General features: G+C 35.3%; 7 protein-coding genes and 4 long non-coding RNA genes across 22 annotated transcripts; 8 read left to right on the forward strand and 3 right to left on the reverse strand.

Annotated features, from left to right (window-relative positions):
* Nucleotides 1–25,648: 25,648 nt before the first annotated feature.
* On the forward strand, nt 25,649–37,069 carry LOC109105458 (nuclear receptor subfamily 2 group F member 5-like). Its single transcript, XM_042773161.1, has 4 exons — nt 25,649–26,699; nt 32,616–32,896; nt 33,897–34,143; nt 35,526–37,069. The coding sequence occupies exons 1-4, from the start codon at nt 26,333–26,335 to the stop codon at nt 35,840–35,842; spliced, it is 1,212 nt and encodes a 403-aa protein (XP_042629095.1). The 5' UTR covers nt 25,649–26,332; the 3' UTR covers nt 35,843–37,069.
* Nucleotides 37,070–42,932: 5,863 nt separating this feature from the next.
* Nucleotides 42,933–44,947, reverse strand: LOC122148076. Its single transcript, XR_006162072.1, has 3 exons — nt 44,870–44,947; nt 43,225–43,432; nt 42,933–43,074 (listed from the first exon to the last, which is right to left on the reverse strand). It is a non-coding gene; the product is annotated as an uncharacterized LOC122148076 (long non-coding RNA).
* On the forward strand, nt 43,299–45,892 carry LOC122148075. The gene is made up of 3 exons (XR_006162071.1): nt 43,299–43,439; nt 43,616–43,680; nt 45,300–45,892. It is a non-coding gene; the product is annotated as an uncharacterized LOC122148075 (long non-coding RNA).
* A 10,813-nt stretch (nt 45,893–56,705) lies between these two features.
* Nucleotides 56,706–72,659, reverse strand: LOC122148041. 2 transcript variants are annotated; one of them, XR_006162034.1, is made up of 4 exons: nt 72,237–72,659; nt 71,194–71,303; nt 60,038–60,168; nt 56,706–59,894 (listed from the first exon to the last, which is right to left on the reverse strand). It is a non-coding gene; the product is annotated as an uncharacterized LOC122148041 (long non-coding RNA). The 2 variants fall into 2 exon arrangements; XR_006162033.1 differs by having other exon boundaries at nt 56,706–60,168; nt 72,237–72,656.
* On the forward strand, nt 57,439–69,444 carry LOC122148040 (protein rapunzel). Of its 2 annotated transcripts, none has more exons than XM_042773167.1 (3): nt 57,439–57,512; nt 62,415–62,474; nt 67,704–69,444. In XM_042773167.1, exon 3 carries the CDS (start codon nt 67,749–67,751, stop codon nt 68,430–68,432), a length of 684 nt encoding a protein of 227 aa, XP_042629101.1. In that variant the 5' UTR covers nt 57,439–57,512; nt 62,415–62,474; nt 67,704–67,748; the 3' UTR covers nt 68,433–69,444. The 2 variants fall into 2 exon arrangements, with proteins under 2 accessions (XP_042629101.1, XP_042629100.1); XM_042773166.1 differs by lacking the exon at nt 57,439–57,512 and adding an exon at nt 59,715–59,776.
* LOC109105085 (protein rapunzel-like) lies at nt 62,481–65,892 on the forward strand. The gene is made up of 2 exons (XM_042773168.1): nt 62,481–63,397; nt 64,781–65,892. The coding sequence occupies exon 2, from the start codon at nt 64,836–64,838 to the stop codon at nt 65,514–65,516; it is 681 nt and encodes a 226-aa protein (XP_042629102.1). The 5' UTR covers nt 62,481–63,397; nt 64,781–64,835; the 3' UTR covers nt 65,517–65,892.
* On the forward strand, nt 72,486–75,662 carry LOC109094501 (protein rapunzel-like). Of its 3 annotated transcripts, none has more exons than XM_042773162.1 (2): nt 72,486–72,619; nt 73,396–75,661. In XM_042773162.1, the coding sequence occupies exon 2, from the start codon at nt 73,398–73,400 to the stop codon at nt 74,577–74,579; it is 1,182 nt and encodes a 393-aa protein (XP_042629096.1). In that variant the 5' UTR covers nt 72,486–72,619; nt 73,396–73,397; the 3' UTR covers nt 74,580–75,661. The 3 variants fall into 3 exon arrangements, with proteins under 3 accessions (XP_042629096.1, XP_042629098.1, XP_042629099.1); XM_042773164.1 differs by having other exon boundaries at nt 72,546–72,653; nt 73,396–75,662; XM_042773165.1 differs by having other exon boundaries at nt 72,614–72,752; nt 73,396–75,662.
* A 7,331-nt stretch (nt 75,663–82,993) lies between these two features.
* Nucleotides 82,994–84,125, forward strand: LOC109094658 (protein rapunzel-like). The gene has a single exon (XM_019108378.2). The coding sequence runs from the start codon at nt 82,994–82,996 to the stop codon at nt 83,672–83,674; it is 681 nt and encodes a 226-aa protein (XP_018963923.1). The 3' UTR covers nt 83,675–84,125.
* Nucleotides 84,126–86,199: 2,074 nt separating this feature from the next.
* LOC122148042 (protein rapunzel-like) lies at nt 86,200–89,043 on the forward strand. The gene is made up of 2 exons (XM_042773171.1): nt 86,200–86,326; nt 87,483–89,043. Exon 2 carries the CDS (start codon nt 87,485–87,487, stop codon nt 88,664–88,666), a length of 1,182 nt encoding a protein of 393 aa, XP_042629105.1. The 5' UTR covers nt 86,200–86,326; nt 87,483–87,484; the 3' UTR covers nt 88,667–89,043.
* On the reverse strand, nt 87,503–102,221 carry LOC122148043. The gene is made up of 3 exons (XR_006162035.1): nt 101,933–102,221; nt 88,421–88,620; nt 87,503–87,637 (listed from the first exon to the last, which is right to left on the reverse strand). It is a non-coding gene; the product is annotated as an uncharacterized LOC122148043 (long non-coding RNA).
* LOC109105083 (protein rapunzel-like) lies at nt 97,105–107,026 on the forward strand. Of its 8 annotated transcripts, none has more exons than XM_019118435.2 (3): nt 97,132–97,242; nt 97,729–97,835; nt 99,178–100,920. In XM_019118435.2, the coding sequence occupies exon 3, from the start codon at nt 99,222–99,224 to the stop codon at nt 100,401–100,403; it is 1,182 nt and encodes a 393-aa protein (XP_018973980.1). In that variant the 5' UTR covers nt 97,132–97,242; nt 97,729–97,835; nt 99,178–99,221; the 3' UTR covers nt 100,404–100,920. The 8 variants fall into 8 exon arrangements, with proteins under 8 accessions (XP_018973981.1, XP_018973980.1, XP_018973974.1 ...); XM_019118429.2 differs by lacking the exons at nt 97,729–97,835; nt 99,178–100,920 and adding exons at nt 104,866–104,925; nt 105,360–107,026 and having other exon boundaries at nt 97,157–97,242; XM_019118434.2 differs by lacking the exons at nt 97,729–97,835; nt 99,178–100,920 and adding exons at nt 104,866–104,925; nt 105,380–107,026 and having other exon boundaries at nt 97,195–97,242.
* The last annotated feature ends 5,996 nt before the right edge of the window (nt 107,027–113,022 follow it).

Here is a 113,022-nt window from a genome sequence, read left to right on the forward strand (position 1 = left end):
TTCGTTTTGTCACTTGGAATAAGAAATAATGTATAGCACAGCCCTGCATCTTAAAAAACATTTCTGCTGATTTGCCAAAAAAATGCATAATATTACCTAATTTGATTAAATAAAAAATATAAAAAAAACAACAGTATTTTTCCACAAAATAAAAACAAAGATTTTTTAATTTATATATATATATATATATATATATATATATATATATATATATATATCTGTGTGTGTGTGTGTGTGTGTGTGTGTGTAAATATATAAACATACACGCACATATATCTATCAGCTTTAATGCACTTATCAAAATAACAAAAGCAGTCAAAAGCCAAAAGTTTTGGTTTTAATGACAAACATAAATCTTCTAAATATATTGTTTAACTTACAATCTGCAATGGAGTAGAAAATATGCTCATATACGCCATTTAATTTTAATGAATTTTACATAAACTTAAGTTTGTAAATAAGCTTTTCCACAAAATCTGTAATTTTCGGTTGCTTTCTGGGTGTAGTACGACACTCATAGATTGTAGCAGAAAACAAATGGGTCATGTTTGCATTTTCTTCTGTTACTGGCCATAAATCTATCCTTGAAATCAGGATCAGGCAGAAAATGTCTTCAGAATCATTCATAAATGTGAAAATTCGCTTGGGAAATAGTTGTCACCTGGCTTAGAGGAAGATAGGAATTGTGTTTGTCTGGTTTTATACCTTACAAATGGTTGTTGAAAGCAAAAATGCTCTGAAATGCACATCATATTTTGTGAGATAGTGTGACATGCTTGAGCAAAACAGGCTATTTTGGGAATCGGTACCCCAAAATTAGTAGAGAACTGGATTTCATTCAGCAAATATGACGCAGGGCAGTGTATTGATTTGGTTATCTTCAGTTTACTTATATGGTTACTTATCAGTTAAATAAATGAATACATGAATACATGGAGGTATAATATTTATTTGTGTTTTATTATCTTGCTTCAGTTGCTTGTAGAGACGATGTATAAACAGAAGATGAGCGGCTGGTTATGCAGTGTTATAATGGACAACAGTCATTATTCAGAAATATTTGACTAAATGCTGCAATCGACCAATCAGAATCAACTATTCTAGAGAGTCAACAACAACAAAAAAGGTTGATTTTATCCTTCTAAAACGGGATTGTATCATCTCAAATCTGTACAGTAGCTGGCTGAAATTGTACCACCAGAGGGCAACATAACATCAGAGGGCATCAGAGTCTATGTATAACATGATACGTGTGAAGTGGTGCCTCTTCCACTTAAATATCACTTCTGGTTATGTAATTAAATATATAAGCAGAGCTTCATTTGTGGCAGAACAAGCTTGATCTCTGTCTGACAACTCCAGAATTGGATCTGGCATCTGTTTTTGTGGATTTCACATTATAAACACTGAAAAAAGTGATTTATTTAGCTAAGTAATGTAAAAATGATTATTCAAAGCAACAAATATACTATGCAGGGTCACAATCCTTGTGTCAACTTTCATAATCTAATACTTAATACAAATATCAACAAGTTATAGAGGTGATGGAAATGTGTAAGGTAGGCGATATGCAGGGAAACCGATCTGCCTGTAACATGAAAAAAGAAATACTTGGATAACTAACAGCAATCTGTTTTTTAATGTTTTTTTTTTTATTTACAGTAAACTACAGTAGAGTCCAATAGTAGAGACAGTTATTTAATAAATATGATATGGCACAGAACTTAATACATTGTCAAATTAATTTTTTACAAAACATTTCAGGTTGATCAGTTGTGGTATCTTACGCTCAAATATTTTTGGATAATATCTATACTCTGTATAATCGACTGTTGTCACAGGAAAGGGATCTTCTACATAGCTGTGCTAGTTTTTTGTCTCTCATATCACACTATTAATTTTCTTTTCACATTCTAAATTTATTTAAACCCAAATCAATATTTCATGTGTGCATTTTTATTTATTTGGTAAGTATTCATGTAAAGTATACTCACCTAACACTTTGTGTCATGGACATACTTGTTTTTTAATAATAATTAATTTACTATGCAGTGATAGTAAATACTGACAATAACAGAATTTTGTTATGAACACGCATAAAACAACATCTAGAGAATACCCTACAGTAAATGTTGGAGAACCAGTTTAGTATTAGTTACTGATGTATGCCACACTAGCATTCAAAAGTTTGGGGTTAGTGAGATTTTAATAAGGTTGCATTTATTAAATAATATTTTTTTTATTATTATTTGAATATATATGTATATATAGATGTGTGTATATATATATATATATATATGTATATATATATATATATATATATATATATATATATATATATATTTTAATTTTTATTTTAATGTCACATGATGCTTCAGAAATCATTCTAATATGCCGATTTGCTGCTTAATAAACATTTATTATTATCATCAGTGTTGAAAACAGTTGTGCTGCTTAATTTTTTTTTTTTGCAGAAACTTGTACTTTTTCAGGATTCTTTGATGAATAGAAAGTTGAAAAGAGCAGCATTTATTTGAAATATCTTTTTTAACTTTATAATTGATTTTACTGTACTTCTGATCAATTAATTTCCCTACTGAAGAAAAAAACTTCTTAACATTTTACCGACCCCAAATTTTTTGGAATATTATTGTATAATTCACATGAGGTCTTCCTGAGGTAGATAGATGGTTTGCTGTCAGTGATGAGGGGTCGCTGCTGCTTACAGCGGTGAAGTGGCAAAACTGTGGTTCATCACTGATGTATGGAGTCAATGGAAGGTAAAACAGGTTTCCCTCCCGAGTTCCTCCATGCAGAACAGATGAGTCCAATCACAAAGCCAGTGAGGAATCAGAAAAACAGCAACATGTCCATTTTACGGCTCTGTCCATTAGAGAGAGCCCTGGGGTGATTCCACACAGGTCAAACTAAAGTGTGTTTAACGTTCACCGTCTCAGGAGACCACAAACGTTCCTGAAAGTGTGATTTGTGTGCTTGAGCTCCAGGTGCGGCGATGCCTGAAAGATACATGATTGTGATGCAAGCCAGAACAGGAAGGTCTGTAACACAGGTGGGGTTATATGGCTGAGCATCTGAGTGGCCAAAGGCTGATGTATCCTGAAAGGGGTCACGAGGGCTGCCAGGATGGCATGGTTCAGTGGGAACCGGCCTGGTATTGCGTCACAGCGGGGAGAGTGATGGTGCCAGGCCTGGCTGGGACCCTGGACGGTGCGTCGTTCCCGCCAGCGTTTGATTTACAGGCTTGGGCTGGATCTGGACTCCCTGACACAGCTGACCTCTCTAGGTTGAGGGTCAATAGGTTAGGGATGGGAGCACCAAATGGTTGTCTGAAAAAGCTCCTATAGGGACCGGCCGTCTCTGTGGAATAGTCGTCTGTACCATTCCTCCGTCTGATGCACTGTTTGTGTACTGTGTGGGGGGTGACACGTTTACCATTTGCTGGGAAACGTTCACATGTAATGTGAAGAAAACTCACTAAGTCTGTGGTGCTCAAAGGGAGAGTTCACCCAAAAACTAAAAATCAAATGCTCATGTAGTTCCAACCCTGTATTATTATTTTCTTCTTTGATGAAACAAAACATAAAGGACAATAAAATAAGTTCAAAAGTAGTCTATAACTTATGCGTTATATTCTATAATTTTTTTATTTATAATTCACTGTTATTTTTTCCCTTTGTCGTAGCTTTCAAATCTCTTTTACCTTCATATTTAGATAATAAAAATGTCTCCTTTACACACATTGCAACAGGTTAAGCATAACTGAGAGCAATAAACATGTTTAAATGTACTGAGGTTCGAGAGGTACAGCGAAATATATATTTATACTATTCAAAAGTTTGATGTAGGTATGATTTTCTTTCTTTAAACGTTTTTGAAAGAAGTTGCCAAGGCTGCATTTATTTGATCAAAAATACAGTAAAATCAGTGATATTGTGAAATATTTTTACAATTTAAAATAACTATTTTCTGTTTTAATAAATGTTAAAATTTATAACAATGATGTCACATGATCCTTCAGAAATCATTCCAATGTGCTGATTTGCTGCTCAAGAAGCTTTTCTGATTATTATCACTGTTGAAAACAGTTGTGCTGCTTAATATTTTTGTGGAAACTTTGACACCTTTTTTTCCCTCAGTATTCTATGATAAATAGAACAGTTCAAAAGAACAGCATTTATTTGAAAAAGAACCATTTTGTAACATTCTAAATGTCAAAACTCTCACCTTTTAATAATTTTAATTAATCGGAATAGAATAAGTATTTCTTTCAAAAACATAAGCATGAAGTATATATTCAATGCATTTTATGTGTAAAAAGGTCTAAAAGTTTATTATTTTTGAGATGGTCACTTTTGGACCTTATCCACTTTACTGCATGGCAAAGAGCAGCTGGGACATTCTTCAAAACATCTCATTTTGTGTTTTACATAAGACAAAGTCCTACAGGTTTGGAACGTCATGAGGGTGATTTATGGGTAATTAATTTCTTTAAAATGAGTGTAAATACTTTGTGTCCGATTTGTCCATCACAATAATGTGTATCCTTGTGTTTCAAACAGGCCACTGTTAAATACATGAGCTCTAAGCAAAGTTTTCGACAGGATATTCTCTGGACTGATTGTTTATCTGTTTTGTTGTTTTGGAGGCAAAGTAGGCAATTTGATTTAAGGTGAGAGTTATAGCTCATTAAGTCTTTTTAATTTGGAGGATTATTTTTTGTCCGGCTGCTCAGCAAACGAATGAGACTAGTGAAAGAGAGGAAAGACAAAGCTGAAATAGGGAGGACAATATCCTTGTGTGGGAGAATTAGTTACACTCAGTAGTCCGAGTATTCAAAGCAGAGAGGAGATCAGCAGGGATTAAGACAAAGTCTAGTCAGGTGGGTGATGGGGGTCACATGACAGGACATTACCTCGTTTGGGACATTAGTGAGTAAGACAGGATGATATTTGAGTGTTATTTAATGACATGGCTCATAGTGAAACAGGATCTGAAGCATACCACACTAATAAAAACAACAAAAGACTTGTAAATCTTTCTTAAAATGTAGTTAAAATACAATACCTCTTAAAGTTTTCACAATCCATAGGAAGAGTTCATTAAAATGTGAATGTGTCTGGAAAAGCAGCATTTGCATTAAATATGTGTTTAAATTTAGATCTACACTTAAAATAAATTTGTAGGAACAAATTTCACTCAGAAAGTGCTTGTATTTCATGAATGGCAATTTACACACTGAATTAAATGTGAAATTTTAAAGTAGAAAGACTGAAATAGTATTTTCTTGTAAAACCTACTCCAATAATCGTTTTGTTTACAACTTTGAAAAATATTTTTTACTTCTTTTTTATTTTTATGTGTGAGTGGTGCTTGCCCATCCAAAAGTTACTGCTATGAAGCAATTGGTGTTGTTTCAATGGCGTTTCTTTGTGGTTGCTAAGGTGGTTTTGGTTGTTGCTAAGGTGTTCTGGAGTCACAAGCTAAAAGATTTCCTTCCTTTAATATAATTAAAATTTGTTTTTTTTTTATTAATTAGTTAATTGTATTAATTTATTTCCGTCTGCCTGTTTGTTTGGTTTGTTTATTTATTTATTTATTTATACTAGGCAAATGTTTCCACTGCATTTCTATATTGCTACAGTATTTTGGGATGTTGCTTGGGTGTTCTGGAGTCAAAAGCTTAACGATCCCAGTTTCTAGACATATCTAGTGTCATATAGTGTTCTTCCTTCAGTGTAATTCTTTCTTTCTTTCTTTCTTTCTTTCTTTCTTTCTTTCTTTCTTTCTTTCTTTCTTTCTTTCTTTCTTTCTTTCTTTACTTATATATTCAAAAAAGTAACAATACACCTCTGTGTAAATTGAGGAATCATTCACATTTCTAGCACAAACCTTGCCAAGGGTTTACAAGAAAATACTATTTCAGTCTTTCCACTTCAGAACGTTTAATACACTGGGATACTTGCTGTTTCTTTGTAGTTAATAGTAAAATTTAGCAAGTTCATTGAATTTCTGAGTTTCTACACCAAATTTCAGTGTAAAAGGCTGTTAATTAGAACTGTCCATGTTGTACTTAGAGACATCTAATTGAACTCTGTGTTAAAGTAACACCGCCTAGTTGAATGGCCTTTAAATACCACCATTTTAACGAAATCTCATTATACAAGCACACTTTATAAGAACACAAAAGCTGAGTAATGACCCCTATTTGAATAAAGAGCACACAAACCGTGACTGTCCAGAATTGCATGGAAAAAAATTGCAGCACATTAGTGATGGTTTCTAATTCCCCTCATTAACTTTGACCCTAAAGAGCCCGAGATAGTGTTCTTCACCTGGAAATCTCCCACTCAGGGTCTATTTGTGTGAACGCAGTCAGTACATCACTGGACAGACGCGGAGGTCATTTACCGAAAGCAGGCCAGAGAATGGAGGGTTAATCTGCAGCGGTCCAGATGTGTGGCTCGCTGAAAAGAGTCAAAAGAGCCTCGCACGGCTCAGACAAAAAACATGATCTATTGTTGGCATGTCAGCGCCGTGTGATATATTCTATCCTAAATGCATGGACAAAACGGATCTGTGATTATACAAGCGCCTCGCTCCCTCTCTGTCCGTGTCCGCTGAAGAAGTTCTGGACACCAGGCCATTTGACCTCTAGGTCTTCTGGTCTTTGTTCCAGATGCCCTCTGTTTTTCACCCCGCTCTGAACCCGAGGCTCCAGTGTTCCCTCTCAAAATAAAGAGAAGGGGCCCTGTGGTTTATTTTCATTAGTGCTTTAAAACGAGGCCTTTGAAAGTGTAAAAAGCCAAATGAAAGAAAGCCTTAATGTGGTGATTAGAGGTTAAATAAAACATTTGAGCAAACAAACCTTGAGGTTGGCCGAGGGTTTACTGCATTTCCTCTCAACCTTTTAAGTTTAACACATGATCTGCTCCTCCGTGCTGGCAGTTGATCTGATGTAGAGATTGTCAAAGTGTTCAGTGTCTTTGTGGAGGTGAATTGCATTCCCTATTTCTTGTTCTCCATACATTAGTGGTGGTTTGGTAAGGAAGAGGTCTGCTCTGGTTACAGCCCTGAGGTGGTTCACACCACACTGCAACCCCTGACCCTAAGCATTAAACTCTGGCACATAACTCGCCCCGCACCATTTGTGAATGAAACCTCAAATCAAACAGCCTGTTTTTATTACCATTTTTACCATTGGTGAAGGACCCATATCTAAAGAACATTCGAAACATTGTAGAGATTTGAGGGTGGGCTCTTTTGAAAAGCACCTAGCAATGACTTAAAACATCTTAGTAACCACACAGAAATGTCATGGCAACCACACAGAACACCATACAGGATTAAAAATAAAGGCCCCAAAAGGGGGTTTTCACAGTGATGCCTTAGAAGAACCATTCTGGGTCGCCCAAAGAACCTTTCAATGAACAGTTCTTAAAATAACAGTTTATATCTTAATGTGAAGAACATTTTAATGGACCCTCAGGCTGTGATGAGGCATTTGCAAAGTTATTAACATCATAAAGAATGTTATGTAAAGAACATTCATAACTACACTTAATGTTGTATTACCTTGGCATTAAATGACAGAAAACTGGTTATTATTGCTGCCCAAGTGTTTCTAATACAACAGTTAGTGTAAAACTGGAGTGATGGATTTTTTTCTGACCAACATAATCAAAATCAAACATGCATAATTCAAATAAAAAGCAATCAATTATTCAGTATTTTATTTTTTATTTTGTGTCATAATTTTGTAATGCAATCATGGAATTGTATTTTTTGGCTATTGGGGCAAATAGGAAAATAAGAATTATATTTTTGTTGTAGTTTCCATCAACAACCAGAAGTTTACCCAACTGTGACAACTTCTGACAACCACGTAAATGTGAAAAGGTGATCTGAAGAAACTTTTTCATTATAAAGAAGCTGTAAAAGGCTCCATGGATGTTAAAGGTTCTTCATGAATCATAGATGCCTTTATTTGAGTGTAGCATTATGTTAGCACATGTCATATGACCAAGAATATCAGAAAACGTAAAAATCTAGTTTTCCTTTGTGTTCCAAACACATTTCCCCTAAACATTTGGACATGACTGTGAAGGTTCTTGACCGCTTGCAAAATAGACAAACAGCATTTCCCGGAAACCCTCCACCTCACCCTTCACACACACCAAACGTAACCTCCCCACATCCATGGCTTTTTGTTTGGACTCGTTTGACCATAAAATATCCTGCATCCAGCAGAAAAGCATCTTGCTCTTTGACTTGCTCTTAAGTGCACTATCTGAGCAGCTTTCTGACAGCCTGCAATCTTCTTTCTGGTCTTATACCTGAGGCTCAACAGCTCGGCAGAAAGGTCAATGAGTGGTTGAAATGTTTAATCCAGGTCAGTGATGATGCTGAAGAGGAAGATAAGAGAGATGTGGAGTTATAGGTTTGGCCCTTACTCAGGTCAAATGCCATATTTGAATACATGTCCAGTTCATTCAATGTAATGATCAAACTAACTAACTACTAACTAACTAATTAAATACATTTTTGTCAGGATTTACAAATTTAATATTATACATACAATGCACTGTCTACCTTTATGGTTTTAATTTTTTTTTTTATTTTTTTTTAGAAGCTATGAACTTGTTGCCATGTTAAGATTTAGAAAATTTCTCCTTTTGTGTTGCATAGGGGAAAATAACCACATATTTGTTTGGAATGGCAGTTCAGTTTTGGGTACAGTTTTACAGAAATTATTATTATTTTTTTTCTGAAGCTTTTTGTAAACTGAATTATTATATATATTTTTTTTCAATGTTTTGTCAGCTTATACTTCATACACAACAGTGAAACCCATTACCCAGACTGTATATTTTTCCCGTACAGCTTTGTTTTCATTTGAATCAAATTCAATATAGTCTACACTGACACTGAGCTCCATATGGTAGCAATATATTGGTTTTCTAACTTGTGTAATCAATTCTTCTTAAAAGCAAAAACACATCAATGTCAGATAGGTAACTCTTTACAATTATTTCCAATAAAAATAGTTCTAAAGCAATTATTCATCTTAGTTAATGTTCGTTTCAGTATTTACTAACACATTATTAAATGTATCTGTTGGTGAGTCTGAGCTATCAAAGAACTTTTTTATTATTATTATTAATGTAAATGCTGTTACAAATTGTTAATTGTTAATGCATTAGCTATGGGACCTTATTGTAAAGTGTTACTGTTGAATTTCATAATTCTTCCTCCCAGTATCATCAATATTTACTAATGAACTGCATCATTTTGATGCATAATCCAAGTGAATTTGGCAGTGTCTCTTGAGGCTTTTTTGCGTAAATTTCAAAAGTGAGTGTTCTTTTTCCTCTTTCCCCTGTTTTTTCCCTCAATTGTTTTCAATTGCAAGAATCAAAATCCTAAAGTATTAGTGTTCGCTGACAACAAGAAACATATGTGAGCGTGGCCTACAGAATTTCATCTCGCACTTTTAAGTGGCTTGCTCCGGGGCGACCAAGTAGGTCAAGAGAATTGACATGAGGTGAAGAGGTTCACAAAAGCGTGAGGAGAAGGTCAACCGTAAAAATCCCCCCCACTTTGGTGTGGAAAAGAGTGGGACACAGAGACAGGAGACATGGAGGCTGAGTTAGAACGAACACTCTTGTCAATGTTCTCTGTCGACCCCCAGTCAAAACTGCTCACCCCTGTCGCACCCCTGCTCTGTGCTGGCAGCAGCGGGCCGCTTTCTCGCACTTTCATTGTGTCTGCAACAGCTTACAGTATGACTAACCGTGAGCCTGAACAACAGGAAGCATGTTTTCTCATCCCAGCGGAACAGTGGTAGGAACTGACCCATGCTACACTTTAAATGTCAACTGTTGCATATTTTCCTACAGTCTCGGAAGTGTGTAGTCAATATGATGATCATGTTCTTCCTCCACTTTTAGAAATTTGTATATATTTGCACAACTGATTTTTGTTTATATATATATATATATATATGAATTAATATATATATATATATATATATATATATATATATATATATATATATATATATATATATAAATAAATCTCAAAATGAATATCCATTTTTCCATAATGAATTAAAGGTAATATTTAAAACCACTCAAATTTATTTAATAACATGGCTAAATGTAATGTTTAATGTTTAAATAAATCTCAAAATGAATATCCATTTTTCCATACTGTATATTATAATGTTTTGAAACCTAAAATAACATATGGCATTTAAAACGATTGAGTTTATTCTTTAGTGTTATATTTTTAATTGGGGAAAAACAATATACAATTTTAATATCGGCCATTAAAATGTAAAATTGGCTTATAAATATCAATCAGTATTCAATATCGGTACTTCTGTAGTAAATTGTGTAATTCATACAAACAAACAAAAAAAAATGTTTTCAAACAGGTTTCCCGGACACTAACCACATATTGGTTAAACAAACAGATGGCCACGCATCAGACTCACGTCATTGGTTAATGTATGTTACTGTTTCTCTCAGCCTAAACAAACAAAGTGACTAATAAGTACTTCTCTAAGAGTTTGGTGACTGCATTTACCCCAAGTGAAAGTTAGCACGAAATGTCTTGCTAGTACAAAACTGTCACCTAAAGCGATGACAGTATCATTTACTGTAAAGAGCTGTCACATCAGACCGTAAAGTGAGAGCCAGCACTTTGAGGAGGTGTGGAAAGGGGAGGAGACGTGAAAGGAGGTAAAAGAGAAAGGTGGTGGGTAAGCTCCTGCTCCTCCTTTTCGTCAGAGGAAAGAGGATGAAACCTGTCATTAGGAAGGTTAAATGAAGAAAGCCCTCAATGGGGAGGCCATTGTGTTGGAGCAGTGAGGAGGGTTAACTCTTTAGTGCCTCAAAAAACATGGCTTGCTGCTTTGTGGAGGGCTGAAAGAGACAGAGGGGGGCCAAAGGGAGGCCCCTGTGCTAGAGAAAAGCCCTGTAGGCCGGGCCACAGTGGGGGTTGATGGGGAAGACAGGGACCTTTGGGGATTTTTTCATCTCTTGTTTTTCTTTCTTTCTTAGCAGCTCATCCAGAACCTGCATTTTTTAGAAACTCCCTCAGATGGTTCATTCTCAGGAGATTCCGCTCCCTTGTGTTGAAAAAAACGCTTCTGAATGAATGCATAGTTCGCATTTAAGCCTCCCTTCAATGCACGGCTTAGAGATTTACTCATCCCAGTGTTAAATGCTGTTTGGGGTCAAAAATCTGTTGGATTGGAGAGTGCCGTCATAATGACGTCCTCCACAAACCTCTGAAAATCAGATCAAGCTAACGAACGTAAATAAATATGCACCCGAGCAATTCCATTGGGTTTGTAGTGCCACGGGGCCATTGTAGTCATGTGTGCTGTTCTTAAGTGTTTGTGTAATTATGCGATTAACTAGCTGGCTGTTATCAGAGATTGGTGGCTGTCCATTTTAGCAGAAATAATTATAGGTTTGGAAGATACAGTCATGCCAAAAAGTATCTACAGCTTTTGCAATGGATAATGAACCATGAAATATAGGAATTTTAAATTCAGTATTGCTATTAGTGATTAGTTTTTGCACTACTATGTCCCAGTTTTAAGTACTATTGAAATACCATTATAGTTTATTTGGAATTAGTTTTTGTTTCTATATTTTTAGTTTTCATTTTAATTTTAGTTAAGTTTTAGTAATAGTAATTTTTTTTTTTTTCAAAGTGACTTGCATTTTTGTAATTTTTGTTGTGTCTATATGTCTTTATAGCTTTTATCAACTTTTGTTTCACTTTTAATTTTAGTCATTTTAGTTCATCAAGTGAAACTAAATGACAATCAGAAATGTTACCTTGGAAAGAAACTGAAATAAAATAAGTTTAAGTTTTTTCTTCCTATTTTATTATATTATTACATTTTTATAGTTAATGTTTTATTTCAAGTAACTTTTTTTGTAATGGTTTTATGTTTAGTTAACTATAACCCTGCTATGCCAACACAGAATCTGCGTATTTTGTCATATTTTCTACTCCGATTAAGGGGGAAAAAAATGCAGATTACTTTAAAAATTGATTTAAATATTTTCACATTTTTCAGTGTGCTGATAGCTCTGGTGCATTTGCATATTTCACACTTGTATGTATATTCCCAATGAACATTTATTTATTTATTTGGACATAATTTTGAGTCTTAAACTAACTTTTCTTTTCAATTGGAATTTTTTTCCCCTGTAAAAAATGAGACAGAAACATTAATTTATATTGCATTTAATTTTATTAATTTAGCAGACATTCTTTCAAACTTCTGCTTTGCCTTTTGCAAAAATTTGTAAATGTAAATGCAGGCCTTTACATTTACATGCCTTATTTTAGTTTCTGCAGAACATCTCCTTTTGGCTTCACAAAGCTTTGATTCATTCGCTTCTGAAAGTCATACTCCATGATATTTTGGCATATCCGCCTTAACTTGACCCTCTTTGTGAAAAAGTGTTTTACAAGTTCACATAATCTATAAGAGTAAACACATTTGGCTCAATGGAGAGGCTTTTCCCTCCAAATCTAACAAGGAGCTGTAAAGGAGAATGGATTGTGAGTGTCACCCATCTATTGGCAGGATTTGATGAATAGCTCTGTCCAAACCTAAATTTGCAATGTCTTTCATGACTCTAAATGCAACTTAAATTTGCATTTAGAAGTAATCCTAAGGTAAAACCTGTATGTTTAGTCTCTGGAGCACTGTTTGGATGGGTTTTGTAGTTTTAAATTACGTTTGAATTACATTTATTAACATAAGAAGTGTTAAGTGGTCATTATGAATAGTTTTTGGGACTGAAATCTTCTTATTGATTTACTCGAACTTTCATTTTACTCCAGAATTTGGCAAAAGGTCTAAATTCATCAATAAAGATGTATCAGGCAGCCTACCAAGAAATTTAGAATTTCTTGAATTAAACATGAAATGTTGAAGTAGAAATAATGTAATTGTACATTAGAGAAATATAAGTTGATTTGGACCTCCCTTAACTAGTCCTATCCGAATAAGGCTTTGGTTTAACATCTAGGGTCACACTTGCTTATCCTCCCTCTGTACCCGCTTGCCTTATAAACCTATTTGGCCAATTAGTGACTCCATTGAATGGCGCTCATTCAGTGCTAGCTCAATAAAAGCCCAGTTTAGCTTGATCAGGATTTGCTCCTACAGAGAGCAGAAGCTGAGGTCGTCAAAAGCCCATTTAAACCATCATGCAGTGCCAGCATTCTCGTCACGCAAAATAAAGACAGCTGAGTCTTGCAATGCTGCGATGTTTCTTGTTAATGGTGACCTTTGTGCTCTGTAGATGAATTACCCAGAAACTAATTGAGGAACAAGTAGATGGTCGGCGGAGCAGGTTAATAAATACTCACTGAAAAACTATGGGGCTTTCCTAGTTTGTCAACACGCCAAAAATTGTGAAATGTCAGGTCAAGTCAAAATGTATTTGTAAGTTATTAATTCATTGTGAGGTGATTTTGTAAGGTTTTGTTCAATTTATAATAAAATTATTATTGGTGATGTGTATTACTGACACAATTAAGTATGGAAGCGAGATTGCTAGAAATAAAGTTGTAATTGAAAAGTCAAAACTTTTTATTGGAAAAAAAAAATTATCTCACAATTCAGACTTTTTTTTCTCAGAATTGCAAGTTTATATCTCACAATTGCGAGTTAATAAGTCAAATAAAGTTAATAATGACAGAACTGAAAACTAGAAACTTTTTTATTTATTTTGTTATTTTTATTTTTTTGTCTGAAGAGTTAATTGAAATTATTTTTAAACATAACATATAAACATAACATATAAGAACATCTTAAGTCACTGGGGTATATTTGTAGCAATAGCCAAAAATACATTGTATGTATTATTGTTTTTTCTTTTACGCCAAAAATCATTAGGATATTAAGTAAAAATCATGCTCCATGAAGATATTTTGCACAATTCCTAATGTAAATTATTAATATGCATCGCTAAGAACTTCATCTGGACAACTTTAAAGGTGATTTTCTCAATATTTAGAATTTTTTTTTTTTTTTTTTTTTTTTTTTTTGCACCCTCAGATTCCAGATTTTCAAATAGTTGTATCTCGGCCAAATATTGTCCTATCCTAACAAACCATGCATCAATGGAAAGCTTATTTATTTAGCCTTCAGATGATGTATAAATCTGAATTTCGAAAAATTGACCCTTATGACTGGTTTTGTGGTCCTAGGTCACATATATAGTACATAGAACAACTGTCACAATTGCAAACTGAAAGATGTGTATTGAGTGTTGTATCTCCATTAAAAAGGTTGCACCTTTCCTTGGTGAAGGTTGTTATTTGTGGCTGGCTGTGAGAAGAGGGTAGCTAATCACTTTCCCTTCTGCCTCTTCACTGGCTGGAGTGAAAGATCACAGCGCTATTGGGACGTCCGGCCCACTGTTGCCCGCAGCTCCTCCTCGCCCTATTCTCTTGCTCCTGGGGAGGCTGGTTCAGGCCGCTGAGCCATTGATCGGGTGAATGATGGCTTCATAAGGCAGCCTGTCGCGGGTGGTACGCTTGTGAAGGAATGTCATCCCAATCTCCCTTTAGGCAGGAGACAGATGCGGAGGCTTTTTCCCCTCTGAGCTGCTTTCCCATGATTCCCCAGGGAGAGTGTTAGGACAGGTTCTGATGCTCCTATTGTGAGTCCTAGTGTTTGTTTCCACGTGTTTATGATGCACAGGCGTGTGTAGCCATGTGTCGATTTGATCCCGGCTATGGAAATGGCAAGGGGAGAAATGCCCTCTGTGATCAGGGATGACCATAATAACCAGTCTATGGGATACTTTTCTTTGTGCCTTCGGGGCTTTTGGGGCGACAGCACACACTGGTTTCCCTCTGGCTCTCCATTCAGGCCGTGGCTCTCTAAGCACAGGCGTAGAAATCGGCTACATTTAATCAGACACGGTGTGGAGGATCAGGAGAGCTTTTTCTTCATTGATTTTCCACAGTTAAGGATCCACCACACTTGGTTACTGGGGTTGAAAGGATTCCTCATATAATGCAGTAAATGAAACCACATGCTGTCTTTAAAGATTTTCTACTTTTATTAATCCAAACAGCATACTCAAAGGTACATTTTGTTGCTCAGCGGTTGCTCTTTCATAGCTCAGGAGATGTAATTGAGTTCTCAGTTATGTTACATTTTAAGTATGAAGATGTTTCTCCTAGAAAAAACAAAAGAACACTTAAGAATTCTAAAAAGACTTGGTTTCCCGATCTTAAAAATGAAACCATTTAAGGAACATTTGATTTTAGGTTTAGGTCATTTTAGTTTAGTCAAAGAGGAAAAATTTGATACTTCAAAGTAACATGACTGAGAACTCCAGCCTGCTATTTTGGTTAAAGTATCAACTTTTTCTGAGATGTTTCTCCTAGAATTCCAAAAAACACTTAGTATTCCAAAAAAAAAAACTTGTGACGGTTTACCCTTCTTAAAGATGAAACCATTTAAGGATATTTTTATTACAGGTTTAGTAGAAAGATAATTTTAGTCTATAGCCAAAGAGGAAGAGTTTATTGCTCAGGTGTTGCTCATTCACGGCTCAGCAGACTTTTCAGTTATGTTGTATGGTTTAATTGGTGACTTTGGCAAATTTGAGCACAGTTTGCTAAACAATGTTGAGATGGGTCTTTTTTGGCTTTAAAAGATATTTCAATAATGCCTCAAACAGTGCTCAGATTGCATTACAAGTATGCCATTAAAAGATTCAAAAAGTAAAAAATCTTGATACAATCTAAAATATGTCTCATTAAATTCAAATGATCTGAGCTGCTGTCCACATTAATGTCTAACTCTATACTCTACTGTATGGCAACAATTGTCTTTTATTTATTCATCTCCTTTTTGGAGAAACATCTCAGAAATCTTAAAACATAAGAGAACACCAATCTACACTTTTGAGTTTGTTTGTGTTTGCAAAAAACATTCTTCTCAAGAAACGAGATTTAATACAAGTTTTTTTTGTTGTGTATTAACTTTGTCTCTAATGTTTCTACTAAAATAAAAGTAGAAAAAATATACACAAATAAGACCATTTTTGAACTACTGTAAGAGTTTTAGACGTGTATGAACATAGAGATTGTCTCTCCAATAATTTGGTCTTTGGTGAAGTTAGAGAGATCATAATGACATTTGATTGCACAGTTGTAATCTAATCTAAGACTGTTTGAAATACTTAAGATGCTCTAAAAGTGACACATTACTGATGAATTGTTAAATTTTGTTTGCTTGTGACAAAATTTTAAGCAGAAGATCAAAGGTTTCCATTCTGAATCTTAATGCTGAGCAACTGAGATAAAAGAGATCCCATTTAACATTGTTCTTTCATACGTGTTTGTCTACCGGGCAAATTTCAAGTAAAAGGGAAAAGTAACAAAGCAAGATAACCGCTTGACAAAGTGAGGCAGTATATCAAATGGCTCGACACTCACTCAACAGTCAGTTTGTTGTGGTGCACATGAATGGAACTAAAGCTGTGCGCACACACTAGCAAGGCAAGAATTACTCAGATGCAGTACAAGAAGCCTTTTCAGTCAGGCTCAAACACTGATTACATTGTAATGGTGCAATCAAAGCGCAAAATGACAGAGGAGCTCCATAATACACCACTCATAATGGTCAGATGGTTCAAAAAATCATTGTGCAAAGCTTTTAAGTTGCACAAGACTGTGGGCAGTTGAACAGGAGAGTGGAAATCGCACTTTTAAAATGCTCCCTTGATGTCACAGACTATTAGCCAGATATTATATGTAATTGTGCTCCGTGGATCACAGGAACAAGGGGTATACATCGGATAGTCATCCTGAAAGTGTTTCTGTGTGTGTCTGTGTGTGTGCTAGTGTGTGGGAGGCTTGCAAGAACAGGAGATTTTTTGTGTTGGAGAAAAAGAGCCTTGGACACTTCATCTTCTCTTCTGTGCACTGCCAAAAAGGCCAGAGGTCAAATGTCAGGGTGAATGAAGAATTCCGAACTGCATGCCAACAGATCGGGTTTCAGGGCCGGGGGAGGGGAGGGAACAGCCCTAGAGCAATAGGTGCCAGTATATGTGTGAGCAACTTTTATTTAAAACATCTCCAAACTGCCCTTTAGCTCTGAGGCTTTATGAGGTTTCACTCAAAGTTGCACTTATTTTTTTCAGACAAAAAAAGAAAAGTTTTGCCTCTGAATGCATGATTTCCCAATAAGCACTGACCCCTGTGTTATGTGATGAACACTGTTAAAACAACAGAAGTAATTTGTTTAAATGTGTGTTTTGTTTAGCATGTCATTGTGGGCTAAAAATACATTTTTGTCGTGGTAAATGTAGTTCTTATGCACATTTTTGTGATATTCAGAATACTCAATATCATTTTGAAAAAGAAAAACAAACTTTTTTTTGATTCCGTACTGACAGAAACAGTCACTCTGAAACAAATGTTATGATATTTAATTTTCTATTCCTTTTCTTTTTTTGCTCAACAAAAAAAGTTTAAGACATTTAAATGAATTCTACATTAATTGTTTTTCTTTCTTTCTACTGTTTTAGTGGGTTAATTTTTACCTTTCTGCTTTAGAACATCAAATGGAGGCAAACAAAATCAGTCTTACTCTGGCTTTTTGTTTGTCAGAAAGCTTAGTCTTGGGCTCTATTAAGGATAAACAGTTTCAGTCTTCTTTACTAGTCTCTCTATTGTGAACTCTGTAAATGATCGTCATCCAACATGTGCTCTGTGTCTCAGGAGTGACTCTCAAGCCAGAATAAGAGAATTCAGCTTTTCACAGACTGTATTGTTTCATAAAGTTTTTGCTACACATTTCTTTGCCATTTATTTTATGAAAGCTATTCACCTGAAGTTGCTTTGGAAAAAAGTGATCTATTTATTAAATATATTATGTTTTAATGTGTTATATACTAATAAATCTCTGACCACTAATTTATTTACCTATTAATATTTTTTTATTAATAATTATTGTTTTAATTATTTAATTTAAATAATTTATTATTAAGTAATATTCCCAGAATAATACATTCATCATTTCATCATCTTTGACTGATCTTAACCCCACTGCTGTGAGTCATTGCCCTGTATAATGTTTTTCTCAGCCCCTCGGAGAGTGTAATGTTATCGTAGTGTGACATCGGCTCTATTCCAAATCCTAGTGTGCTGCCTTGCTGTCTACTCGCTACAGTATATACTTTCTAAGGCAGCATCCTAATTCAAGTGGAAAGTGACTGATTTGAAGCCCTCTACATGGGTAACTTAAAAAAGGTAGATTTAGAATGTTTTTGTTTTTTGATTTGACTTTGGCATTAGCATGTTGCTTAGCTCCAAAACGCACAGATATAAGGTATAATAGTCTGTTATAGCTTTATGATGCCTTAAAATGCTGCCTATATAGGGAACTAACTAGGTTTAGGAACAGAGCCATCCTCTCCACCCCTCAGAGCACTGGATCCTCCACAGTACAGCCTGCCAGAATGAATCGCCCATAATGGGGCATTTTACAGTATCACATCTTTAACCTCTTTCATGGACCACCTGCTCTGCAAAAGGCCATGGATCATGAAGGACCCAAACAAGTTGCTGATGATTCAGATTGGGTCCAAAGCACAGAGACTTGGCTTGACACCCAGCCCTCAGGGGGACTTTGAGTTCCATCCCATCTGAGTCCAGATCTTGGACTAATGGGGCAGTTTGTGGAGTGGAAAAGCTTTGATGCTGGCCTTTTAAACAACGTGTCCTTTCTATGATTAGGGTGAGAATTGGCCAGCAGGGTTCCAGGAGGAAAATGTAAACCATGGATTAGCTGGACTAATGACCCCTTGCCTGTCGTTGATGTTAATTAGTGTTAATTGGGGCCCCTGCACAGTTTTAGAGGGTTTCAGAAAGAGAAGAGGGGCCGACCTGTGCACGGTGGAGCTTTCAAAGCCACCCCTTCGCTTCATACACCAGAGCAGAAGCACTTGCGGCCGATGGCATCTCACTGTTTGCTCTTCACTCATTGTCAGAGCCAATTTGTTTTCGCCACAATGATTCCCGTTCACTTGGCTTGATCTTCACAGTTATTCAAGAGATCATTTTTTTTTGTGGTCGTCATGGGCTTTGATGCCCCAACCTCTTTCTATCCTACTCCAGATCCAAATCTGAGCTAAAATGCCTTTGAATTTGCATACTCAATCTTCAACAGATTAGGGAGTACCAAACTGTTGTTTTGGCTTGGGCCGCCACGCTGCTATGCCTCACGCACCCGTACGGGGTTTCTTAGTGTGAAGTGGGGCCCCGATTTGGTGGATTTTTTGGGAAGGGGGCCAGCTAACACCTGGTATCACTTTATTTGCCCTTGTCCATCTCAGGTCTTGAAAGCTCAGGAACAGCGGGGCCATCGGGGCGGCCCCCGTGGATGTCAGGACTGCCTTTGAAGGAGAGAAATGATGCCCCACATTGGAGCATTGCCGATGACTTTACCAGTACCGTGACCTTGGTGACCTCATATCCCCCTTCCCACAGCTGCTGGCCCCCATTGGTCTCCACTGGACTGTGGTGGTGGAGTGAACAGAGAGCATTGGATGGGGGAAGAACGGCGAAAGGTCAACCGTTGGTCAGAAGGTTTTTATTGGGATTGGGAGGCAGAGGGAGAGGGAGAGAGTATGTGTTAAAGACCACCGTCTGAGATTTTAACTGCAGGGAATTTGGCCTCCCTTCTACGTGAAATCCAGACCGCTTGGACACCGTGTCTGATGCAAGCGCAGATTCTTCAGGCACCTTTTGGTTTAGGAAGAATCTGGGCTTGCATCGACAAGCTGTGCATTTAAACAGTATGAATGTTTTCTGTCAATCAAACCAATGACCTTGGCGTTGCTAGTACCGTGTTTTATATGTTAGGCTACAGTACATTTCTATTTATGCATTAGGCAGACACGTTTAAACAAGGCATTCAAGGTATACATTTAATGCATTCCCATGCAGTTTGAGCTACAGGAAAGCTAAATATTAATGTAAAACTAATGAATAATTACTGTAAGCTGTACTGAAGATGAACCACACCTCTAAATCTCTTTCATTATTTATATTTAGCAGGTGATTTTATCCAAAATGTCTTACAACAGAGAAGCATAAGCAGTATGTCACAGAGCCAACAATATTTGCAGAAGAGAAGAAATCAAAAGAACAGAAAGAAGTTCATTCCACCAGAGAGTAACAGAGATAGTGAAGGTTTTGGAAAGCAACTTCATGCCGTGACTCCATGCCTTGTTGTGAAGGAATAACAAGGCCCCGTTCATACAGTATCCATAGCCATAGTTCGATGTTTTCGTATTTTGAATTTTTGTTTACCATGTTACAAAACTATTTTGTGTAAGGATGCAACTAGATGTTTAATATTTACATAACCAAATGTAAACTTTAAGAACTGTCAAATGAAAATCCGTAATGATTGACCAAAAATGCAAATATAATGAAGACGTGTCCCAATCGTAGTCCTATGAGACTTTGACTATATTAAGCTTGACCATAACTTGACTCTTAATCTGTTCCAAAGATCAGCAGTATAATTTTTCACGATTCCGCATGTTCCCGCTTATTTCCTGTTTTTGCCTCTTTATCTGCTGCTGGACACAAAAATGACACGAACAAAAACGCTCTGCTAAGGATGTATTGATGGTACGTGTCAGCACTGTTCCACCCAGAGCAGATTGCAACCCTCCATGGGTGGGTAATGTGTGTTTTCCAGGCGGCCGTCATGTCGGAGAAAAACAGTAAGAAAACACAAGGTTATCTGCAGATGTGACCCTCTATGTCACGCTCTCTCCGCTAGAGCCGCAGCGCAGAGTCACAAGGACTTTCCCTCCAGCGGGCCTGCATGAGTAATTTATTGCTCCATCGCATGACTGAAGTCCGGGGGTAAAAATGGCCATAAACATCACATTATGGCAGAGAGGCTGGTGGGGGTGTTTAGAAAATCTGTTACAGCCCAGTATTCTGCCTTGTTAAGCTCATTGGTCACAGTCTTCCAGTCTGATGATTTATAATCAAATATCTTTCTCCGGTGACGTGTTGTACATGAGTGCCACGTTTTGTGTTTCAGGGAGTAGCAAAGTCCATTTCCCTGTTTAAAAGATCAAAACAAAGTGCAATGAATGTAGAAAACCAGCATTGTGCTTTATTTCCCACCATGCATATTCTCATGCCTCCCTGCAGGCAATGAATTCAATTTATACATTTCTCCAGACTTTACATGGGGGGGGGGCACTTATGACAATCTCCATGTGTGACAACTAGCCCCGGTATCCCCCACACCATCTATCTTATATCTTCATTATCGCTTGGTTCTCTTTTGGCTGCTTTTTCCTTCTCTATATAGGCATCTTTTTATGGAACTGACATTCCTGTCTAAAACAGAAGCTCTTGTTTAAGGAGTCACCCTCCTAACCAATCCCTTTTTTCATCTTCCTAGGTTTGAAGCCCAGGAGCAAAGGTCAAGACCCCCTCCAGCTTCAGAGGCATGTCAGGTCATGCTAGCCACATACTGTTGCTCTCCCCGTTTAGCCCAGAAACTCCTAGCAAGAAATGTGTGCATAGACAAGTGCCTGTTTTAGTGTTGCTTCAGAGAATTTTATGATAGTCAGAATCTGGTTTAGCTCATTAAACCCAGAAATTAAGAGCTTCAAGAACATCAATTTTGTTCTCAAGGCCTTCTTGAATGAAATATAATGTGGTATCTCAGTGGAAAACTTACAAACACTTGGAGGTTATTTTTTTTCTGCGGTATGTCTTACTAGATGTTGGTTATGGCAGAACAATGCAGAACGTTGTGGGCTAAGCTTCAGGCGGGTGTCCAGGTCATGAGGGTCATCAGTGCCTTTACCCGTATTTTGACTGTATCAGCACATGGCAAGAGCTTCATATTGCTACAACTGTGAAAAATGAGAATTGGATGCATAAACAGGAAAAAAAATAGGGAGAAATGCAAGACTCCTCAGAATAGATAAATAAATAGCCAAATAAATCTAAAGGACATTGGGGTGAAGGCAGGCAACCCCATAGGGGTCAGTACAGGAACAGATAAATCTCAGTTAAAGACGCCATGCTTCACAAAGTCTAACCTCTTAATCAAGTCTAATCGGACAGAGGAAAGAGCACACTGTCCGAACAAACCACAATATGAAGCACAAAAGTAAAGGCACTCATCCAAAATGTAAATATGTCCTTATAAGGGTGTCATATTATAAACCGACTTAATCGAATACTATATATAATATATATATATGCTGTGTATGTAATCTATAAATCATATATATATATATATATATATATATATATATATATATATATATATATAGATAGATAGATAGAATATAGATAGATAGATATTCATATTAGTTTTAATTCATTTAAAATTTAGATAACTATTTGATTTTATGGTTGATCATTTCAAGTTGCAAAACAGTTCAAACAATTCAACAGTTTAAAAAGCTTCATAGCAATCTTTGTCTTTGTTCTGAGCTTTTCATTGATCTGTGAATAGATGAGAAGATAAAGACTGATCATTTACTACTCTAACTTCAACTTTGTCCTTTCAGACAGACCCTGGACATTCAGAAAGTGGACCTTCCAGGCCTTATTTTGCTTCCCACTCAGGTTACCTAAGTGATTGTTTATGGGTACATTTTTGGACTGGCTTGTCTTTCACGTCAGAAACAGGGCATTGAATCATGGGTCACAAACTGTCAAAGCTTTCATAAATTAACCTGCAAACCAGTGGCCTTTGCATTTCCTAGGCCATGCTATGTGGTCATGTTGCCAGTTGCTGCAGCCATCAGTCACCTCATACTAGGCATGAGCTCACTGTGCATTTATCATGACAATCAATCAGAGCCAGAGATGCATCTGACATATGCATATGGATGTTTGTTCTGGTGGTGATAATACAATTCTATATAGCTCCATTCAATAACAGAGTTGCACTTTTTGCAGATTCAATGATGCTCATTAAATAGATTTTTTTTTTTTTATTATAATTTACTCGCCCACATGTTGTTCCAAACTTGTATGCTGTTTGTTATTCACATTCATATTGAAGTTCTGATGACAAATCACATTGTTTGTAACTCTTAGTCTCTTTCCTATTTTATGACCACAGAAGACACAAGTTGACCAGCGAACAAGTTATATGGACTACATTTATAATGTTTTTTGTACTTTTTGAGCTTGACAGACTATAAACTGTCCTTATATGGAAAAGAACTGCATGATCTTTCAAAAATTCTCCTTTTGTGTTTCACAGAAAAAAAACAGCATATAAGTTTGGAACAATATGAGTGTTAGTAAATAATGACCGAATTTTCAAGTGCTTTAAATTAACCTCTAATTGAATGATATCACAAAACTTTTTTTATTTCATTTAGACATTTTAAATGCCATCACTGTGTAGAATTACACATAATCACCAAATAACGCCCTTGGTCACTATGCCACAGAATGATCTAATGGCCAGTCAAAAGGCTAAATGGAGAACAGGTAGGGTTCCATGTGTCAACAATTAAGCTAAGCTAAAGGCCAACTTTATGGCCTCCAGCGCTAGAAGTGCCGTGCTAAACAGGGACAACAATAACATCAAGTTCTTTTCTTTGCATGCTGCCTAATTGGGGACCATATGTTTTGTGAGTATGTAAATAATTTATTTTCCTTCATTTCCATTTATTTACTATATGCTTCATATTTAAACATGTTTTAACTCATTGTAAATAATGCTGGCAGTGTTATGATCGTTTTATTGCTGTTGTTTTCCTAAGGCATCAACACAAAGATGAATGTTTACTTAGCATGAACGCTGGACAGAGAGGGAGGCATTACTGTTTAAACTGGTTTATAGAATACTGCACTTACTCACTGAGGGAAATTTCCCACAGTGACGGAGATGGGAAAATATGAACGGATCTCTATTGAACTGAGGTGCTCTTAAAATTGTAATAAAATATTTTTTAAATATATATATATATATATATAAATCTCTCTGATAGAGGCATCACATTTAGTGCTAGTTGCATAATGATTACATCTGTTACCAGTTATTTTTCGTATCCTAATTTATTTTCCACAGTATTAGGAATTTGTGTTTATCCTAATTACTTGTCACAGTGCAGATGGTTTGTAAGAAGTAAACAAATGTTTGTTTTTGTTTTTTTAGTGCGACAAATAGTTTCATAAAATGTCCATGACATAGGAAAGGAAGTGTTAGCCTAATGCATAAATATAACTAGTTGGAGACATTACAAAAACTAGAGCAAAGCTTAAAAATGTTGTATTCTGGCAAATGCAGTACACGCTCAGAAAAAAAAAAGTACAAAACCTGTCACTGGGGTGGTATCTTTTCAAAAGGTACACTTTTGTACCTTTTAGGTACTAATATGTACCTTTATGGTACAAATATGGACTCTTTAGGTACAAAAGTGTGCTTTTTGAAAAGGTACCACCCCGGTGACAACTTTTGTACCTTTTTTTCTGAGAGTGTATTTTCATTAAGAAGTCAAAAATAATTAAAATAATCCAAAAATAATTCTGCAATAAATTAAGTCCACATTTACTGCATGAATACAAACAATTAAATGAATTTTGAAGTAAATTAGTACAGATGCCAATTTTAATTTGCATACAAACAAGGCTTTAAATAGTTATGACATCAGTTAGTTCAATTTATCCTACACTTCCTCACAGCTTTTAAGTGTAATGTCACTGTAATTTACACTGTGGCCTTTTGTGCATTAACAGCTTCCCAGTATGCTCATTACAGACTAAACTAACGGAAGTGAAGACTCCTGCAAAGAGCCTTTGTCAAATGGTGTAAACTCTAACACCTCCACAACACACTAATAAATACAAGGTAACTAACATGTAGATCCCATCATTTTCTTTTTCTCTCACTATAATTAAGTAGACAACAAAGTACAATTAATTTTGCTTGTTTATTTATTTTGTACTGAAGTAATTAAAAGTGCACAAAAACATGTTTATGTCTCGGATTAAAATCAAAATCAAAAGTCTTTTATGATAAAATTGAATGCGAACAATTTGAAATTAATATTATTGAAATGTAGAATAGTTTTTGTTTGAATTTTGAGAATGAACTGTTATGATGAGAATAAATATGTTTTTAATGTGCAGTACTTTAAATAAATAAATAAAAAGTCTCTGCATGTAAATGAATCATTTACTCTGTAACAGAACATTATGAAATAAAGTGTTAGATAACTGAAGAATTCACATCTGCCACTTTTAGTACCCTGGTAAATAATTATAATAAAATAATAATAATAATCAGTGTTAATGTCTCTTCTCAAGATCTCTTGAGATTCTCTCTGCTTGAGATTGTTAAACAATTCACATTAACTGTGCAAGAGCAGCGCCTTTGTCCAATTGGACAAAGACTTTTTTTTCTAGCACCTCCACTGACCAGTTGAGAAGCTCAGCGAATCCAAGCCCCGCCCCTTGCGAAGGCGTCATATACTAATATGGTCACTGTATCCTTATATGCAACGTGGTGGGTGGAGCTCCGGTAACCACGGCTGTTTAGTGTCACTTTCACCGAATTCTTATCTACGGTTCTCAGAGATGAAACGGACAGCTGGCGAGTGAAACACGCTGAATCTTCTCTTGTAAACATAACCTGCAAGTTTGGACGGATTATTTAAGAACTTTCCTGGTCAAAGAACTGTCATCCGAAAATAACTTATTCATTTTAATTTTATTTACAAGGCTTTTTTTTCGCAATAATATTTCGTGCGCGCACTTTGGACGAAGATTACGATTTGGTGTTGGGTCAGTGTGATGACTGGCAAACGCTCTTGTTTTATCGTTTCTTTAAATACCTAATAATAGCTAACAACACATACATCCGATCGCGAGTTATCTTACATTTAATGCAAAACTTCACACGTGGGATTTCGAGATCGTGAAGTTTCAATCGGATGGTCTTCTCGTTCTTCGCTCTCAAAAACTGACTGTTCGGAGCGATTAAAACTTGAACATGTTTTTGGGAGTTCTCACGCAATAATAAGGCATGTCACCTTCCTATTTACTTTGTAAATATTCCATGACCTCTTCTGAGTAGAGAAGTAAAGTTTCGCTCTATCAGGTTTTTGGCGTAGGAAGATCGGAGAGGTGGGAAGTCTAGATCTCCTCGAGCGTCGTTCAGGATCGTTTGAACTCTCCTCCCTGTTTGAACGGAGTCGCATTGTATCGGTCGTTACCACAGACAGTGTTGCGGGATAGCATGGCAATGGTAGTAAATCAGTGGCAAGAGAACATTTCGGGTGATCCCGGGTCCCAGTTGCAAATGTGCAGCCAGGAGCCCGGCGGGACACCGGGAACTCCCTCAGGTTCAACCCCGGGAAACGACGCGCTCTCCGGGGACAAGATTCCCAATGTGGACTGCATGGTGTGCGGGGACAAGTCCAGCGGCAAACACTACGGCCAGTTTACCTGCGAGGGCTGCAAGAGCTTCTTCAAGCGCTCGGTCAGACGGAACCTGAGTTACACCTGCCGGGGGAACCGCGACTGTCCCATCGACCAGCACCATCGGAACCAGTGCCAGTACTGCCGGCTGAAGAAGTGCTTGAAGGTCGGAATGAGGAGAGAGGGTAAGATCCGCTGCATGCAAGCGACAAATACACGTTGTGATAGGAAAAAACCTGATCAGAAATGTAAAATGATTCAAATATTATAGTTGAAGTTGGGAGACATTACTAAAGTTGGTGTCAAACCAAAGCACGGGAAATAATGGTTCATTAATGGTTCTTAAGTCTCTTTAAATCAAGATCATTATGGTTTTATAAGGTTCTTGAGTTGCTATGGCTTTTTTGAAGATTAAAGCAATTCTTCTAGTGACATTACAGGTTTTTTAGATCAGTGTTTTGTTTTCAGTTCGTAAAAGTAACAGTATGGTTTTCCAAATAACTAAAAAAAGAACCATCACTATGGCATTTTAGTTCTAATTGGAACTTTTACTGTAAACATTTTTTTTCTAGACAAAAGCATAGTTGCTATACAATTATTGTTACTAAAATCAGATTCTTTCTAACAGAATCCTTATATAATTTTTTTTAAAACATATCTTGATGTCTGAGGGAACAGATATCGTGTTACCAGCATGTTTTTGTTAACAACAACTGTTTTGACTGTTGTAGTGGAAATATATGGTTACCATGGAATATTTTTGTTAGCAACCCCCTTTTTTTACAAACAGTATATTTTTTCCACAGTAGAATTCCCACTAGAATAGAAAAATGATGTTTAATTGCTGCTTGTAAAATCAAAGCGATGAGGTCATTACACTTCATTTTACCTTATTACTGAGGAATAAATTCTGATTCATTAAGTTAGATATGACAAATATTACTGAGTAGTGGCTATTTTACTGTCATGCTTAAAACTAAAGTTTACCATAGTATAATCTGAAGAACTTGCAATGTAACATCAAAAACTTTTTCTCCAAAGAATTTAGGAATCCTAAACACAACAAACGGTTCTTCATAAGAATGATAAACATAAACACCATTAATGAATGTTTATTTTATGAGATTAATGATGGAATGTTTTCTTCCAGATTCTATGTTTAAAAACTCTTTGCAGCACACATTTATTTTAATAATGTGGTTATTTAATAATTAGTTTGAAAAGATAATTTTTAAACAAAGTAAATTATCACCCATTATATACTCATCTTTACAAATGAATCAAGAAAATTCCTTGTTTGCAGTTTAAGTTGAGAAGTCTGGAGTTTAAATACTAATTTGTGGCATAATTCTCAGAAATGGTCCATTTTAAATAAAGTTTAAATTACTAGGGTTTACTACTTTTTCAGTTTTCGGTATTATACAATTTAATAAGTTGTTGTCCACTCTGCAGTTAATTGTGAAAACTCTGCCAAGTTCCTCATTCATTATTCATTATTACAAATTAGATTTGTCTAGTCATGATTTCAGACTGAAAGAACAAGAGAAAACCTCCTTTTCTAGTCTGTTGACCTTTAATGTGAATATGAGCTTCATATTAGAAGATTTGAATTTGTGAAAACATCAGCTGCCTCAACAGTTTAGTTAAGACAAGACATTGCGTAAGCTGTCTGCATGCATTTATTTAAATCTATAATATGCACTTTCTTCTTCACCCAGGTTGTGTTGCATTTGTACAGACAAAATAGATATAGACAGGAACCCTCCTTCTTTTCATTCATAAATGATGTCTTCTCTGAATTATGCAATTCAGTCACTTGCAAAGAGAAGGACCTTGTACTGAGCCATTACAGATACTCTGCAGTCATAACAGTTTGAGCCAAACAAACAAAACACTTGGTTCATGTACTGTGGTCCTTGCATGAGTTTTATGTTTAATATTCACATATCCATCCATACGGCCTGTAGTGAACAATGTTTTGTAGCACTTCCTAAAGAGTCCTTCCAAGGTTCAAATTAATGCACTCACAGTCTTTGATACAGTAAGTATGTATATAGCTAAATTAATAAACTACAGAAATATCATAAATATTCATACTTGGTGATACAGTTTCCACTCGAGCGTCGTGTCTGGGATCCTTAAATATTGTATAGAATACAAGTGTAGTAGAGTGCTAAATAAATCAGATTCTGTGCACCTGATTATTGCAGGTTGATCAAGTTCACTAGTGCATATAATCCTTGAGTGTTATATAGATAGATTTGGCGTGCTTTAAGATACTCTAACAAATCTCCCTGCACTATCTGATTAAGGGAAGATGGAAATATTAATGCATAAAGAGTTGGTAGTCAATAGATCAAGTAAATGGTTCAGATATCAGGCAGATGATGCCTTTGACAGTATAGAGCAGTGGTTCTCAGTTCCAGTTCTGGGGTACCCCTGCTCTGCACATTTCTCTCTTATCTGAAGCCCTCAGTTCAATTAATGGATCTGAATCAGGTGCATTAAATAAGGACGACATACAAAATGTGCAGAGCAGTGCAGTGGTACCCCAGGACTGGAATTGAGAACCACTGGTACAGATCATTGCTGGCCTTGAAACTTTTGCATGGCTTGCTTGTTATGGATGAGGTCAAACACAGTTCTCTGTAAGGTTCTTTGTTTTCTCCCGTGCTTAGAAATCCCACTCCTACGAGTTCATCACGTGCGTTTGGTAATGAATGGAGTAGAATCACGCTGCCGGTCACACAGACCCTCACATATGTACTCACATACATATGTACTTTTTAGTGCAGTTTTCAAACAGAATGTGACCTTTCTCTATTAAAAAATAGATGGTTTTACAACCTGATGAGAGATGATACCATGTGAGAAGCTTCTGGGTATGTTCTGTGGAAACTTTAGAAGCCAGAAGTAAGTCAGTTGATGTAACCTAACAGAAAATGAAATATCTGTCATTATTTACTCATCCTCAGGTTGTTCCAAACCCATATGCTGCCATATTTTTTAAGGAACACAAGTGAGAATTTCTAAAAAAAATCTTAAATAATGAAGAATTTATGTTTGGAATCTACACATAAAGGTTCCAAAAGAGTGCTTTCACAGCAATGCCGTAAAAAAAAAAACATTCCATAAAGAGCCTGCAGTGAATAGTTCTTCTTGTTGTGAAGAACATTTTAATAATCTAAAAAACCTTATTCCAATATAAAGGTTCCATTAAAGCTTCTATGGATGTTAAAGTTCTTCATGGAACCATCAACACCAATAAACCTTTTTAAGAGTAAATGTATGTAATAACAGATTGATCTGAAGGATTCAGCTAGTGCGTTCATGTCTTAGACTCACAGAGATGATCTTCCTCCCTGCGCTCCTCTTCTTCGATCGCTCTACCTGTTTTTACACCTTACGGCTGCTCTTGACATGACTGACATTCCAGCCTGACAAAGGGCACTTCTGACTGAAAGAAAGCAATGTGATAGCCTTGTCAGTTCCACAGACTTCTGCAAGTACGTGCATCTGCTGGAATGCTCTCTGCACAAGGCCATGACCTTTGTCAGAACTAGAAAACTACCAGTATGAACTGAATAAAGTCTGACATTCACAGCAGAAATGCTGCTGGCATACAAAATCTCATAGACTTACACTGAATGAGGGACTTCAGTCATATAGACCAGAATATATAGAGAGATTTGGGGGTGGGATCTTTTGACTTAAGGCAGGAAGCAGCTGGGTTATTATAGTTTATTAAAACTAAACATTTTTGTAATTGAAATAAAATAAATGTTAACTGTAATAAAATACATAATAAAAAAATGTATAGATGAACTAATAAAAATGTCAAAACACGACAAAATTGCTAAAACTAAAATTACTAAAACTAATAATAGATAACAGTATGCCAGTGATACTAAAACACCAACCACATAAGCAACCAACCACAACAATCTAACACCACAAAAAAAGACACAAATCTATTACAAATATGTAATCCAAGCAGTTTTTTGTATACAATTTCATGCAGAATGGCCCAGGATGTGAAAATGTCACATTAGGACATTGGCAGATGTTGGCCACGTGCTGCTTCTGCCGAGCGCCTCTGGAAATGTGCTGAAACTGTGACTTCATCCCATGACCTATAAGTCAGTCACTTCCCATGTGCAGGGTGAAATATAGGTCAATGGAAAGTAAACATTAATAATAGACAGGATCATAGCAAAGTCCAAATGTGACGGTTCTCTGTGGGGTTTAGGTAAATATCAGTCTGCCACCTGGTCGATTGACTAATCCTGCTGTTCAACCCGTTTAAGCAGGTGACCTCCGGCAGAGGTGACTCTTCCTTCTAGCTAATTTGCTGTGTAACGTAAAGCTGTAAGATTCTTAAAACACTGTGGTGTTCAAAAGTCTGAGACCTATTTTTCTTTTTAAAGGGATTTAAACAAAGGAAATCTGAGATACTGTAAAATAAAGAAATTATGATGTAAAACATTTTTGTACTGTATCTAACTAAAAAAAACAGGCATAATAATTAAGACATTGTTTCTACTCAGTTGTTATGCTAATAATATGCTAATAGTTGTTATTGTTAACTAAAACTATAAAAATACTATTTATTAATTGAAATAAAGCTTTTAATAAAAAATTATATAAATATTAGATGAAAAACTTAAAAATTTTAATTGTTGCCTTGGCTAAAATGGCTAAAACTAAAACAGTAATAATAATAATAATAATAATAATAATAATAAAATTAAAGCTAAATATAACTATTAAAAAAATAACAAAACACAATGTCACACATTTTTGCTCAGCAAATATTGAGCGCCTGTCCCCACCCTCCTTGTCTTATGGTAAGTTGGAGCTCCATCACAACATGTTTTAGGAGAGAGCAACAAACAGTGAAAATAAATGAGGAACAGGAAGGTGCAGCTACCATAACTTTTGACCTTTGTGTGTGAGTCGAGTGTTAGCATGTTCACTTATTGATTTATCAGAGCCTCATAGGAATGCAGTTCAACCTCAGCTCTGAAGAAATGTATGCTGCGAGAGTACCTAAATTTGCTTCTTTTTTTTTTCTTTTTCTTTTTTACAGTTTTCCATCCTGAGTTTCTGTTCTGCTTTATGCAGAAAGAGAAATAATGTGACAAAAAGGTCTAGAAAAAAACTGCAAAGACTTCTTCATTGTTACAAAAATTATTTTACATAAATGCTCTTCTTTTAAACTTTCTGTTAAACAGAGAATCCTAAAAAAGAAAACTCTTGTAGTTTCCACAAAAATATTAAGTAGCACAACTGTTTTCAACATTGATAATAATAAGAAATGTTTCTAGAAGGATTTCTGAAGGATCATGTGACACTGAAGACTGGAGTAATGATGCTGAAAATTCAGCTTTGCATCACAGGAATAAATTTCATTTTAAAATATATTCAAATAGAAAACACTTATTTTACATTGTAATAATATTTCACAATATTGTGTGATTCCATAGCTAGAGGTTACTGAGTGTCTGTATTGTTGGTCGTAGTGGGTGGATTACCTAATCTGATTGGTGGGCTGATGCTGACAATCTCAAATATCGGTTAATTAATCTGCCTGGATATGCCTACACTTTCTATATTTGTAGTTTCTCAGCCCTTGTTCCTCTTTTTAGTCACTCTCTCTTACACACACACACAGTCTCTTTTTCATTCTGTGTTCATTTCATGCTCCCTCTGGTTTATAGTAAATGGAGTTATTGGCCAGACACCAGGATAGTTAAACAGGTGTTTCCCAAATGGGCACTGAGCTGCATCGTTACAGGAATGGCCTCTGCTTTGCCCTTCACCTCTGGCTGAACCATTTGTTTGAAGAAGTGTGAAAAACACCATTTCACCCATAGTGTTCACTCACTCATTACTCATTGATGGATAGCAGAAGATTCAGCATCTCTCTGATGGGTTTCACAGATGCTGTGACTGCAGTCACTTAGACATTAGAAAGCAGAGACATGAGAAAGCAGAAGGGTACTTGATATATTGTGGCGGATGGATTTGGTAGTTTTTGCAAGTAAACACATTAATATCCACGTCTAATGGCTCTTTGCTTTTTATTTTCTCTTCCTCAGCCGTCCAAAGGGGTCGTATGTCCAACTCGCAGTCCAGTCCAGGACAGTACCTGAGCAATGGGAGTGACCCTTACAATGGGCAGCCGTATCTCTCGGGCTTCATCTCTTTGCTCCTACGGGCCGAGCCATACCCTGCGTCCCGCTATGGAGCCCAGTGCATGCAGTCCAACAACCTAATGGGCATTGAGAACATCTGTGAATTGGCCGCCCGTTTGCTCTTCAGCGCCGTGGAGTGGGCGAAGAACATCCCTTTCTTTCCTGACCTGCAGCTCATGGACCAGGTAAATCAAGTTCATTTTTACTTTATATATTTTTTTTATTTTATTTTATATTCTTCAATATTTTCTATTTATATTATAAATGAATACATATATTTTATTATATTTTATAAACTGGTCAAATAAAGTAATTTTTTACTTTAATATTTTACCTAATATCTTTAAATATTTTTTACGGAGCCCCGCACATGACATGCAAGAAAAAATAAAATTGTGTGCACGATTTACTAATTCGTTCCCACTAAATAATAAAACCTTCAAAACAATTTATAAATGGAGGGAACAAATTAAAAAACCTGTGCACAATTTACTAATTTGTTCTCTCGATTTATAAATCGTGTGCACGATTTAGCAAATCGAGACAATGAATTAGTAAATCATGCACACAATTAATAAATTGAGGGAACGGATTAGTAAATCGTGCGCACAATATTTATAAATCGAGGGAATGAAATAGTAAATCGTGCACACGATTTAGCCTTCTATTTTTTTCCTGCATGCCATGTGCGGGGCTCTGTAATTTTTATTTTACATTTTTTATTATTTTATTTTATTTGAAAAGTGGTAAGAGGGCCTGGTAACATCAGCTGAAAATTGTTTTTTTTCTTTGGAGTAACATGCTCTGATTAACTGTTTACAATAACACTAGGAATATGCATTAAGAAATTAAATGAAAGCAATAAATCATTACAGTGGTTTTACAACAGATGAGGGGTGAATTCCATAAACACACAGTATTGCACAGCCTTGAGTGGTATATTGCTTACAATGACAGTAATATAACAAAAGACAGCAATGTTTTTTTATTTTATTTTAAATGCATGTAATTTTTCTGCCAAGTAATATATATTTCTTATTTATTTTATGACTTTTGAACAAACAATGCACACATAATTGTATTTATGGATTTTATATTTTAACATTTCTTTTTTGCAGTACTTTTCATTTTTTAAAAAATACCATCTGTTACAATCTCTCACACGTGTACCTTTTTCGTGTGTAGGTGGCACTCTTGCGCATGTCGTGGAGTGAGCTGTTCGTTCTGAATGCTGCTCAGTGCTCTATGCCGCTGCATGTAGCGCCCCTGCTGGCCGCTGCCGGTCTACACGCCTCCCCCATGTCAGCCGAACGGGTGGTGGCCTTCATGGACCACATACGCGTCTTCCAAGAGCAAGTGGAGAAACTGAAAGCCCTTCAGGTAGACACGGCGGAGTACTCCTGCCTGAAGTCCATCGTACTCTTCACCTCTGGTAAGAATAACTAACCTTAAGTCTACTTGGTTTGATTAGTATTTACTGTATGAGTCGATTTTAGAAGCACAGTTTCCAACCTTAATAATACCATTTAGAAAACAAATGGACCTGTTTTGTTGATCTGTTTAGGTCTAGTTATCAGTAGTACTGACTATTTCATGAGGTTTCCAATCGAGTTTGTTATTAAATAAACTAAATAAATAGAAGGATAACACACATTACAGTACAAATAACGTGTTACACCCAAACCATTCACAACAGGCAGAATTTCCTGTGCCGCTGCCAAACACTTTGGTACAGAGCTCCCGACTCTGAGATGTCTTGCCCACTGGCTTAGACTATTTCTGATTCCGTGCTCTACCCGTCAGAAACCCCTTTCCAGCCCAGACCTGCTTTTTTCCAAATGGATGGCTGAAACCCACCGTTCTCGATTCTTTTTTTTATCACTCAATCCTTCATGCTTCCATCTATTATTGAAACCAGGCAAGCAGCCCCCGCCCCACCTCAACGTCCACCAACATGACTGAATTATGCATGCTGAGTTGCAGCAATAGGGATTCGCTTCAGTCTGGCTGTGACCTACATAACCTCTGTAGCCCAGGGCATCAATGTGATCCATCCTGCAATTCCAGCCAAAGCCCCCTCCACCCCCTGCCGGGACTCACTGGCATGAGCTAACAGGGACAGACAAACTCTTGTGGCCCGTAACCTCAGCCCAAACCTCCTATCACCTCACATCACCCGACAGTCCTCTAATGTCAGCCAGTCGCCCCGACTGGCCGACGCGGTACAGTGGCAGCTCCCAACGCGTGTTCACACTGTGAAACACAAAGACAGAGGGGGATGCCTTTGCCATCCAACGCCAGTGCGAGGGGGGCTGGTGTAGAAGCACGCAAGGCTCGTCACCGCTGACATTAAGCCAGGGACTGACGCATCAGTGCCCCCCTTACAAAATGCTGCCTACCGTAACTATGGATGTCTTTATCTGGACACATGGGACAGAAGTGGCGGTTATGTCCTGCTCAGCGGGTATCCTTGCCCTCATAGAAATATGAAGCAATTAATCTTTTGTTACCAGAACTGAAGCTCAGCAGAATAAGATGCGTACACCAGTGATCAATAGCGTGACAGAGAGAATGACAAAGGGGATCTTGCCTTAAACTCCTGCAATTTTACAATTTTACCTGATTATTTCAGATGTGTCTTTTTCAGTAAGAACCCACAATCCAGTTTAACTAGGAGTTAATGCACATAGGTAGATGGATAGTTTGTTTGATTAATTGATGGATAGATAGAAAGATATAGATAGATGGATAGATGGGTTGATAGATACTACAGCATTCCTTAATTTTTCCATCTGTTTTTACTTTCTTCTTCAGATGCCATGGGTCTGTCTGATGTGGCCCATGTGGAGAGCATCCAGGAAAAGTCCCAGTGTGCTCTCGAGGAGTATGTGCGGAACCAATACCCCAATCAACCCAATCGATTTGGCCGCCTGTTGTTACGACTGCCCTCCCTGCGTATTGTTTCTTCTCCCGTTATCGAACAGCTGTTCTTTGTGCGACTGGTAGGCAAAACGCCCATTGAGACCCTGCTGCGGGACATGCTGCTTTCCGGCTCCAGCTACAATTGGCCTTACATGCCTGTCCAGAGAGACCGGCCCATCTCGCTCCATTATAATGAGAACGGGCCCTGATCCCACCCCCAAAATCCATATCACACCCCCACCGCCATGGGGTCATGGCCAATACAGAGTATCTGTCAGCAAGCCACGCCCCTTTCTGCCACATCAACACCTGCTTATTTACCTGAAGCACCAGCCATTTGTTTTGTCAATGGGAATGGACCACAGCGTTCATATAGACACTGAACTGTTTCCTACAGAGTTTTTCTATGAACGAGGACTGTTTGGCCCAAAGTGCCACATCCATTCCTGATTCTGAAGCAAAAAGAAGCCATTAAAGCTGATGCCAAAACTTTACCAGAACAGCTATTAGATGGACCTCGAAAACTGCACCACTTATATTAACAGGAGAGTCAAGACTCTGTCCATTTGGTCGGGGTGGGGGGGGTTGTATTTCACCCCAAGTACAACCGAGAGAAAGGCATGACTCTTGGAGGACTCGTTGGAGAGAAAGCCATTGCCAAAGTAGGACAGGCAGCCGAACTCTCTGGAGCATTTTGGGGAACTGATGACTGAGGTGAAATTCTGTTTGTCTTGTTGATTTTTTGTGTTTAGGTCTCTGATGAAGTGGGAAGACTTGAAAGAGGCACTTGAAACCAGCCAGATAACCCTAACTTTCCGTGCTTTTCTCAGCTGCATCCAAATATTCAGCACATCTAGACAGAATGTTGCCGTGTCAAGCACAATATGCATCTTGTTAAATACAGGTGTTTAGCTCCTGTAGCTTCAAGAAAAAAACACTAGGGTAAAATAGGGTATTCTGGAACATTTGGGAAAGTCGGGAAAGCTCTGATTTGTCCAAGCCAACAAAGTCTATGCTAACTTTACCATATTCTAGCTGGGTTGTCATAGGATAAAGTCTCATTTGATTGTGTAAAGTGTTGAGTGGGCAGTCAAACGTGCAAAAATGACCCAGATTACCCTAAGTGACCCGACAAACTCGAGACCTCAATTATGCCAATAGTCTGCCTTTGATGACCAGGTTTATTGTGTAGCATACTGTAGGTTTCATCAAGTATTTTTGTTACTTTCTTGCTCACTTGAATATGTTTAAACCCCTTTGTCACATTTTTTAACATGGCACTACAGCTTTTAAGGCAGCATTTGGATATAAAAGCCATTGGGACCTTTAAAAGCAGGACCTGTTGTATTAGTTCACAGAATATTTCTATCAAAGTATTTTTTTCTGTATTTTAGGTTTGGAAAAATGAATTCATGAAATAAAATCTGTCATTCACAGAATAGCTGCTGTTTTTTGTGGCATTTCGTTCCTGTTTTACCTTTTATTCTCCTATTATTCCAGTTTGGGCCACTCCTTAATAGTTTTTAAATGAGCTTTAAGCCACTGTTGTACATAAAAATGGATCTGAACCCAAAATGCTGATGCATCTGGCTGACTGAAACAGGTTTTCCTCAAGTATTTAACTCCATGGCAAAAAGCATTCAGTTTTTTTTAAGACATTTAAATGCTTAATTTTGATAGAATATACTTTCAGCCTATTTTTTTATTCTTTTAAAAAATTCACTAATGTACAATGTTTGTAGCTTTGTTGGCAGGGTTATAAGTCATGCTTGTGGCCTTGTGGTCTCTAGACCCCTTACAGCAATAGAGCGGCTAGTATGAAAATGACTTATTCCTTCATTTCAGACCTGTCACTCCAGTTCAACAGTGACCTCTTCACCTCAACAACATGCAATATTACCTAACTGTGAATATAAAATATATCTGCAGCAGCATGTACCCTGTGGGTAAGTTAAATGTCTTTTTTAATGTAGATGCATATTGGTTTTTATCATCTCATACATATTTCAAGCATCTATAAGGATGCTTGTATTTTACATCTACAGTTTGATAAAAATTCAGCTTCAGTTTTACCATTGTTTAGATTCTGACATGTTTTAACAGCCATTGTGGCTTGTAGTTAAAATGACAAATCTGGTGTCATGCCCCATAAATCATTCAGACGTGACAGTGATTGTTCCAAACTCTACTATAGCAAACAAATGGGGTGTTGTTGAGCAGTGTTTGAGTCACGCACACGTTTAACCTCTAACTGATGTGACAATCTCAATTTAACAAGAGGCCTGGATGAACTATAGCAATGCACGCTTCAAATGTTAAGAATGAAGTCGCCTGCAGCAATAGCGCTTAAACTTGAACATTGGCCACAAGGGCAAGCAGTCTGTGTCTGGGAGGGTCGGCCAGCCAGATCAATAGTTGAGACGTCAAACTGAATTGAGGTCAGTCTTTGTGCATACGAGGTCTCTCATTTTTGGCTCTCTGTCAGGAAGCCAGCTGCTAAAGCAGAGCTCCTGCCCTGCGGTGGTTTGAGGGAACATACAAAGCTGTACTGGAGAAGTTTTGGACGATTGCTTATCAGGGGTCTCAAATCAAAACCCCATTTATTTAGATGTTTTTCATTTGAAAATCCATTTTGTTTTCCAAACCAAAAATCACAATCTCATAAAACTAATGAGTGTGACTAAAAGAAATTCCTCCAGCACAGTCATCGGGACCAAAACGTCAACAGCATTTTAACAAAGTCGTCCACCCTTCCTTTAGCTGTTATAAATCCTTAAAGAGGGCCTCACGAATATATTTGGCAATGGCATCAATATTGATGTGGGAGAAAGTCCCTCCAAAAACCCAGTTAAGCCACAGGGCATCAATATTGATGGTGTTGCACTGCCTCTCAACTGCCCCAGGGCAACTCTCAAATAGTGATTATCAAAGTGCAAGAGTTTCATTAAAATAGATCAATCTTAATTTGAATGATTTGTAAATCTCCCTGAAAATTTTACATTTTATATTCTCAAATGTCGATTCAAGGCTAGTCTCATTTTCATATGCGTAAACTGGGAATGATGCAAAACAAAAATAGCCTATATTCTAATTGTTTACTAGCCTGTGAGAGCAGGACATCTCTTAAAGGAACAGTTCACCCAAAAAGTCACAACAGCATTTAGAATCAAGACACATAGCAGTGGTTTGTCATCATGTTTCTCACAAATGCACTTGTATGGCTCGAGATGAGTAAATGTATAAAGCTTTTATTTTAATTTTATGGTGTTTTCCCACTGTTTGCTTTCATGGTAAAGGACAGAGCATGCTGCACAATCCGCTTTTTGTTTTTCACCAAAGAAAAGTTTTACAGGTTTGGAACGACATGAGAGAAAGTAAGGGGCCATTTACACTACAACGTTTTCAGCCAAAAATTGGAAACTTTTTATGCGTTTTGCCTGTTCGTTTACATGACAATTGCGTTTTAGGAATGCTTATTTTTGAAAACGGGTGCAAGTTTTTGAACGCCACTGTTATCGTTTCTGTGCAAACACCCAATACGGGAATCTTTGAAAACAGTGACGTCATACGCATGCGTACTACGTGTTAGGTATGTAGACATGCGCAGTACGTGTTGATTTTAAGGCAAGCGCGAACAAACATATACAACAATGGCGGAGTATATGGTACTGTTATTGCTGCTCAAGAGTTTGCTAATGCTTTTTTAGCAAAGTGTGGATTTACTTCACCATGAAGATGAGATGCATCATGTTCATCATATTATCGTCACTTCCCTACAGGCACTGTTTACTAACAAGGTGACAGTGCCAACTACTGGCCTGGCATACATAATACAGCGTTTTTGACCGTTTTCACGGATATGTGTAAACGCAAATCATTTTGAAAATGTTGTTGTGTATGCGTGAAACTTCTCAAAGTATCCTAAAAAATGTATTATGGTTTCTATAAAAGCACACTGTTTCCAACATTGATAATAATAAAAAATGTTTCTTGAGCAGCAAATCAGCAAATTAGAATGATTTCTGAAGGATCATGTGACACTGAAGACTGGTGTAATATGCTTAAAATTCAGCTTTTCATCACAGGAATAAATTACATTGTAAAATATATTCAAACAGAAAACTGTTGTTTTAAATGATAATTATATTACCCAACAGTACTATTTTTATTGTATTTTTGATCAGATATTTTTTTGATGTTTTTTCGAAAGGCACCATTTCTGCTCCTCATTAGCTCAGCTGTGTATTTGTGTTCACGAGGGCTTTGTGAGTCACATACTGAACTGATGCCCTGTGACACACATTGCGTTAAAAGTTCACTGATTCTAGAAAATTCTATAAGAGTGGACAGAGCGATTAAACCGCCCCTGATTAACAGGATTTTTCTTGGCTACATGTTTGCTGGCGAATTTCCCCAGGGGTTTCTTCTTCCTGTTTCATTATGATTTCCATACCCCACATTAATGATATCATACTCTTGTTGTTGCCGACCCCTCTACAGGAGCACTGATATGATTACAGTGATGCAGTTTCTAGGTCAGTAAGTTAAATATTTCAGATGGTTTATTTTTAGGCACGTCTGTTTCCACTTTGTGAATGCTCTCCCCCTGTTTTGCTTCCCCTCAGTGTCTCTCTCTCCCCCGTCCTTTCTGGCTGTCTTGGCTTTGGGCAGCATTTGACCTAGAAAGTCATCATCACATGGCCTTAAGGCCTGTCAATGTTACACAGAGTCGGTATGTTCCATTAGCAGAAAGTGCTGCGTTGCGGTTATAAGCATTTTTCATCTTGCTACATATACAGTGGGGTACAAATGTCCATTTTTGCATTAAAACTGCTTCTGTTTTTTTTTATTATTATTATTTAATACTGTATATTAACATATCATATTATTAGCATAACAATGTAAATAAAGAAGTTTGCCACATATTTGATTATTTTTAATTAGTAACCTTAAATAGTGCATAAAATTATATAAATTTAAAATTTTAAGATTCTTATTTAAATTATGTATTGATATTAAATAAATTATTAAATCATTTTTAAACAAATACTAATTTACTTCTGGTACTAATTTATTTAATTTATTACTTTTTTAAAGAAATTACTACTTTTATTCAGCAAGGATGCATTAAATTAATCAGAAGTTACAGTAAAGATTTATAATGTAACAAAAGATTTCTATTTCAAATAATTTATTACTATTAGTAATACTAATAGTAAAAAGAAAATACTAATATAATGAAATACTAGTTTATTTGTTTTTATTCATATTAAATAAATGATGGTCTAATTACTATTCGATTAAGATTTACTACTAAATAAAAACAATTTAGTACTAAATTAGTATTTTCTTTGTATTAAATTTATATCAAACAAATAATTGAAATGTTTTAATTTTATATTAAATAAATCATTACAAAATAATTATAAATTTCTTGTTTATTTTGTGTCAAAATTGTTCTTTTTTAATTTAAAATAAATAAATTATGATCTAAATTATTACCCAATTTTATATTAAATAAATTATGCTCTAAAATAATATTATTAAATAAATATTAATTTTCTTATTTATTTTGTCAAAATGTTTATTTTTTAAATCCATATGAAAAAATATTGGTATTCAGTTTTATATTAAATAAATGATCTAAAAATATATGATCAAATAAATATATAAAAATAATATTTTACACCTTATTATTATTTTACACCAAAATGTTTTTTATGTTTTGAAATCTAACAACTTTCTATTTCCCGGTTTGAATTAGGTTTTGAGTCCCAGATTTTCAGTGTAGTCTGAGAACTTTGGACTCAACTGGCAGAGAATGTTTATAACTTTGTAAAAGACAGTTGAGTTTTACATACGCCTGTACATCGTTAACAAACTGTATATGCCCTTTGCAGAGCTGCACATTGATTCCTGATCTCTGTGTGAACTCCACTGCCATGACACCAGCACTGATGGATCTACTACATTAGATCACAGTCATATTCTATCGAGTTGTTCGATACAGTAAGGACAGGGTAATTGTTGGAGAGATGAAATGCCATTGAACTATTAACAGAAGGGGAACGAGTTGAGATGAGATACAGTGCTCAGTCTTCGAGGCCTTTAGGCAAATTTCCTATCGTGTTCATTTTGATGATTGAGAACATCTTCTACTACAGTATATGCTGTGTTTGTCTGAGCAGTTAGATATAGGCTTTGATCAATTAATATGCATGCTTAACTGATTTTTAAAGGAATAGTTTACCCAGATAGGGATATATCAGGCTCGAAGGTGGACAAAAAACACCACAAAACTCTCTATTTGATCATTTTCTCTTAGCTACAACACACAGAAACCAATAGCTTTTGGTGTTAATGACTATTTTGATGTTCCAATGCACTTTTAATGAATCTGACGCAAACACAAATAAGATTTGAAAAAATTGGTTGTATGATGACAATTTGTTTTATCTGTTCCTCAGTTATCGTATGACTTTGACTCTTGAAAATCCTTTACCTAATTTGGTGATCCCAGTCAAAAATTTATTTCTTGTAAATCTCTCATTATGATATATTATTACCAAATTAGGGATTCAATCTTTTTATCAACTTGTTTTCTTGCAATGAGCACAAGATTTTTATTTTGAGCACTATTTTTATACTACATTATGCACTGTAAAAAAATATCTCTTAGTCTTTCTCCTTTAAAAACTTCACATTTTCAATTACTATAATTTGAAATTGTTTAGCCATTTTTTTTTTTCATTTTTACTACTTTTATTATCTTTTTTGGAGTTTAATGATAATAGTCACCATGAACAGTCATAAATATTCTTTTAAGATGTCTCCTTTCCTCTTCCAAGTGAAAAAATTAATTGCATATGTGTTTGAAATGACATGAATGACGTCAAATGACCAAATAAAGTACATTTATGATACTATTATGTATATATAATAGTATCTTGTGAACTTTTTGTGGGTCAAAGTATAATGACCTTACATGACATCTCAATCACTCCATCTTGATTTTATTTAATTTGATTTAATTTGCCACACCAGAAAGAAACGAGGGGCCCGTCTGCTTGTAATAAATTACACATGCATTGAATTCATTAGTCTGTGTACTGTTTTGTCTTGTGCCCTCAGCATTTTTCATCGCAGACACACAGCGATTCCAAGCTGGTGCCACAGAGGTTGATTGTGTCTCTGCCAGCCCATCACAGAAGCCCCATCCAACTTCTCACCTGCAGCATTCTGCTCTGTGGATCTCACTCAAGGGTAATTGGGAACTCACATTCTGGGACCAGCTCTGCCTTTATTCCCCTGCTCGGATGCACTGACCCGGATGTGTGAGGTCAAAGTCATGTTAATAGGCGCGGGGTGTTGCAGCTGCATGATTCGCGCTGTTTTTCCACGAGTCTGTTTGTGTGGAAATTGCTCATCGTAGTGAATAAATCTGTTTCCAGAGGACAGAGGAACACTATTAGAAACAAACACATGCTGATTTAACAAATTTATGAACAATTACTCTTTGATAGCGCCATCAATTGTGTCTATGTTGTGGAAAAGGTTACTCCATCATTCTCTTGGAGTGTAAAGCACAAACCTCCGGGCCGTTCGAGGGCTTCCCCACCTGTCCATCTGTCATTAGTCTCTGTGGATCCGCAATCAGCCGGCTCTGTTCCGGACAGGAATAGTACAGTTGTCCTGCCGGACTCTGGCCTGTCCCGCAGCACCTGTTCTGACTTCAGGGACAGTTGTCTCTCCATTTGTCTTTTGCCATAGCAAAGTGTCCTTGGCTATGGGCTGCCCTACTATACAGTAAGAACATAACGATTTCTAAGTTATCAAAGCTTTTTATGACCGATGTTATCTGTATATTGTTTTCTCATGTGCATGTGACATGGCTTTTAAAAAAACTATTCAAATATTTACCTTCATCAACACAAAATGGCATAACCCATTATTTCCATAATGTTATGCATTTCTTTTTACAGGAAATTCGACATCTACAACTCTATAGAAACTGAACAGCAACGCCCTAGTGGTGAGTTTTGCACAGGTGAGAACCACTTGTTTTTATTTAGCACAATTTAGTACAATTTAGTACAACGTCTAGTTGTCTAGTACAACTATATACAGTAACTGAAAATTACAAGGAAATGTATTATATATACCTTTGAAAAAGATATATACCTTTGAAATCCTGACATGGGCACAAATTTGTCCAAGGAAGCCCAAAAAAAAAAAAAAAAAAAAAAAAAAAAAAAAAAAAGTCAAATCAATAATTTTAGTTGAATTTTAATGACTACTGTTCAAATTAATTAAGAAATTGATACTTTTATTAAGCAAGGATGCATTAATTTGATCGAAAGTGACAGTAAAGACTTTTATAATGCAACAAAATATTTCTATTTTTCAAAAAAATTATTACTATTAGTAATACTTATTAAAATAAATACTAATATAATAAAATACTAGTTTCTTTGTTTTTAAATTAAATGAAATAAATTATGGTTAATTATTATTAAGTAATTATTATTCAACTTAGATTTACTACTAAATCCAAACAATTTAGTACCAAATTAGTATTTTCTTTGTATTCAATTTAAATTAATTTTAAATTAAATTAAATTTAAATATATATATATATATATATATAACAAAATCTTGTTTTATATATGACAAGATCTTGCTATATATATATATAATCTTATTATAACAGAATCTCCTTCAATAATCTGAATATGATTATTGAAGGATCATGTGACAATGGAGACTGAGGTAATGATGCTGAAAATTCAGCTTTGCATCACAGGAATAAAATATACTAAAATAGAAAACAATTATTTTAAATTGTAAATATTTAATGTTTTTACTGTATTTTAGTCAAAGGAATGCCACCTTGGTGAGCATAAGAAACATTTCAAAAACATTCAAATATCTTACTGAGCCCACACATTTGACTGGTAGTTTATTGAATATATTTTTAAAGTCACTATGTTGACATTCAGTATTTATACAATGGAAATAGGTGCTTTTCTAAATCTTATTTTGAATAAGGCAAAGGTTAAATCAGTTGAGTCAGGTTATGTAAGGCCTGTGCTTTCTATGTCTAGCACACTGCCAGTACTCTTGTTGTCCAGTATGTACATTACATCTCCTATAGGACTCTGTTCACACGTCTGACACCCTCCGGCTCACATTTGCCCCACTTCACAACACAATGCTGATGTTAATGGGACTCTTACCAGTAATTCAGCTTTCACCTCAGAAAGTGGAGTTTATGCTGCCTAGCGTTTCTGTAGTCCCACCCTTGTGACATTTGCAACAGAATGCCGAACTGAGACAGGAATGGTATGTTCGACACTGACCCGTACGTGACCCCTGTGCCGCATTTTGCAATCGCCCCACTGGGTGTGTCATGTTAGGATGTTTGTGTATGTTGCTGGTTTGCGTGCACACTATTGCATAATGATGCAGAAGATTTAAATCATGAACTCTCAATACATCTATCTACATGCATGCACATCGCAAAAAAATAAAATAAAAATGCTATTGATGATTTTCAGCTCTCCTGTTTTGCATATGGCTCTGGTGTTCAAAGTGTGTACTGTATGCAGGGGTGAATAGTGCGAGATGTGTGTATTAAGTGCTGGTGTGTTGGTCCCCTGTTTGCAGCTCCCAGGGAGATCTGTGACCGATGCTCCTCAAGTTGAAGGTTCATCCTCAGTTCAGTGGAAGGTTCACCCAGCGGTCAACAGGCTATTCTGCTACCAGGGCACTCTCGCTCTTTCTCAATCTGTCTCTCCCTCCCTCTTTGGCCATTTTCTCCCAATTTTCTGGCTGTAAGTAATCAGGCAACACTAACTACTGTATGTATTAAACACTTAGACTGGGTTGTTTTTACTTTCATTGTTAAAATAGCAGTAACACGGTTTGCTTCAGGTGCTTCTTTCTTCTTGAGTTGAATGTTTGCCTTCACTGAGGTATGTTTTTGGCTGTTTAATGCATCATTTAAGTGGTCCTTGCAGGCAGACAGACCTTTGAACATATTTGTCTGGCATTGCTGTGCAATTTTACAGTCCTTTGTCTCTCATCAAAATGCAATGACCTATTTCAAGGCTTAATTTACAAACAATGAACTGATATGTTTAAGCACGTCAAATGCAGCCCCATTCTTTCATATGATGAAAAGGGTGAATAAAACTCTTGATGCAATGAATAACAAAATAGAAAATCAAATTAGTCTTTATTTCAATTCTGCAACTGAAACTGGGCTGCACAAACTTAAATAGTGCATTATGAAAAAATATTAGTCAAAAAGTAAAACAAATTGAATAATAATAATAATAATACATTTTATCAAAAACAATCACATTTTTAATCAATCACATTTATATATTGTGTTTATTTTGTAATATTATATAAAATAAATATAATTATATTATACACTGCCCGTCCAAAAAAGAGGTCACCACCTGCATTTAACTAAGTAAATAGTTAAGATCCTCCCATTGGATAATTACTGCATGGATAATTATGTTATGTGCCCAAAGAATGAGGTCAGCTGACTACCTGAATATACTGAATGACCAGGTTATTCCATCAATTAATTTTTTCTTCCCTGATGGCACGGGCATACAGTATTCCAAGATGACAATTCCAGGATTCATCGGGCTCAAATTGTTAGAGTGGTTCAGTGAGCATGCAACATCATTTTCACACATGGATTGGCCACCACAGAGTCCAGAGTCAGATCTTTACCCCAATGAGAATCTTTGGGATGTGCTGGAGAAGTCACTTTGTCTGACTCTCCCATTATCAATACAAGATCCGGGTGAAAAATTAATGCATCTCTGGACGGGAATAAATGTTGTGATATTGCAGAAGCTTATGGAAATGATGCCACAGCGAATGTGTGCAATAATCAAAGCTAAAGGCAGTCCAACAAAATATTAGAGTGTGTGACTTTTTTTTTTTTTGGACGGGCAGTGTATTATATAATAATAATAATAATAATAATAATAATAATAATAATAATAATAATAATAATAATAAATACATTTATTTTAATAAAACAATCATATTAGTTTAGAATATAAAATTATTTTAAAATTTTATAGTTTATATCTGTATATTTATTTTCAAAAAATATTCATTCTTTTTTTTTTCATTTTTGCATTTAATCATAATTATAGTTGTGCGTTTACATTACTATGTAAATTCTATACAATATATAATAAAAAAATATTATTTATTATTATAAAAAAAGAAAGAAAAACATTTGTCCATACAATGATCCCAATGTTTTTCTAAATATCTTATTTTTTGTTCAGCAGAAGGAAGGAAGTCATACGGGTTTGGAACAACATGAGGGTAAGTAAATTTTGACATTTTCATGAATCTGCCTTTAGTGAATGCAATGAAGTACCACATAATTCTATCATAAAATCCATGTGAGTTTTGTGTGCAGAGGCTGTTCCATCTTAATGGATTTGTTACTTTTTTCTATTTTGACTTAATTAAAAATCATGCCTCATTGATAAACAAATATAATCTATAGAAAATCTATAGAAATTGTATCATTTACTTTGAGTTGGTGGTAATATAATATTAATTGTGCCATGACTGCTGACACAGGCTGAAGGTTCTGTCTGAAACAAGTGTGACCCAGCAACCAGAAGCATATCAGGATTACAGTCTTACTGTGATCACTGTGGCCTTTAGCACAGCACTTAACCTCCGCCGCTGAAGGGGGGGGAGTCTCTGCTATTCACTGCAGATTGCTCTGAATGCAAACTATCTGCCAAATGACATCTGACAAGTAAATATAATGGAGGATCAACAAAGGACAGAAATGTGTATTGAATTTGCTACACAATTCAGTTACCAAGGGCTGTTTCATCACTCAGCTTCCCATGTTGCTCATACAGTATATAAAATTTACAAACAGGTTGCATGACTATAAGAAAGGTTGTTTTAATATAGTAGGTAATTTACATTTCTTTAAATAATAACTTATAAATGAATGGATAAATATATATAAATAAACAAATTGTGTATTTATTAAAAATAATGTCTATAAATAAAAATAATAATAATAATAATAATAATAAAAAAAAAAAAAAAAAAAAAAATAAAAAAAAATACACACCCAATATACCCATATTCCTCAAAAATCAAAAAACACTTCACAAAAATAAACTAAAACATAAAAAAAAAAAAAAAAAAAAAAAAATGAATGAACATATGAATGAATGAATGAATGAATGAATGAATGAATGGTGTATTTATTATTATTGTTATTATTGCATGTGATCATAATTATAGTTTGCATTCAGTCATGCCCTCTGGTCAATATATAAATTCTATAAAACATTTTGAATGCATAAGGAACGGATATTAAACCATGAAAAAACATCATGTTATTACTCAGCATTACAAAAAAAAAAAACCCATCCCAAATAAAGAGGAAAAGTGGCTCAAATAGTATGGATAGAAATCTCACTAGTGTTTTTTTCTGTTTTCGCTCATGCAAAAAAAATCCAATCACTGCCACAAAAAAAAAATAAAAAAAAAAAAAAAAAAAACACAATTCGTTGACAGTGTAAATGTGACCTTTGTGTTCTGTGGCAGTGTATGAACGTTAATACTTCAAGTTGACTGTAATACATCAAAAATTTCTTATTTGAATAGCAGGCTGCACTGCTGGCTCTCCACCTGACTGCCTTTGTGTATTGCTGAGTTTCATTTCATGCGAGAGAGCGAAGCTCTTCTTTATGGCTTGAGTGCGACCTTTGTCAGTCCCTGTGAATTAGCTAGAAGCATATCAGCTGCGCCGGGCTTTTTCTCGACCGTCCTATTAGCTGAGTAAAGCAAAGCGGGGGTCACCTTTAAGTAACCTTATCTTGTAATTGGGTTCAAGGTTAAGTGACCTGGGAGCAGAGAGGTCTAGGGTTAAGGCTGGGTTGACGGGGAGGGAGGCAGCATTTAATCACATATGGGGGAAGAAATCAAGGACCAGGATTCAACTGTCTGGGTCAGACCCAATTTGACTGAGGGGGTGAAGGGAGGTTGTCAAGCAGCCCATATTCAAGCCAAGGTCCTCAAAGCTTTTAACCTTAACACAAATCGATACCGGCAGCGATGGGCTAATATTTATCTTACAGATGGGAGTATTAAACGAGGGCTTTGCCAGAGCTTCCCCTTGCGGACCGGTAGCATCCTGAAGCTTCTCTAATTGAAATGTATGCGGGAAAACAGGCGATGAATGAAAAACAGCTCTGACAGCTTTTCGCTCCAGCGACTGCCCCACATTAGCTGCCCGTGAGGAGATGAATGACCAGCAAGGCAGGTTCAGCCAGAATGACCTATAGACCCATCCTCTGCCAAGGGCAAGGAAATTGGCCAGATTAAAGAAACAAATCATGAACATCTGCCTTATAAGCTTGTCTGTCCACGTGGGTCTCCATCTAGAGATTTTCATCTGCCTGCTGAGGTCTTACAAGGAGCATCTCAAAACTCTTGCATAAGCTATGTACAGTACTACTATAGGAGAGAAAAATACATAGATGTACATTTTTTCATATTGTGATGTCGAATATGTTATGTTGCATATTTTTTTCCCCAAACTTTAGCTTTAAAATGACTGCTATAGATGGTACATTTCAAATTAGGTTTCTATAATAATTTTGCTGGCAGTAACCATTAAGCAATTGTAAATGTTGCTGTGATCTTAATGTGATTTCAGTATATTTTTTTAAATAGTATCTCTGGTTTAAAACTCATTAGCAAAAGTTTTTCAAACGTATCAATTAAATTTTTCAGCAGCTTTTATGCATCAAATTTATAACACCACAAGTGCCATCTTAAGTTTTAGAAAACATATAGGTAATTTAATACTCTTTTTTTAATGTTATGTTGTATTGGTAATAGTAGACTGATTAATTAACATGAATTAACAAAAAAATATATTATAATATAATATAATTTAATAATATTTTGGAATAAATGTTTTTTTTTTTATGTTGTGTGTATTACCATTAAATTATAAAATGCATATAATCGCATTACATACTTACCAATAAATAATATACCTACAAATAAATGAACTCCTAGTGGCCAGGATTATTATAGTTAACTAAAACTTAAACCATGAAAACATTTTTTTTTTTTTTTACATAAAACAAATATTGACTGAAATCAATAGAAAAAAAATTAGTACAACTTTAAATAAACACATAAAATAGTTATAAAATAGTATCAGTGATACTAAAATAACACTGCTAGTGACTATTTAATGAAAAATTTTATGAAAAACATGTCTCTTTTATTTTTTAAATGTTCAATATTTTAAGATTTTAGTTTTTGTATTAAACTAAATTATTACTGATTTTAAACAATGTACAATGTGCATGTGTTTGTTAAAGCTAATGTCAAGGGTTGCTATGCATGCTTGGTACTACTGATTTGGCTCTGATGAAAGATATGCTTACTTTATTAATGTATAAGTGGATAGCACTCATATGTTGCAAAGCATGCAAAACTGAATGCCAGCTAAGAGCTTTAAGAAAACACTTATTGATTTTATTGAAATTCACACTATTCTAAAGACACATTCCCTATGCGACAGCAGTCCTAGTTAATGCACATCTGCAGTGCATGTTTACAATGAAGCAAAATTATTGACTGTCGTGTTTAACACACATTTAATTGTAAACTCAATTTTAAAAACTAAACTGTTTAATAATTCAGAGATGCTGTTATGTTTGTGCAAATGCAATACTTTGAATTATTCTCTCCTCTGCCAATTTGCTTTAAACACACTCTCCCTTCTTTTTTTACCTTCAATTTATTGGCTGCCATCTCTGACCTGAAGAGTGACCCCTATCTTAAACACATTTCAATGCAGCCAACAAAATTAATCTGACAAATAAATCACAGTCTTACAAATAGCGAGGAAGACAAGGTCAAAGTCACAGAGGGAATATAAAATTCAGCTAGAATCAGAGTAGCATTATAACATCTACTCCATCTGAAAATATCTGAGGTTAAAAGAATGAAGGTACAGATATTCTGGTAGTACTGGTTTGCTGTCTGCTGTCCCTGCTCTGTTAATAGGCCGGGTCATTTTAAACAGCTAGTACAGCTAGTAGCTGATTTGATTTGTATGACAAGTCAACCAGTCGAGAATATATTTTCAATGACCTTTGAACTCCAAGCTTTCCAGTTGGCTGCGTGGGGATGCCACCTTCACTTGACCCCTCGCCCTACACAGCCATTTCATGCTCATGTGAGAAAACAAGGCCCACACAGCACGTCTGAAAGAGCCTGTGTTTATCTGTAAACCAGCTTCTGTTCTTTAATACTTTTAGCATACACTGTAATAAAAGATTTTTCAAAGGTTTAAAACAAAGATCACTGGTGTACATCTTACAAGAAAATACTTGTAATTTATTTGTAACTATTTGTGAAATTTACAAGCAATTTCTGAGTGGTTTCATAGTAAATCCTAGGCACTTTTTTTTTTGTCAGTGTATGGCTGAACTTTAATAATAACTGCTTCAGCAAGTGTTATTTTAGCATTAAGTTTTTATTAATATATTATTTATTTTTTATTTTTTTACTTTCTACTTTTATTTTAGTTGAGGTTTTATTTAATGTTTTTTATATATGTCTATTTAGTTTTGTATTATTTTATTATTATTATTTGTTTTATTTTATTATTAGTTTAGCTTTTATTATTTATTTTCTTTCAGTTTTAGTTTTAGTTGTTTTAGTACATCAAGTTACTCAATTAAAATGAGAAATGTTGCCTTGGCAACTAGCTGAAATAGAAGGTTTTTAATATTTTATTTTATTTCGGTTAACATTTATTTTGTTTCAAGTAATGAAAATGTTTTTTAATAGTTTTAATTTTAGTTTCAGGTTTATTTTTATTTGACTATAACAACTCCAGCTTAATCAGTTATCAAAGTAATAATATAATAAAATATTAGAATAACGTTTGAATATTTTAGTGAGTTTTCAGAATATTTTGTTCAACTTTCTTAGATTTTCAGCATTATATTCAAAAGTCAGTTGACTAAACGGTATATATATATATATATATATATACCGGAATATATAATTCCTAGGTTTGTTTACTATTTAATGAAAAGCAGCCAATGAAAACCATGCTTTAATAATTTTCAACATTTTTACACATTTTAGTTTTAAATGGTGGTTTAATGGTTGGGTTAAATTCAAGATTATTACTGTTTTTTGTTTGTTTGTTTGTTTGTTTTTTTAATCAGTGTACGTTGCACCAAATATCTATGTAAATCCTATGCCTTTTTTGTATGCAAAAGATGGACTTTATCTCCATTTCTTTTGTATTATTTATAGGAACATTTTGTACAATAGTGCTTAAATGTAATTGTGTTTAGAGGTCATATCTTTAAGAATCAAATTTTTAATAAAGTTTCAGCCTGATTTTTGACAAAGTCATCTTATCGTCATTTTAAGTGAACAATTCCAAAGTCTTTAAGCTGATGTGCTGTGATTAGACAGGACTGTGTGCAGCTACTGTTCAGCAACCCAAGGAATATCCTCCTCACTTTACAGCTGGGGGGATTAAAGGGGCTTCCTGTCCCATGACTGACCTTAAAAGCCAATCCAGATGTCCTACAGCCCTCGAGACAAAGAACTCAGGTGACATGTCTTATCTTGAGGGCACTTGAGCTCCTCTTCTAAGGAGGTGGTTCTTTTAAGTGCTCCGTCATCCTGGCAAATGCCTTTTCAATTATTGCACTAGTTTCTAGCTTGCTTGTCTGCAAACACCGTAATTGTCAGAGAGAAAGCATTATGCATTCAGAATGGCTTCTGAGGTTTTTTCTGGGGTTAAAAGTGACACATCTCTGAATATTAGATAACGGAAAAGGTCACACAAATGGAAGCTCAAAGAGCGGTTACGGCTCATGAAGAGATTAGGTGATCCTCAGGCTCAGATTTTATGCTGAGCTCATTGTATAGTAAACTAGCAGAAGACACAAATGGAGGGCACAAATACACTACTGATATACTACTGTTCAAAAGCTTGTGGTCAAGTCTCCAAGGCTGCATTTATTTGATCATAAATACAGTAAAAACAGTAATATTGTGAAATATGATTACAAATAAAAAAAGCTATTTTCTATAGAAACTTTCTGCCACGGGATAAAAAACGTAAGACTTTTTTCTCACAAGAAAAAAATGCGAGATATAAACTTTTTTTGTGATAAAATTTTTTTTTTTTTATACATAACTTTTTTTATATAGAATTGCAAGATAAACATAAAATTGTGAGAGAAAAGAGAGCATTGTGAAATAAAGTTACAATAACCTTTTTTTTATTAATAAGATTAAATAAATATTACATTTAATTAATTTAATTATGTGATGAATTTGAATTTGATGCTGAATTTTTAGCATCATTACTCCAGTTATCTATCAGAAATCATTTTAATATGCTGATTTGTGGCTTAAATTTTTTTGAAACATTATAAATGTCTTCATTGCCACTTTTGATAAATTTTATGGATCCTTGCTGAATAAAAGTATTGATTTATTTTAAAATTGTTCTCATATTTTTAGTGGAGCCATCAAAGTTGTACATTCAATTCAGTTGAATGTTTGTGTAAATTCATGAGATATCAACATGCACAGGTTGTGTGATGTGCCCTTATCTTTGACAACCATAAACAATACTTATCAAGAGAAAAATACAACCCAGACTACATTAAATAAGGGCTTGCTTGCAATGAGGATAAATATAACATATAAATATAATATAACATTTTTGTTTCAGTGAACAATTTCAGAGCCCTTTTTTTGTCACCCCTCTGGTTCTAAAGCAAAACAAGTTGACAAGACACTGTGATAGTTTTCCTCATCCCACATATTTCCATTTTCCCCGGTCCTTCAAATTCCCCCTGTTCAGTTCATAACATCACTCAACCCCTCCATTTCTCCTCGCTTCTCTTCCTTTCTCAGTATAAGGCTGTCAGAGTTTTTTGGGATCCAGTGAGCTGTGAAATCGCACAAATTGCTGTTGCTTTACGTCTGGCCTGGTGACAGAAAGAGAAAGAGGAGGAGGAGAGAGAAGAGAGATTTTCTGCTCCAACACTTCTGAACCTTTCCTGCCCCCCTCCCGTAATCACACACAGACACAGAAGCACACGCACAGCTGCAAAACTGCATCACTCATAACCCCCCTACCTCCATCTCTAATCCACTCTCATCATACAAGCCCCCCTCCACCCCTGTTCCCACTCCACAACACCTCTACCACTTTGCTTTAGAATCCGGGTCACTTCACTGAACAACCACGCGAAGCCTCGAGAGTGATAAAACCTTCTGACATGCTACTGCATCCTCTGATAAAACCAACACTTCCACCAACTACAAGTGTCGCTAGCACTAACACTGACTGGGGAAAGTGTGATGTTTCAGACCAATATTTTAGCAAACAGGCTTCTGGTGTGTTTTTATATAATTCACAATATATATATATGTATATATATATATATATATATATATATATATATATATATATATATATATATATATATATATAGGCCTATGACATTATTTATTCACCCTCATGTTGTTTCAAACTGGTATTCTCTCCAGCGCAAAATTTGTGTATGTTGTTGTACAATATGTACAATAGCCTATGTTTAAAAGTATGACATGTTCTTTTACAAACAATGAAAGTGAAATGATGCTGTTGAGCTCCAAAAATGATAAAGAATACTTAATAGAGAAAAATTAAATTAAATTACATTTTAAATGTATTTTTAAAATGAAATTAAATTTAAAAAACATATTTAAAAATAAATTAAATTTAATATAAATAAACTTTAATACACAAATAAATGAGATTTACATTAAATTGACATTACCAGCTCCAACCCCAATCAAACACACCTGAACCAGCTAATCAAGGTGTTCAGGGCTATTTGATAATTACAGACAGGTTTGTTGGAGCAGGGTTGGAACTGAAGTCTGCAGGATGGTAGCTCTCCAGGAGCAGGGTTGGAGACCCCTGACCTACAACAACCCTACACCTAAAGCTACCCCTCACAGAAAACTTCCTGCATTTTTACATTCTCAAAAAAAAAATCTGTATGATTTATAAGCTTGTTTCTCCACACACACACACACACACACCCACAAAAACAAACAATAAATACTCAATATTTGCGAATGTGTCGGAATGAAGAACTCAAACCTGAAACAGTTGGATGTCCGTGAACTGGTCAGCTTTGTGTCCACTGCTGTTTGTTCAGTTGCATGCTTCCCTCTTGTGGAGGACTGGCGACAGTGCAATTTCAACTTTTCCTAAATTTCCGATAGAATATTCTGTAGGCTATTTTTTAGTTTGATTTTTTTAAGGCACACAAAGTACCGTCACTTCTATGTTACAAGAGTAGGCTACGGGCAAAACACAAATATAGCCTACTTAAAAGAGGATAGTTTTGGTAACTAAGGGTTAAAGAGGTTTTAGATACTTTTAGATGCTTTTTAGGATATGTTCCTATCTTTTTTTTAAACTCTTTTACCTCACTCTGTTTGAATGTGTATCTACATTTGACGTAGATAAAATCAACTTTAACCTTTTTCCTGTGTCTTTTAATTTATTTTAAAACAGAAGTGATCCTTTCTGGTCGAGCAGAACAATGTTCTCCATTGGGAGGCGCTGTGATGTAAACGCAACACTTCCCTAATGCCTCTGATCAACGGAAGAGAAGTTATATACGCCATAGAAACGGCGAAACATAGAATTATAAGATTCAGGCTATTTGTTTGAATACTGCTGCTTATGAAGCGACATATGAAACGATTTAGAGCTGTTTATAAACACAGAGCACGTGACCTGCTAGACTAAAACCGCGTTCATTTACAGAACATGAAAAGTTGGCGCATTCATAAAATGAAAACACTTTTAGAACCTGTTTGCTATTGGATTTATTCACTTAATTTTTTTTCCCCTTCTCTTTCAGGTCTTGGAGAAATAGAGGACGAAACTTGAAGACGAAGTTTAAGATTTATGAAAGAACACGAAGAAGAAGAATGCTAACTTAAGTAGCGTCATAAAAATCAAAATTCATCTTAAGCTACAAGAATAAAACTCGTCCTGCTATTATCTGAAATGAACATCGTCAAGAAATCAGAGTCTGTGTGCGCTGTTTTGTTCACTAAAGTTCGTTGAAGATTAAGTTCAAGATGTTTTGTTCTTCACTTTGCCATTGTTGCATTGGCATGGGAATGTTTTGTCCGTGCAAACATGTAATTGTTATAATGTCATAATAGAATGCCAGAAAATTCAGTAAAACGTGTATATACAGGCCTAGGCTACATGAACTCTGCACTTGTGAATGTTTTAAAGTGCTTGACAAAGATAGATTTTCACTGCATGCTGGTTCATTTTATTTCTCAGTGACTCTAGAAGCATGTGTTAGGATAAAATAATCAAACTGTAACTTAAATGTTATGTAATCTAACAAATATAAGGAAAGACTAACTACATGATCTGCCCTGTATCTCTACTTACAAAAATCTAAAAGAAAAAGATGGACGTCACAGAAATCCTACAGCACCATGGACAGTGCCTAACCCACAGACAGAACTCCCATGATCCGTCAAGGAATTTTCCATTTCTGTCACATGCCTGAAATGTATTGTTATACTGTATGAGTGTGTGCTGAAGAAGTCTTCATAGCCTCTCTACTCTATTTGAATAATGTTCATTACATTTAGACTCAAAGCACTGAATGGGTCATATCATGAGCAATCAAATGTTCCCTCATCTTTTTCCATTTCTGTTTAGTGCAGTCATGAAAAGTTGGATATATAGGCTACTTTTTTTTTCTTTTTTTTTAAACACTAGAAAAACATATTATTACTCCGGGTTTTAATGAACAGGAATCAACAGTAACACACACTATATGTGGGATAATGTGGCAATTTTTATGCAATTTTCATATCAGTGTGGTTATACTGTGTAATCACAAGCAGAGTAACTTAGACACATGCAATATAGGCAAAGACAATAACAGCACATAAGGTGGAACAGGCTTTATTTGGCATTTCACAGCTCAGTATTTCAAGTGTCATAATATGTATTATAAAAAATGTATTTTATCTCAGCATTATAATATTGAAAGTGTTACACAGCTCTGTGATTACTACTATAATCTGGTGTTGAATATAAGCTTATCCAGGGTTTGGCTTTATTAACAACATTATGTGGTAGAAAAGGCGTTGTTTCAGTCAGGAGCTTTCAAAATGTTTTTTATTTTAAATCAATATAAAGCATTAATAAATTCTTAGACTTGATACTTAACAGAAAAACATTTTAAGAAACTTTAATATCTTGCTATCACCCTCTGGGACTGTTAATGAACACTTATATCTTGTTCATCTGGTAATCTGACAGATTATTGCCAATAGGCAATATTACAATTATTACAATAACTGTATTACTGCAGGTTTTGTAATAAGAAGAAACTTACAAAAAAAAAAAAAAAAAAAAAACTGTATTGTATGGCCATAAACTTTTTTTTTACTCTTCATTTCAGACATAAGCCGTAAAATAGTAAAACAATCTTTCATGCAAGACTCTTTTAAATCAACATGCTTGCCTGGACTTACAGGTAAGTTTAGCTATTGCATTTATGTGTAAGATTTAATTAATGTCTGACCTCAGTTTTTTTATTATACAAATGCACCCAGTTCATTATATAAAAATGAATATGGTTAAGTAGGTACACATAGGCTATATGTATATTAGGCCTGACGTTCATCAAAAGTAAACCTACTGGCGAACGAGAAATCTCTGAAAGCAACCCATGAACATTAAGCCAGTCTGTGAGTCTCGGTTTGATATTTATGTTTTTATCATACCTTTATATGTTGTCTTGATTCTTGGCGTCATATCAGACTCAATAATCAAGCAAACATTTACAGACGATTTCGCGATGTTTCGCATTAGATCAGTTAGCTGCTTCCCAGGCCGTGGCTCGTGATGCTGCACTATTGTTGTTTGGGATAACAACGCGTGGCGTCGGGGCCGTTAACGGATGCCTGTCTGAAAATAATACTACACTGGTGTGTTGGATAGTGTTCGCTCTGATACTATGCGCATTTTAAATGTTTAAATGACTCAATGCATTGTAAATGTTCCCAATAATTTCTGTTTTATCAAAACATCATACCCGCGCTCTCTGGTTTGCTGCGCCTGACATTTTTCCTTCAGTTTTTGCGCATCGCCGTTAAGCGTTTTTATTAGTTCGTTCCGTTTAGTTTCTAAGCATGCTTAAAGCTAAAGTATACACCGCTACTGCACCGATGATTGTTGTAACAACCCCAGTTTACCCAGTTAAAAATCAGGAACGGGGTAAAATTGCTAGCCTGTAGGACCACCACCATCTTAATTTACAGGTGCTTTTGTTTTATATATCACGCAAGGTTTTCATCTACATGTAAAAAATGAATGAATAAATAAATAATGTATGAGCTGATTTGGAGGGTTGTAAGACTTACCTGTGTACTTCTGGACTCACAAAAGAACGTAGCCTACAACACGAGACTGTGTAGACTTAATTTGATTAAATTGAGAGGATGACTACACTGTGTTTTATTGGCTCTTTTGAATTGCAGTGTCTTATATATGTTTAACATTATGAATAAATGTTCAGATGAACAACGATTTTAAAGCAGTAAATTCATGCTTACAAATGATGTATGCACAAAATATATTTAAAATACAAACCTCCCTACTGGGTAAAAACTATAGCAGTCTTTGTAGGCTATTTGACATTCAAAATTTCTAAACTACATTAATTATCAGATAAATATGCAAATATAAGAAATGTGAGCCAGACAGAGCAAAAAATTAAATTACAGACAAAAAAAAATAAAAACAAAAGCTTGTTACAGGTCTAAAAATGTGTCTTTGAAAACCCTGATGACTTCTTTGAAACAGCTGTGACCTTACATACTCATCCTGTGACTTCACACCTCTGTGCACTCAGACAAATGTTGACTTCTACGGGAGTTATTTTTAGTTTTAGCAGACATTATATTTTGAGATGTCAGAATATTCTAACCATCACAATTAAAATGCATATCCAGCGTTTGCACCATTTTGCAGACAAAATGGCCTGCTTTTGTCTGTCAGTATGTCTAGAACAAACATAAATTACTTGCAAGTTACAGCATGATATGAAGCACGATCAGAAATTCAACTGGCTGTTTATAATTTCTCATTTCATTGGATGATTATTGTTATAGTATGCTGGTTCATACATTAAAGAGATAATTAAACAGCTCTTTTTAAAGCATATTTGTTGACTTTAAAGGAAAAGTGACTTGGAAATGTCTGCCATCGGAAATGATGATAAAGAGGCATTTCATATTGTTATGAAACAATGAATCAGCACTGGTTGGACTCAAATCCATACGTATATACCTGTTGATCAATGTACCTTAAAATTTATTTTTAAGGCTCATTGCAGCTTTTTTTTAAATGCTAGGAACAGGTGTCCTATTTGGAAACATATTGACACCATTGGAAAGGTGTCCTTTTTAACTCTGTGCCAGCATATGCAATAGATGGCTCATATTTCAATCCCCTATTTTAATCCATTTGGTTCATTCTAACCTTTAATTAATTATTTAAAGCTTTATTTTAATAAAAAGTCCCTCATGAATAGCTTGCACCAGTTGTACCCAATGACAGAGCTTGGCAGCTGGCCTGTTTAGAGCCTGTCTGCGCCCTCAGCTGCCTCCAGAAGTGACAGTCGGCTCTCTGTATAGACTATCTGACTGTTGGAAGCCTGAAATATTTGAATATCATTGGGGGAGGTCATCTGTGGCTTGAGGAGGGGGCTGGTCAATAGGGGTTCATATATGCCTCTGCAATGGAGCAAGTGGAGACTTGCATTATATGGTGGCCAAAGGGCCATTTTTGAGGCCCCAGGGCCATCTGTACACCAGTTTAAATGGTATAGTCCAGTTTGAACACCCCTCCATATTGAGCTAAAATGGAAGAGCCTCTTTTGCAGTGTTTGCTGGGAAGAAGAAGTACAGTCGGGATTGGGACTTTGGAGAGGAGGTAGCAATCTTAAGAGGTAAGAGGAGCTGTGTTTTCCAATTGCCAGGCCACTAATGGATGGATGGGCTCATTGGGATGTACATTGGACCTAATGCATGCCAGTATATGGATTTTTACAGGTCTTGGAATGGTGTCTGTATAGGGTGAGAATAGATTTCATGGTTAGCATGAACAAGGAAATATGGAGGCAGCTGCTAGGGGGAGCTATAACAGGGCAGACAGCAGCTGGCTGAAGTGAGCTACTCCAAATGGGCTTCAGACTCTTTAAAATACTCACATTGGTTGGAAAAACACAGGAAGATGTTGTATTTTTGTGCTTTGGCTTGATAAAGATGGTCTGTAATTGTTGGGTCTTGATCTCTTGGCTGCCTGTCCAAGGGAAGTGGCCAACTTGACATGCAGGCAATGCTGCATAAAAGAAAGAGAGGAAACATGTTAATGATGGTCCCTGATAAATAAAACACGCTTAAATGTGCTATAAGCATGTAAATCATATATATTGTTGCGTATTTATGTGATTTTGCGAGATTATTTTGACAAATTAGCTTCTCTGAGTGAATTGTTAGAGAGCTTTAAAGATGGCCGCTCCTCAGAGTAGTGAATGCTGTTGGGACGGGTTACTTCCTGATTCACTCGACACTCTGTGTTGGTTATCACTGTAATTAAGCATATAAAACTGTTTTCAAATAAAACTGCAGGAAAAATAATCCTCTTTACTGTTAAGTAATTAATAATTAAAGTTATGGTTAGTATTGCTGACTTAAGCGAATGTTTAGGAAATCAGATTCAGGTCTGAACTAAGTGAATGCAGATTGTAAACACTCTAACTGAACTGTTTTTCTAGCTAAGCATAGAGTATGGGATGTGTTAAGTGCATAGTAGTCTCTGATTAGTCACTTCAGAAGGCCCTCGTTTAAGTTTTGATATGGACAAGTTAAAGCGAAGCACTGATTTTGATTATTTATCCATCCATGTAAAACTATATAGACTATAAAACTATAACCACATTTTGCTGTTAGACTAGTGTTGATGCAGATGACCTATTAACCCTTTCAGTTATGATCATATTAATCAATAAGGATTCCTCTTTTGATTTTATATGTCTTTTTCCTGTTGAAAATGGAGGGAAGTTGTATTATATTTAAATAAGTAGGCTAAGTAATTTAATAATATAAATGAACCTAATCATTCTTTAATCATATTGTTTTACATAAGGCATACAGATAAACAAAAAAGGGTTAAATCCTGAGTCAATAGAAGAATAGAGGATGTAGATGCAACTTTGATATTCATATCCTAAAACCATACAGCATTTAAAGGGTTAAATTTTAGTCCTCTTGAGGGCATCAGAGTCAGTGGTGACACCCTTTCACTTTGTCACTCTCTGCCGTTTTTATCAGAAATCTGAAAATGTAAATTGCTGCCCCCTCTGGATGGATCGGGAACAAGGGTCTGTGTCTCTAATGGGAAAATGATAACAGTAAATGTGCAAGAATTCTCTCATTTACAGTTGCAACCCTTTTACTTTTGCTTATGAAGTTGCTTATATGTTGCTTATTTATAATTGGGTTCCTCCAAGCTCTCAATACAATCCCATCATAGCCAACAGTTCGAGTTTTAAACTTAAAGGCAGCTGCATTATAGCTATCACATCACAAGTCATGAATTTCACAAAGCTTCATTCAGCTCAATTCTGGCCTGTTAAAAAAAGTGTTTTTTTTAAGTTTTAACATAAAATATCTTATATGTTTATAGCTACTGTAGTATAGCCATACTTCTGTAGAATCATGCCATAATATTCCTGTGAAGTCATATTATTTATTGAGCCATAATGTACTTTGGCATTAAAAAAACATTGATAACATGTGGATGTGTCACTATATTTCACTGCTTTAAGAAGTTGTAGTTTAGATATTCACTTGCCGTGTGAACACTTGACATTTTCACTTCCAAATTAAAAAAAAAAAAAATTGCATTTTATAACTGTTTATGCTTCTGCAGAGTTGTAATGCCATAATATAGGCTTTAGAAAAGTCATATCTTTTTGCTGAGCCATGAAGTGATGTGAAAAACTTTGATAACCTGTTGACACTATATTTTAAAAGCGGAGCACAGATTTTTTTGTCCTTGCAATATTCTTGCCATTTTCACTGACCCATCCTGTATTTTGTGTTTTTACATGTCACAAAATATATTTTCCAGTAAATGTTTTTCAGTATCAGTAGAACTCTTTCACTTTGTCACTATTTTTTTTTTTTTAATGGGGCTTCCAGTTTCCATATTACTAATATATTTTTGATGCCATACTGGGTAGCTTCTAATTATGCTATAATATTCAGATGAAAAGTCATATAATTCAATAGGCCATAATGTACTTTGACATAAAAAACACTGATAATTTGTTGACGTGTCACTGTTTAAACCTAACAGAGTTTCGCAGTAAGGCACTACAAAAAAACAAAAACAAAAAAAAATTCACACCTTCTCTGGAAAATTATAGCATGTGTGAAACATCTGATAACACTAACTGATACTAACAAGATTCTCCCTAATCATTCTTAGAATTTCAGCAGATAACTGACCCAAGACTTTAAATATGCTTTGCTAAACATCTTCACTAAAAGTTCTTTCCTTTTTTCCCTCTGTTCTGCCAGGAACTTGGAAAGAAAAGAAAACAAGATCTTCATTTGGGACGTCCAGTATCTCACTGCAACGTAAGAACTCATCTTCCTGTCTTAACTGGTTAGAGAAGACGCTCATTCTCTGTTAAACAAAAGTGAAAACGTGAACTTTTCCTCCTTACAATGCACATCATTTTATTAACTGTTGAATGAAATCTGCCGGCACTCTATTTACAAAACGAACCCACACAAAGCCCAGCTCACACCACGCATCTGTCATGAACTTGACTCTCTTACAGCTGTTCTAATGACAGCTGACATGCACAGTTACCCGACAGCCTCTTTTTTTTTTTTTTTTTTTACAGTAGGTTTATCTTTTGTTTATGCTTTTGTGGGTTTTTCTCACTTAACCAGAAAAGCCACAAGACAAACCTGTTTCCTACATTTTTACACACTATCACTGCCTCATTCATGAAGCACGAGTGGAATGAATAAAATCGTATGTAATTGTTGGATTTAATTGACTGAAAGAATAGTTTTACAATCTATACACGGTGTGATTGATATCTGGTATCTGATATCTATAAACAGTTTTTACACATACTATATTGTTTGACTCATGTATTAATATTAGACTAGTCAAAATCACAATTTCCTCTTTTTTTTTTAACAGACAAACTAAATGTTTTCTAATTTACTCATCTGCACCCCCTAGTCATTCATTCTTGTTTACGAGTGAAAAGAAGAACTTGGCAGAACGCATTGCAGCCATTTTCCATGCAGAGTGTGTGTGTGTGTGTGTTCTTCAGAAAGGGGATTGTGGAAAGGCTGCGTACTTTTTTTCCCCTCTTTTAAACCAATCAGCATTGCTTTGGTATGAGTCACTCCCACACCCTACCCTTATATGACAAAGAGAGGAGGGGCTGTTTCTCAGACCAGACAGTGAAATGGTGGCTGCTTGTATAAAAACAGCAGCAGCACCATTAGGAACTGAGCAGCTACAGACACATTTACAGGTAAGATCCGTAACTTAGAACATTCTTCTGCCTCTCGATTGAGAATATTTATGCTGTTACATGTAACTGAACATTGCTGTTCGTCTAACCCTCTTGAGCTAATTGTGTTAGCCTGTTAACAAGCCATCATTCATTCAGCCTAGAAACCTATTTTACCAAACCAGCAAAGATAAACTGAATGTTATAGAAGAAACTGTTGCATTTAGGAATTATTTTCATTTATAGCAAGGAAAACTTGGGTAAAACCAAAAGTATGACATCATTCATTATGCCATGTGGTTTAATAGATATGTCAAGCCCAACGTGATTATCAACTGCATTGTTTTAGTTGTAGAATTACTAGTTCGGTTTGTTTTCTTGAGCAAACTGTTTTTTATTTACTATTAAATAATCCGTCATATTGTCGGAATTTGAGTCAGTACTTCCTGTGAACTTCCATTCTGAAAACACAAAAATCTGTAAATAAAATGAAATGCTGTTCTGTTTATAGGTTAAGATGTTTTACAGTATATAACTTTGTCCCTAGTAGGAAAGTTCATATTTTAGTGACCTATTAGGAAAAAAAGATACAGTTGAATACTACGGCTCAGGACACCACAGATTCAGAACTGGACAGCAACCTTTTACAGTCTAAGAAAGAGAAAATATAGTCCTATTAGAAAACCTACAGCTGTCTTTTAAGGTAGAATCTAACGGTCACTTAACCTCATGAGTGACTGATTTGGGACACTCTACATAGGCTACCCAAGAGACTTGACTTACATTTGATTCCAATAGAAATTGAAGTTAGTATGTTGCTGAGCTAACAGCATGATACTCTAATATGTATAAAAAAAAATACAAAATGCACACAAATATTAATTAAAATATTCCATTTTGAATTGCTGAACTTTTTTATAATTCAGTACTGAATGAAATGAAAGTTTACATTCCACAATGCATTTCTCTTTTGACACTGCAAGTCAAAAATAGCAAATTGTGGAATTGCCCTCTCTATAATGTCTACACACAATGCTGAAGGCTACAGCTTTCAGAGCAAATTTGATTATTTTTTCCAAAAAGACTTGTAAAACATTATTTTTTCAAAGTGAATAAAGATTATGGAATACAGTATGTTTCAATAAGATTTCAGTCATTCAACTTCAAAATTTCATGTTTAATGTTACTTGCCATTTCTTTGTAATTATTTGTGTAATTTTACTAGCAATTTCTAAATGAACATTGTTTCAAAGACATTTTTTGGTGTATAACTAAAATCAAATGCCAAAGGAAGCATGCAAGTTTCAAACTTCAATGCTGTTCAGGACAGAAGTGTTTGAGTGTTATTATGGTCTGTGTCGTTTTCGTAAGATTCATTAAGAACATGTCATCTTTTCATTTCAGAATCAGCCAAGACTGAAAGCCTAGAAAAACCAAAGTCCAAGAATCAGACCCATCTATGGCAGAAAAACAGCAGATCATAGTGACTGCGGCCAAAGTGCTGTGCCATGTGGAGAAAATCTCCTCCTTTGCCTCCAGCATAAATCCTCTCTTTGGGATTGTGACTTCAGTGGTCGGGGTGGTCAAGAAAGGCCTCGTGGATAAGAAGGAACAAGAGCCGGACAAGGACTTAAAACAGATCCGTGAAAAGCTGGAAACCATCTCAGAGAAGAACAAGCAGACCCTGCGGCAGATCCGCATTGAAGAAATCAATGAGACTTATGGTAAACACGAGGAAGTCATCAAGCATCAGTACAACGCTTTCAACACTATGGTTGAAAAAGTAAAACTGCACCCTGAGAACTCAAATAATCACATGGAGGAGTTTGTGAAGATCTACGAGAATGATCAGATGGATCTGAGCTTAGATACGTATTACCGCGGAGTGTCGAGTGGCGCTCTGTTTGGGAAGAACATCCTGCAGGTTTACCTGGAGAACTGCCAAAAAAACAAAAAGGTGATGGAAGCACGCTGCTCTCACATCGCCCACCTGTTCTACATCGGTCTGATGACACTGATGGCCTACTACGCCGTCAGTGAAGATGACGAGGATGAAGTGAGAGTCAAATGGGCCAAGAGGGTCATTGAAATTCAAGACAAGATGCAAGAAGTTCTGGACCAATGCATTGAGGAATACTGAAGTGGAAACATTGCATTGAACGATTGCTGAGACAATCCATTTAATTTGCTGAAAGCTTAAGGGTCGTAAGTAATCTTGAATTAGGAAGTTTAAATAAATCATGTGGGGTGTAAATTGGGTGAATCTTTTCCTGCTTGCCAATGGACTTTTCAATGCAATACTAAAGTAGGGCAAATTTCTTAACACTGTATATCGCATGTTATTAAGCATGTTTTGGTCATTACTGTGACTGAATATATTGTAAAACAAATCCAATATCATATGAGCCTTTGATGTGAGTTACATGTTATGAATTATTATATAATTGTTTGCTTATGTTTTGTGAAATATCTCTGATTCTTTGAACAATAAATGAAATTATTTTTTTCCTCTTGTATCATGGCAGTAAGTCTTTTTATTTGTCATTTTATATGACCCAATGTGATTTCTGCCAAGTCAATTCATGATGTGAACACACTAAAGACTGTAGAATGCAGGTGAATATGGAAATTGCATTGATTTGCATTAAATGCAGACTTGTCAATATTTCAGAGGCAGAATGCTGTGGTTGGTCAATCTCATCTGAAAAATACATATAAACAAATATTCCAGCTTCAGTACTAGATTAGCTCAGTCAGCAGCATTTCTGGCATAAAGCTGATTACGATTTCCAGTTCTTTCTTTCTGGGTTATAGACTGGAAGTGAATGAGGCCAATCCTTAAACATTTATACTCACTGTTTCTCAAGTGTAGCCTTAACAACATGCATGTTAGCATGATTTTAGTGTGAAAAATCACTTACTACCTTTTTTGTGTAAAGTTATATCTATTATTTTACAACTTAGTCATCATGACAACAAAATGCCTAAAAATTTAAAAAAAAAACATGACTTCACCAGATTTACAAATCAAATAAACACTCCTCATTATAAGTGCTTTACTGTAACCTCATTTTTTCCTTTTTATTTCTAAACAAGGAACAAAATTATTCGTGTGATAATCAAGAATATGCCAGAAATGCTGATTGAGCTTAACCTGTATTGAACTCTTATCTTAGTATAGAGATACTATTATAGTTTTTTTTTTATTATTAATATTTTATTAATATTAGTTTTATTAATATTTTGAAGTTTTTATTTTTATAATTTTGGTTTTCAAATCCATTTTTATTAAAGTTTTAGTCATTTTGTGTTTTGTAATTTGTAGTATTTTTATATTTGTCTGTATAGTTTTTATTCATTTTATTTCAGATTTTAGTTATTTTAATACACCAAGTTAAACTAAATTAAAATAAGAACCTGCTAATATTATATATATACATTGTATATATACATTTATTATCAGTGCTGGATATATTGTTGTCTTGAGTGGTTATTTTTTTGGAACCTGTGATACTCTTTTTCAGGATACTTTGATGAATAAAAAGAAGAGCATTTATTTAAAATAGAAACCTTTTCTAACAAAATACACTACAGTTCAAAAGTTTGGGGTCAGTAAAATTTTATTCTTTTTTTTTTTGAAAGAAATTAAAACTTTTTTTCAGCAAGGATGTGTTGAATTGTTAAGAAGTTATAGCAAAGATTTATATTGTTAGAAAATATTTATATTTTAAAAAATGTTGTTCTTTTTTACCTTTTTATTCATCAAAGAATCCTGAAAAAAGTATCACAGGTTCCAAAAACATATTTGGCAACTGTTCCCAACATTGATAATTCTAATAATAAATCAACATATTAGAAAGATTTCTTAAGGATCATGTGACACTTTTATACTGGAGTAATGGCTAATGAAAATTCAGCTTTGCATCACATAAATAAATGATATTTTAAAGGATATTAAAGTAGAAACCATTATTTTATATTGTAATAACATTTTGCAAGATTACTGTTTTTTTTCTGTATTTTTGATCAAATAAATGCAGCCTTGAACAGAAGAGACTTATTTAAAAAACATTACAAGCTCTACTGATCCCAAACTTTTGACTGGTAGTGTATATATTATTATTATTATTATTATTATTATTATTATTATTATTATTATTATTATTATATTTCAGTTAACGTCTATTTTATTTCAAGTAACCAATTTTTTTTTTTTTTTTTTTTTTTTTTTTATGGTTTTAGATTTAGTTTCCGTTTTAGTTAACCATAAGTATTTTTCAAGGAAATTCTGTTTAACTTTAAGATTGTGATCTGTTTCCTTCTTCAGGTGAACTAAACGATAAGACTGTCCTACAATCTTCCTCCGGACACAATGGCTGACCATGAGATATTTGATGACCCAGAGAAGCTGAAGAGGGGTCTAGTGAAGGTTCTGGAATGTGTGGCCACCATCTCATCTGCAGCAGCGGTGGTCAATCCCATCTTCGGCGTGGCTGGTTCTCTCATCCGGGTGGTGCTGCACCACGTGGACGATGAAGACATTCAGAAACTCAGACGTGAGTTTGGCAGCGTGAATCGAGCCCTGGACGAAATCTCACAGCAGAACCGTCAAGCCCTGCTGCAAATCCGGAAGGAAACGGTGGACAAACAGTACCACGAGGTAGAAGAAAACATTCGCAATCAGTTCCGCAAATTCATGGAGATCGTGGAGGCCAAACCTGAGCAAGTGCAACGCAAGAAGGATGATTTCGTAGAGAGTTTCATCAATGATAAAGATGACCAGAACATGTACACGCTTTACGAAGGCGTGATGGGGAAGCGCAAACTCTTCAGCCAGCCCATCCTAGACGTCTACATGAAGCATTCACAGGGTGACCAGCGCGTCATGGAAAACCTCTGCACTCGACTCGCGTACCTGTTCTGCATCGGTTTCATCGCTCTGATGGGCTACTACGGCATCCTGGGGGATGATCTGGAATCCCGAAACGAAGAGTGGGAAGAGAATATGAGGAACGTGCAGGAGAAAATGCAGGAGGTGCTGAGGAGATGCAAGTGATCGGGAAACCTTTCTGCACAACCACGCTCTTTATTGTCTTCGTGCTTTGCCTGTTTTCTCTTACTCTAATAGATTTCATCAACCTGCAGTAGTATCTTCCTGATGATCGCAGGTCATGCTGAAGTGTACACAATCATTTCCTCTAATCTAGTTGTTTTTTGTTTGTATTTTTAATCACACAATCACATTTCTTCATGCCTTGCACCAGTTTAACACTACATGACAAAGATATTTCACACTAATCTACAGAATGCTGGTTGTGGTTATATAAATATTATAAGCATTCGTAAGCAGTGTCATCTTGGAAATTGTTTTAAAAGCTTCAAGACTACATGATGAACAACTTGTTTCCTGAATAAATACAAAGTATATACAGTTATAAAATATAATCTATAAAATATAATCTATCTATCTATCTATCTATCTATCTATCTATCTATCTATCTATCTATCCATAAATGTTGCAAAATAAAGAGCATACAATTTACTATCTGTGCATACTAAGATTGAAATTTCTCTCTGAAATGTTCATGTTTATGCAGCTTTTTGGCACATTAGTTACAGATTTTAGTGTGCATTTAATTGTATCCTGTGTGTCTTAAATTTTTTTTTTAATGCCAATAGAACAGATTATCAGAGCGTATATTTTAATATGAGAGGTGAAATCTAAACTGAAGGTTATTTTTTGCATTCCTTTGGCCCTTTTGTTTTGCATAAATTAAAAGATAATACTTGATGTACAGTGCTACATGTTTAGTCTGACATGACTGAACTTCATCTAGATAATCGTGTTTGTTTCACATTCGTTTATCCATGAAGCACTGCAATATACATAAATGTAACTAAATGATGTGTTTGTGTGCTTTTTGAATGTCTCATGGATTGGAACACTATACCTTCCTAATCATTATTAAATTACTTTTTTTTTTTTAACTCTTTGGAATGCCAATGTACTTATAACGCTGTACAACATTGTTACATTTTTCAATAAAGACACAAGGAATGAAAATAACTATTACAAGTGGTTTTGACTTACAGACTTACACTAAAACTCATTATATACTGTATATTTAATACAATTAATCAGTAATTTAACCATATCTATTTATCTGTGTGTGTGTGTGTGTATATATATATATATATATATATATATATATATATATATATACAGTACAGACCAAAAGTTTGGAAACATTACTATTTTTAATGTTTTTGAAAGAAGTTTCTTCTGCTCATCAAGCCTGCATTTATTTGATCAAAAATAAAGGAAAACAATGTAATATTGTGATATATTATTACAATTAAAATAATTGTTTTTAAATTTATTATACTTTAAATTATCATTTATTTCAGTGATGCAAAGCTGAATTTTTAGGATCATTATCACATGATCCTTTAGAAATCATTCTAATATGATGATTCATTATCAAAGTTGGAAACAGTTCTGCTGCTTAATATTTTTTTTCAGAACGTGATACTTTTTAGGATACTTTGATGAATAAAAAGTAAAAAAAATAAAAAAAAATAAAAAGAAGCTATGTTTTTAAAATATAAATATTTTGTAATAACAATATACACTACTGGTCAGTAATTTGGGGTCAGTAATTTTTTTTCTTTCTTTTTTTTTTAAATAAAATCAATACTTTTATTCAGCAAGGATGTGTTAAATTGATAAAAAGTGAAAGTAAAGAAAATATATTATTAGAATATATATTATTAGAATTTTTTTTATTTATTTTGAATAAATGCAGTTCTTTTTAACCTTTTATTCATCAAATATATTAGACAGCAGAACTGTTTCCAACACTCATAATAAATCAGAATATTAGAATGATTTCTAAATGATCATGTGATAGACTGGATGTTACATGTGACACTGAAGGCTGGAGTAATGATGCTGAAAATTCAGCTTTGCATCACAGGAATAAATTATTTTTTTTAAGTGTATTCAAATAGAAAACTATTATTTTAAGTTGAAATAATATTTCACAATATTACTGTTTTTTTCTGTATTTTTGATCAAATAAATGCAGGCTTGATGAGCAGAAGAAACTTCTTTCAAAAACATTAAAAATAGTAATGTTTCCAAACTTTTGGTCTGTACTGTATATATATATATATATATATATATATATATATATATATATATATATATATATTATATATATATATATATGTACATACATATATATATATAAGCTTTAATTTAAATATATATTTATATTATAAATATACGCAAAAGGCTTACACATTGTTGATGTAAACCAATTACAGCAGCAGTAGGGACTTTTCTTGTTAGATGTTCTTCTGCCACTAGATGGCAGTAAAAGACCATAAATTGAGCTTAGCATTTAGACCTAAAAATATGAATACAAGCATACTGTTACTGCTTAATACATATTGTGTGAATAGCACCTACTAGTTTTAATATATGTAAAAACAGTATGTAATATGAGCCTATTATATTATATTGCATTTTTAAAAGTATTTCATTAATTTTGTGTATTTTTTTTCCTATGCGTCAAATAAAGCAGACATAGCCTAAGTTAATTTTAAAACCTCTTAAAAATTAGACCCTGGTAAAACATCTACTAGGCCTATGCTAAAATAAAAATTGTGTTGTTAGATTTTTTTTTTTTTACTTTTAATGAAAGTCAAAAACGACGAGACATTATTACTTTATCCTTATTTTCCTGTTGTATTAAACACTTCTATTTCATTTAAGAGAGCATAGCCTAAATATTAATAAGCTTTACTTTACCCTTTGAAGACAGATCTTCAGTCTTGTTCTGCGTCATTTCACGTCATCAGCCAGAAACGTTTGCAAAGACTCTAATGTCAAGTCTGAGAGGCAATCATATGGACACGATTCTGAAAGAAAAAAAAAGAAAGAAATGTTAAGGCTTTTCTGAAGGAGTTATGGTCCACAAGAAAAATAAAGAAAGAGCCAAAAGGGAAAAGAACACAGCAATGGTTTAGCATTTTACTTGAGGAAAAGGTTAGAGTAATTAATGAATTGGGAGGAATAGCTAGATAGATAACCTATAGCAGTTTATACAAAAAAATACACTTTCAGGTCAGCTGAATGTAGGCTATTTGTCAGTTTGGTTTTATTATGTTGATTAAATTATTATTGTGACAGAATTGACAAAAATGTCCTCATATAAGAGGGTTTATGTGATTAAAAGAGGGGGAATTAGACTTTAGACTCAAAACTTTATAGTAACTGAAATATATCAACTTTGCCATGTATGAACATCCCTGATCTCATCAATAAAATAATGAGAATCAGAATATGATGTAAAATAATGGGCCGGTATAATATTTTCATTAGTAATTTCTTTCGTACTAAACAGGAGGGTATAAGGCTGAAAACATTAAAATCCAAACACCTCTGCTGAGCCTCATGGGCATAAGTCATCATGTTCAGCTGTGTCAGCCGTCCATGACGCATTCAGACACAAGGTCACGCTGACTTATCTGACTTATTTTCAAACGCTTATTTGTGCATTGTTAGAAAATAAATGTACATCCACCACTTGATTTGCATATATGCGTAACAACGTTGCATGTGATTTCGTTTTTTTCTCTTTCTTTTTATTCGCGTATGATTTCATAATATATGTATTTGGACCCTCCTTCATCAGCACACGCTCAGAGAAAAGAAGATTAAGCACAGAATAGCTATTAATAAGATTTGGCCCTGGATGAAGGTGCCATATAATTTGTTATTTTGATATAATCTAACATAATACAATATAAAACTCATTAAGCACTTAAATACATTAGGATTGGGTAAAATACCTGCCATCCCTGTGTGGAAAATAGCTGCGCATGTTTCTTGTGATCCACTGGAGCTGCTCCATGTTACGCATTGCGCGCAATTTTCTTCTTGATGAACAAACACAACGCGGTATTTCTGTCTAAATACAGTTCAGAACACTTCTGTCTGTTGTCATATTATGAATAAAACGCAAGGTGTAGCCAAGCACGTCAAAAATGAGACATTTATCCGGCCATTGCCAAAGGCTTTCCAAACCAAAAACGCATTCTCAGAGCGCGCAACTCCCTCTATGTCGCGCGTGCGCGCGCGCTGCTTCTCTGTTCATTTCAGACTCACTCAGAATCAGATCATCACAAATATCCTCCTCGAGCTAATACCTGAGGGAAACCTACATTTCGGACAGGTAATCCGGACAGCAGCTCTTCAACCTGCTAGACGTGAGAAACCTGTTTGAAATATGTTCTGCTGGGTTAAATTGCTGTGATGGACATGTAGGACACTTTAGAGGGAGACTGCGCTTTAAAACGCTTTTCGAGGTGTGTCCTTTACGGAACAGAAGATGGCTCATTCAGTGGTGCCATATCTACGCAACACGATTTTAAGCTCAAGTCGTTTTATTTCTGTACTGAATGTGATTATTTAGAGATTTCAGATGTGCCTGGACTTGGTTTAACACGATTTTTCTCATTAACATGCATGCAAATTTAAAATGGAAGAAAATGCTGATGGCACACTTGGCTATCGTGTAAAATTAGCAACGTGAAGACAGCTTCATTCGGCTGTGATGGAAACACGTGTAATCACTTAGGTTTTATAATGACATTGGCTTACATAGGCTATTTACATCAAAAATATTATTATAATAAATCAGATCGCATGCACTTCAGCTTTTTTGTCTCGCACACCTGTATTTTCTTTTCTGATTGTTTTTTATTATTATTTATTTACAACTTCAGTCTCAACAATGAGAAGACAGAACATATGGAGACGTTCAGTTTTCTTAAGCAAAAAGTATTCTGAGATTATGAAGGAACAACCTCTGAGCAACTGAATTGCTTTTTCAACTTTTATTTCATATTATGCAGCTTTAATTGACCCATTGAGTAAAGTGATTTTTGATTTTAATACTACAAGAAACTAAGGCATCTTATTATTATTATTATTATTGTTTGTTTTTAGAAATGTCCAGTCCATTAGAGCGGGTTGTAGCCCAGAAGAAGGAGGCCATTGAAGCCGTAATGGAGATGTTTGAGAGAGGAGCAGAGGTGCTAGCCAGCACTGTTGGGGAGCTGTGTCCTCTTTTTGAAGCTTCTGCACCAGTTTTGAGGCTGGTCTTGGACAACGTGGAAAGCAAGGAGGTCACATATGTCAAAGATCAGTTTCTAGTTGTGAGGAGCAAATTGGATGTCCTCTCATCTCAAATAGAGGACATCAACTGTGAGATTAAAAAGGGACGTTTGGATTCTCAGTTCTTCACCGTGGAGGAAAATATATGCAGCCAGTTTAGAAAATACATAGACATTCTGGAGGCCAAACCTGAGTACAAAGAGATCAGAAAACGCTTGTTCTTGCAGCATTTTCCCAAAACAAGAGGAGAGAAGAATCTCTACATGCTTTATGATGCCGTGATGGGGAACAGCATGTTTGGGGAGCCAATCCTGGATGTTGTGGAACAATACGAGGCCAGAAACAGAAGGGTCCTGGAAGACTTCTGCGTCAGGCTGAAGGAGCTGCTCTGCTTGGGAATCATCACTCTGCTGGGATATTGTTTCCTTACTCAGGGTGAGGAATCAGAGCAGGAGAAGATTCAAGAGTGGAGCACGAAGATCCAAGAAATTGAGATGAAAATGAAGGAAACGATACAGAAATGTGTGGATTCGTTTCCAGAGCAAGCTGAACTGGACATCAAGAGGCTTGTGAAGGAGAAAGAAGATGGGAACCTTCAGGAAACGGCTCAGGAACTGCTGGACTTCCTGGTGAAGAAGTACGACTGGGTGAGCTGGTCCATCAGAGCCATTAGTAACTTGGGCAAAATTAGCAACTTGAGAGCTGGACAAAACTTTCAGTGCGTGGCTGGACAGAATTATTTTGAAGTATCTCAAGGAAACGAAACCAACCTGGTGATCTCGTTCAGCAGCAACCCTCAGCCTGTGCCCAACGAGAGCGTAAAACAGACGATGGAAGGCCCTGCGAGAAAGGGAGACGCCAAAGCTGTTGTGGAGCTTCTGGAGAAGCAGTTAGCTGGGTTTCTGGTTCATGCCATCAGTCGTCACAAGGACAGCTTTGCTCTGTCGAGTTTTCCTGAAGAATGTCACTACTGGGAGAAACATAAGAACGTGAATGTGTGTGTGCATTCAGAGTAGATTTAAATGGTTAAACAGGATTGTTAGTCACACAGTTTTTTGCACTTTACTGTATTTATCCATGATCTATGTCTTGAAAACAGTATTTATATGGCAGTGTTCATTGTCAGCTTACTGTCTCTAACAAATAGTTATTGCATTTATTGTATTTTTTTTTCTAAACTAAAACCAAAGTGATCTTGTTCAGACTAACCAAAAGTTTAACTAACCAGGCCATCTGTGTATGTGCTTTTATAAGCAATTATACCCAGTTAATATTATTTTATGTTACAAAGCTTAATGTATCTGTCTAAAATCATGTCTTACACCCGGGGATTCTCAACCAGAGAGCCTCAGCAAACTTACAAGTGGTCCTGAAAAAAAGATTTTAAATGATCTACAGTAAGACAAAACAAGCATTAAATAAGTTCAAATAATTAAAAATCAACAGCTGTTTTTTGTTTGTTTGTTGTTGTTGTTGTTTTTCATTAAAGGACCAGTATTTCCACAGAAAAAAATGGATTTTTAAAAAAGTATGGTTTCTACACCTGGGAAACTCATGGAAATTGGCATAAAATATCGGATATGGGACTCTGAAAATGGCATAAAATTGTAACTCTTAAAATGGGATAAAATATACATGTAGAAATGGAGTAAAAATATTTTTTAGTCAATCCTTATCCAGAAAATTTCAAACAACAGGAAAGGTTTAGACGCTTTCTAATGTTGTTGTGGGGGGACTTGAAGACAAAAGGGTTGAGAACCACTGCTTTAAACAATATCATGAATAAATAAATGTTTAGTAAAATGTTAAAAGTAGGACAAATGGCTTCTGGACCAAGTACACTGTATTTTACTGGTGCCAGGACTGGCAAGTTGGCCTTTGTGAGAATGACCTACATACCATGAAAAGAGGCGATGAACACATCTCAGTCCACCTGTCTTGTCTCAGCAACCCATACAAACTGAGCTTTCAGTAAAAGTAAAACAAGGACCTTTGCAAATGTTTGCAAGAAATAGTTTCAATATATGACACCCATTGCTATGATATACCACCCAAAGCCACATTTAATTAAATTACTGTTTTTGTACACAAGTCAGCATTTTCTGGCCAAGGGCTGCAGAAACGTGGTGAGTAATGTTTCACTTTGTTAATATAAAGCCAGTAAGCTCTGAAATGCTGTGATCAGCTCTCTGGATCCAGTCATTAAAATCACTGAGGTGCCGAGTAAAGGAACAATCCATCATTTGACACTCAGGAGGGAGGATCAGTTTCCATTGTGTTCTTGTATCCCATTGTATGTGTTTCTATTGTGATTTCATGCTAAAAATCTGATTGTAATTGCATACTGTTTGAAGCTATACTGAAAACCACAGGGAATTATAATAATATAGAATAAACCATTATTAGAGGCCTATTATGACCCTCTGATGTAAGATCTATAAAAGCCATTTATAACCATTCTGTGACCTTACAACCAAACTACCACGGGTGATGACCTTTGAACCCTACACACATAATCCAGCATGACTGTCCTCTTTACATGTCAATAAATTTTTGATTTATGACAGTATAAACCTCTTTTATTTTAAATAGTTCAATGTGGGAAATCCAGACAGGTGCAAACATACAAATAAATAAAACATATCTGATAGGTTTACAAAAATTGTTAATGGTTTAAAAAGGGCATTTTCTTGCCTACAAACTGCCAGTGACATTACCAAATCAATCCTCTCTCAAAAAAACATCATTCTGAAAAATTACATAAAGATTAGAAATATATATATATTTTTTTTTTTCCAAAGTAAAAAGAACCATTATTTCATCCATATTTTCCCTTAGGAAGGTGGCCAGCATCTTATTAAAAATACAAGGTGGAAGATTTGCAGTTTTTGAAGCAGTTGTTCATGCTCCTGTTTCAGAGTCTGAATGGAAATGCATGGCTCAGCCTGTATTCATTAGCGGTTGAGGCTTCTGTCCTGGTTAGAGCTATTGATCATGTGGCTTCCAACTCTGAAAAAGGGCTGAACCTTAAAACTGTCTGTTACTAGACCAAAACAAACATCTATCATTCCAGTTTGACACAGCAACGTGTTTTGCTGGACTGCTTTAAAACTTTTAAATAAAGGCAAATGAAAACACAATCATCTCCAGGAAAGGGCATCAGTCAATATCAATATTTAATAAATAAATGAGTGATTTTATGAATCTCAGCATCACAGTAGTGCCGAGGCAGTCGATCAGTCCCAGGATACCTCACTCTGGCTGCATCTGCCAATCACAGCATGAGCTAATGACATTACCTTTTCGTCAGAGTGGACCATCGACCGGCTTTCTGGCCTTAAGTGGCCTGATCTGATAAAAAGCATTAAAACATTTGTTCTGTGACACAAACCAGCTCACCCTCAGCCTCTGCACTGGATTCACCCTTCTGATGCCTGATTGTGCTTATAAAACCATTGTGAAAAGACAATTCTTAACAAAATGAGTATATACATGATACTGCAAATAAAAAAGCATTTTAGCATAACATCTCAATCATGATGATCTGAAATAAAAAAGCATAATAACTCAAAACTGCATCAAACAGAACTGTAAGCAAAGCTATATCCGTCATTAATTATCAGCAACAACTATTAACTGTTCTAATTAGTCAATATCTTGCCCAGGACATCATAATTAAATATTCATGAGATTATGACCACACCCCTTCTATTCAATTTTATTTCAGCTAGTTAAATCAACATTTCTATTTTTCATTGAACTTGATATACTAAAATAACTATAGACATATTTTTAAAAAACGAATAAAATGACAAAAAAGACAATTTACTAAAATGTTAATTAATATTAAAATGAAAAAAAAAACATAATAATATTATAATAGCATCTCAATAACACTGGTGTATACATTAAAACTGTTTTAACTATTTATTTAGTTAGTTAATTCAACTTCAAATATTTCAGTTCATTTCAGTTATGAAAGCAGTGTACACAAATTATTATTATTATTATAATTATTAAATAATTATTCAATTTTAAATGATCTCAGCAGGCAAAGTTTATGTTTAGGTCACATTTGCTGGGGACACATGGAAACCTAATTTCAATAAAGGGAAGTTGATTTAAAGAAAATAAAGTGTCAGTTTCAGTCTTTGGGAGCAGGAGGTAAATGACACTGATTATGCTCATGGGTTTATTTCTGTCCGCTCACTCGCCAAACCATTAGCGTATTACGGTTCTAATCGGTATATTGATCTTGCTTTGGCTCCATCTGCACTCGCTCTCATTTCACACAATGTGTGCAAGCCTCACAGTGTGATGCTGTTCTCTGTTTTTCTCTCTTCTGACCTTTCTGAAGGTCACAAGAATGTGTTTGTGCATATGTCACCAGCAGTAATATCCTGATGACAGCAGTTGTGTAATTTTTTGTTTTGTTTTTTGGGGGGGTTTTTTTGCACGTCACGCAAAATTCCAAAAAGATTCCCTTTGTGTATTTGGTTAGACCACTGTTTCAGATGACTCTCTTGGGATAAATGTTTTTTCTTACATGCAGACTAAAATCTGATATTATTGACTGATGATGTCAACAGTTTTCTGATTTTGACACATAATTTGTATATTCAAATTGACATCAAGATTGTGAGAGAAAATACAAGAACAAATATCTAATGTATATATTTTAGTAAATTCAAAAGCATAATTAAAATTATGCAGAATTTAGCCAAATTAATTTTTCCTTAATTTTTTCCTTTAATTTTTTTAATTAAATATGAATAGTTTTAAAAATGTTGAATTGAATAATTATATACAGTACATGTTTCTACCTTATTTAATGACCAATTCTAGTGTATTGTATAACAGTGTACATAGTATTTGTATACTATTATATGTTTTATTAATATTTTTAATTAGCTTTTTATATTTCCAGTTCTCAGTTTGATTTGTTTAATTTGTAGTCATTTTGTTATGCATGTTTGTCAATTTTTTAACATTTCTATTTAGGTTTAATTTATTTTAAAAAAATTCATTCAGTGTTTTCATAATTTCTTTTTTTTTCAGTTAGTAATTTTTGTGCTTCAATTTTTTTTCATTTAAGTTGCCAAGGTAACATTTCTCATTTTCATTTATATTAAGTTATTCATGTGATATTTATATTTAACAAAATTGTTTTTAATAGTTTTAGTTAACAATAATAACCCTGGTCTAGAACCAAAGCGACATGACAAACTGGATAAACCATGCTCAATCAAACACAAAGCCTAAGCACTCTCACAGCGCAAAGAAGGACTGGAGAGTTTTCACTGTTAATCAGAGTCTTGTGGTGTAGGGTTTGGGTATTGAGGTTTCGTCTGTCGTTTTTAAGAGCATCTAAAGACACGCTTAGGTGAAATGGACTGCAATCCATATAGAGCCTCCAACAAGCCACTGAACATTTGTCTGCTTCCTGTGATCTAGATGTCTATCGATCTCTTGAGTCTAAAGAATGGACTTAATGTGCAGAGCGGCAGGTTGCCTGTAGACTGTGTCTAGTTCTTAGATTAGACTGATCAGGACTGAAAACAACTGTACCATAGCACAAAAACACAGCTGGCAAACATCTGAGAGTGCTATAAAAATTAAATAATTATTAGTATTATTACTCTTATTACTAAAGTCAAATTGCAAAACATGGCTGCATGCTGGTCATATGATCTCAGCATGGAGGACATTGCAGCAAATTTTATTTGAAATATCTGTTTTGGCAAATACAAATCCAACAAGAAATTTGACTTAAGTAATTCAATTCACTTTCTCCTCCAAAAATCTGCCATGTCAGTCAAGTGCTACTACAAAATAAAACCCAATCTGCCATGTCATTAAAAAAAAAAAAAAAAAAAAATGAAACTGTTTGTTTCAGTTAACAGGACAAACTAGCTTGAGTTTCACTGACCCTGCAGGCCCTCGTCACACATATCCGAAATCATGCTGATCTTTGTAAGTATATTTATTTACTATGAACACCAGCACTAATTATGAGCTGCAGAAAGTCAAAAGCTGGGGTGTTATATTAGACAGCAACTTGTCTTTTGAAAATCATATTTCACATAGCCAAGCTACAGAACATTTTCCTATAAACAGGTATTTCTGATGCAGAAAAGCTAGTTCATGCATTCATGACCTCTAGACTGAACTATTATAATGTACTGCTAGCTGGTTGTCCTGCATCTTCATTAAACAAGCAACAGGTAGTCCAAAATGAAGCTGCTAGAGTCCTTACCAGGTCAAGAAAATATGATCACATTACAGTCTCTACACTGGCTACCTATTTAGTTCCGTATCAGTTACAAACTATTACTACTTCCTTATAAGGCTCTAAATGGTTTAGCTCATGTGTACCTAACCAATCTTCTACAGTACCATGCTACAATTTATCATGCTCCCTAAGGTCGCAAAACTTTTGGTAGTAAAAGTCTACTAAAGGAGCATTTGGCTCCCAAACTCTGGAATAACCTTCCTAATAACGTTTGGGGTTCAGACACACTGTTTAAATTCTTTATAAAGACATATCTCTTTAGCCAAGCATTCACATAATGTATCATAACCTTGTTCTCTAGTTATATCTGATTAAATGCACATTATTATTCATTGCTTGGTTTATTTATTTATTTATTGCTTGGTTTGAACAGCAGCTATACGCTAATTTTTCTCTATTTGCTTTTCTGTTTCACCACTGATAAGCTACTCCTAAATGTAATGTAGAAACTTCCATTTTCTGTGAAGCGGCTTTGCAACGTTTTGTATCATGACAAGCACTATACAAATAAATGTGAATTGAATTGAAGTGACATCTTGTGGCTACAAGCATACATAAACCATAAACCAGACTATACTAAAGTCCCCCAGCACAGTTTGTGATCACAGTAATCAAACAGAAGTTACTATCTAAAAGTCATTTCCCTCTGGCATTAGTTTATTAAATTAAGCTAGTTTTGAACTAGTAAAGCGCAACATGCATAAAACATATATATAGTAATTATTAATTTTGTTTTGTTTTTGTCGTATTTATTCGTTTTTTTTTTATAGTATGTTTTTATTTATTAGCTTTAGTTAATATAGTTTTAATTATTTTAGTACTTCAGTTAAATGAAAATGAGAATTTAGAGAAATGAGAAATAAAATAAGTTTAATCCTGAAACGGAAGTTTACTCATCACTAATTATAGTTAGTGATGGGCTGCATTCAAGACTATTATTAAACAGACTTACTCATATTCTTATTACTCATGCTGTCAAATGAATGAACTAAATGTCAGAACAATCTCTTACTTTTTCAGTCCATGTCTGTGTCCTTTGCTGTCATCCATCTTTGGAATGGCCATTTACATTCAATGTCATCAGTTTTACGAGTAATCTCATTAAATGTGGAGAGAATCATTTTCTAAGAATAGCAGCAGAGAATCAAGAGTCCTGCATGACAAACTGCTCTTATGCAGTGTTTTCCATCAATAAAACAGGAAAAAGAAGATGTCTCTCAGTACTTTGTCTATGCAGTCTGTGTCATAGTGCTGCCAACCACTTCCCCATCGTGTCTGTGTTTTAGTGCACAAGTAAGAAAACAGGAACTATATGTTTTAGGAACTGACTACATGCATTTTGCATGACTCCACCTTAAGAGGAACATACATTACCATCAGTGCCACCGTAAGGTCTAAAGCAGGTCTACATCCTTTCACAGTGTGAATGATCACATGACATCTGGAGTCCTGCAGCACCACGGACAGCACCTACACTTCCTATAGATTAAAAGATGGATGGATAGACGGAAAATAGATAGATAGATAGATAGATAGATTTTCCATTGCAATGAAATACTGACCATTTTCTGGCCAGTATATTCATATTCATGATTGAGACAGTAAACAAATGGCTTGCATCAAGAATATTTCAAGGTCAATTAAAGAGCAAATCTGTTTCATGTACCAGGACCCTGTAAGATAATGGTATAATCCATCTGTACACCCCTCCACACTGAGCTCAGGTGAAACTGCCCACCCTGCAGTGACTGCTGGGAAGACGCGCAGCTGAGGGAGCTGAAGAGGTAAGAGTAGAAATATTCCTCACAGGCAACCAGATCAGGCAAATGCAAATGGGTAGATCTTTAGGTATTGTTTGTTAAAGTTTGAAGGATGAAATGATTCTTAGCATGAAAAAGGAAATAAGAAGTAGCAGCTAGGGGGAGCTATAACAGACAGATAGCAGCTGGCTAAAATCATCTTACTCTACATGGGATGAAGACCAACACTGAAATTGCTTGAGAAAACACAAGGAGATGTTGTATTGTTGTGTTTTTGCTTGATAAAGTTGTAAATGTTCTGTCTTGATCCTAGAGCTGCTAACAAACATCCAGCACACTGTAAGATGAGAAAGAAAAAATTACCTGAAATACTGGAGAGATATGTCCTAAATCTCACTAAAAATGTGTTTAGACAGTTCACAGCCTGTAAAGTGATGCAAGATATTTTTGATATTCAAGTTAAGGTCTAAAGCTGCCTATTTTTAAACTATTTTTGATATTTAACATCTATGTTTTGTAGATAAACATGATTATAATTCATGTGTATTTATACAATAGTGTCATTAAAATCTTGGCAATGTTTTTAAATAAATCAGATCAGAATTGTTCAATTAGGATTAAATTTGATTTTTGAAAAATTGTAAATCAATCAATTGTGGAACACAAAAGAAGAATTTAAGAATTCTTCAGCTCTTTTCACATCCATTCTCAAAAAAGGAAATAAAAGTTCAAATTGATCCATGAAAAGTCCCAAAATCTTATACACATGAATTCCAGACAAGTCTTTGTATAGTAGGTGGCGACAAGTGCTATTATTTATGAGTGAATCATTCAGTCAACCGATTAATTCAGAACGTGGATTCATTCAGAAAGGAAATAAACGACCGTTCTCAAGAGTGAGACCTTGAATGATTCACCTAAACGATTCATTCAAAAACGCTTATTTAGGAACGACACATGCAACTTTTTTGAGCAAATCACTTAATCATTCCACCAAAAGATTTGTTAAAAAAAGATGATACATTCTGAAACTAAACAAGCGACTGTCTTTATGATTGAGTCATAGAATCATACAATCAGCTGATTCGTTCAAAACGCTGATTCATTTCCAAAGGAAACAAGTGAATTACTGGTTTGTTCAAAAACGCTTATTTTGCAATAAAATTGTTATTCAACCGATTCGTTCATTTGGAAATGAAATACAACCTACTGTGTGCTGCACAGAGACGCCAACAGCCTCAAAAAATTCACAAAATAAATTAATTAAAAAAACAAAAACAAAAATTACCATATTTTAGGTGGTAATACTGTGTGCCTTTGTATCATCAGTTTCTTCTTAAGGTAAACATCACTGGGAAGGGCTCTTCCTCCAGACACAATGGCTGCAAGTGAGACCTTAGAAGACCAAGACAAGCTGAAGAGGGGTCTAGTGAAGGTTCTGGAATGTGTGGCCACCATCTCATCTGCAGCAGCGGTGGTCAATCCCATCTTCGGCGTGGCTGGTTCTCTCATCCGGGTGGTGCTGCACCATGTGGATGATGAAGACATTCAGAAACTCAAACGTGAGTTTGGCAGCGTGACTCGAGCTCTGGACGAAATCTCACAACAGAACCAGAATGTATTGCTTCAGATCAGGAAGGAGACTGTGGACGGCCTGTACTGTCGTGTAGAAGAAAACATTCGTAATCAGTTCTCCAAATTCATGGACACTGTGGAGGTATCAGCAGCACATGAACAGCGCAAGAAAGAATTTCAAATGAGCTTTGTGATCAACCAGTGTGACCAGAACCTCCACACACTGTATGGCGGCGTTATGGGCGAATCAAAGATCTTCTGCCAGCCCATCCTAGAGGTCTACATGAGACATTCACAGGGTGACCAGCGTGTCATGGAAAACCTCTGCACTCGACTCACATACCTGTTCTGCATCGGCCTCATTGCTCTGATGAGTTACGCAGCGATTGTCGGGGATGATGAGGAAGCTCTGCACATCGAGTGGGAAGAGAAAATGAAAGATGTGGCCAAAAAGATGTCAGAAGTGTTAAACAGTTATGAGTGATTTTACCCCACTATTCTCAGCCAACTTCTCTTTTATTTATCTTTCTATTATCTGTTTGATCTGTCATTGCCCTAGCAACTGCTGTCTATCTAGTTGTCTATCTATCCATATAGCTGTCCGTCTCACTCAAAACACTGTAGCAGCTGAACAACTTAACCCATTCCTACTGTATTCCTGCAAATACTTGCACTTTTGAAACAAGAGTGATATTGAACTGTCATATATTAATGTTATTTTTTGACAGTGATGTACAGTGCACTCTAACTGAATCTGCACAAGCCAAAATCAAAGTAATCATTTATCTTTAATGCAAAATATTGTTACAAATCTCTCATTCCAATGACATATAGCCTTAAAAATCTCTCTAGAATGTCATTTAGTTGGTATATTTTTTTGGTATTGTTTAATGTATTCTGCAGTATTATGAATAAACAAAGATATGAGGAATACACATATTCTTGATTTCATTTCAAGACACACAGTTTAAGTCAGCCACAGTGAGCAATAGTGTCAAATAGTGTTTTAAGTGTTTTATGTTTATATGGAGTGACAGTTTACAGGTAAAATATTTAGCAGCTGGTATAAATTATATATATATATATATATATATACTATATAAACATACATACATACAAAAATACAAAAACATAAAAACAAAAAAAACAAAAAAAAACCAAAAAAACTAAAAAAAAATTTATTAAATGTAATTTATATGCATAACTGATTAAACCATATCTATTAAGTTTTTTGAATGTGTGCAATTTCTTCAGATTACATATACAAGATTTATACACACTCCAAAAACAAATACATTGTGATCGAGCTAATAATAGTAGCACCTTCTTTTCTTATTATGAAGAAGAAGAAGAAAAAAAAAAAAGAAATTCAGACTTCAACTGACCCATTGTGACTCTCTGTCAGACAACTCTTCAGCCAAATCCTGAACCATAACTGGCCAGAGAGAGTCCTGGATACACATGACTGTACGAAATGAATGAATAAAAATAAAGTAATAATAAACGGAGCAATTCCAATAGGGTCCTCGCACTGCAGTGCTCGGGCCCTAATAATAATGATAAACATTCTATGTGCCGAGGTGTGGAAATGCCATTAATGCATTACATTTAACATCATTGTTCTTCTAATACTAGTGACCAGAGCAAGTTGTCATAAAGGCTTTATATAATAATATAAGTCATAATATTGAGTAATCAACTTTATACATGCTTTTACGTAGAAGTGGTTGTCTATGTTTTCAAACACTAAGTTCTAAAATTAGGACATTTTACACTCAAAATTAAAATTACAAAATCATTATAATGCTCTGTTGGGTAAACAAGATGCCGACCATCAAAGCCACACTGAAATACATTCAGTCATATAATGAAGCTATTCTTAATTGGCTGTTCTCAAGGTCAGTTTTTACTTTGGGGCAAGTTGTCACATTGATACTCTCTTTATCTCTTGCTTATACTCACATAAACAATTTCTTGTATTTTGCTGCTTTATACAGTTTAATTTTATACAGCCATTTTTGTTGGTGAAAATAATTTAATGAATTGTGCTTCTCTCCTTTAAATTAAATTATTAGCCATTTTATTATATATATATATATATATATATATATATATATATATATATATATATATATATATATAAGCAAAATCAAATCAGCATCAATAAACAGCATAATCATATTGTGACAACTTACCCCATAAACTCTGCCAGAAACATGTTTTTTTTTGTTTTTTTTCTTCTGGACAATTATGGTCGAAACGTCAACATTTTATTAACATTACGTACTTCTCCAAAAACATTATTATTATTTTTTTTTTTTTTTTAAACAAGCCTATATCTTAATAAAATTATCTCTGGATGAAAAACTGTGACAACTAGCCCCAGTCTAATACGTGAATTATATATGTGCCTACAATCATTAATTAATCTTTAATAAATAATAACAATAAATATTCATAACATTTTTATTAAAAAGTTTTAGTTTCAAAAGTGGCATCTACAGTATGTAACCCTTGAGCTATCCATTATTTGCGCACAATCTATTAGACACAAATGTACACTATTATAAAAAATGTAATATAATAGTATAATGATATTATACTAACTAGTATACAATGTGTGATAGAAATACCTTCTTTGGGATAGTGAGATACGAAAATCCCAAATCTGCGCACGTTCACGTTAATCCAGTGGCGCGTGAGATGTTGCGCACGAAGCAAAATAAACTGCACTTAAACGTGTAAAAATTGATCTCTGAGCAGCACATCACAGATCCATCTGTAAACAAGCTATAAAAATACACCGCAATCAAATATGAATCATTGATCCGACAGTTACCAACAGCTTCCCAAAACCACCCCAAACCTATCAGTGCGCGCAACCCTCTCGTCTCTTTCTCTCTTTCTCTCTCTCTCTCTCTCTCTCTCTCTCTCTCTCTCTCTCTCTCTCTCTCTCTCTGGCCATGCTCACATCGTTTCACACTCACACACACACACACACACACACACACACACACACATATCGTTTCCACAGTGAGCATATGATCACGACATTTTGCTTTGAAGTCGAACCTGAAACTGTGGGAATAATTTGGAAACTTGGAGGTCATTCCAGCAGCTCTTCATCGTGAGAGGCGTGAGAAACCTGTTTTACATATATTTTTTTTGCTAGGGATGATGATGTGATGTCAAGGATGCGCATGATTAGGACACATTCATGTGAGGCAGACTGCATTAGAGCTTTAGACAGACTAGCAAGGTGTGTCCTGAACTCTGGATTCACAAATGTAGCCTAAATCATTTATTATGTGTTTTATTGAACAACATTATTTTTAAAGTCATCTATCATTATTTCAGCTCCATAGTTATTTATCCTTATTGTGCATGGTTAATCTTTAAAAGCCACATTAACCATTTAAGGGTGACTTTAGATCCAAACCTTTTATGACTGTCCTTTGTATATGTCATTATGTTTTTAAAAATGTAAATAGCTGACAAAGTGGTGATGCACATTTGAAATAGCTACTATAGAATATAGACAGACAGACAGACAGACAGATAGATAGATAGATAGATAGATAGATAGATAAAAAGATATATAGATACATATAAAATGTCTTATGATGCTGCAGAGATATACATTAAAAAATATCTATTAACCATTAAAAATTTCATATTATTCATAAATCCCATCATTTAATTTGAAGAAAACTGAAAAAAAATTGTTTTTACACTTTTTCTGTTCAAACTCAGTTAAATCACATTACCTTTTACATTTATGTGAACACAAATCAAACTAAATCAAATCATTTGCATTTGTAATGTACATGATTCAGTGCATTATGAAAATAAATGTAAAAATATAGCCTAAATTATTCATGTATTTATTGAACAACATTTTATTTTTATTTTAAATGTCTCAGTCAGATGATCATTTAATTTGAAGAAAGCTGAACAAAAACTTGACATCAACCTCAATTAAAACAACTTTTTGTTTATGTAAAAATAAAACAATGATTCAGTGCATTTTGAAATAAAAAATAACTAAATTTACATGCATAATGCAGATCAGTTATGAAAACTAGTGGGTTGTACTAATATAAGAAATTAATAGAAAATGTATTGCATCACTTGCTTATAACATCATCGTTTTCTTAAAATATGTTTAAAACATAATTAAATATAATTCAATGCAAACTACATACATCGTTTAAAAATGTCTCTTAAGTGTATTATAAATCAAATTACTATTGTTCTTTGTGTGTGTTGTGGTTGTGGTTTTGCTTTTAAAGAAATGTCCAGTCCACTAGAGCGGATTGTAGCCCAGAAGAAGGAGGCCATTGAAGCCGTAATGGAGATGTTTGAGAGAGGAGCAGAGGTGCTGGCCAGCGCTGTTGGGGAGCTGTGTCCTCTTTTTGAAGCTTCTGCTCCAGTTTTGAGGCTGGTTCTGGAAAATGTGGAAAGCAAGGAGATCACATATGTCAAAGATCAGTTTCTAGTTGTGAGGCGCAAATTAGATGTCCTCTCATGTCAGTTACAGGACATTGACTCTGAGATCAGAAGGAGACGTTTGGATTCCCAGTTCTTCTCTGTGGAGGAAAATTTGCGGAACCAGTTTAGAAAATACATAGACATTCTGGAGGCTAAACCTGAGTATAAAGAGGTCAAAAAACGCTTGTTCTTAGAGCATTTTTTCATAACAGGTGGAGAGAAAAATCTCTGTGTGCTTTATGATGCTGTGATGGGGAACAGCACGTTTGGGGAGCCAATCCTGGATGTTGTGGAACAATACGAGGCCAGAAACAGAAGGGTCCTGGAAGACTTCTGCGTCAGGCTGAAGGAGCTGCTCTGCTTGGGAATCATCGCTCTGCTGGGATATTGTTTCCTTACTCAGGGTGAGGAATCAGAGCAGGAGAAGGTTCAAGAGTGGAGCACGAAGATCCAAGAAATTGAAACGAAAATGAAGGAAACGATACAGAAATGTGTGGATTCGTTTCCAGAGCAAGCTGAACTGGACATCAAGAGGCTTGTGAAGGAGAAAGAAGATGGGAACCTTCAGGAAACGGCTCAGGAACTGCTGGACTTCCTGGTGAAGAAGTACGACTGGGTGAGCTGGTCCATCAGAGCCATTAGTAACTTGGGCAAAATTAGCAACTTGAGAGCTGGACAAAACTTTCAGTGTGTGGCTGGACAGAATTATTTTGAAGTATCTCAAGGAAACGACACCAACCTAGTGATCTCGTTCAGCAGCAACCCTCAGCCTGTGCCCAACGAGAGCGTAAAACAGACGATGGAGGGCCCTGCGAGGAAGAGAGATGCCAAAGCTGTTGTGGAGCTTCTGGAGAAGCAGTTAGCTGGGTTTCTGGTTCATGCCATCAGTCGTCACAAGGACAGCTTTGCTCTGTCGAGTTTTCCTGAAGAATGTCACTACTGGGAGAAACATAAGAAAGTGAATGTGTGTGTGCATTCAGAATAGATTTAGACAAACAAATAATTACTAATATTATATATCTAACATTTTGCAACTAGCAATTTTACATTATTCATGATCTATAAGTCCTTGAAAAACTGCAGCATTGTTATATGTTTATTGTAAGGTTGCTATCACCTGTCCAAATGTAAGTTTAAAATTATTATTTTTCACAGCTTGTTTTAGTGCATATTTCTCTCCTGATTCAGACAAGTTGACTTTTTCAGCAGAGAGAGCAATATTATAGAATACTCGTCTTTTAGCTGGAAGCAATGGTTTGAAGTTAAAAAAATGTCTTGATGGATTTGTTTCTTATAAACAATCAGCGTTAGGCATAACAAGACATTAATTGATGGACTGGAGTGGTGAGGATTACTTGTAGATTATTGTGATGTTTTTATCAGCTGTCTGGACTCTCATTCTGACGGCACCCATTCACTGCAGAGGATAGGTTGACTGTTTTTGCTTTATTACTGGGCATGTTTGCATCATAATGTTATAATATAACTGAATGTCTATCTGAAAATATTCCCTTTAAATGCAGAAGGCAGCAAACATGTTAAATGCTGTGGGATTATGTAAACAAATGCTTTGTAGTAATAAAAACTGAAGCAATATGACTTGACAATACTGGCAAACAAAAGTGCTTCCCCATTTAGCCTGCATGATAATAACATGAGCTGACAGTATCTGTTGCTCATCAGCCATAAAAAAGCCCACGGCAAGACGTCTCAGGAAATTAATGCATGTCTTGCACATCCGAGAGGACATGATGTTAGACTAAAATATACCCTTTAAAAATTCATGTCAGTTCAAAGTTGAATTTATATATTCCCAAGAAACAATTTTAAGCTTTTTTTCAAGATTACAGGCAATAAGAAATCTAATTTCAGTTTTCTGTCTGGTATGGCATGTTTCACGTTAACATGGCTAACAAGCGATTGTTGACATTCATTGCTATTAACTCTCTAAAGTGGACACATATAGCACTCAAAGCCACTTCTAATTAAATTACTGCTTTTGTACATAAGTCAGCAGTTTCTGGCCACGGGCTGCAGAAATAGAGGGTGAGTAACCTTTCACTGTTAATATACAGACGACGAGCGCCAGAGTGCTGTGATCAGCTCTCCAGATCCACTCATTAAGATCACTGAAGTGCAGATAGAGGGAACAATCCATCATTTTACACCCAGTATAGGGCCTTAAGCTAGTATGTGATCATATTGCTGCTGCTACAAAAAATTATACTTTTTAAAGCAGATCAGCCATTAGTGTCTACACATAAAGACTGATATAGCATTAATAATTCAATATGAATTTTTTTTTTTCTGACATCTGTTCCAGAAGTATCCTTCCCAATAATTTTTACCATACAGAAAATAAATTGGGGGGAAAATGCTCAATAAAGAGTCCAAGATCATGATCCAAACAAACCAGCTGTGAGATGGATGAAAACATTACAAACTTTACAAAACATTTTTAAAAGGCACAATACAAGTTCAGTTGTAATTGTAAAAAATTGCTCAATTTATGAAGAATTCTCATCCCATGAAGCACTGCAAAAAACGTTAATCAAAAACAATGACACAATATGAACCTATTGATTTAGACCAGTGTTATTTTACCCCCATGTGGTTCCAAACCTGTTAAAGCTTCAGTAATCAGTCTTCGGAACACAATTTAAGATGAATTTTGGATGAAAACCGGGAGGCATGTGACTGTCACATAGACTGCCAAGTAAATAACAATGCCAAGGTCCATAAAAGGTATGAAAGTCATCGTCAGAATACTCCATCTGCCATCAGATGTGCAATCTATGTTATATGAAGCGACGGGAACACTTTTGGTAAGCAAAGAAAACAAATATAACGACTTTATTCAACAATTCCTTTGTGCAAGGTTTCCAGTGACATTGGCTTCCAGTAATGCTGCTTGATATTTCAAACTGGTATTTGATGTTATATTATTTTAATTCGTGATCATAAAATACACTTGTAGCGCAAAAAGTTTTACTGTTTAATGCACTTTGTTATTCTTCCAGTTATTTAATAAATCAGAAGTCTCGTGGATAGAAACTCATGTATTCATTAGCGGTTGGAGCTATTGATCCATGTGGCTCGCTTTCATCTCTGATAAAGGTTTTTTAGTGGCTAACACCTGTCTGCTACTAATTTAAAACATATGTATTTTATTTTGGTATGACATAGTGACAATACAGTTGAAATACAGTACTTTTTACACTAAATAAAAAGAAATATTGTCTGTTGTTGTGCACATTCTGCTGGCAGATGGCGCCAAAAACACATTGGAATTAGTTGATGACGTTTAATATCAGCAAACTCAGCACTAAATAGTAAACCACGCACACACACACACACACACACACACACACACACACACACACACAAAAGCTTTAGTTGTTAAAACAGTTGAAATACATACTTTATCAAATATTTTGCATTATTATATAATGAAAATAAAGGCCCAACCTACCCTAGGAAAGTCAATATCAATATTTAATAAACCAATAAGTGATTTTGGCCCAACATCACAGTATTGCCAGATATACTGCATCAATCCCATGATACCTCACTCTGGTTGCATCTGCCAATCCCAGCCTGAGCTAATGACATTACCTATTCATCAGAGTGGACCATCGACCGGCCTCCTGGCCTTAAGTGGCCTGATCTGATAAAAAGCATTAAAACATTTGTACTGTGACACACACCAGCTCACCCTCAGCCTTCGCACAGGATTCATCCTTCTGATGTGTCTGACTGTGTTTATCAAACCACTGAATATATAGATTTCTTCACAGAATGGTAATGGTAACTAAGGAATTACATGCATTCCTTCTCCTCCGTCTGTCTCGGAGGACTCATCAGCAATCTGGAATCACTCTCTGTCTCACTGTTTTCTCTCTGGTGGTAAGATAAGCTCAACTCCTCCGCTCTGTGTCTCCTCAGCACTGCAGTATATCAGACTGTCAATAAACCTCCCTCTCTTCTGCCTGATTCATTCCCACAACACTTTCAACTTTGACAGAAAGCAACTGCTTCCCTTCCATGACAGTGTCACTTTCATGCCAGTGATATTATTATTATAGTAATAGTAATTATTATTATTATAATAAACAAGGTTTGAAAAAAGTGTGACAATCTCTTTGAATGAACTGCATTGTAGATATATACAATGTTTGATATTATTTTATTTTTTTTACTGATATTCACACTTTTCCACTATCAGTTATCAATTCTTAAAAACCAGGTCTACAGATTGATGCCATCTAGTGGGTCTCTATAGAAAAAACACCCAAATACAGCATTACATATCTAACTTTAACAGAAATCAAACTTCAAAGGTCAAGTAATTTATATAATATAAACATAAATATTTATAAAAATATTATTATACAATTTATATAAATAATAAAATTAATTGACAGTAAATTTACAAAAAAGCACTTATTGTGCACATAAGTTATATATAACATTAGTAATATATATTCACAATTAATTAATTTTTCTGCAACAGCCAATCATTTTCAAATTATTAAATTTTTACTATCTCCAAATGTATGTAATCATTTGAGTATGATTGACTGTTGCATACAAATTCATTAATTAAAAATGCAAATAAGCACTTTTTGTGATTGTATATATATGTATGTATATGAAATTATTAAATAAATACAATCATTTTTTATTGGACACTTAAAAATAAAAAATTACCAATATTAGTATCAGTATTAAAAAAGCACAGTTTGTGTTGCAGTCTTCTTCGAACTGCACTGAAAAAAAAAGGAAACAAATTAGGCATCATGTCATGAGATGTTATTAATCTTTGTTGTGCTCTCTGTGGTTATTTATTTTGGGATGCGAGTTCAGTTTAAACTCAATGTGAAAGGGTCAAGAGCGTGAGAAACAAACATCTATGCAAGCTGGAACAGTGCAATTAGGAAGAAATTGCTGGGATTAATAAACTGCAGAATAAAATGAACTTTATAATCAACCCTCTGTGTACTGCAAAGGTTTTATGAAATAAAGAATAATTTGCGACCTATGAGTTCATTCAAAAGAAAATCTGTCCTCCTAATGGTGTGTTGATCTTGCTTTGGCAAACATGAGTAGAGACAGATGAATGTTTTCTCATGGATTTCACAACATTTTTCAATTCATGTAAGGGGTGTACTGGACCAAATTTCACAATACATACAGATGTTTCATACAAAATATTCCTAAAACAGCATAGTGCACTTATATCTGTCTTTTAAACTACCAAAAACATACTGTATGTGAAATTTGAAACCAACGACCCTCTTAGCTAAAGTACACAGTGCAAACTGGTCTGACAGGAACTGGTTAAACAAACAGGGTCATGTGGGAAGAGAGGACAGATCTGGTGTGTATTCCAGTGAACTTCATCTCTGGACTGGGAATGGTTTATAAAAGTCATTTATCTGTTAAGAGATCTCCGTGCAATTTATCCTGGACTGACTTCCAGATCCCGGATGCTCTTCATCTTTTTGTTGAAGGTTTAATGTTATGGATAAATGATTTATATACACTGTAAATATGCTCTCTTTTTTGTACTGTTTCAGTTTTTCTAAAATTTTTTGTTTAATTCAATGTCTTGTCATTTTCTGTTTGTGAAATTTAGCAATTTCTGAGTGACTTTTTTTCCCTACACAAGATTTATTAAGTAATAAATTAACGGTTGACAGAGTGGGAGAATTTTAGACCTGACGCTTAAATATAAAGTAATATTTAATCAGCAGGCAATAACTAATCAGCTTTTTATAGCTTCTTTCCTGACAAAACCACAACAGTCATCTGTAACACACAGCCTTCCTCTAGTTTTCTATCTGTCTGTTGCAGTGCTGACAGTCTAACGCTCATGCCAGTACATTTTATCTCTGAGTTCTTGGTGGAGCATCACGTTATCACCAAAGTGACCCTGTACTCTGATAAAACCCAAACAAAATGGATGACCATAAACGTCCTTCAGGCAATAACATTGGATTCACATAACGATTTCTGTGCAAATGGTCAGACGTTACATTTTAAATTCACAACAATGAATCATCCACATTTCTGAGCATGAGGACAACCAAAATGAGATGACAAACAAAGGTTAAATGACAAATGATCATAAATTAACTCCAATGCCCTTCACAAGACAAAACAGCCACGCATTAATGCAGAACTGCAAAGCGGTGTCCTTCTCTTTTCATTGCTGTCTGGGCTGTAATCACATTTCCCATTTACATAAGGCTGAGGTTTTTAAAGGGCAGAGAGAGAGATGCTTTAGGAAATCTGACTGAAATCAATACAGACATACTTTAAGTCAGCCAAAACACTGCTAAACCAACTCACCATCAATATATACAGTGGGTATAGAAATATAGAATCACCCCCTTTAAAATAATCACATTTTGTTGCTTTGCAGCCTGAAATAAAGACAGACACAGTTTTTGTTTTATCCAGCAGTATTTACAACTTATAACATCCAAGTTGAAAGATAAAACACCAACATGTCATAAAGAAATAAATAAATAAAAACAGAATCACTGAGCTGGAAAAAGGATCACCCCCTTGTGACAGTATTTTGCTGAACCACCTCTTGATTTAATTACAGCCTTTAGTCTTTTGGGATATGTCTCTACCAACTTTAAAATATTTATCCACTCTTTTTTGCAGAACTGCTTAAGTTTAGTTCAATTTGATGGTGAGCATTTGTGGACTGCAGGCTTCAATGCATTCCACAGATTTTCAGTGGGGTTTAAGTCTGAGCTCTGACTAGGCCATGCATGCAAGGACATTCATATATCTGGATATTCAGCTGGATAAAACAAAAACTGTCTGTCTTCATTTCAGGCTGCAAAGCAACTAAATTCTTTTGCATACCCACTGTATATACAGTATATAGCCCAGCTATACCTATATATATATATATATATATATATATATATATGTATGTGTGTGTGTGTGTGTGTGTGTGTGTGTGTGTGTGTGTGTGTGTGTGTGTGTGTGTGTGTGTGTGTGTGTGTGTGTGTGTGTGTGTGTGTAGAAACACAGCTATCTATTTTATGTGGAATAAATTGCCAATATATGAGATTTTTACTGTTGTTACTGTCATTTCCTCTTAAGTTTTTTTTCTTTTTTTTTTCAGACCAGAGGAAGCAGAGATATTCAGGTCTGTCATTAACCAGCGCTTAAAACTTAAAGTGCTAAAAATAATATGGAGTAGCTCATTTGCATTGGATATTTCCTCTTTTGTAGATTCAGTACATCTTTTTGTTTGTCCTGTCTCACATGACAGACGTTGGCACATTTACAATGACGCACACATTGAATCTTTTCCAATGAAACATTCAGCCAAGACAAACCACATGATTACGTCTTGATGATTCTTGGAAGACCCCCTTGAATGATCTTTTAGTTTCAGTTAAGAAGACAAACCTGTCTGAATAATTCCAATTTAACAGTTATTCAACATGGCCTGCAGCCAATTCACACATAAAATAATCCCCACAATTTACTCTTACAGTTTACCCAATAGGCATGCTAATACTTGTTTACTTGCAGAAAAAAATTTATCAGATTCACTGTCTAGTATACAGATTTGTAAAATGAAAATTAAAAAGCTTGACTTTTTATACAATATCAGATTTGCTTCATAAGAAATATATCTGAACCCCAGTGACATCTTGTGGCTCCATAAATAAGCACTGCACTACTCACAGTTATATTTAAGATGAGGATAATATTTAAAATACATCATGTGGCATAAAAAAGCCAATGTTTTGCAATTGCAGAAGCAAGCAACACTATTACTATTGCTCATATCTGTTTTTCAAAACCCCTAAGCGTTAGTAATAAACTTGTGTTGTGCATAAATCACATCTCACATTTTCCATTTACTTTACATTTACTTTATTTCAGTGCTCATAATAAATATTATTGATGAAAAAATTCATGCAGTGAACTATCCTGCCCTTTCTTGCACACCTTGCATAACTGTCAATCTGACAGATTTGTTGTTGTTGTTCAGACCAAAGTAAAAACGTAATCCTCTTTTTTTTAACTTTACATCATGACTCCTGCTAAATTAGAAAAAATAATGCATGAGCAGGGATTTCCAATACAGAGAATGGCTATTCGGAAGACACACTTAACACACTACAAGATATGGAAGCAGTTTTTAGTCATTCATTGCTTTAATATTTGAGATCATCTTATGCCTAATAGTGTGTGGTCGACTGATTTGCTTTAGACAAAGAGACCATTAACAAATCAAATTATATGCTTATATTTTCTTTAATTCTAGAGTGTTGCTATGGTATTCTGGGTGGTTTCTAAGTCAATGCTGGGTGAAAAGTAACAGCACTCTTGTCAACAAGCTGAGGTAAAATTCATGCCTGTACAATATGGGAAGAGAAGTCTAATTCTTAAAGTTAGGAATTATGTGCATTAGTCATTTGATTGTACTTCTAATAGATATTTTTGGAAAGTATGGATCTTAACCTGCCACAACACACTCTGTTTCTAATGCACGTGCAACAGTGCTCACACCCTGCATTACGGTGTACATCACTGTTTATGAGCAAAACTGATTTGCATAGTACAAGATCTAACAGTGACATGAAGATTTGAAACTCTAAAGCCAGACCCTCTGTAATCCACAACAGCCCCCTGTTCTTCTACAGGCAAGTCAATGCATGCCAGTGTGTCCCAGTGACCGCTTCAGCACAAAGGCTCTGGGTTTGTTTGCCTGCCATGCTGCAAACAGTAGAGTCTTTCTAAAGCAGTGTGACGGAAGTGACCTAGAAGCATTGGGCCCCCAAAGGCTTTTTTCACACAAATTTTGGATTGGCATCTTGCTCGCCAAAGTCTCCTAAAAGAAAAACGAAAATTTGAAGATTGCAAAATAATAATAATAATAATAATAATAATCATTTATCCTGCTGATGCATGGTGACCACTACAGTTCTGGCCATTCAGAGTGTGATATTATACACAAATTACTTATCTTTGACATATACACAATTCTGGTACATCACTGTTATTTTTATACATCGTTATGATTTTTATTTATGGAAGCACACTTTCAACATTCAAATTGCAGTGGACAAATGTGTAATGGGAATAATTCTTTATTTTTTAATTTAAAACAACTGTTTTCTATTTCACTTTACTTTAAAATGTAATTTATTCAGTTTACCATATCGTCTCACATAGAAGCCACTGTGAGTGTCTGTACCCATGACAACCCGTGTAGAAGGGCAGAGCATGCAGGATGTTTAAAATGGAAAGACGCTTCTAAGCCTTTCTGGCACTATACCAATACATGGAAATTTTTCTCATAGAAGGCATGTTTACAGGATGTTATCTGTCTGTATGCCTGTCCCTCATCTCTTCTAGTGGGCTCAGAGGAATGCTGGCAGGGGATGGAGTTAATCTGAAGGGGGAGTGCCGCAGGAGAGAGTCTATATATATATGCGGACCCTGGGAGGCTGGTGGTTTTAGTTGGACTCTGTTGGAACACTGGAGAACACCTCTGAACATTTCATCAGACTAACGGTGAGTCTTTTTATTTATTTATTTTGCCTTTGTCCATTTCCATTTATCATCCTTTCCTTTCTCCTTTTTCATATTTTGTTATTTTATGGGCAAACTTTATAGAGCATTCATTAAAAAGTCACAAATATAAAAATAGCTGGCCTATGATCTATGCTTTTTGTCATGAACAGTAGGAGAAGACACTTTACGGGAATCATTGTGATGTTGATGCCAATCAATATTGACTTAAGCACAACATCCTGCCACATTATATCCATATAACACTGGATGTTGTGTTTAAGTCAATATACTGACTGCCACGAAGCTCTAAGCAGCATTTGGATAGAAATAAGGGATGTGGCTCTGAACTTGAACAGTTCCTCTTTTTTAGAATCAGTTGGTTGGTTCCTTTCCTTTTTTCCACAGAGTAGAACCACCAAAAACAGTGTTTTTGATACAAGTTATTAGACTGAATTTATTTTAAACTTATTTTATTTTCTAATGAAGTCATTCTCTTTCTCAAATCGGACACATCCTGGAGTCTTAATTTCAACGCCATCTTAATTATTCTTACAAAGGAGGACTTGAAACAATCAGGATCATTGTATTGTTCAGTAAGTATTGTTTAGCTCCTAATTCCATTGAGATCAGAATGCTCCTTTAAAAGATGCATTGTTGAGTTCTACATGCTTATCATTCATAATAATAGCAACTGAATTCGCGTAATTGTTCACATAATCCACTAAATCATTATGTGAGACATAATTGCATCAGAGCCAAATTAAGTCTTTGATCTCTGAAATATGTTTATCAAATGTCAGGTTTAGTTTTGTATTTTTATTTGTGTTTATTCTGTATGTAAAAATCGGAGTCATATGGTGTAGAATATGGTTTCACCGCAGGACAAGTGTTTTGGTTACAGATTTTCTCAGATCTGGGTGTGCCTTTTTTTCTTTATATTGAGTCTTGGGAAATTAGATACGAGTGTGATATGTGGGGAGTCGTGGCCTAATGGTTAGAGAGTCGGACTCCCAATCGAAGGGTTGTGAGTTCGAGTCTCGGGCCGGCAGGAATTGTGGGTGGGGGGAGTGCATGTACAGTTCTCTCTCCTCCTACAATACCATGACTTAGGTGCCCTTGAGCAAGGCATCGAACCCCCAACTGCTCCCCGGGCGCCGCAGCATAAAAATGGCTGCCCACTGCTCCGGGTGTGTGTTCACAGTGTGTGTGTGTGTGTTCACTGCTCTGTGTGTGTGCACTTCGGATGGGTTAAATGCAGAGCACGAATTCTGAGTATGGGTCACCATACTTGGCTGAATGTCACGTCACTTTCACTTGTCACTTTCATATCATCTCCCTTGTGTAATCAAAGTGCCCAGAAATGTTCTGAAATGCTTAACAGCTAAAGCCGTCAAATATATTCTCCCAGCAACCCCTCCTGAAAACATCTGCTTTGCTATAAATCTGGGGTTTAAATGCTTTATTCCCCAAAGAAGGGGAGCGAACAGCTCTCCAATTCATGATGACTGTGTGCTCATAATACTAATAATAAAGTGTGCTTGAAGCACAAAAAAAAAAAAAAACCTTTTAGCTTGTTTGGCTTTAATTCTCATAGTAGACACCTGATCTCGCTAATCTGCCTTTATTGTTGTATAATTTGCTGAGACTTAGCTGGTGGGGTGTAAGGTGGAACTGGACATGCCCGAACAAAACCAGAAATTTTCCTTTTCCTTTTTTTTTTTTAAATGGCTCAAGCCCATGAAAAACATGTATAAATGTACAAACTCTCTGGTATTGCTGCCCCTGTGGTGTGGCTGTCCAGTTCATCTCAGGTTACTGTTAAGGTCCCATCCTGAGCAAACAAATATGACCCTTAGAAATGTCTGCATTGATTTTATTATTGATTTTTACGTTGTGGCTTCCATTTTATGATATATATGCCTTGATCTGTTACAGACAAGGGTAAGAAGGATAAGACGGCCTCTCTGATTTGAACCACAATGAATCGGGTGGAAGAATGGGTTTTGGAGAACAAGGACAAGATCGAGAAAGGAGTGGAAATCATGGGGCAAGGCTGCGAGGTTTTAGCAGCCACCGTGGGACAGTTCCACCCCATCCTGGAGGCCGTGTTTTTGGCCTCGTCCGAGCTCCTCGGAAACCCAGAAGGCAAAGAGGCCAAGTTCCTGGCTGAGCAGTTTGAAAAGATCAACCAGAAACTTGAAGGTATTCAAGATGAAATCGACCAAATTGCTTTGGAGATGCAGCGGACGACCATGAATAAGCAGAATTTTGACCGCGAGGCGAAGATAATCAGTCAGTATGAGAAGTTTCAAGACTTTGTCAATGCTAAGCCCAAGTTCAAGGAGAAGAAGAAGGAGAAGTTTATAACCCAGTATGAGAACACTGGTGGTGATCTGAACATTGATTCCTTGTACAATGCTGTAACTGGAGAGAATATCTCTGGAGATGCCATGTTGGACACGGTGGTGACCACAGAGCAAAGGAGCAGGAAGCCAGTGGAGGAGTTCTGTGCCAGATTGAAGAAGATATTTGTCATGGGAATTATATCAGTCATGGGTCATGCCGCCCTGAAAGAGGGAGCAGTAGGCGAGGTCATGGTGAAGAAATGGCAGGATCGCATGGAAGACGTAGAGACACGCATGAAAGCGGCGGTGGATGACTGCATTAAGAATTTCCCTCTGCAGGCCAAAACAGATGTGGAGCACCAACTTCTGGAGCGACAAGCCAAAACTGACCCAGAGTTCACAGGATTAATAATGGATATCCTTGCGAAGAAATATTACTGGGTTTCCTGGTCAGTTCGGGTCTTCAACCACAGCGGCATATTCTTCTGGAATTGGCTCGCTGGCAAAAAGTACCATGGAAGTGGTGGAGGTGGCAACTTTTTTGATCTTCTGACCCCAAACAACATCAGAATCGTGGTGTCTTTCAGTGCAGACCCCAAACCGATTAACAAGAGCCAGATTGTAGATCAGATAGAGATGCAAAAGTTGAAGGGGAACATGCAGTCTGTGGCTCAGACGCTGTGGAAGATGTTTCCCAACACTGTGGTCCATGCCATTAGCTGCTATAAGAAAATAGAAGAGAAAAACAACTTCCAGCCAGAATGTTTCTACTTCGGGAGGCACAAAAGGGCATACCTGTGCATTCATTCTGAATAGACATGCAAAAAACTGAATTGGGAATCAGTCTGCTAAGTATATACTTCTGGTTTAGAAATTCTGATTATATGAAATAGTAGGCCATTAAAAAGCAAACCTTGACTGAACTGTTACTGCAGACCTACAAAGCATATTAATGCTGGTTCACTTTATTTTTGCATGTCAGTGCATAAAAGGACCATGAAGATAAATATATGTGTGTGTGACCAAACAAAAATGTGGACATTTCGGATAGAAGCTGTATACTTTGTAGTTTCAAATTCATTTGAAAGAGCAGTTGAGTGGAGAAAACTTAAATGATCAACAGACTCGTGAGGTTTCATTGTTAGTCGTGGTGTCTACAATCAAACAGCATTTCATTTCAACTTTAGATTGCAGTAAAAGTCTTTACTGGAAAAATGTTATAATGAGCATTCAGTTAACTAGATATAGCCTATACTCTGTAATCCAGGAATCATGTCCGTTTCTTGCTTATGATGGTATGTAATCACAAATAAAACAACTATGTTTTATACAATTTGTTTCAAAGTATCAAAAGCTATCCAAATGGGTTTAAAATATAGATCTTATTATACATACAGACATTAAAATTTTGTATGTCAATCTGTCACAGCTTTGTTTTCATTTGCAAGGTTAATATAAGGTTCATATTATATTATAAATAATAAAAGGACAACACATAAATTCTTGAACTGCAATATGGTATTGTTGTGAAAACTACGGTCACTGTGGTAAATTCTAAAGGGTTAATGACAATACTTCACTCATTTTCTTACAATAGTAACAAAAGATTTAGTAATTTAGTGTAAACCATGGTACATTTTGTACTTTTTATACTTAAATATTTATTTTACACCAGACACGTAAACCATACTTCATGTTTTGTTGGAAACAATGTTGCAATGGTAAGTAAATTTTGTAATAGATAAAGGACAATACTTGAAATTCCTTGAGTGTAGTTGAAGGGTGTGCCACGCGCTTTAGAGAAGAACAAGCGCATGATCAGACTCGAGACAGATCTGCGTCAACTTTTGCTTTATTTTATTCAAAACCATTTGTGATCGATTGGAAGGTGAGTTTTGGTTCATAACAGAACTTATGTGTTCTCTAGTCTAAACGTCTGTGCGCTGTAGTTTCAGTTTTTGCTCCTGAAAAGTTTTTTGGGGCGTTTCTCTTCAGTCTGCTGTCCGCCTGTTACATGTTCTCCAGCTCGCGACGTCGATGTGTTTTAAACACGAGTGAGATTCATAACGGATAGACTTTCACGAAAAATGAACTTCTCTGTAATTTAATCGCATTTGTTACCGTTCTGAAGAACTCTTGAGTGTTTGTTTGACTCTTATCTCTGCAGTCTAAACCAGGAAGTGTTTATGTCAACAGGCATTGTATGAACTTTTCCAGCCTGATAGGTGAACTAAATCCTATCTGAAGTAACATTTAATCGCTTCCCTTTCTTTCCGTAAGTGTCGGTGGACATTTTGTTATGAACTAATCTGTATCCTGTGAAAAACAAGGAGTGATTAACCTACCTTTGCGTCAGCGGGGGTGCAGGTAGAGTCAGTCGGTCGTTATCGCAAAATAAACCTCGACAGGGGTCTCGTGTCTCTCTGAAGCCGTTTATTTTGCGAAAGTTACCAACTGACATTGTGGTTGTACGTTGTTCCACGTATTATACCACTAAGTTAATGCTTAACAAACAAACAAACATAGAAATAACTAAAAAAAAAAAATACACATTAAATATAATGCTACATGTGAAATATTATTCAGTTGAAATTATTTGCGATAAAAACCGCGAAGGGCACAAACGTTTTCTGGAGGAACGGTTGCCCTGGACAACGGTTAAGGAACTATTTGATGGCCCGCCTGCTATTAACCAATCAGAATCAAGTATTCGAGACAGCGTCTTTAAAGGGATACTCCATCCCAGAATGAAAATTTTGTCATTAATCACTTACCCCCATGTCGTTCCAAACCCGTAAAAGCTTTGTTCGTCTTCGGAACACAATTTAAGATATTTTGGATTAAAACTGGGAGGCTTGAGACTGACCCATTGACTGCCAAATAAATAACAGTGTCAAGGTCCAGGAAAGTATGACAAGCATCGTCAGAATAGTTCATCTGCCATCAGTGATTCAACCGTAACGTTATGAAGACGAGAATGCTTTTTGTGCAAGAAGAAAACAAAAAAAACGTCTTTATTCAACAATTCCTCTCCTCTGTGTCTCTCCAAATCAGCATAGCGCCATTTTGGCAAATTTGACTAGTATGCAAGTGGCATACGCTCTTCTGTGTCAGCCGTGCTGCGCAGATGCTCTGTTTGCTTTCAAACCAACGCGTAAATACACGTAAAAAACATATCTTTGTGGCGCGGCTGATACAGAAGAGCGTAAGCCACTTACGTACTAGTCGAATTTGTCAAAATGGCACTACACTGATTTGGAGAGACAGAGGAGAGGAATTGTTGAATAAAGTCGTTATTTTTGTTTTCTTCATGTACAAAAAGTATTCTCATCTTCATAACGTTACGGTTGAATCACTGATGTTCTTGTAACATATTTTCAGCTACATTAACTACATCTAAAATTGTACCCACATAATTTTATCATATGTTATCATTGGAATTGTGCAATGTTGGATTGTAACCCATATAGGAGATCTGACTTTTTTAATATGTGTGTAATAAATTCAGTTGAGGCTATTAGCTAAGGGCCCCGTTTAGTGTATTTTGTATGATCCATGCCAAAAGATCTTTGCAATGGTCAGCATTTCAAATGTGCATACAGGTCTATTTTGGTTGAGTGGTGAACACTGCGAAATTAGTGAGATTACATCTTGTAATGCTGGAATTTTTTAGCTGCTGCCCAGTGAAAAAGAGCATAATATGGATGTCTGGAGTGAAGCTGTCATGGTGTTTTCCTTGTATTGTTTCCATGGTTACTGAGGTGCTTTGGAAAAAAAGGTTCTTGCTCAGCTAGTTGAACTAACCTGCTTTTCATTTCCACACCTGTGTTGGCACCAGCCAGAAACATTAATGGAAAATCATCAGTTTTGGTGAATGCTATCATAATCGTACTGTTGTATTGTATATTGTAAACATATATTCATAGAATATGATCTTATTTTGTTTGTTTAATATTACACTATCCGTCAAAAGTTTGCATACACCTACTCAAAACTTTATTATCACTTTTTCCACATTTTCAAATAATGTGAAAGGCATTAAAATGATTATTTTCTTTTGTTTGGAAAAACAATTTGTATATAGAAACTATTTAGATTAAAGCACAAACCTTTAGATCACAAGACATTTAGTCTGTCTTGGACTGTCTTTGGGCTGGTGGTGCATATGATCTACTAGGAAGTTTTGGCCTGTACTCTATGTTGCATCATTAAAGGGTTACTTCACCCAGAAATGAAAATTCTGTCATTAATAACTCACCCTCATGTCATTCCAAACCCGTAAGACAAATTAAGATATTTCTGATGCATTCTGACAGTTCTTTGAACCCTCCCATAGACAGCAAGGGTCCTTACACGATCAACGTCCAGAAACATAGCAAGGAGATCGGTAAAATAATACATGTGACATCAGGGGTTCAACCGTGATATTACGAAACTACGAGAATACTTTTTGTGCACAAAAGAAAAAAAACAGCGACTTTATTCAACAATTCGGTCTCCTCCGCATCACCCTAGCACCATTTTGGAGAGTGTTCTGTGTCAGCCGCACCACACGGATACGTTGTTTTCATTCAAATCAAAGCACAAACAACGTAGAAAACGTATCCACGTGGCGCAGCTGATACAGAATAGCATACACTGTTTGTGTTCAGTGTAAACTCTCCAAAATGGCGTTACAGGGTGACGCGAAGAAACAAATTGTTGAATAAAGTCGTTTTTTTTTTTTTCTTTTGCACACAAAAAGTATTCTCGTAGCTTCCTAATATTACGGTTGAACCCCTGATGTCACATGGATTATTTTACCGATCTCTTCGCTACGTTCCTGGACGTTGATCGTGTAAGGACCCTTGCTGTCTATGGGAGGGTCAGAGAGCTGTCAGATTCCATCAAAAAATCTTCATTTGTTTTCCGAAGATGAACGGAGGTCATACGGTTGTGGAACGACATGAGGGTGAGTAATTAATGACATAATTTAGATTTTTGGGTGAGCTAGCCCTTTAACATTTGGAAAAGGGGAAATCCATTTGAACTGTTTCCAACTGAAACAACTGTACTCTGTATTATTATGTATTGCATAATGTATGACTAAGTGTTTAAACATTATTTGACAATCACTTTAGTGCATGTTTGAATTGAATTCCATTTCTTTCTTGAATATGTAGGTGTGGTTGTCAGTGAGAGCAAGCATCTGTTAGCATGTGTGCCTACACCTGGTGTGTATTGTTGCTGCTTTTATGGTTTGTAAAACATATTTCTCATTTCCCTTATCTCTTTACAGCAAGCCCACCCTGACTCACACTGAACACTCAAAGATTGAGAGGAACGAGGACTGACACATGTAAGTTTCTTTCCGTATACCATTCTCAGAAGACAAAGATATTTCGTAGTAAATCATAATATGGCCTTGAAGCCCTATACAATTTGTTAGATTGCACAAGCAAATTAGTAGCCTCAGTAAATCAGAGCCTTAAAGGAATGGTTCACTGAAAAAACAAATAGCTGGAAATGTACTTACCCATAGGCCTTCAAAGATGTAAACAAGTTTGTTTCTTCATCAGAACTGATTCTGAGAACTGATTCTGTTCTGATGAAGAAACAAACTCATCTACATATTGTATGGCCTGAGGGTGAGTACATTTTCTGCAAATTTAAATTTTTGGGTGAACTATTCCTTTAAATTTAATACAACGGTAACATGCTGGAATTACAATCATGGTGTTTCAAGTATTATTTCTTATGACATTTATTATGTAATGATCTAATTTTAAACAGAGACGTTTTTGCTGTTGAAGCTGAAAGATGGCCGAGCAGCTGCAGAAGCTTGTTGCACAGAAGAAGGATGTTGTCGAGACAGTCATGGAAGTGTTTGAGCAGGGCGCAGAAGTGGTGGCCAGCATTGCTGGAGATCTGTTCCCTGTGTTCTCCATCGCAGCTCCGATCGTGAAGCTGGCGCTGGATAACGTGGAAAGCAAAGAGGCTGAGTACATGAAGGAGCAGTTCCAGAAAGTGCGAGATCGCCTGGAAGTCGTTTCTGAAGAAGTCCAGCAGATAAACCAGGAGATCAAGAAGAGCGGCATAGATGCCACCTACTTCTCCGTGGAGGAGAACCTGACCAACCAGTTCCGCAAATTCATGGATGTCCTGAATGCGAAACCTAAGTTCAGAGATGTCAGAAAGAAAACGTTCCTGGAGCACTTCAACAGGACAGGGGGTGATAAAAACCTGCACATTCTTTACAACGCTGTAACCGGGGATAACTTCTCAGGAGAGTCTGTGCTGGAAATCACTCTGAATTACGAGCAGAAGAGCCGCAGGGCGGTGGAGGAGTTTTGCGCTACCCTCAAAAAGTTGTTCTGTGTCGGTTTGATCGCCTTACTGGGACACTCAGCATTGAAAGGCGATGACGATGAGGAGAAGCTGCTTCAAGATTGGGGTGAGAAGATGAAAGTGGTGCAGAATAAAATGAACATCGTGATTGAAGACTGCATCAACAGCTTTCCGACGCAGGCCGAGCTGGACGCCAAACGCATAGTGAGAGACCAAAGCGACAAAAGCAACCAGCAACTGGCCGACTTGCTGGTAGAGCACCTGAAAAAGAAGTACGACTGGGTTTGCTGGTCAGTCCGCATCTTTAACTCCCCCACCGGCCTGTTCACCAAAAAGAAAGTCTTCCACGTTTTGACGGGAAAGAGTCGCTTTCAGGTGCCATCGTCAGATGACAAGCTAAACGTTGTGGTCTCCTACAGCGCCTCACCTGAACCTGTCGATAAAGCCCGGATACAGAGCCTGATTTCAGAGCAGAAGAATCAGAAGAAGGTCAAAATGACGCCGTTGGCTGAACAGCTTTTTGAGACAATCCCTGTTAGTGTGGTTCACACAATCAAGACCTCATGCAAAGATCTGGGCTTCTCCAGCAGCTTCTCTGACGAGCTGCACTTCTTTGAAGAATTCAAGAAGTTCCATGTATTTATTCATTCTGCTTAAACACAGAGGAGAGATAGAAAGATTAACAGATGTTGTAGGATGACATTTGATTCAACAACTATAATTTGACTACTTAACCTCTGTAAGGTTATGACTTAATGACCAAAATTAACTGTTGTACTCTACACTTTCTTTCTTTTTTTTAATCTTTTTTTTTTCCTAGTAATGCCTTTATCTCTGCTTGTTTTAAAGCTGCAAATTAACACTTTAATATATCAAATCTGTGTTTTAATATACCAAGTGTTTTGTACTCCCTTATTAGTGTATTTAGTAGGTGATGGTAGTGTTTTAGGGACTATGCTGGTAATACAGGTAGTTTCAGGCGGCTCGCCAACAGACCGTCCATGTATGCAAGATGTTTGCACAGTTGTGTTTAAAAGTTGAGAACACTTGTGAGGAAGAACTAATTGCTAGATTTGACAAAGTTATTCAGGTTAAGTCTTTGACAGAAACAATTCTAGGTATTTAGATATTCTTAAGCAAAACTGAATATTCATTTTCTTTTTTATATTTTAAGTAGTGCTGTCAAACAATTAATTGCAAGTAATCGCATCCAAAACAAAAGGTTTTTTTTTTGTTTTGTTTACATAATATATGTGTGTGTACTGTGTATATTTATGTTTATATAAATACACACACGCATTTATATGTTTAAGAAAAATGCTTTTGTTATTTATATATATATATATATATATATCGATATATATATATATATATATATATATATATATGCGTAAATATTTGTAAAAAAAAAAATGCATATATGTTTGTATTTATATATACATAATAAATATACAGAGTACACGCGCATATTTTGCAAAAAAATGTAAAAAAAAAAATTATTTTGGATGCGATTAATCTTATGACAGCGCTAATTTTAAGTTCTTACCTTAAAATAATATAAAGTAATAAGTAAGAATAAATAAATAATAAATGACAAAAACAAAAATACTTAAAGGACAAAAAGTGGGCTAACATAAGCAAAGCATAGAAAAAAAGATTTGTAAAAAATCATTACAGGGAGAACTTGAAGAAAAATTTTTGTTTTCTCAGTTTGTATGAAATAATCAGTACATTTAATATTTGGATGGACTTCTGATTACAAAGTCTGCACACATTTTTCAACTGTGTTTTCGATACAGTATGTGTGTTAGCAGGGGTTCCTGCACCATTTTGTTCTGCGCCAGTCCATTATTGTGCTTTAATCTATTTCAGATTGTACTCTCCCCTAAATGGCATGTAAAAACAAAACTTTACCAGTTGGTCAGGTCTCTTTTTGTCTAATTGGCAGTTCTTGGCTGTAATTTACAAGTGAACCAAACTGTCTGGTAAATTTCACTACAATTAAAGGTTTAGACAAAAAGCTGCACAAGTGACCACTACAGATTATAGATTCTGACATGTGCACAGAGTACTCTGTTGTTCCTGAACTAAATACATGTATTCAGCAAGGATGCATTAAATTGATCAAAAGTGACAGTAAAGATATTTATAATGTTATAAAAGATTTATATTCTAATTAACACTGGTAATAAATGTTTCTTAAGCAGCAAATCAGCATATTAAAATGATTTCTGAAGGATCATGTGACACTAAAGACTGGAGTAATGATGCTAAAAATTTGTCCGCTTCAAATAGAAAACAGTTATTTTAAATTATAATAATAATTACAATATTACTCAAATATGCAGCCTTGGTGAGCATAAGAAACTTCTTTCAAAAACATAATCACTTGTTCTTTCATTTTAGTACATTCCTGTAGTCTACTCAAGTGCCTTCTAAGCATCTAAGTTGACATGAAAACAAAATTCACGCTATTTAATTTACTAATGGATCATTCCAAGTGAAACTATCAAAGTAATATCTGTCTGTCAAATCTGCCTATTACTATCAAACATACAGATTTATAAAAAAAAAAAAAAAAGTTTATTGCTTATAGCTGACATGAAGAAGAATGCAACCTACATTTTCTTTTGATTTTGTTTAATAAACAAACAATCCATAAATCAGTCTAATGTATTCTATATATATGTTTGTGTCTGTGTGTTTAACATCATCACTGTTCAAGCGCTCACAGCAGAGACACAGAATCCCTCTCCATCACACTATTGGATTTGGACACTTCAGAGATTCTGTTACAGTCGGTTTCAGAAGAAATCTGATCGCTTGAGCTCTCAGTGAAAACATTTCCACACATGATCTGCTCTGCATGTCTTACAGTCTTTGGAAGACAGGACTGTACTGATATTACTAACATTCTGCGCAGGGTTTGTTCTGATAATAAATTTCAGCAAGTGTTTTGTAGATCATTTAATCCTCAAAGAGCATGAAATGTTCAGCATTAAAAATGTAACCAATTGAGTCATCATGAATTTTGCATATATATGCATACAGCACTGAACAGTGATTGGTATTGTCTTCCTTGCACACTATTTATAGCTTGTGTGCAGCTGACTGATGATGTGAAATGATGTGGCATTTCAATTACACAGAGCCAAGGCTAAAATGCAAGCTTACTGAAAATGTCAGTACTGGGTTTTTGCTGCCTTGCAAGCAGTGATATTTCCAATCATTGCATCAGTTGTTATATATGGTGCAAATTATGAAAAATAATTCAATTTGTCCATAGTGAAATTCTTCCAAATGCATTTTTAGACAAGAAACTAGTCATTGCTGGACGATTGTGATGTTGTACGTCCTCCTTTGTTTCACTGGGTAGAAACAGATTTACTGTGTAACACTCATCAAACCCTGTAATTATGCACAGGAGCCATAAATGGATCTATTATGAGAAGATTTGTCCCACCCTATGAGTGGTCAAAAACAAACCTAGAATAGACAACTAAAATGCCATCGATTCATATTTAGAAGCAAAGACAACAACATTGTAAATGAATACCAGAGATTCACATTAAAACACTGCTACACTGTAAAAAAAATAATAAAAAATCTGTTAAAACAGGGCAAAATGTACTGTATTAATATGAAGGAATTCATTTTTAAAGGTGTTTTACCTGTATTTAGAATTTTGCATGGTTAACGGATGTCTGTAAAATAACCAGTACTATTTATTTATTTTTATTTATCAATTAATTTTTTTCGAAGATGTAAAATAAAACCATGATTAATGGAGTAGGTTTTACAAGAAAATATATTTCAGTCTTTTTGCTTTCTTAATTTCATGCTTTATAATTCTTTGTGAAATTTACTGACAATTTAGAATGATGACTAAAGCAAATCATGACAAACATAAGCTATAAATGATTTTAATAAACTTAAATTTTCACCTTAAAATGACCTTAAAAACTGAAAGATTATTTAAATCAAGGCAATAATTATGATGATCTCCATCTTTGATGTGATGATAATCAGCTATGATGCACATTAAATTGCTGAAGTCTCTTCCCTGTTGCACAACTGCTTGACCGGTCACTCAGGAAGAAATCTGTGGCGTTTAGGTACTTTCCACAACCAGCAGCTTCTCATCACTGCGTCTGGAAAGAGTAAATACTGCAGCAGCTGTGCCTTGTGTCAGTATATTACAGCCAAAAACCTTTATCTTACATCACAGCCCAGCAAAACCACATCTGACAGGACAAAAGCTATATGAAGACCATTTCAAAATCAATAAATTCAGTCCATTTCCTTTACAGCGAACCAACTAATGGTTGGGAATGTGCAATTAAAACACACCAACAAACCATAATTTGTCACTTGTAATTGCTTGCCAGAAACAAGTCATTAAATCTTATCACTGACAAATCTGAAACATTCTAGATTTGAGGATACAATGCCACAAAACTGTACTTGACTCACAATTGATTTCAGTGGAGATTCACATTAGCAGCTATCATTGTGCTACTTTAGTAAGCATACAAATACATAGCCCACACACAATTAATGGGCAGTTTTATAGGTCTGAACTATTTTATCTGTCCTTTTTAGAACTGAATGGAATGTAAATACTTAAAATCAACATTATAATTCTCTTACCTTTTCTGCGTTAGGTTTCTTTTTAGATTTCACCCCAGCTAACAGTAACGTAGGTTAACAGGCTAATGGGTTCTTTCAAAGTTATGGACAGTAACTTAAATAGAATTTTCATTCAAAGTTATTGGGTCTTTAATAACATTATTAAAACATTATTTACATTATTTATACATTATTCAGTAAACTTTTTTTCTGAAAAATGTTAGTTGGTCTAATGTTTTTTAAATGTTACTAGTTACTTTTGAATGATTCAGAGAACATTCAAAAGTAAAGAATTCATAATGTTAGCAAAATTATAAAATGTATGTTTTCTCTGAGGTTCACAAGCTCACCCAACCTGATTGGATGCTGATGTGGAAAATTCTCAGTATCCTGAGGTTCTTCCTGGTCTAACAAGCTTTAATACAAAAAGGACAAATGTCTACAAAAACTTGTTTTTTCTTAAGAGGAACCCATGGCTTTTGGTCAGAAAATCTGGAAATGACTGAATTCAAGAGGTAATGTAGCATATGCATAACAATAAGCAAAAAGATTTGGCATTTAATAAAAAAAAAAAAGTCAATAATGACTAATCAGTGTCAGTGGTTTTCATTCATTTTACCCTGGAATATCAAATTTACTGTCAGTAGGCCCAAAGTCAATAACTAATGCACCAAACACACACTCTTAAAGGGATAGTTCACCCAAAATGAAAATGCTTGCATTATTTACACACTCTAATTTTGTTCCAGACTGAACATTTTATAGGTTTCTCATGCCACAACAATATAAAAAGTGTGCTTAGAACCCAAACATTCAGATATAAGATTTTTTCTTTTACTCAAATTAATATTTTTCATGAACGCCATTGTGCTGTTTAAAAAATATATATATATAGATATATATATATATATATATATATATATATATATATATATATATATATATATAGTATGTTAACTTTATAAATTCATATTTACTCATTTTTATACTATTTGAACTTACCTTCGAAGCTCACAGTACACAGTATTCTGTACCCTTTTAACTGTAATTGTGTTATTCTGTGTTTATAATTGCTGTCTTTCTAAGTTCTGATGCCAGAAGCTGACTCTGATTAACTGAAAGAAAAATGGCCTATAAAAAAAAATTAAGAAAAACAATTTGTTTCTTGATGCAAAACTTCAACAACTTAAAATCCATCTGGACTGTATAAATAAGATCACAGCGCACGCACACACAGTGTAAATCATTACATCATCACATAGATGTAAAAGATAGCGTTAGCCACCTCGTAAAATATGTACGAATTGGCATGAGATAGCGTTGAAGTATCAGACAGCTGTGAATGAACTAAACACGGAAACTATGTCACAGTGAGGATAAATGTCTTTGTATGCATATGATAATACTATAATTTGAAGCTCTGACTCTTGCTGACAGTTTCAGCTGCTTTAAATTACTGAATCTCCTGCAAGGAACAAAAGTGGCACCCAGTGATTCAGCATTACTGTAATCCCACTGAAGCTCGACCACAGACATACCTGCGGTATATGAAATCTAAAAACAGCTACTTAATATGTTTGTTCCTGATCAAGACAACTGAGATCCCACTAACAGTAACTAATGAGTGCAGGAGGAAGCACGGGTAAATGAGCTAGTTTACAGTTTCATTCCTCTTGAATCGTGTCACAAAAATAATTTCAACTCAGATCAAGATTTTTTTTTGTCTTTATTAAGTTTTGTTATAAGAAGGACAGTCAGACGGTCATTACAGCAAAATAAATGTCAGTTTATTTTGTGATGCTATATATAAAGTACTGTGATTTTACAATCAAAATGTATTTATTTATTTATTTTGGCATATTAATCTTGTCAGTGTCAAAAGTAGTAGCAAACGGATTCACTATACACAAGGTAACACCACACAACTAGACAGAAAGAGAAAAAATAACCACATATTTAGAAAATTAGATTGTATATGTTGCGAAATGGCTTTTCAGTTTCAATACTTTGAGATTTGAGTGCTAATGGTGGAACTTCCTACTTTTGATAACGTTTAACACACAATTCTGTATTGTATTGTAGCATTGGCAAAGACAAATAACTTTCATAAAAATCAATCACATAAAAACCAACCATCTTAAAAACACCTCATATAGAAACAAAAAAAAAATACAAAAAAAGACAATAATATTAAATTCATTAATTTACATACTTTAAATTTACATAAGCAAAAGTCTTTTAATGTCCTTGAAAATGAGAAATGATTGAGATATTTTCACTACATTCAGGTGCAGTACTATAAAGGTAGATTTTTAATTGTAGAACTGTGTTCTTAGAATTCAAGGAATAGTTCACCAAAAAATGACAATTTGCTTAAAATGTAATCACCCAAAGGCCATTCAAGATGTAGTAAGTTTGTTTCTTCATGGGAACAGATTAGGTGAAATTTACAATTACTTGTATTTTGGCCAGAAGCAAT

Source organism: Cyprinus carpio, chromosome A16 (genome assembly GCF_018340385.1).
Source record: "Cyprinus carpio isolate SPL01 chromosome A16, ASM1834038v1, whole genome shotgun sequence".
NCBI classification, from domain to species: Eukaryota; Metazoa; Chordata; class Actinopteri; order Cypriniformes; family Cyprinidae; genus Cyprinus; species Cyprinus carpio.

Bases quoted from the DNA above. Each gene is read 5' to 3' on its own strand.
- LOC109105458 (XM_042773161.1), top strand. From the start codon at position 26,333: ATGGCAATGGTAGTAAATCAGTGGCAAGAGAACATTTCGGGTGATCCC. The intron at 26,700-32,615 runs GTAAGATCCGCT...TCTCTTCCTCAG, and splicing joins GGTCGGAATGAGGAGAGAGG to CCGTCCAAAGGGGTCGTATG. The intron at 32,897-33,896 runs GTAAATCAAGTT...TTTCGTGTGTAG, and splicing joins ACCTGCAGCTCATGGACCAG to GTGGCACTCTTGCGCATGTC.
- LOC109105085 (XM_042773168.1), top strand. From the start codon at position 64,836: ATGGCAGAAAAACAGCAGATCATAGTGACTGCGGCCAAAGTGCTGTGC.
- LOC122148040 (XM_042773167.1), top strand. From the start codon at position 67,749: ATGGCTGACCATGAGATATTTGATGACCCAGAGAAGCTGAAGAGGGGT.
- LOC109094501 (XM_042773162.1), top strand. From the start codon at position 73,398: ATGTCCAGTCCATTAGAGCGGGTTGTAGCCCAGAAGAAGGAGGCCATT.
- LOC109094658 (XM_019108378.2), top strand. From the start codon at position 82,994: ATGGCTGCAAGTGAGACCTTAGAAGACCAAGACAAGCTGAAGAGGGGT.
- LOC122148042 (XM_042773171.1), top strand. From the start codon at position 87,485: ATGTCCAGTCCACTAGAGCGGATTGTAGCCCAGAAGAAGGAGGCCATT.
- LOC109105083 (XM_019118429.2), top strand. From the start codon at position 105,387: ATGGCCGAGCAGCTGCAGAAGCTTGTTGCACAGAAGAAGGATGTTGTC.